Raw genomic sequence first — 135,908 nt, forward strand, 5'->3', positions numbered from 1 at the left:
CTTTGCACATATGAATCTAACGGCAGCCTTTGGCAGTTAATACAAAACCCGATCAAACTACGATATTTATTTCTGAAGATAAAATCGGCAATATGACTGAAAAGCTACGGCACTATTTCATACAGAAGCAGTTCAAAGTAGTTTATAGGACAGATGCCACGTGCCATATTTACATTTATATCTAGAACAACAATGCTTAAGGTTCAAGTAATTCAAGCTGAACTGAAGAGAGGTCTTTAGGACTCTTACATTAACTATTTCCCGTGCTTTAGGAGCACAAATGCTGCATGTGAACAGTATGGAGATTGGTGTGTTGTGACCTGAGAGATCTGCTGGGTTTATAAACCGGGAGGGAGCGTGTCTGTTATGGCCTGTGGAGCCAGACCAAGAAGAGCTTTGGATGCCAAGAGGAGGATCTCAAATTATGTTGTGAAAGTAATTGGTTTCTAAGGACCAGGGAGATGTGCTCCGATTGTTTTTGTTCTGGTTAAAACTAAATGAGCTGCAGTCTGTACAGTGAGTGGTTTTAGCTGGAAGATCCGGGGAGTCAGACTGGGACAGAGAACCTGTGAGAGGTTTCTAAGAGGATAAAGATAACAGTAAAACCATCTTACAATTAAACAGGAAATATGATTCACATTCAGCGTATTCATTATTACAGAAAAAAGCAGCGCATGTCACACACACGACCATTTTCTTATGTGTTGAAACATATCTAAACATCCTTTCAAAATACAGTCAGTTGACTACACAGGGATCCATGTGCTCTGATTGTCACAGTATGCAAACTATAAACCTTCTCAGACAGATTAAAGAGTTAAAAAGCAGAATAAACAGGAATAAAATGTGTAGAAATCCACAGATTACTGCCACTCACCCTACTGCTGCTGGTGTGATGAAGACATATTCAAAGAGATCCTGCCTCTCTCTCTGGCTGTGATGAAGAAATAGTGATTTGCAAACCTGAGCAGTCAACACAGACAGGGATTCATTATCAGAGTCACCGAAAGGGACAAGTGGAATGAATGTAGATAAATGACAAGTTAGAGTAGCACAATGAATACACCAGGAGCCCACAGAGTGCATCAAGACATCTGACATCAGAAACCTCTCATCCTGGAGAAAGTGGGTAAATGAGAGAGACAGTAGACCGCACATACAGCAAAGTATTTAGTTGTGTGCGGCTCTGAGCGGTGTTGTTGCAGCTGGAGAGGGAAGATGAGTCAGTTCACGCTCTTTGAGAAGAAATTTGCTCTGAATGAATTAGATGCAGGAATTTATTAGTTTTAGAGAAGCTCTTGACAGGATGGAAATTGCGTCCAATGTGTGTTTTTGAAGGCAGAGACTGATACATCAATATTTTTAGTCTGAGAGCCAGTATTCTGTGCCAGTATTTAGAAGTCTTTTGGCTTGGACCTCATTTATTTTATCTCCCAAAGGACACATAACTGTCATCTGCTCTCATTAGAACTGATTCTTTATTACGCTAAGAAAAGTACATTTTGAGTCCAAATTGTTTCTCCACCAGCTACAGAGGGAGCAAATGGACTTGGGTGTGTGTCATTAGACAATTTGTCTTAGTACCACCCACAGATGTGGTTACAGTCAACTTCATATGTGCACACCTTCAAGCATAACTGAAGATAGAACAGCAATAGTACTTCACAAACCGGCATTGTATTTATAGGGAATCATCAGAAGCAAAAACACGTCCTGGACGTCTCTGTGTTGGACGCACAGAGATGAAACTCAAGCAAGTAACCCTCCCAAAAGTTTGGAAGGCTCCTTTATAATGTAAAGAAATGTTCTGCCATGAAAGTACAAAACACACTCAGCTCGCCTGTCGCTGACCAGAGTCGCTGATAAGAGATTTGGGGCAGCGGGAGGAAGAAGAGGGTTCAGTGGGTCTACAGTATATGACTGTTGCACAAACAGAGCCACCGTACAGCCAGTCACAGATAGTAAGATCATGTTTATTTTGCAGGGGTCGAGGAGGCGTGTCATTTGTGACCACAACATGTCCTGCAGTATATATTTGAGGAAAAAAGTGGAGTATCGACAAATACACACGAAATAATCCAAAACAATGTAACATGGACTGCTGAACTGCCTGGAAAAACACAGAGGGGTAGAAGGTGGGTTCATTCAAATCCCAGTGTACACCTGTCGCAGTCAATTATATCTTAAAGTGTCAGACAGTGATTCTGTCGCTGCAATGGAGAACTACACCGCAGACGACTTGTTTCGATTTAACAGGAAGAGCGCAATGTCCAAACCTTCCTGTGCTCCGTCCAACACACCCGGACATCACCGGTAAGAACACTTTTTGTTACAATAGTAATCTGCAGTGTCCTTGTCCCTAACTCTCAAAAACTGAAAGTCTCCAACGTTGATGTGCAGTGTTCTGTACACTTTCCAGAAATCTCCTCTCAAGTAAGAGTTTCTGTAGGTGGAGCTGTTTTCTTTGGTTGTCTCTGTCCGTGCTAAATACCCGCTTCTTCTTCTTCTGTTTCCTTCAAGCAAGTGTTTTTTTCCTGGAAATTATATTCGAAAAAGTGAGATCGGTCTCACAATTGAGGACTTGACATCTGTGCATTTCCAACAGCAGATGTTCTCTTTGAATAGAGTTACACAGCGAGCCTGTTACTGGAAGAGAGCTTTGCATTATGGGTTATTTCGGAAACCAGTACTCCACAGATTTAGCGTCGCACTCCTATAACATTTTCAGACTCGTGGACAACAAAAAGTATAAAACTCACTGCAGCAGAAAATCGTCTTTTTCATTCAATACATTCTTCCTGTCAAAACCTGGCGCCTACATTACCCACAGTGCAACGGTTCAGTCTAGTGTTGACGATAAATCGTATTTTCATCGCGATATGAACATGCGTGATAAACACATCGCAAAAGACTGCCTGAACTGCGATGAATAAGTAAAATCATTTAGTTTGGGAATGAGAACTGAAACCCGGTATTAAACGGGCCGCAGGGCTAAAAGCCAAAACACCTGTTCAACAAGCATAAACATGAAGAAAGCGATATTTTAATCTGCTCTGTCTGCAGTCTCTCATGTTTTACTCAACCACAGCGTGCAGGCGCAGTCTGTCAGAGATTCAGGTGTGCTATGCTAGCAGCGGCTAACGGAGCCTGCAGCGGAGATGAGCAGCGGGATACAGACGTCTGCTGAGCTCGCTGCCTTCTAACTCCACACCAACAGATTTGTTTCATTTTTAAACCTGTAGTCTTCAGCTCCAACCGACGCTGACTCACGTGACATCACTTGAGGACGTTTATCAGACTTCACACAGCTCCCTCTGGAGACACTGAAGGCTTTATACGACTTTTTTAACATATGCAGTTTTGCTCCCCAACACCTGGAAACTGACTGGGATGTGTTCAATCCGTGGAGTTCCCCTTTAATATTGCAAATCTGTCCGTCTTCTGCGCTGGAGCTTCTGGAGTTGGTCAGCCTCAGAAGTGTCCAGTAAACCCAGTTTAACCTGCAGGAGTTTTCTGTTTGCTCGTGCTGCCACAGAAGAAATTAATTCACAACGAGTAGAAAGTGGAGCAGATGTTTGTGGTTCCCAAACTTTTTCTCTCAAGCTCCCCTTTTGCAGTTAAAAATATTTTTTAATCTCCCCACCTCCCAGCGTACACCCACATAAACACACATTCTTTGTTGTAACCTGGAAGTACTTCATTTGCAATATTGTCTGAAACTAAAGGGGTACTCCAGGGATTTAATATTGCATTTCCAACTTGGGGGGACAGATTTAAAAAAAAAAAAAAAAAAAAAATAACGGTTAAAATTGATACAGCAGAGTCAGAGACGTCCTGTGGGACAAATGTGTTGACGCTTCATGTTTTTAGCAGCAAATCCTGCAGCTGCAGTTCATACAGTTTGTGTTTGTGTTTCAAAAGGGCGTCTGGCCTCTGTTTACACACCACAACATGCAGGAGACTCATTCTGCAACGGATATTGTCTCACTGCGTGTCACTACATCTTAATACGAATCATTCCAAGCAACAACAACTTTATTTCCGGAGCAGTTGGCATAAAAATTGTCCAGCACTGGCATTCAATAGTATTAACTGTATTTCAAAGAAACATATAATTTAAACACTAACAGAGCAATGAGGGATATTAAAGTACAACAACAAGAGATTCATTAGTATTTTATTCGTATTGGCAACAACACAGAGACAAATAAAAATACAATATATGCAGAACGACAGTATATGATTGTGTAGAAATATAATACTCATCTAATCATTATAAGTTAGTTATTTTAAAATGATGGAAATGAGAAAACTGTAAACACATCAACAGGATATACAGCACACAATTAACGCCAACAGCATAGTAACTAAGACCATCATACTACATCCACCTGCATCTCACCAGGATGTACAGTGCAGGAGCACTCAAAGCCAACAGCACAGGAACTAGAAAGGAATTCACCGGTCTCTCAACAACAGGATGTGCAGCGCAGGTAACGTTACACTCAACTAAAGAGAGCACATTAACAAACTACACCGCTCTCAGCCACAAATAAGAGATAAACTTAATATTTACAAACCCAAAGCCTAAAAAACAACGGGCAGCAAGCTGGTGTCACATATGGCAAACACAGGAAGACTTTATACGCCGACATTAATCATAAGCGTGTTACTTTATGCAGTGCATTCTTCCTGGCTCTGCTTCGTGCGAAATCATCCCCGACATCGTCAAAGTCGCAAAGTTCGCTCTTAATTAGCACAAGAGAAAGTTCATTTTCCATCGTGGACAGGAGACAGGGGACAGGCAACAGGAGACAGGGGACAGGAGACAGGAGACAGGAGACAGGGGACAGGGGACGGGGACAGGAGACAGGAGACAGGCGACGGGGACAGGAAACAGGGGACAGGAGACAGGAGACAGGCGACAGGGGACAGGGGACAGGCGACAGGGGACAGGAAACAGGGGACAGGGGACAGGGGACAGCATGACCGCCGCTCCGCCTCACCCACCGACAGCTGGACAGGTGTGAACGTCATCGGTAACGTTATTTTTGTGCTTGACCTCTGACATTTCATGGCTGGACGGATCCACTTGAAGGGCTGGGGGGAGGTGACGACGGTCAGTGCCACTTCCTGCACCTGCCTTACAGTACAGGTAGCCTATTAGGGACCGTGTAACCCCCAATCAGATGGACTGTTCCAACATTAAAGGTCCAGTGTGCAGGATTTAGTGGCATCTAGCAGTGAAATTGTAGTTTACAACCATTTGAGTACTGCTCGCCTCACCCTCCCCTTCCAAGCGTGTAGGAGAAACTACGGTAGCTGCGAAACTCGTGAAAAACGCGAAAGGCCCTCTCTAGAGCCAGTGATTGGTTTGTCCATTTAACATGGCGGCCTCCGAGGAAGGGGACCCGCTCCCTCTGTAGATATAAACCGCTTATTCTCAGGTAACGAAAACACAACGATTGTTATTTCCAGGTGATTATACACAAATGAAAACATGAATATTCTATTCCATTTCTGCCAATACCTCCTCCTAAATGTCACACACTGGACCTCAGTAAAGAAATTGACACCCAACAGATATTAAACATCTGGCAGTTGATGACTGACACAGTTTTGTCTGTTCCTCTTCTTCAAAGGACCGTCTGAGGGTTCAGACTTGGTCTGAAGGTTAGACGAATAGTTTAACAACCTTTTTGAAAACTGCCGGGTTGCCAGAAACAGTTGGTGAGCACAAGTTTAGGTTTTTTGTCTCTGTACAGAAGTCTTGTCTAGACTTTAGGACGCTGCAGACAGTCACTGTTCATGGTTATTCAACAAGAAATAGTTCCAGCACAGAAATCCCCCTTTTCACACATCTGTCAAAGATACAGTGCGTTAATGAGTGAGCTTTGAAAGTGTTTGTATCTTTTCACTTTGGACAGATCCAGGCTAACTCTCCAAAGTGCCTCCACTTTCTGACTCCAGCTCCGTGCTTAAAGCACATACACGAGATTCTCATTTCCCAAAATGTTGAACTGTTCCTTTAAGGTTAGACTTACAGGCCAGGAAATGTAATATGTCAGTGAGGGTCCTCACAAGTATAGAAATGTGATTGTGTATGTGTGTTTATGCATAGGCAGATGCTGGGCCGTTTTACGCTTGTGTGTACATTAGTGTCATTTATTTCTGTAAGTGTATTTGTGTATTTGTGTTCATGTGTCAGTGAGTGTAACTGTGCCTATTGCATGTGAGCATGTACTGTACATAAGAGTGTGTGTGTGTGTGTGTGTGTGTGTGTGTGTGTGTGTGTGTGTGTGTGTGTGTGTGTGTGTGAAACCTGTGCTGAGTCAGAGAATGAAAGCTGAAATAGACAGAGAGAGAACAAGAGATTGACACTGAGAAACTTTATAACATGTTTGTTGACATTGTGGCCCAGTGACCCACAGCTGATATCAGTCAGCTCAGATCTCTCTCTCTCTCACACACACACACACACACACACACACACACACACACGATAATAGCTAGATCATATATCCTCATTTGGGCTGAACTAAACGTCTGCAGGGAAAAATCTATTTTTTCACACAGTTAAAAACAGTTATTCTAATTCTTTGCAGTATTTTTTTTTACCAGAATAAATAAAATCTGCTGTTAGCAAGGTCAAATTAAATTTCCAGATTTTTGAAGGGAGTCTGGTGACTTTCTCCCTGTAACACAAACTTCAGGCACATCATATTCTCTGCTTACCTGCTGAAAACACAAAGAAAGCGTTCGTTCACTGGACTGTTGTTATTGTAGAGGACTGCAGTCAGTGTAAAGCGATACAGCAGATGTTTTCTCTACCTGACCCTCCTGTCCTGCGTTCATCTATATAGTAAAAAATAAATAAATGATAACAGTTTATATCAACACAGGGAAACGGATCAGATTTCATCCTGTTTGGGAAACAATTACAGGTAAAAAAGCGAAATAAAAAAGGAGAAGAAAGTTGCCATGTATACTGAGAGCTGCATGGGAAACCACCATGTTCACTGACACCAAATATCTCAACTTGTTCTGCCTGCCAGGAGTTTATGTGAACAGAAAAAGAAAAGATTTTAAAGTGTACAGCAACATCTGAGAGAGAAAATGAAACTTTACTCTCCATGCAAAGCTGGGTAAAATGTCACTGATCAAAGGTTTAAATGCTCACACACACACACACACACACACACACACACACACACACACACACACAACCCCATCCTGCCATCTGATTGGCTGTGACATGTGAGACCAGGAGGCCCAGCAGACACTCCCAAGGGCAGGTGAGGGAGCAGAGGATCAGGCTGCAGGGTCAGTTCACCTCTCGGTTCTCACAGCAGCAGGCAGGCAGACAGAAAGACAGGACAGCGGGACAGACGGTCGGTTAAAAACCGTAGAGCGTGATGACAGAACAGTGTGTGAGCAGGCAGACATCGCAGGAAGATTCCAGGAAGTGTAACAGAGGAACTGCAAAGCACGAGGAAAGGGATTATCAGTGAGTTTGTGACTGCAAACGGGATCAGAGAGAAGATGTCTACATTATTAAACAATATACTGTGGATACTGGTATTAGCTGTTGTAGTGGTAGTGTAATAGTGTTTTTATTAGTAGTAGTATTGGCATGCTGGCATCAGTTGTGAAATTAGTTCAAGTAGTAGCAGTACTAGTACCTCTATGAGAGCTGTAACAACTAGTCGATTAATCGATTGGTCGATTGACAGATAAGTATTTCCTGGCTACAGCTTCTCAAATGTGAGGATTTGCTACTTTTCTTTGTCACGTATCGTTGTAAAATCTGATATGTTTGAATTTTGGACTGTTGGTCGGACAAAACAAGAAAACTGAAGATGTTACCTCTCGTTTTTCTATCAATAGTGAAACAAACTGTTCGTTGCAACTACACCCCGACTGATAAATCAGCTGACAGGCTTCTAGCTTATCAAGATAAGCTAATATCTAGATCCTTATCTGTGTATACAGACTGTTGACCGATATGTCAAAGATATGCTTAAGGTCCTTTAGAAATGGAGTCTCCATTACATGGTTTACTCGGAGAGCACTGACAAGTTTGTTTTGTGTAACATAGGCTACATATCTTGGTCACAATAAGAATCAAATTTAAAGAAATCTTATCAGAAATGTTTTAAGTTATACGTTTCTGTTAAAAAAAAGGAATATCATCTGATTTTATCATAATTGGATTTTTTAAGTCTCAAATATCTACATTAGTGTCAGCCTCAAAAATCCTGTCAGACTCTAATAAGGACCCTAATAACTATATTCAGTTTTACCGTAAAATACCATGCTGTTGAGCAAGCTTAACAAGATTCACTTGAGTTCTTAGGACTTGAATTTGTCTGATATGTTATTAAGTGGAGGATGGATTTAAACCCAGTATAAACCTCAGTTACATACCATTCTTGCTGTATGTACAGTATACATTTATTCCACCAATCATTTAGAGTACTTTGTACTGATCCCTATGTTTCCTTCCATGTACCGTTGGTTCTTAATCTACTCTACGTAGCTGCTCCTGCTTGCTGGCTGTTGCTGCTAAATGAAGTATTTTGGATAATTTTGGTGTGTCTGAATGTTGTTTTCTTGCTGTCTGTAGTTCAGATGTCTGTAGTTCAGAAAACATGGAGGAGCGGCAGAAATATGAGAGGGCGGTCAGCGAGTCTCTGCAGGCCGTCGATCCGAATCAACAGGAGCTCTCAGGCAGGAGGAAACCAGCATTAGTCAGGTTACTTGCTTTTCTTAACCAACCAAGACAGTTCCTAACTAAATGCAAAAAAGCCACTACTGTTGCTTTAAAATCCTTTAAGGCTGGTGTTACTGTACTAACTGAATGCTAATATATTAGACTATAAGAGACTCTTGGCAAGTCTCTTATAGTCTTAAGTGGCCACTGATTATTTTCACGACCTAATTATCTTGTTATGTCAAGATTTAATATGGACCATTATCATGAAATAATGATTCAGACATGATTGTGATTTAATTAAGATTTGACACTTTTTAATTTGTCATTATGAGAAAACAATATTTGATATCTCAAGATGACATTACACTTAGGACAATAAGTTTAAAAGTGTACATTTGAGAAAAAAGATTGTTATATCAAGATAATAAAATAATTACATAGTACTATTTAGATAATGGTTTGTTTGTTTTAAAGCAACCACAGCCAAGAAGCTAAGCTTCCGCAAGTTAACATCTTGGTCCAAATATGAAAAAAAAGTACCTTCAGGACATTAAGACAGTCATTCAGTCCTAAAAAGGATTTAAGGTTAAATTGTATTTATGTAATCCATGTTTTCATTTCATTCTGTAATACAGCTTTTCCAAAAAACACCTACACATTGTTTTTGAGGGCCAACAAAAATGTAAAGCTTGTTCTGAGGGTGGCGCCACAAGAAAGGTCATGGGGTCACTAAAACCATTATGATTCAACATGTGGTGAGAAGGAATATCTACAGTGAACTGACAACAAATTCTTAACTTAAAAAGGTCCACTCTGAAGCTTTCAACCACATGTCACGGTCTTCGTCGGCTCACTTTTCATCAAACTGAGCAAACTTCATCTGCTGATGAAGACCGTGAGATGTGGCTAAAAACTACAGGGGAAAAAAAAGAAGCTAGTAAGTGGAGATTTTTGTCAAACAACTGTTAACAAGATCAACAATAACTTTCACACTCATCCACAGTAAATTCTACTCTTGTTGTTGAATCTGGTTCTGGACCACCGCGTTGGACAAACAAACCAACTCACCCCTCTCCATCTTCCTCTGAATCTGTGTTTACTGATATTTATAAAAATAAAACTCGACCAAATGTCTGCGTGTAACGTGAAATGGGGTCACTCGCAGTGACAAACCCACAAAGAATTCTCACTAAGTGTGCAGCTTTATGGAGCTTTTTAGCCTTTTAGCTCATTGTTTTGGTTTGACGGTACATATACGGTATGATTCAGTCTCAGGGCTCTCATCAACCCCAAGTCAAGAAGCTCCGATAAACCCACTGTACACAAAACTGCCCCTTTCAGACATGCACCCCTTTACGTTAATCTGCAATTTAACACTTCGGCCTCAGCAATCTGTTACGATGTTGGCAAACAGGAAACAGGAAAGGACCCAAAGGCAGACAGAGGTAGCAGCATGATGATTAACTGATTTAGTAGAGCTTACTGGCAAGTACAGGTAGGCAGACCGGCAGACAGGTACCAGGCAGCTATAAGGCCACCATCAGAGAAGCCAAAACCAACATGGCAACCAAGACTAACCGACAAAAGAAGGATACAGACTTAAATACACTTAGGTGAGGGGGACAACGAGACACAAGTGAAACCACTCGAAGCAATCAGCGAACAGGAAGCAAAACTGAGTTAATACTGAGTATTAAGCAAGAGGGAGGGAGAGTATTACAAAATAAAACAGGAAATAACAGGACAAAACCTCGAAACCATGGTACAATCCTACTGTGTCACATCTAGTAACATTTCCATAACACTTTCACTTTCAACATGACACAAGTCTGAATCATATGCTGTCAGATTAATGGAAAGATTGCATGGACGCATCAATAGATATCCAGCAAAACACTTTACATACAGCATGTGAGAAAATAAGAATTAAAAATAAGAATTAAAGAGAGTCCTTACATTCATCAGGTGGACAGAAACCCCACTCCAGTGGGATGATCATGTTGCTCTGTGTCTGCTGGATGTGTAAAAAGTATCTGTCAGCTTGTTTTGATGTTTTCCTGCCTCCTAGTGGCCACAAATTGATTAATGCAGCTTTAAAAATCTCTTAATCTCATTTTTTGACAGAAACATCTTTCTGGACTTGCTTATACTGGCGTTAAGGGATACATATCTTTTATGTGTTTTTATCTAATTTTAGATCTTTTATATGCTTCTTTGTTTTTCATTGTTTCATTGTAGTATGATTGTTACATTTCATGTATGTAACTTCACATGATGACCGATAATAAATAGTGTTATATAAATATATATATAAGTGTCGAATTAGAGTACAAAGGATCACAGACAAGCAGACTGTCATGTAAGGTGTAATAATATATATTATACTTCCTGTCATTGATTTTTATTTTTTGTCTGCAGGTCAAAGACCTTCGACCACTCCCTGCTGACTCAGGTTCAGACAGAGTCAGACTCCAAGGTAGAGAGGAAGAAGTCTCACTACAGCCAGGTGAGCATTCACTAAGTAAACTCTGATACATATTTATTACATCTATAAACATTACAGCGTGGGAACTGTTTTTCCTGCTGAGGGATATCAAATATAATTTCTGCTGACTGGCTTATTTATTTTTCATTCATATTTCAATTTATTTAAAAAAAACACAGTTGTCTATCAACACTTTGCTTTAATTGATATTGATGTGACTTGTGATAAAATCTGATATTAATGATGTTTATGCTAAAACCTTTTAAAAAAATCTGGTTGTTTCATAATGCCACAAAATATCAGCCTAAATCGACAGCTTCAGTTCAAAAACATTTTTTTGGCATTCAAAAGCTCACATGTGCCAAGTCTCTTGAAATATAATTAATATTCACACTGCATTATGTGTGAGCATGTTACTGCAGTCTGTGTGTGTGTGTGTGTGTGTGTGTGTGTGTGTGTGTTGTGTTTCAGCTTTCGAAGAGCAACTGCCAGTACCATAAAATATTTAAGGAGATCAGCAAAGAGGAACAGCTCAGACAGAGTAAGTCTTTCATGATCACAACTGTCCGCTCCACCTTAAATACTGAATGAGGGATCAGATAATACTTGAACATTTGATACCTGCCAGGTTTTTGTTAAACACTTGATGATGATTTGAAGGATAGGTTCCCATCAAGTCTGTCGTAAAACAATACTCACATGGCACACTGAAATAGTTTTTTTTCGTTGTAACTGTTCCTCGTCGCCTATAAATAGCTTCAGCTTAACTTTATTATGTATTTTTGCACAGAACTGTTACTTATCACTTACACTGAGATCGCTTTAGAAAAGTATCTCTTGAGTGTTTTCCCCTCAGTAACCTGATGCTGTTTACCTGTTTGTCAGGTTACACCTGTGCCCTGCAGAAAGACATCCTCTACCAGGGACGAATGTTTGTCTCTGACCACTGGATCTGCTTCCACTCCAAGGTGTTTGGCAAAGACACAAAGGTACCGCGAACACGAGTTTACTCTTATTATTTGAAAGTAAAAAACGCTTCTGTGTGTGTCATGACCATCAAGCTGCAACATCGCTGTGGAAAGGTACTCTAAAGGTCTTTGGCGCAGAGACTTTCTCACCTCTCACTTGCGTCTCTTATTTCCACTTCAGAGTCTCAAACAGAGACTTCACAGTGTTACAACTTTCTGTTTTATCAAAACACACTTTGTAGATCGTCAATCTGACACTTAGAACAAGTAAACATAAAGAAGAAGTTAGTGAGGTGCAACAAGGACGTATTTATTTCAAATCATTTTATTTTACTTTTATTTCAAAAGGACAGTCTTTTGAGTTCCAGAATGGCAGCAGTGAAACAGGCCTTTGCCCGAATCATCTGATATGTTTCTATTTGTTTGACTGATGAGGTTTCAAAGCTTATGTGACAGTGTGACCACTACTTCCCACAGGATGAGTGATACTGTACCAACAGAGAGTAAAGTAGTCCCTGCAGGGTTGAACTGTTCATCCTGCTGTTTGTCCGTCCCAGATCGCCATCCCAGTGATGTCCGTCAGTCACATCAAGAAGACCAAAACTGCCATCCTGGTGCCAAACGCTCTGGTGATCGCCACTGCAAACGACAGGGTGAGAAGGACGGCTCTCGGTTTCATCTCCCCATGATTTTACTGCTCACGCATGGACTCTGTTCCACTGTGTTCACTGAAATGTTGTCAGGAATTCTTCCTTTAAAATCTAAAGTGTTACCTTTATTAAGTCTTCAGAGCTGTCCAACATAACAACACAGCAAACCTGCCAGGGCCGATCGAATTTTCTGTTTGTAAAAATGTGTGCTAGTGTTTCTGTCTGCTTTAAACAAGTTCAGTAGTTTTGGTCAGTTCCTGAGCCGCATCAGAGGACCGACACTCAACACTGTCAGCTTCCAATATCTGTCACAATAAACAAACCAAAACAACCCTGGAAACTTAACGGCTCAATGGAGCTCAATAATCTTCTGAACTGGATTACTCTTGGCCAGGGCCTGCAGTGTCTCCCTCAGCGGGCAGAGTGAGTGCGAGCACGTTAGCAGAGCCATTGAACGTTGTGTTATTTGTTGCAGTACGTGTTCGTGTCCCTCCTGTCCAGAGACAACACCTACAAGTTACTGATGTCCGTCTGTCTTCATCTGGAGGTAGGACAGAATTCCCACATGCAGCTGTATCCTTTTTGTTAGTCACTTTTACCAGGCAGAAAACCTTAAAATGTTTTATTTTTGACGATTTTAGTGGTTTCATTGATGTTAAAATGAAATGACCTTTTTGTCTTATCAACCACAAGCAAATGAACTCAGAGATGATGAAGTGAAAATCAAGGCTTCTTTTCTTAGTTCCTTAAAAGTTGATGTTTGTGTCTTTTTTTAGGGGTTCGTACGGGTCAGGAACCAGAGACAATGCCCTTTAAAGCCCATTTAGACATTTTATGTGATGTTGGGCTATACAGATAAACTTGACTTGAATTGACTAAGAGATTCTAACCCCCAAAAATCGAGAAATTGAATTAACCCTGATAGCTTTTATTGTTAAAACTATCTTTAAAAAGCTACATTGCATTGCACTACACTGTCACGCCAATGTATTATTTTCTTAAGGATGACATTCACTGTTTATGGTTCTACTAAATGTTGTGTTCTTCTTAGAAACATACTATATCTGATTATTTATTATATGTATATGTACAGGAGAAGAGTCCATGTAGCAGCCCCATCCCCTCCTCAGCTGAGAACAGCTTCAGAGGTCAGAGGTCACCTCTATCACCCCGCTTTCCTCTGGTAGGTCAGACACATGCTTTTCCACTCCATCCCATTCAGCTTACATGAGGCCTGAGGCGTATCAGTGGCGTTCATTACGTTTATTGTTTCAGGTGATGTTGTATAAAGAGTTAGTCAGAGACTTTTAGTATCACATGTGTCCTGTGTGAAACTGAAAGTCAACGTTGACTTAGTTTTAAGTTACATAACGTTACATACGTGACATGTAAGGCCTGTTACCTGGCCTTTAAGATCGTCTCATTGGAGCAGAGACTGACGAAGCTCGGCTCCGTCACCGAGTTCAACCAGGAGTGAGTTCACAGAGAGAGTCAGAGACACTACGCCTGGAAAACACGGAAAGACAAGCCTGAAAAAAGAAACTTAATCAAACTGATTTGGAAGATGTTTTCCTAATTGTTGAAACACCTTAACTGCCAGACTTTCAGATTGTCACAACTTTAAAAGTAGCTGTAAATTCCCTAAATCTAGGTCTTACCCTCGTATCAGAGGGTAAGAACAAACGACCTATGTGGTTGTACGGTTTGGAGGACTTTGATTGTCTTGTCAGTCTCTTCCTCTCTAACCTTCAGCATCGGCACACACTTCATTCACATGTCCACATCATTCATCTGTTGCCCAGACAACCTTGTGGCTTGTGTTGTTTTTTTTTGAGACAATTCCTTCTGCTGACAAACATGTAAGAGGACTGAAAATTGGTTTTATGGTCCTCAATAAGTGACTCACCAACTACCGTTAGCGAACATGTTGTCTGTGTGTCTGTGAAGAGTTTTCCAGGTGAATTCAGTGATCTGGACGGAGCAGTGATACAGCGGAGGCAGGAGATGGAGGAGAGCAGCAGCTCCGACTCCCAGACCCCCGACTACGAGAAGATAGCAGGTATCAGCAACCAACCAGTTAGCAGCAGCGTAGCAGTCACAGACTACAAATGATTAGCTCCTATTTTTTGATTATGCACAAGTATGACTCATGAAACGCATCTCTAGCTGTTCACAAACAGCTTTTACTAACTTAGCAAAATCGTGAACCCGTTTGAATTTCAGGAGCAGAAGAGGTTTTCTTCCAACTTGTCCAGTATTTCCCTCCCATCTCCCTCGACCCTCCCTCCTCTCACTGTGTTTACATGACAGCTGTCCAGTGGTGATGTCCCAGTTCAAAGCTTCACTCTGTGAAGTGACTGTTTACTTCCTCCCCCTCTTTTATTTTATCATATTCATCACTGCACTGGGCATTGAGGGCTATTTATTACACCTGAGAAGAGAGGGATGAGAGAGAGGGATGTAATGTAACACCTGGACACAATCCACTGTTAAATAATGAGGGAAAAAAGGAAAAGATGGCCATCTGTCTTATTATGTGGTGGAGTTTATTTACCAGCTGCCCCTTGTAGCTCCTTGTAGGTGTTCCAGGGATTTCCAAACTGAGGATAACGATTAGATGACAATACCAAAACAAAGCCAGCCACTTCAGCAGGCTGAAACACCTGCTCAAAGTCAGGTTGAGCCCTGGTTTTCCAGGTGTATGTCTTCCTATTCACGTTGCTTCCCCTGCTTCCTGTCTCTTCAACGCTGCAGAGTTCCCCGTTCCTCAGTTTCTGGATGTGGTGAAGCGCACAGACAGTGCAGCTCCTCCTGAACGTCCAGACCAGCAGCACAAAGTGAGCATCCAGCATCAGAACCAGCAGAGCTCAGACAACAAGCAGCACGACGCACATCACGCTGGTACGAATGTTCGGCACAAGACAGTGTGAAGAAAAAGAATCAAAACTGGACTTACAAAGTTTTTATCCAACATCACTCCAAACTGTCTCATATTTCCTGATCTTACAGTCCACATAACACGCAGCATTTGCTGGCTGCAGATGTTTTATTATTTTGAGATGATAAAGTAAATTTTCCTCCCTGATGAGACTGTTGATGTTATAACAACCCAGATTCTTTTTAACTTATCAGTAAAAGACACATTTATTTTAATCTTAGATCAATAAAAAATGTATGTCAGTTTAACTAATTGAGTATTTTTTTCTGTTTTCAGTGTCGGAGCTGGTGATTGACAGCAGAACTCTGAAAGCAGTTTCTCTCAACACTCTGCTGTTCGTCTACCTGTTTCTGTGAGTTTACTGCCATTCATTCATTCATTTCTTCCAAAATTAATTCATTTATTCGATTCTCCCATTCATTTTAGTTCAGTTATTCAGTCTCTTAGTTCATCTGTCCATTTGATCAGTGAATTCATCATTTAATACACATTCATACATTCATTTGTATATTAATACATTTATTCATTTCACCTATATATCAATTTTCATCACTCACTTATTCACTCTTTCATTTATGCACACCATAAATTCAGTGATTCATCATGCATTCATCTGTTCACTCGTTCATCTGTCACCTGTGTATTCATTCATTCATTTATTCATGAAATCATTCATTAAAAATTTTGCAAAACCAGTCCACAATGATCCACTAATTCACTAATTAACACACTCTTTTTGTCTTCTGAACTATTTTCACTCACACGTTCACTCTCTTCTCTCACATATCTATACTTTCTGCATCTTTTCATCCGTCAACTGATTGTGTGTGTGTGTGTGTGTGTTTTCTCAGCGTGTGTGTCCTGGTCTTGTCTTCCTGTTACCTGGCCTTTAAGATCGTCTCATTGGAGCAGAGACTGACGAAGCTCGGCTCCGTCACCGAGTTCAACCAGGAGTGAGTTCACAGAGAGAGTCAGAGACACTACGCCTGGAAAACACGGAAAGACAAGCCTGAAAAAAGAAACTTAATCAAACTGATTTGGAAGATGTTTTCCTAATTGTTGAAACACCTTAACTGCCAGACTTTCAGATTGTCACAACTTTAAAAGTAGCTGCAAATTCCCTAAATCTAGGTCTCCCAAGGTTGGCGAGTATGAAACCAATTTGTCACTAAGACAAGATAAACTATTGAAACTATTGATCCTACACAGGGAAACTGAAGTGTCACAGCAACAAAAGGAAGAACATATGCGTAGTATAGATAAGATAGTTTATTATAGTATAGATAAGTAACGAGCCTCTGTAACTCAGTGCAATCGCTCACTCAGCATTTCTTTCAGTGCTCTTACTGAAAAGATGAAGGGCGTTCGTGGGGTTTACTTTCCATAAGACAAACCAGCTCCACTACAGCAGCTGCTATCAGAAATTTAAACCTTCGTGATTTTGACAAAGTTAAACAACTACTTTGTGAGCATACAAAAAACTACAGCTCCCATGAAAACGCAGCAGCACGGGTACTTCCGCTCTCTTTTAAAGCTATTTTTTCAACTTTCTAGCTGTAAACTCTGCTGTCTAAAGACTTCTACAGTGTTCAGTCCTCTCTGCCCTGCTGTCATTACAGACATGTCTGAGCTAAATGAAACATTGAATTAACAACGATATTAGTTTGTAGAAAATGACCGCCCTTATCTAAACATATGAAGTGAGCCCCAGTACATACTGTTGAGAAAGACTCGGTTTCAGGGCTGGATTTTTAGTTATTTGTGAGATTACAAATGTGAATGGGATTTTGAATGGTTTTCACACAGTGACACATTCAGTACAGTATTATAAATCAGATCCTGGTGACTGCAAAATACAGGATTACAGTTTTGCTCTTTTTTTGATTCATTCTGGATGTTTACAGATATGTCTAAATCTTTTATTTAATGATATTTAATGTTATTTGAGGTTATTTATGTCCACCATTGTGTGGTTTTCCCAGAAATGACTTCCTGCGGGGGAGCGACGTGAACACAGAGCTTTTCTCTGAACTACTGACCATCAACCTGATGAAGCTGGAGAAGGTCGGTCAGTCTGTCTGTCTGTGTCTTACAGGTTGAATTTAAGATGGAGGAAAATCCTGTGAATTTGTTCCCATTAACATCACCAACTTCTAGCAATTCTTGTTAGTTTGTGAGTGATGTTTCGAAACATCAGCAGCTGCTTGGGAGGAGATTTGTGGATTTGTGGGAGGATGTCTTGAACAAAAAGACTTTTCAACCAGTTTACAAAAAACTATCACAGTGATTTAAGTTAACAACAGATCCATTTCTCCTCCAGTGTTCAGCTGCCCAAATCCATTCATTGTCCATAACCAAAGAACTGTTGGTTGGTGTTGACCATAGTCCTATTGTTTTTTCATTTGTCTATGTAAAAGTATTTATTGATTATCCAATTCTTGCATGGAGTTTGGAGCCGATGCAGCCAAAGTAACCTTCAGTTAACTCTGCCGCATAATGACTTTTTTATTTTCAATTTCAGAAACGCAATTACTGCAAGTTAGACAGTGGGTAAACTTGTGTTAAGGATGTTTTCCCTTCCGCAGCATTCCTTCATCAGCATGTGAAACCACACATCGTGTCAGAAACAGAACTAGCTTCAGAACAAGTTTCCAGAGAGCAAAATGTAACCAGACCCTTGTTGCCGTTAATCAAACATTTATAGTCAGTGATCTTTTCATAAAGAAGCGTGGACGTCATCTGTAAGAAGAGCTCGTTTCTCATCCATCAGTCTGGACTTGGTGTGTCTGAGCAACATTAACATTTCAGGCTGACACTCGTCTCCGTACAAACAAACAGCAGCAGCTGACATCCATGTTCATGATGAAAAATGTGAAAATAAAGTGCAGTTTCATCAGCAAAAATTAAAGGGTAAACGTAAGACAGTTGGGCAGTTGGGTAAAAATAAACCTCAGTGGGCAGAGACAAATAATAACAAGGAAGCTGGAGCACAAGTTAGCTAAAGGGAAAAGAAGAAGCAGACAATGGATTAATAAATAAATAATAAAGCTAAAGAAAAGATTTTTATGTCATCATGGACATGGCATTAAAGGAATAGTTCAACATTTAGAGAAATATGCTAATTAGCTTTCTTGTGAGTGAGAAGGGAAGATTGATATCAATCTCATGTCTGTGTGTTAAGTACATGGTTAACTTAAAGTTCAAAAACACACCTACCAACACCACTAAAGCTCACTAATTAACACTTGTATCTTCTTTGTTTAATATGTACATAAACAGAAATAATGATTTTAGCTCCATGCTGGAACTACTTCTTGACAAACAACAGCCAGGCGCAGTGACTGTGCAGCTTCCTGAAGTCTGGACATCACAGTGAGGTTGCCGCGTTTGGACCAAAACAAAAACCTGTACTGAACCACTGTACCTGGCAACCCACGATATAGCCGGACATACAGCACAGAAGCGCTGGGCGGATGGATACACTGTTGTTTGTCAAGAAATAGTTCCAGCACCTAACTCCTCCTAAAACCACAAGCTGTCATTTTTTAAATTTCTGTTTGTGTACAGATTCAACAGCAAGATACAACAAGTTAATTAGTAAAGTTTAGAGGTGCTGGCAGGAGTATTTTGAACATTGGACAGAGCCAGGCTAGCTGTTTCCCCCTGTTTCCAGTCTTTACGCTAAGCTAGGCTATGTGCCTCCCAGCTCCAGTGGTATGAGATTGTGTTGATCTCTTCATCTCAATTGCAGAAAGGAAGTAAATAAGTGTATTTACCAAAACGTTGAATTCATTCTTTAGAATGGTGGAAGGTCAGCAGGTGAGCTAACTAGCTTACTTACAGAGCTATAGGCTACTAGGGCCAATTTGAACTTGGCAGGTTGCTAACCTAAATAACTTGCGATAGATTTACTGTCATTTTTTTTTCAGTAAATAACATTATCTCATTCCCTTTGAGTTTATTCTAGAAAGCTCTGCAGACAGCGAAACGTGATTCAAAATTACAGGAGTAATACTAGTGGCTATGAACTATACATATTGACCGATAAAAACACTTCCTTTATTATCAGATATTATATTAATGTGGATTTGTGCATCATGTCATACTGCATAGTTACAATACCACACAATGTCTGTTCTTCCAGGTGCAGAAGAACCTGCAGAGACTGCTGGACGAAGCTGCCTGAATGTACTGGAAAGATGAAAGCGCTGTATACAGTTCTGTAAATGTACTGTAAATATATAGTTTATTATAGTACAACCTGACAATACTGTGATGTATTGGAATAACATAAACAAACACTGTTAACACTGTTAATGAGTAACTTAACACCAGGCTAACACTTCCCTCTCTGGTGGAAAGTCTGTTTCACCTGTAACCACACCCAAAGGCGATGTCATTGTATACTGACACACTTCTACGTCACTGCAGCAAGGTGAGACGTTAAACCACTGCAGGTCAGCAGGAACAAGATTATCTTAAAACTCAACCTGTGATTAACATTTCATCGGCTGATTAGAAATCAAACCTTCTGGTAGAATTTTGCCTGCAATAGTATTGCATCTGCTGGATGAAAATGTGGTAGAAACAGTAGCATTTTAAAGGCTCTGACATTTCAAGTGATCAGTTTTGGTAGGCACTAACAGTACTTCATATTTTTCTCTCTGTGGAACAAAATCTATTTCCTCAGCGGCCGTTATTTTGTCACACTGAATTCATTCAGGCCGTCTGTTTACAGTAGCGTACATCTGAAGAGGTCAAGGCTGAGGTCCCAGTGCTGGATTTATCTTTTGACTTTTGCCCAGTTTGGCTGATCACATTAATGCTATCGGTCAACTGAGATAGCAAACACAGAAATGTGTTTACATGATGACATTTTGGACTGAAAACCAGCTCTGGACTTCAACCCACACAGAGTCAGCTGGAACTGCTTTTGTCGATACTTCAAAACTGTTTTCCTCATGTTTAAGTCACGCTGCCTTAGAGCTGTACTTACTGTTTCTGATAGAACTGAAGACAGCATAAAACATACAGTGAAAGGTAGGGACACTATAGCCCTTTTCCACTTCTCGGATGTAACAACCTATAAGCTGTATTTCATGAATTTGTGTCAGGTAAAAAGTTCTTACCAGCATTTTAACTAACATTTCAGATGTCGGCCATTAAAAAGGCATCGTGGGACTGTGGAGTTGTAGTTGGTGCTGATACTGACTTTCTTTCACATTTACGTGAACATCAGATACAAGTTTATACATTGACAGAGAGTCCAGGTCCCGGCACACTGGTCGGTGGTCCAAATGCTGTCCAGCTGTTGTACCACTTTGTAGTTTTTCGTATTGCTCCACTGAGAGCATCGTGATCCTTTAGTTTTCTTTTTATATTTTCGCCTGGTTGTGTGTTGTATCTCCATTTCTGCAGTATGTCGCATTGTGATGTGACCTCACATCCCCTTGACCAATCACAATCAACAACACTTCTGAAACTACCTGGAACTTGCATTTAGTCACCTATCACCTCCTGAGCAGAGTCCAAATGTAGCTCCGGGAACTCGTCCACAGAGCGAGCAGAGAACAGTGAAAAATATGAAAAACTACAGCAAACTTGGAAAAGAACAATGTAAAATTTGGCTGTTTTTTACATTTAAAAAGTTGTTCAGCAGCCAACTCTTCTTTGTTGTTCTTGAACACACTGTTAGTACATTCAATAAATTTGCTCTGCTTCCACCATATTGTTACTGTTCACCGCTATATAAGAGCGACCTTCATTTAAGTTAGTAAGTGTATTGTTTTTACGTGTTTATAGCATATTTCAAGTTATTCTGATGGCAGATGTTTTCATTTGTAGAAAAATGAGACAATCCTAGCAGCATGTACTGCCACAGTGTCATTCTTGGTACGATCACCGGATGGCGCTGTAAAGAATTTTCCAATCTTCCACAGTTGTTGTTCAGAACTTGTCCACTGGTTAAATGAATTGTATCAGTTGATGGACCAGCTGAACACTTCACATGCAGCTGTAACCATGTGTGTAAACATCATGAAGCTAATTCTGATTCATTTACTTCTTGCCTCATACAGCAGACTGTTACAGAGATACGAATTAATGTGATTCTGTAAATATAAAAATTCTACTCTAAACACAGATTTAATGATGTGATTATATTTTCCTCTGTTGGGGAATAAAGTTTTATTTTGAAATAAAGTTTTATTTTTGCTGTTATGTTTCTGCATGTTTTTCTTTTCTTTTAGTTGTATTGTATTTGCCACATGTGCATGCACAAGTTGAAGTTGATCAGCCTCAGTTTGTGCTTATTGTATTAGCAGACATTTGGGTCACAGAGGTAACCATCAGTTTCTCTAAAAGATAATTAACCGGCAATGTTTGAAAAATCCAGAAAGTCGTTTAAAAACACTTACTGTTGTTCTGACTTTTCTAACCATCTGGATGAAAAAATATTCCGTCCACTGCCCAGTAAAAAACATTTTTAACCTGTTTGCCGAGTTGCGACTGTTTTTCCTATCCAGCTAGCCAGCGAGTCAACTTTGGAAACAACCTGGGCCTAAGGAGCTACCGTACTTACCAGTTTCAGACATGCAAATACAGTTCATGTCAACATCTGTCGGGATTGGAAACTGGGAAACCTCGAGTGGGAATAATTTTCTGAAATCTCCAATATATCTGACTTGGTGGTTAATAATATGAACATGCCTTAAAATGCAAACAAACATGGACGCCTCACTTCAGCCAAGTTCATGAGTTGTCCAATGACACGAATCTTTCCCATCCCAACTGGGATGGGACCCAAATGCAGACAATGCAGGCCGACAGCAACAGTGCAGGGGTTTACTGCAGAGGTGAACGTTGAAAAGCTTACAGGGAGGTAGGCAGACGGGTACAGGTTCCAGGGTAAGGGGTTCAGGTTGGAGGGTTCATAGGAGACAAGCAGACAAGCAGGCAGGAAGGCATTAGTTCAAAGTACAGGTAAGCAAGGACCAGGTACAGATGGCTGGCTCCAAAGGCCATGAGTAACATACAACAATACAACTTAAGACGATCTGACAGTGACCGCCACGACCGAGATTACTGACTTGCTCATCTGATCACTGTCATTGCTTATGTTCAAAGTTCAGCATGCATGTGTGTGGGGGAGGGGGGAGGGGGAGACGTGGATGATTTTGTCTTTACTGCAAAAGCTTTACTCACCATGGCGGTTCTTTGATTATGTCACCAACCTGAGGAAACCGGCAGGCAGATGAATCCATAAGAAGCGTGGTACAGGTAACTAGAGAATTTCACTAGTGGACTGCTTGTAGTTCAACCAGCCGTCATGACGAATAGCTCCGGTGCGGTCGTGCTGCGTTAAAGAGCGGCCATCCATCATGATGCCAGCTGGTTCGTTTCACTTGAGTGAATTAACTTGCCAGCTAACGTCAATTCCATCAATCCAAAGGTAGACTGATAAACTCTCAATGAAAATTGAAATGCTTTTCTCTCAATTTACTTTGTGTAAAGGGTTGAACTTCATGTTAAAATGAGGCATCCTACCCATAGCCTATATATTTTTATTTTCATTGCAAGATTATCCTAGCAGAGGCTGGGAACAGGGCTGGAGAGCACTGGGGATGTGAGGGTGTGGCTGAAGGACTGAGGCAGACTCTGTGACAGTGAATACAGCAGCAATTTTAGTTCACTTTTTATTTTCTCAAAGCTGCTAAATTGAGATAACAAAGGGTTTAAGCTGGTGTGAAATTGGGGCAAAAAATTAACCCTAATGTCAACACGACCCTGACACAAAAGCTCCAGTAGAATCTAAATTAAACCTCAGTCAGTCAGTTTTAAACAATAGTTCACTGATTCATTCCCAATGTCTCTTCTTGTAATTCTACCCACTACCCAACATGCACTGGGAGGTTTCTAAGGTGACCCTGACAGTCAACAAACATGGCTGCAGGGAGCTCTCACCAACACGAGTGAGTAATGTTTCTGATTTTTATACTGCAGACTGTTAAAGTCTAAACCACATTAAAATGTATTCAGATGCGATTTACCTTTTACTAAATATGAACGTTTGATTACTATAACACAGCGGGGAAATCTTTTCCGTTGGTTGTTCAGAACACTCTTTGTCTGCTCTCTCTGTCCTGCCACGCAGAAAGTGATGCATTTCATATTGTCGGGCTTGTTTTGATTAAAGTGCAGCTTGAAACAGGTTTCAGTATTTGAACTCAACCAAACTAAAATGAACTAAAACGACCACCAGCAGCTGAGGGATTCTTCATAATGATGAAGCTTGTATAAACTGAATGTGTACTTTCTAAGTCCATTAAAATATGAAAGCCACACGACTCTTCTCCAGTTCGCTTTATTTTTGTCTATCTTGCCTTCATCGGGTATTAGTCATGTGACCTAACAAGATAAACATAAATCACCATAAACACAAGGTCAACTTCCCAATATTAGAATCATTTTTTTCAAACTTAGTTTTTACTTAATAGAATATTTATGGTTTGATGATAAAGGTTTACAAGAAAAATAGAAATGGCCATAAATACAACATTAGAAAACATGTTTTACAAAATATAATCTTCGTCTTAACCCATGAATTGGTAAAAACAGTATATTCATATCTCCTCCATCTGATAGATAGGATCAATTACCTATTATTCTTCTCAAATTATTTGTTTTTTCAATTTTAAAACAGATGCCTGCAAATACAGTTCCTCATTGAACCCTCTTTGAGTGTCCAATTTAGAAATCCCAAATGCCTTCCTTTGAGCAAACCTGTTGTTTAGGGAATAAAGCATAATATGTTGGACAAGAGTTTAGCTACTTGTTTGATTTTGATGGACAGATAATAATTTCTTTCATACAATAGTTTTAAGTCTAAATCACTTTTATATTAATTCTTTGTCCTCATTTCATTTTCTCAGTGCTGACGAACAGCAACCTTGAAGTGCTGCACAGAAATAAAATTTGCAACTAAAGTTGAACAAAATTAAACTCCGAAACCAAAGCCCGAAGAGATAAAAGACGTGATAAGAGATTCGTTGGACTCAGCTTCTGGGTATTTTACAAATTTGGAACCAGACCTCGGTCCACAGTGTCTGAAAACGAAGCTAACTATCTTCTTATATTCGCTCCTAGGCGATGCTGCTCCCACATCCCAACGTTCTCAGCCCGACATCCCATGATCCCCAGACTGTATGTGATGCCATGGAAACAGGACATGAAGAACCAGAGGCTCCTGGTGAAGGTAGGTCCCAGGGAAGGAAACAAACGCACCTCACTGCAAACTGTTCAGATTCATTGTGTGGAGGGGAATTAAGGCAGTAAGTTAACGTAATGTCCTCTGAAGTGATGGAAACACGACTGTTTGTGTGTGTGTGTGTGTGTGTGTGTGTGTGTGTGTGTGTGTGTGTGTGTGTGTGTGTGTGTGTGTCAGAACGCAGCTCTGGCTGGGATCCCTGTGGTTCCTCTTGAGGAGTCTTTGTGTTTTTGTGGTCGGGAGCGTCTCTGCCACGGTCAGGACTCCACCTCTTCATCCTCCTCCTCCTCCTCCTCCTCCCCTGCTCCTCTCAGTCAGACGGGACTGACAGCTCATCACTCCTCCCACTTCTCCAGGTAAAACACCTCAGAGACCGATGCTGCATTCAGGTCGCGTCAGGAAAAAAGACAAGTCGGGAATCAAGAAAAGTCAAGTTTGTGCGCTTGACAGTTGTGATGATTTGCTGAGACATAACGAATCAGACGTGAATTAAATGAAATATTCGTCACTTCTCACTTGTGGAAGTGATTACATCAGATCTTTTCACTCTCTGTTCGTGCAGGTACAACAGCTCTGTGGTGACGACCAGGCGGCTCTACCAAACCTGAAGACGGATCACACAAATACTAATAAACCTTCTTTACACTCTGAAAAATAGACTGTTTTTCATCACAACAGTTTGCAAAAGATAAGTTGGTCTCTTTTCAAATGAAAAGAAGAACCAGGAAGCTACACACAATAAGAAAATGGCAAAACCCACCACCTTCACATTACATTTTCCTTCTCGCCACACACTTTACTTTACTTTTTTTATTATAGCAGGCAGAGGCTGGTAACAGACTGAAGACATGCAATGACCCTGAAATCTACAAAAGATGAAGAAGTAAGAATGAGGCAGAAAAACTACAGAGACGATTTGTCAAATACCACGGCCAGACAGTACACTGTATACTTTCTATATACTACATACATTTAGTATAAAAAGTATTGGAGATGTATTTGAAAATAAAAAACAGATGACACATAAAACTCATATATGAGGATATACTACGTGTGTACGTGTATATGCAGATACAAAAGTGATATGCAATGACCCTAAAATGTGCACGAAATGTACAGAGACACTTGAATAAGAAATTTGAGACAGAAAAACAAATACAGGAAAGATGTATAAAAGCTTTAATACCATTGCTGCAAAAAAATACTGGTTTCTGATTGGTTGGCAGGTGTCTTTTCAAATAATTTGTGCAGGTTTCAGGCATGTCCCTTTTCTACCTGCATATCTGTATTCATCTAATGCCTATATATCTGTCACCTTCATGTATCCTATAACATTATGTATGTGATGGGACATAACATATCAGAATCAGAAATACTTTATTGATCCCCGAATGGGAAACTCTTTTGCTACAGCAGCTCACTGTCACGTCAGTGCACACAGGAAGAGAAGCACTAAGCAAAAAATATAATACACTATAATACAGGTCAGATAAATTAAGTACCAGGTGGGTATAAGTATAAAATTAAAATAAGTGTAAAGTACAAAGTGGATTTACCGGTTGATGATAATAATACGGTTTAAAGTAATAGTGCATGAACTGCCAAGTTAAGTGTAGCTTATTTATAATGAGACGGAGGATATTGCACAGCAGTAACAGACGTATGAATAAATATCAATATCAATAAATAGGGAATTTAAAACTGAAAAGAGTATATTGCACAGGAGTATTAAACAGAGAATATTGCACAATTATCTCAAGTATTGCAGAGATGTAATGATCAATGTCCAGTTTAGTGACTTCGGGTCATACAGACTGACACTTAGAGGGAGGAGTTAAAGAGTCTGATGGCCACAGGCAGGAATGACTTCCTGTGGCGCTCTGTGGTGCATTGTGGGGGGATGAGTCTTCCGCTGAAGGTACTCCTCTGTTTGACCAGCACGTCATGGAGCGGGTGGGAGACACTGTCCAAGATGGCGTGTAGTTTGGCCAGCATCCTCCTCTCTGACACCACCGCCAGAGAGTCCAGCTCCACCCCCACAATGCCACCGGCCTCACGGATCAGTCCGCTACCCTCAGCCTGCTGCCCCAGCATGCAGCAGCATACAGCAGCAGCAACAGCCGAGGAAATATGACAAGCCGAGTGACGTGCCCATGTTCCTACTTTAGTTCATGATTATTTTTATTAATTAATTTATTTATTTTTGCTTACAGTACCTCTTTAAAATCAACAAAGCCTATTGTCCATTTGGTTAGCAGAACACTCACAGGCTGGTCCTGCAGTTCTCGTGTTCACCACAGGGTGTCAGTGTTTCTGGTGTGACCCATGGCAGGAGCTTCAGCACCACAGACAGGGCTTCTCATGTGACAGGCACCAGGTCTGAAATATGTCACTGCACGTTCACTTTGATTAATCTAAAGTCAGGGTTACTTTGACAGTTTGATAGCCAACATGGCCTCAAAGTTTATAATTTCCATCAAGTGTTTATACAAATGTTTTCTATATTAATGAGACTGCGCTGTGTCGTGTTGCAAACAATAAACTAAAGATTCTGGAGTGTGCCATCTGCATAATTATGATTATTTTTTGTTATAATAAATTAATGTTTTTTTTCAAACTATTATAAAGTGATAAATTAAATGTTGATTAATTCAAATTGTGTTTAATATGCATTGTAGGCCTATGTCATTTAATTAAATGTCCCATAAGTAAATAATAAGTAAGAATAAGTAGCCTACAATTAAAAACATTTTAACATTTTATTCTGTTTTAAAATTCAGTTATTGAATTGCATTTTAAATTAAATTAATTGAATTGAATTAATTAACGTTAAAGTATGCATTTAAATGCATATTTAATTAATCAATTCACAATTGCATTTAAAAAATAATAGATTAGTTGCTCCATATAAAACTTCATTATTAGGCTACACCGTCAAATTAATAGAAGTATCGCGGTAAAATCACTGGAAACCGGTGACATCATGATGATGTCATGTTGCCTCTAACTCACAGAGTGTGATCTTAACTTTCAAGTTGAATAAACTGGTTGAATTAGTAAAAATGTCTCCTGTCATTCTGTCCTTGTATTTATTGTCCAGTGTTTGGCTTCAGCATCAAGCGCTTTGACAGAAAAAGCAACTGTTGTTCCCTATGCTAATGCTGCTGCTGCTGCTCGCGCGCACACACACACGTACGCACGCACACACACGCGCACCCTTCGCCTCCCCGCGTGCGTATCTAGGCCTCTGTGTGAATGTCTCAGTGTGTCACCATAATGACAAATCTCTTTGTTTTATGCTACCACACACACACACACACACACACACACACACACACACACACACACACTTTAAAGTTCTGCGTTACATTTGTGATGGTTTTATGTAAAGTTGTACTGTTTTATGACATTTCTACAGCTTTTGAAAAAAAGATTTTTGGTGTGGAAGGCAGTTCTGCTGGCAGTATGAGCCGGGTTTGGTTCACTGTGCTCCAAACACTAAGGAAAAGTAAATAGCTTCATGCTCCAGACGCGTGCCAAAGTTTGATGCGTAATGGACACCGACCCATCATTTCTTCTCCTTCCTCCTCCTCTCCGCCGTGTTACCGACGTGCTGGGATGTCTCGAGAGTCAAGCGAGAGGAGGAGGAGAGAGAGAGAGAAAGAGGGAGATGACAATAAACCGTTTGAGTCACCATCTGAGGGGACGATACGCTCGCCAATTCGTGGACAGATGGACAGATAGAGCGGGAGAAAGAGACACAGAGAGACAGACGGAGAGAGATACAGAGTGAAGGAGAGAGAGAGAGAGTTGGTGTCCTTTACGCACATTACGCACAGATCTTTGCCGTGCGTCCTGGCGAATCCAATACCAGAGTTTGCAAGAGGACAGCAGCGGAGTCAATGACTAACTGACTGCTGTATGTAGGCTAAATGTTTAGTTTGGACTCCAGATTTATGACTTCTCTCTGAGTGTCTGCGGTTGTGTGTGTCCGCTCTGGCTGCTTCGTACTAAATGCTCGCCCCCCCTCCCCGTGGTTTTGGAGCAGGTGTTTATTTCACTGTAACAGTTTGTCTCTCGGTGCATTCGTGACTCTTTGAACGGGTTTTTATCGTCTATCCGGGCGGACATGTCGGGACAGAAAGCGTCGTTGAGGAGCAGCGGCTCCGCTCAGAGCCGCTTCCAGGTGGATGTGGTGACAGAAGCATCATCCGCAGCGCCCGCACCGGCACCGGCACCGGCCCCGACTCCTGCTCCTGCCCCGGCCTTCGCCGATGGATCCAAGCCGCCTGACGAGTCCAAAAGCCGGTTAAGGGTGGTGGGGTTCATGGATTCGGGCGCGCTGGGCAGCGCGATGGACATCGGGCTCCCGCCTGATGTCTCCCACGAGCCGGACACAGCGAGGAGCGACTCCGTCAGCCTCCATTCAACTGGCACGGGACATACGCACATCTCCGACTCCCACTCCAACACCTACTACATGAGGACCTTCGGGCACAACACCATAGACGCTGTGCCCAACATCGACTTCTACCGGCAGACTGCTGCGCCTTTCGGGGAGAAGCTGACGAGACCGTCGCTGTCGGAGCTGCACGATGAACTCGATAAAGTAACAAGAAACCCTGTTTTCATGACCCGCATCACATAAAATAACGTCATCTTTCACAGCAAAAGCAACATGTTCCAGTGGGATTATTAGTAATATGGATATTAGGATCGCACAAGTAAGCAGAGGTGGAAGAAGCATTAAGACGTTTTACTTAGATGTAAAGTAGCAACACCACAATTTTAAAACACAAAGTCCTGCATTCACAATGCAGTAGGATAAGGTAACGCTTCAGATCACAGCCCGCTACGCACAGAGTACTGCAGTAAGGTGTTCCAGTACTGTGCGTACCAGTAACACACATGTAGGTACTGGGGAACAAGATGGGACGTTATGGAATAAGGGGGTAGAACATATTCTGTAGGTCTTTTGAACTACTTGGGTACCTGTTCTATCATTACAGGGTCTGTATGACCCACTGAGCAATAATCTGGACGTTTGGAAGAAGCCTTGGACAGTGTATTGTAGCCCACTGTCGACCTCGGAAGACGGTCTCTCAGCTGCTGCTCACCTCACCAGCAGACGCTCGTTCCTGGCCTCGCGGCTCCCCCTGCCACCGGCGGCCAGAACTCACGCACCGTCACGCACCGGGGCTTTGGTCAAAGCACGCTGACAGTCTTAAAGGCGTTAAAAGTTTTCAGCCAGCATTACAGCTCCTCAAGGCGTGCACGGGCTCCTTTCATCCCAGGAAACAAATACAAATAGGTAGAGCAAGATAAAACACAAGATCTGACAGCAAACTGGGCACTTTCTTTGTTCTTCCATGTTTTGAGGCAGGTAAAAACTGTTCTCATACTGTTCTCTGTATAGTTACAGAGTAAATTAAATATATATGCGGTTATAGATCTCCCCTTGTCACAGTTAGTTACAGGGTAACTAAAGGGTAATGAAGCAGGTAATAAAGCAGTGTTAGTGCTGACCCACTCACAAGTTTGATGATTGGCAGGGCTGGGACTTGAACCCTGCTCTCCGCATGAGCTGAGCTCTATCCTGAGCCTTCACATAGAGATCTTGAATGTGTACCTAACCCAGACCATCTGGCCACAATTTAACTAAATGATAATTAGTGTTTTTTCAGTGCTTGTTAATGAATTCAAACAGGGGGCAGATTTGACCTGCGAACACCGAGGGTGTAAAACCTTTCTGAACACAATGGGAGGATTAAGTACCCCAAAATGATCTAAGAACAATGTAGTTTGTTGGTAAAGAACATTTTGATCAGATCTATTAAGTGATGCAGAAGTGATCACTCCATCTTCCCTGAAATGTTTTATGGTCACATTGTACCCTGTAATAGTAATAGAATAGATACCCAGTAGTTAAATAATAACTACAGTATAAATTCTCTCTAAGTTTCTTCCAAACGTCCAGATTATTGCTCAGTGGGTCATACAGACCCTGTAATGATAGAACAGGTACCCAGTAGTTCAAAAGACCTACAGTATAAGTTCTACCCCCTTATTCCATATCGTCCCATCTTGTTCCCCAGTACCTACATAAATGTATTGGTACGTACAGTACTGGTACACCGTACTACAGATTACATCCTAACTCTGGTGTAATTATGCTGTATGTTACCAAAATGTCACTTAATAGCACAAACACACTTGCAGGAATATTATAGGGATATGGATGTAGTATTTACACACTGTAAGTCCTTTTAAATCCTGCTGATTTTCTCATTTTTCATTTGAGCTGTATTGTACCTTAATTTAAAGACTGAACCAACTGTTCAGTGTTTAGTTTTCCACACGAGAGCTCAATGAGAGAGTCAATGTGCAGTCTTCGGTTCCACCTGAGAGAAGTCAGGTTATCTCAGTAAACAGACGTCTTAAACAGAAAACATTCCCATCACTCCCATCTGAGAGACTCTGAGTGGGCTCAGTGACATCACTGGAGGCATGACCCCAACACACACACACACACACACACACACACACAATGCTGCCTCTCATGACCCTGCAGGCATCCCCTGCCACGCTCCCACTCGATACCACTAGGTAGCTGTAACATAGACGAACATTGTACACTGAGAGTGAGCAGTTAAAGTATTCTGACAGCAGGATGTTGGATGACTCCAAGGGTGAAATAACAAAAGTGCAAACTGATATTTTCAGCATATCGCACTACATTTCCTTCATTTCATGGTGCCAAAATCAACACTCAAATATCACCAGATACTTTATATGATTGTTAGATCAGTTAATGTCACATAACTCAATGAGGCCTCAACCTCGACTCCACTACAGTATAAATTAAACATGACTGCGCTGTTGGCATTATGAGCAGTAATGTCCTATACAGTTCTTATCCTTATGATATCTATATCGTACTATATGTACACATTTCAGACATGCCACAGTATTTCTATGCATAGAGAGACAATTTAAGCAGTTCTGAGAAAGTTAAGTTAAGGTTTTAGTTTTTGTTAAACCAATTAATAACCAAGTTTGTTGTTAGAAGTTCAGGTTCACATTAACCAGGGTTGTCTGAGATGAAGGGAAATGTCTCCTTCATCTCTTTTTGTCCATCTCACTATTTCAAAATACTTTCTGTCTTTCAGTCGTGTGAATTATATTTAACTGGAGGAGATGCAGCATGTTGTAAGACGAGCAGCGAGTCTACGGGATGTGAACAGCCTCAAACGCCGTTAAAGCTGAGAGTCGGCACTTTTCTAAATGTCAGATTAATGTAAAGTGTCCAAAAAAAGGCAAATGCTCATCACAAGTTACCAGAACCAACATTTCAAAAAATTATTTAAAAAAATTATTAAAAATTCATAAATTGTATTTATAATTCAACAGCCAAAAATCCACCCTATTTTATAGTGAACTCATCATGAAATATGTAACTCTAACCAACAAATGTTTGTGACTTTCATTTGATTAATCAAAGAAAATCAAACAAAAGCGATGTTCAAACCTGTGACACAGTATATTCATTTTCTCTGTTACTCACCTGTCTGTCTCTTTTGTCTTTCACTGTTTTCCATCGTGGCTGTGATTGGTCATCAGGAGCCCTTTGAGGACGGTCTGGCCAATGGAGAAGAGCCATCAGCAGCTGAGGAGGCGGCGGCGGCCTTGGCAGCTAAGGAGGCAAAAGGAGGAACTGTCAAGTTTGGTTGGATCAAAGGAGTCTTGGTCAGTGTCGTGTACATGGAGGAATATTAACAGAGCATTCCTCTGATTCTCCCTGTGATGTTTGATGTGATCTGATCAAATACAGTAAAAGTTATTAATCAGGGAGAGGACCACACCCTGTCTTTCCACTGTAGTTTTATTAATCACACTGTGGGACTCACCTCCCATCTGGGAATACAAGTTTTATTGTGTGTGTGTGTGTGTGTGTGTGTGTGTGTGTTTCAGATCCGCTGCATGCTGAATATCTGGGGTGTGATGCTCTTCATCCGAATGTCTTGGATTGTCGGACAGGCTGGAATCGGTTGGTAAAAATAACTTATAACAGAGTTTAACTTTGACTTTAGGATAAGGATCCAAGTGTGAGCTCAATCGCCTTCAGGGGGCTCCCTGCTTCTTCTTTGGCAGCTATAGTACTTAAAGGAAAAGGCTATACATTTTTTTATTCATCAACAAATCTAATGAACAGACCCAAACCAACAATTAATGTATCTACTAGCACGTATTGTGTGTGTATCTCATATATTATCTTCTTCTGTGCCATAGAGCGCCATTGTTGTCCAAAAACTGTTAAAAACACATCAGTGAGCTGCACTGTTGAACTGGGTGACATGTTGCTTCATCACCATGAACACACACACTGTAGTTTATTCTGATTCAGTCCCACACACACCGTCCTGCTGCCCCAAACACTCACTACAGCACCAAAGGTGGATTAATCCGCCGCTGAAAATAGTCCCCAACAAATGCACTATTTCCTCAACTTTGTTTGATAAAAACTACAGTGACCAGCTGTTTTACGTAACCTTTTTTTTTTTAGAAATGAAACAATATATTTGTGATCCATTTTTAAAGGTTTGCATCGTCAGTGGGAACCAGTGGGCTTGGAGCTAAGAGCCGCAGACAGGAAGTCAGAAAGTATTGAGAGACGGATTAACTTGGTTTTTGTCTTTTCATGGAACATGTTCACATTAAGAAAAAATATTGAATCTTGGCAGCTTAATCCCTTAAAGTAAAATGAGAGCCATACAATTACATAAATAAAAGTTTTGTGATAGTTATTTTGACTTAGCCAGAAGGCTAGCTTGAAACAAGGTGATTAATGTATTTTACACAAGATAATGTGTGTAGTACTGTAGTTGTGCCATGTTCAACAATGGAGAAGCGAACACAAAATTATTATCATTGTATAAGCATCATAACAGGGTGGGCCTACACTTATTGCTATAAATCTATTGGTTAGCTAGTGTGATCGTTCTGGAGTTGATGTGATTAATCACAGTTGTCTCATTAAAATCTTCTGATTTGTTTATGTGTAATAGGACTGACCATTGCGATCATTCTGATGGCCACTCTGGTCACCACCATCACTGGTCTGTCTACCTCTGCTATAGCAACCAACGGCTTCGTACGAGGAGGTGAGACTGCAACTGTAGACAAGCTTTTATTTTGAAAAATGTCATCTGATTAGTGAGGAGATTTTGCTGAGTTTTCCTGAAATTCACAACAACAAAACCGAAGTTTAAAAAAACCTTACCAGCTGTGAAAATACTCGCAATTAACAACCAACATTCAGTGTTAAACATGTTCAGATTTTCAGCCCAAACTACAGGATCACTCACATTTGTCTAGTTGTGAAAATCCAACATATTTGGTGTAATAAGGATAGCTCCAGCTGCACCAAGGCCGAGGTTTTAAGAAGATTTACCAGTACCATACCTATGTTTCCAGTGAGTCAACAGCCTTTGAAAGCGATTACTTTACCAGATTTACTTTTACCATACCTCAAATGAAAGCCTCCTGTATTCATGATGAAACAATGATTAATACCGTGTCTCACCGCTGTGAAGGAGGAGCGTACTACCTGATCTCCAGGAGCCTGGGGCCAGAGTTCGGAGGCTCCATCGGTCTCATCTTTGCCTTCGCCAACGCCGTGGCTGTGGCCATGTACGTCGTAGGCTTCGCAGAGACAGTCGTTGAGATGCTTAATGTGAGAAAGACTTGGCATAACCATTCAAACATCTGTCTGTCTGTCTGTCTGTCTGTCTATGGAGCACTGATTCTGATGTTGCTCTTGTTCCTGCTTTGATTGTTGGTTGCAGGATGTTGATGCTCTGATGACTGATGAGCTAAACGACATTCGTATCGTCGGGACTCTGACCGTCATCCTGCTGCTGGGAATCTCTGTAGCTGGGATGGAGTGGGAAGCCAAGGTAGGACTTGGAATCCACAATATCACAGAAAACAGTGGACACCCATAATCCTCTGCTGACATCTCAAAGACTGACACATGAAGCTCATAGTAAACTGTTGAGGTCCTGCAGGCGACGTTATAGCATCTAACAGCTGGTGGGCAGAAAACATGCTACTCTCTTTCCTGCTAGCAAGTATGTAGATGCATCAAAGTCATACTGAAATTTAATTTCTCTTCACTTTTTGTGTAAAGAAATATAAACTGTAATGATACTGCAGCTATTGTGCATATTTGTATGCACATTAAAAGGTGGACATATTTGTGGAAATAAGCTTCAAGCTTCTGGATGGGTGTTTCCCATGGCAGCTGCTGACTGACATTTGACATTTGCTAGGACATGAGCTGTCTACTTCTGTGGTGTGCTACTAACGGGGGAAACATCATGACTGTATATCCACAATGCAAGTGAAGAGTAAAGTTATAGAGAGAGAAAAGTACAATTTCTTTAGCCATGCTAGCGGCATGACTGTAGGGATGGCAATGTCAGTCTCAGCTGTCTTTCGGTCCACCACTTTGGTCTAGACTGAAATATCTCTATCTATGTACAGACATTCGTGGTCCCCAGAGGATGAATCCTTCTGACTTTGTTGATTCCCTGACTTATTAAATCTGAGGAAATCTTATAAAATTCACTGATACACCCATCTGAGCCAGGGCTATTTTTTTTTTTTTTTTTTTATTAAAATTGTTAAAAGTCAAAATATCACAGTGTCCCTTACTTATACCCCTCTCCCCATCTCTTTCTTTCTCTCTGTCTCTCTGTCCATCAGGCTCAGATTGTCCTCCTGGTGATCCTACTGGGAGCCATCGTTAACTTCTTCATAGGAAGCTTCATGTCAGTAGAAAGCAAAGAGCCCAAAGGATTCTTCGGCTACCACAGTCAGTCTGCCCTCTCTTGGTTTTATCCAAATATTTTGATCTATTCTATGATGTAACATTTGCAGTGTTGGAATTGAAATTAAAAGCCTATGTATTTCTCTGTTTTGGTTCTCTCCTCCTACAGCTGCCATCTTCTTAGAGAACCTGGGCCCAGACTTCAGAGACGAGGAGACATTCTTCTCTGTGTTCGCCATTTTCTTCCCTGCGGCCACCGGGATCCTGGCTGGAGCCAACATCTCTGGAGACCTCACTGTAAGTTTTATATTTTGCATCTTACATTAAGTGCATTTTATCTTTATCTTATAATATGTGATTGATGGTTGACGGAGAAAATGTTTTAGAGTAGCACTTAAAAGAGATCTTAAAAATGAAAATCCTGCTGAAAATCTTGTTTTTGCTAACATCAAGTGGTTGTAGCTCTCATCTTGCTGCAGTGATGTAGTCAGTGGTTAGTTCACTTATTCAGATTTCACTGTTGGGTGATCTCAGAGTTGTAGCAGATTTAAAACATTGAGCAAACTTTGGATGTGGCTGTCTGCCACAGTTCTAGACTTGTTTTGGTCTTACCTAAGAGGTCGAGACTACTTTGTTTCCCTTGGGAAGTTCTGTTCAGAATGAGTAAATATTTCTTGTGGCGTGTCCCAGGGTTCAGTCCTAAGCCCTACTCTTTTCTTTCTTTACATGCTGCCAGTATAATGGCCTTACCTGCAAACATGGCATCTGATTACATTGATACGTAGATGACACACAACTCTATATCTCTGCTTCATCTGATGATCTGAGTCCCCAACACTGTAAATTTCAGAAATCAATGATTGGATGGCTTAAAGGTGGGGTATGCGATTCTAGGGAATTCCAATACCATGATATAGAGTGAACAACGACACAGCAAGTAATGTAACTAACATTAACTAGGCTGTGGGTTAGCTTAGCTAGGTTGTGGGTTAGCAAACTGTCCCTACAGTTGCTGCTGCAAAGCTAACAGCCAGAGAGGACGAGACGTTTCCCAGAGCCAGCACAGTAGCTCCAGACAGCGATACTCATAACCCTACCCACTATAGCAAACATCACAACAACAGCATATCTTGGCAAACATGAAAGTAAGCTGAATGTCCCATGGGCAAGTCATTTAACGTCACCTGACACAAATCATGGCTGGAATGGAGTTGTGTGGCTCAGTCCAAGCCACTTTGTTCGTTTCCCATTTACAGAGCCAGGGCTGTGTACAAACACTGGAGTTTTTTTCAGCTTACACATAGAACGGACAGCTAGCGGACCGTGAGAAGACATTTGCTGAATTTGACAAAAAGACGTGTATTGGATTAGAATCACATACCCCATCTTTAAAAATGTCTCTTTTGATTGCCTTTTACCACTTAAAGAACATTGCCAAGGTCACACCATTTCTCGCTCTACACTTTTGTTTACAGGCAAAATACAGGATCCCCACCGAAACTAAACTGAGTGCACATATCACCCCCTTACTAAAATCTCTCCACTAGCTTAACTCTAGCTAGTGGAGAGATTTTAGTAAGCTATAGCAACACTAGCTATAGAATTGATTTTAAGAGGATTTTCATCGTTTTCAAATCACTTCATGGCCTCACTCCAGACTACATAGGGCCCAGGACTAAAGTCTACAGTGATGCTGCATTTGGTACAGCCCAAGACTCTGGAGCAGTCCTTTAGAGTTGAGAATGTGCACCTCACTTACAACTTTGAAAAGAAAACTCACCTTTTCCAACACACCTTTACCTAGAAACTTTTACTACACTTTAACCTCACATAGAGTATTTATTGTCATTTATTTATATTTAATTGTATTCATTTTTTAATAGCTCTTTGATTTGGCTCTGAATCCTTTCTGCTTTTTTTATGCTTCTATTTCTTGTATGAAATGTGCTATTCGAATAAAGTTTTGTTTTACTAGAACCAGAAGAAGTCAGGGAAACAATGCGTTCAGCTTGGTATTAAGGCTTAAGCTGCCTGAGGCTCGAGGTAAGTTTCCACTCTGAGCCGAGAAGACAATAAACTTGGATCTCATCATGTCTCCATCTTTAGGACCCTCAGTCAGCGATCCCTAAAGGTACTCTGCTGGCTATCCTCATCACGGGAATCACCTACGTGGCTGTCGCCATCTCTGCAGGTAATATTATACACTTGAGTTTAACACTTGATTTGTAGGTATTTGTAGCTCATCTTCTAAAACTCAGAGTCATTCAATTTTTTTTCTCTCTTTCTAAATCTGAATTCTCTAATGGTCAGATTTTTTAATTGTGGATTGTTATATTTTGTTCCACACCTATAATACATTACATGAATGCTGTTTAAGTCAAATATCTGCCAAACATTAAGAGATGTATCGTGTTTTATCTTTGCAGCTTCTTGGTCCTCCTAAAAGAAAAAGATTGATTGATTGATTTTTCTGACTGAAAATGGATAAAGGATAGTTTTGTATGCATCTCACTATGAAAGTGGCCTAGTAGGCTCAACTGGCTTCAGGACAGAGACCACATGTGCTGTAACTTTAAAGTTAATTTTTTATCAAATTAAAAAGAGCAAATAAACTAGAAACTATAGTGAAAAAATAAGTGCAAAGATGGCTATGTGCAAAATCAGTGGTGTGTGTGATACATCAATTAGTGGTAAATGTTCTGTGGGGATGATAAACGGTGCAGGGACCAAACCAAATGTAACTTAACAAACCAAAAGAGAGGGCAAAGAGAGAGAGTGGTTGACTGCAACAAGCAGTGGCTCTGCCCCCCAGGCTCTGCTGTTGTTACAATATGTCAGTGTGCGAGCTGGTTTTCTCCTCCTGCAGGCTCCTGCATCGTCAGGGATGCCACCGGTGACCACAACGACACGGTGAGCGACATGGTGAACTGTACCGACGCCGCCTGCACGCTGGGCTACGACTTCTCCATCTGCAAGGAGGGAGGCTGTCAGTACGGCCTGATGAACGACTTCCAGGTAGCTGACACACACTCAGCTCAGGGGTAGATATTATTGGAAAGATGTTGATCGTACACCAAATCAAGCAGGGTGGGTCCATCATGCACAGCGTGGACTGTACAGGTTGATGGTTTAGGGGTTATACAGATAAGATACACTGGATCCATTTAGATCTGAAACAATTAGTCTATTTAGTCGACTGACAGAAAACTTAACAAATGTCAAACATTCTCTAGTTTCAGCTTCTCCAATGAAAGAATTTTCACCTTTTATATCATTGTAAACTTTATACCTTTGGGTTTTGAACTGTTGGTCGGACAAAACAAGACATTCGAAGATGTCACCTTGGACTTTGGGAAATTGTGATGGACATTTGTCACAATTCTTGACATTTTATAGGCTAAACTAATTGATTAGTGGAAAAACTACGATTAAGATTAGTTAAGATGAATCAGTATTGAAAATGATCATTAGTTGCAGCCCGAGACCCATTTGTATGTTTAGATTGACGCTTTGATGCCAGAGCAAACCTCAACATCATAACCAACTAGGTTCACGGCCTATACTTTATGCAGGGCATGATGGGTAATTTAACCGAGTAAGTTATTTCTCCGTGTTTGAGTGTGAGAATTAAATTTAACTGAAATGATGTCAATGACAGCTGTCATTATTGACAGCTTTAAAGGAAAATTTAGGGAATTTAAATTCTTACTTTTGTAATTTTGTACATAAATGTTTTCGTGCATGGTGAGTTTGGGTACGGGTGTGAACTCTTGAGCGTATCAGGAGTTGATAGTACTATCCCTTTGAATAATCGCACTTTCTTGACATCTTGAGTTGGGGGTAGGGGTAATCACTTCATTGGGGTCATCAGGTGGGCACACTCCTTCCTTGGTGTTTCATTGATAGGCCCACAACACCTCCAAAGGGCTCAACAGTGACACCTGGCGTCCCAGGTGCGTCCCCCTCCGCTTTTACCCCTCTTGGTCATTTTGCAGCCCATTTGGGTTCCTTCCGTTTTAGCCACAGCCAGTTGCTGCTTCGCTCAGCAGCCTCTGACGGATTGTCAGAAGGCCTGTCCTCTGACTCCCAACCCCTTCAGAAGCCTGGTTGTTGCTGTGGCTACAAAACCTCTGCAACCAACCTCTACGGGGAGCAACTGGGTTCACCAGCCCCGTTGTGCTGCCTCGGCTGCTAGGTCTGAGTACTTCAGCCCTTTACGTTCATTCGCTTCACCAATTGTAGCCTTCCATGGAACAGTAAGTTCCACGATGAACAGGGACTTTTGAGAGGTTGACCACAAGATCAGGTCCGGCCTGAGGTTAGTTGTAATTATCTCAGGCGGAGAGTTGAGCTTCTGGTCTAGATCAACCTGCATTTTCCAGTCCCAGGCAGCGTCCAGCAGGGTCGATTCCATTTTTGTAGTTGGCTTCACTGGAAGTTGTCTTGCTCTTATGAAGGCGGTGGTTTTTGAGAATCCAGGCTTTGGGGGAGAGCGGGCTGATATTGCTGAGGCAACGCGGGAGTCCAAGCCACTTCTTGATATAAGAACTGACGGTTCTCTCTAATACGGATATTAATGCTTCAGTAGATATTACGACAAAAGAACATTTTGAGAAATTATAATTTGTAATGTGGATATGGCGACCAACCAGGTAGAGGCATTTATTGTTTACTTCACTCAGACAAGCTCAGGAATGTGTGTTACATAAAGGCCAACACACACTGGCAGAGTGTGACGTGCATCAAAACACCCACAGCTATTGTTTTCTACGGAAGCCCACACATTGGCGGTGATGCCGTGTCAGGATACAACACTGTCCTATTTGCCATTGTCGCCACAAATCAACACTCCTCAAAAGCAGCAGTTTGATCACATTTGCTCCCTGGATTAACAAATTCGGTCAGTTTACCTTGACAACATCTTCTGTCTTTATAGCATGCGTTGCTATGGGCGTCACTTGATGCTAAGTTACATCGACAGTGTGTGTTTCCCTTAATGCAGCCTACAAGACCAGGGCAAGACTCATTTACCTTAATCATGATATTACTTTAACTATTTTTGCATTATAAAGACCCACACTTAATACACTTTTGATACAAGTGCAAAAACTGCATTTTAAGCTGCTAACACTGCTACCTGCAGACACAAGACACTTTACACACCTTCAACTGCATTCCCTCAAGTGCAATTTTTGTGTGTGATTTCTTTAGTGCAATTTCCATGTCTCCTCTTTATATGTGATTATTTTGTCTCAGTACTCTTTATAATTACTATTTATGTTGTTTATATATTATCAAGAACCTTTTGTTTTAGTTTTTCCATGCTTCATTTCTACGTAGTAGTATTCTAGTTTTTAAAAGTTAGTTGCAAGTGGGATCAAATGTTTTTCTTAATCTAAAGTCTCAAAGGATATTTGGTTTTGCCAAAATATTAATTTCATATTGATGGAACACTGAGCACTTCCCTTTAATGACAACATTGGAAATCAGGTGAATAAGTTATGCCCGTTAACTGAAATGAACAGACTCTTTGTCAAATTAAAAAACACCTGTAGATTCTGTTGTGGTTGTTTAACACAAGTGTGAATCGTGTCAGACTGCTGTACTGATCCTGTTTCTTTGCATGTGGTTGTAGATGCCTGCACTGTGTGTGTGTGTGTGTGTGTGTGTGTGTGTGTGTGTGTGTGTGTGTGTGTGAGAGAGAGAGAGAGATGGAGCTGTTCCCAAACAAAGTGCAGCAGTGATAATAGTGACTGTTGTTTTGAGTCACAAGGTTCTCGCTGGTTGGAGCCAGAGCTGAATGAGAGCATTGACAACATCCACCTACACACACACACACACAACACACACACACACACACACACAGCTCACTGACACTGATACTGCTGACATAGTGCACAATCTCGTCCATTGCCACTGACAGAAACACTTGCTCTTGTTTTATTATTATCTCTGTCAAATGCGCATCTCTAAAATATGTCTAACAGAAAAGCAGATGCAAATGAATCTAACATCTGTGTGTGTTTCGCGTCCTCTTACATGCTAACAGACGTCACGTAGTGTTGGTAGGTATTGATGCTTGAGAACAGAGCTGTCTTCCTACCTTCAATTCGGTCAGTAATAAAAATATTTTGTTATGAGGTGATTTTCATATTCAGCTTGTTTAGGAACAAACAAGAATGAATGATAAAAATAATTACAGTGTCTTAGCTTTTTTACTGTTGCAGCTTTGGGTTAGCTGTTCACTCCAAAGATCGTCTCAGCACAGTGCTGCTTATACTACTGCTAAATGTGTTTCAGTGGGTTGAGTCAAGCCTTCAGACCACACAACTTTCAAAATCTCGAAGTTGCTGTCCCATTCTGAGAAAACTGCGACGATTGTCAACAAAAACACACAAGTCCTTGTGGGGCAGATTGTGACACATTCTGTCCCAGACACAAAACTCAATACAAATTCTAAGAAATTATTAAAAAACATTTTATGGCTGCATACTGTATATCTGAGCTGCTGGACCTGCTGCTCTGCTTTAGCAAAGGATTGGGGGTAGAATACACCCAAACAAGATCCCATAACCACCTCCTTGGCAAGATGACTACACAATTCTACCCAATAAACAAGCTACTTGAGTCATGTGACTTATTTAAAAACATTGTAATTGCTCAGTGTGAACCTAAAGGTGTGTGTGTGTTGTCCAGGTGATGAGTCTGGTGTCCGGCTTCGGGCCTCTGATCTCTGCAGGGATTTTTTCAGCCACTCTGTCCTCTGCTCTGGCCTCGCTGGTCAGCGCACCCAAAGTCTTCCAGGTCAGAAATCAACTAATTTATTGCATTTTCTTATTGATTACTATATAACCAACAACAGCATCACTTTACACAGACACAAGCAGAGCCTTTGACAATAACTAAATCAGTCATATAATCAGCAACAAAAACACTGACTGAATGAGTAACAAATGGGTATTTGTGTGCCAATGATTAAAAAGAAAATGGATTAATTTGAAATACATTATGGTTTGAGAAAAGACCCTGAACTCAAGGTCCACTTACTAGCTTTTTTCATAGCATTTCACGATCCTCATCAGTGGATGAAGTTTGCTCAGTTGTCATGGAGATGGCTCAATTGCCATCACAGATGAAGACTGTGACATCGTTGAAAGCACTGGAAGAAGATAGTAAGTGGACCTCAAGTTGAATTTTTTTTTTTGTCAAATGTAAATTTCCAAGCTCTAGAATAAAATTTTACACTCTACATTATGGTAGATCAAAATTTGGATCATGCAGAATCAATCAGTATATTCATCCTGAGCCCGATCCAACAGTTAGCAAAGGTTTTCATCCCAAAGTCAATGTTTTAACGTCAAATCTTTCTCTCTGAACAACAAATGATCAACTTCACAAATGAAATGAATGAATGAATAAAAGCTGTTGTGATTCTAGGCTCTATGTAAGGACAACATCTATCCGGGGCTGGGTGTGTTTGCAAAGGGTTATGGGAAGAACAACGAGCCTCTCCGTGGTTACGTCCTGACCTTCTGCATCGGCCTCGCCTTCATCCTCATTGGTAAGCTGCTGTGTGTTGCTGCTCCAGCCAAACACAAACTTTACTGTTTACTCTTTGAATGATACAACTGTAGCTAAAGCTTCGACTCCTGAATAAAAAAACAGAATGAACAGCTGGTCTTGAATATTGAACCTGTCTGTTGTTGTCTGTTAGGGGAGTTGAACATCATTGCTCCCATCATCTCCAACTTCTTCCTGGCCTCATACGCTCTCATTAACTTCTCCGTCTTCCACGCCTCCCTGGCCAACTCTCCAGGTAAACTCTATAAACTTGATATATGATATTTACTTGAGACTTGAATTGGGTTCTAGTGATGTTAGAGTTGACTTCGCCTTTAAAAAAATTTAAAAAAAAGGTCTCAAACTTTTTGAAAGGTGAAAATGACAAATTGAACCATATTAGAAGTGTCTTTCCTTTGTGGTACTGGACCTCTCTTTTTAAATTCCGACTTGACTTGGTGTTACATTAGGTTCAGACTTGGATGACAGGATGTCAGACTTTTGTCTCAGCTCAGTTTGCCTATACTCTCATACATGTACCTAGTAATAAATATAATAGTAGGGTAAACTTCCTGCTTAGTAAGATATTTCTTATCTTCTGTTGTTCCTAAAGGTGACACAAGTATACATCGGTCATTGTTGTTGATTACTGAAAGATAACCTGATGCTTGTTGCCTTCAGAGTGTGACAACGCTTGCACGAGTCTTGAATTTTTGGAGTGAATTGGCCAAGTTTGCCAACAATGTTTAAAGTCTGGACTGTATAATAAAACCTTATTGGTAACAAGTATATGTTCAAAGCTAGAGCTACACGTGAAGCAGTCTTTACAGCTTAAAGTTAGCTTAATGGGTATTTTTATTTATTCTTTTTAGGATAAGGCCAGAGGGTGCCTTGTGGATTGTTAAGCTCTGTGAAAAATTTGTGATTTTAAGCTATAAATAAAATTTACTTAACTTAGAATTATATACAGAAGGTGTAAAAAACATATAAATAAAAAAGTATTGACTTCTTACTTGCGAGCTTACTTGTACGACTAGTTTGAACAGGCCTGCAAGGCTAACTAGCAATTGTGTTTAATCCAAACCAATGAGATCACTTCTGCGTCCATCAAGGCTTTGGGAAACATTTGCATTCATTAAAACTCAGCAATTGCAATCAGTTTGCAAAACAATTGTTCTTATATCGTGGTCGGTTTAATATTTCGCTGTGATGTGTCCTGCTAGCATGGCTCTTTTTGTTTCATTTTCATCTCTCACCACAGGGTGGCGTCCCAGCTTCAAGTACTACAACAAGTGGGTGTCTCTTGCTGGGGCAATCCTGTGTTGTGTGGTGATGTTTGTCATCAACTGGTGGGCAGCTCTGGTCACTCTGCTCATCATCCTCGCTCTCTACATCTATGTAAGCTACAAGAAACCTGGTAAGGACATAATGATCTCACATCTTTTCTCACTGCAAACAATAAAACTGATCCAATCACTTATTTCTGCTTGGGTTCAGGCAGTTGTCCATCAAGTGCCTTTAATGTTGAAGCCAAAAACAAAGTGCCCTAAATTTTCTCTCTCTCCCACCGTCACCCACCCCTTTCCCAAAACCTCTCTCTCAAAACCTAACATGGCAGCGGCGGATGGCCGCCCACCATTGAATCTGGTTCTGCTCGAGGTTTCTGCCTCTTAAAGGAAGTTTTTTTCTTGCCACTGTCACCAAATGCTTGCTCATGGTGGGATTTGTTGGGTCTCTGTAATTAATATTATAAAGAGTACTGTCTAGACCTGCTCTATAGGAAAAGTGCAATGAGATAACTTCTGTTATGAATTGGTGCTATATAAATAAAATTGAATTGAATTAAAATGCAGCTCCTCTAATGGCCACTAGATGCTGGCTGCCAAGAAAAGTCACACTGTATTTAAGTCAATTGGAAAATCTCCTTACTTCTTAGGGAATTAATAGCTCTATCTGAGTGGTTCCCAACCTTTTTGGCTTGTGACTGTCACAGTTTCAAGCAGGGTACACAGGGAGCACAAGGGATTGGACCCAAACACAGACACTGGGGCAGAACAGGCGAAGTTCAATGGTATTATTTAATATTAATGACCAAAAGGCTTACAGAGTGGTGATGAGGCAGGCAGAGGTCTAAACCAGTGAAGGCAGTCCAAATATGGCAAACAAATCCTATAGGGAGCAGGCAAAATCCAAAAGTCCATCAAACAAGCACAGTGAAAGTCCAAAACACTGGAAAAGGGCTGGACCGCTTGACACAGACTGACAAAGGAAGACAGACTGGACAGACTATATACACTCAGGTGAGGGGAGATAACAAGACACAGGTGCAACTAATCAGAGCAGGGCAGATAATCAAAAGTGGAGGGAAAACCCACACAAACACAGGAAGTAAAACTACAAGACACAAGAGGATTGGTGAGTATTACAAAATAAAACAGGAAATGACTAAAACAGTGACCTTTTTAATAGGGATGTACCAATCCAACTGTTTCTCTCCTGAGACTGATTCCAATACCTCAACTCAGGGAATCTGCTGATACAGATTACCAATACCAGTGCTTTCTTTTTTCCCAAATTTAAAATCTGTATAACATATACTGCATTTACGTTAGGAACCACTGCTCAAACCTAGTCTTCTCTGTCATTTTTATTTTCCTGTAGATGTGAACTGGGGTTCGTCCACTCAGGCTCTGATCTACAACCAGGCTCTGACTCACTGTCTGAACCTCACTGGAGTCGAGGATCACGTTAAAAACTTCAGGTCAGCTCGTGGGTTAAATTTGGGCTTCGATTCTCCGTTCAGACGTGACACTGATAAGGGTTTTATACCAACTTAGACCCTTGATGCTAAAATCTGTATCCATTGATGTCGTTTTATGATGCTTTAGATAAAAGCATCCAGCAGAAAACTTGTAGTAACTAACAGTGGAACAAAAATTCAAGCTTTGGAAGGTTTTCAGAAGAAAATGGACAACCTTGAAAATATCAGATTTTATATTAAAATACATTTTTTTTCAGGTTTTGGATCAAAATGATAAAATCCAGTGGAAAAACAGTGATTTTACCAAAAAATACTGTGATTTCCATCAAACACAAAATTGTCTAAGTGATAATTTCATGTTTACAGGCCGCAGTGTTTGGTGCTGGCTGGATATCCAAACGCTCGTCCTGCTCTGCTTCAACTGGTCAATTCTTTCACCAAGAACATCAGCCTCATGGTCTGCGGTCACATCAGGACTGTACGTACAGATGAACTGCTGTCGTAGATCATCAGTCTGTGACGTTCAGTGTCAAAAAATCCACTGGAGCTTGATAGCAATCTTCTCTTTTGTCTTTTCCTATCATTGCTTGCGTCTCTCTTCTGGTCCAGGTGTCCCGTCGGCCAAACGTTAAGGAGTTGTCCCAGGATCACGCCCGCTGCCAGCGCTGGCTCAATAAAAAACGTATCAAGGCCTTTTACATTCCTGTTTTCTCTGACAACCTGCGGCACGGGGCGCAGTTCCTCCTGCAGGTATGAACACCTGGCTGAAAATTAAACTACAAACCTCTTAAGAAAAAACATCTTTTCCTCTGGAATTTATGTTTTTTACAGCTTCAAACCAGAGACATTAATGATCCAAGAAACCCAATTACTCGTTTCCTGTTTCTGAATATTAACATTTTCTCATACACACACCTACTTTCTATCACACACTGAATTTTTTTTCCTGTGTCAGGATTATTAAATTTTCTGTGCATCTCGTTGTTTAATTATTTTATATCATGTTCTGTATTATCATTTTGATGTTTGATTATTGTAGGGTAATATAAACCCAATCTGGCTTTATTTTATACCAAACCTCCCTCATTAAAGTAAATAAATAAATAAGTGTTTCTCTGATTAAAAAAAAAAAATCATTCCAGCACAGTTAATATGCCACAGATGCATTGTCAGAAGTTCGTCACGCTCTGCTCTCTGACCTTCAGGCTGTCGGTTTGGGTCGTCTGAAGCCCAACACTTTGGTCATGGGTTTCAAAAACAACTGGAGTGATGGAGACATGAGAGATGTGGAGATTTACATCAACACTATACAGTAAGGACTGATGTATCTTTAATAAGAGCTACTAACATTTTAAAATTGCACTTTTTTTGGTTGAAGTTTGGGATTCGTGCCATGTTTGGGGTTAGCGTCTACAGAAGTCTGAATACAGACAGACAGGATGTTCAGCCTGACAAGCACAACTCTGGGCAAGAGAACCCCAAGTGTAATTATACAGGGAAGCAGCAGTGGAAACACCTGCCTAACACCTGTTTTTCCAGCACTTTGTAGTACATAATGTAATATGTTTTTGTTTGGGAAACACAATTTACCTACATTTGTAATTTGGAAGTATTATTTTCAGTACTTTTTTAAATTGGAAGACAAATCACCAAAAATGTATTATCAAGATAACAAAAACTTTAATAATCTTATAAAAATAAATCTTTGCAAACTTTTCTGAGAGCTTGTTTTGTAATAATTTGAAAACATGAGTTACATATACATGTACATAAAATATTGTTATATATCCTCCTGTGATCACACCTGTCCTTTGTGTCCTACGCAGTGGATGTTTTGTTTTTGTTTTTACTGAAAATCTCGACAGATTGAAAGATGAAGACAGATGAAGTTTAGACTTTCAGTTCACCTGAAATAAAGAACAAAAAAACCTTGAAGTAATAGAAAAGTGACTGTATCATCTATAAAATCAATGTAAAACTAATTCAGAATTTAAATTCTTGCATTTTGCATTCCAGTTTGAGTCAAGTTAAAACATTTTATTGTACATTAAAATCCTTCTGTTTAAATAAAATAAAATGTGAATTATTTAGAATTAGAAAATCACAAACAAAAGTTTTTTTAAAGGATAAATTCTATCCATTAAGCAGATTTCTTGTGCAGGACAGTGAAGTTTTGAGTTTAATTATCTGTTCTATGTTACAGCGACGCCTTTGACCTGCAGTTTGGAGTGGTGATCCTTCGGCTGCAGGGTGGACTGGATATCTCTCACATCCAGGGACAAGGTACATCTGTCTCTTCCTGTATATCTGTCTTTCCACCTACCGCATGCACTGTATCTACAGCTTCTCCCTCTTTGTCCCTGTAGATGAGCTGCTGTCGTCCCAAGAGAAGCCACCAGTTGGCAGTAAGGACGTGGTGGTTTCTGTCAGTCTTGCTAAAGACTCAGACTCTGACTCCTGTCCTTCAAAAACCACCAGCAGCCAGAGCAGCCCGCTCATCATGAGAGGTAAAGGAGGAAGAGAGGAAGAAGGAGGTTAAGTCATCATGGCACAGGCCAACATGAACACTTCTTAGTCTTCAATAATGGCACAGTTTTTCTTGGTCTATCCTCGTCTTTATCTCTGCCAGAGAGACGGCCAACACGTCTTTAACCTAGCTTAGCACAAAGACTGGAAGCGGGACACACATCCACCTTCTCATCTGACACTTGGGAAGACAGAGAACCGGACGATCTCTGGATGTCAAAATGTTTCTTTGACCTCACCTTGTGTCATTTCATGTCATGTGATGTCATCTGCTACAGAGACCAAGTGTCCTCTGAGTCTGACGGACCAGCGTCTGCTGGAGAGCAGCCAGCAGTTTAAGAAGAAACAGGGCAAAGGAACCATAGATGTCTGGTGGCTGTTCGATGATGGAGGTCAGTTTTTATGTCTAATGCAATCAAGAAGGCTGAAGAAGGCACCAAAGCTTGGCTCTAGACTAAAAACCTAAACTGTTACTGAACCTTTACTACTGACTAATGACTTTTTTATGTTTTGATATTCTTGGATATGGATATTAAATATTAAAATACAAGAAAGTACATCATCATATATTTACATATACACCTGTTTTTCACCTACTTGTCTGTAGATAATAGTTCTATGTTTGTTTTCACCTATTTTCACATCTTTGTTCAGCTTTGTTGTCCTTGTTTTTAGCTGTTTGTCAGTTTCTATCTTCCTGTAAATTGTTCTCTGTGTAACATTTGAGAGCAACTTAAAGCCGGAGTCAGATTCCTTGTATGTGTTCACATACTTGGCCACTAAAGCTGATTCTGATTCTTAGAGGAGACGGATTCAAACTAACCGTTAACTTTGATCAGTGAAGTGTGTATGTGTTTGTGTTCGCAGGGCTGACTCTGCTGATTCCCTTCCTGCTGACCAACAGGAGCAAGTGGGGCGACTGCAGGATCCGCGTCTTCATCGGCGGGAAGATCAATCGCATCGACCACGACCGCCGAGTGTGAGTTCTATGAGCTATGATGTTATTTACTCTACAAACAGCGTAGGTGAAAAACAATCTTCACAACTGTTTCTGCTATACTGTTTTTCATCCAAACAAACCGACATACTGTATGTTCATTATTGTGTGTGTGTGTGTGTGTGTGTGTGTTAGGATGGCCACGCTGCTCAGCAGGTTCAGGATCGACTTCTCTGACATCCACGTCCTCGGAGACATCAACACCAAACCCAAGAAACACAAGTACGACCTCAGCTCAGTGCCTCAGCTCCCTTAGTTCACTTGAATTTATCATGACTGATTTTCATCCAGTGATGATGTAAAGGTGTCAAAATAAGATTTTCAGCACAAAGTTACGAGAATATTTAAAGGACCGCAGGTAACTAGACAAAACACCTCACCAGACTGGATCCTTAAAGTTGTAGAGCTTCATTGGTGAATGTTGGGCAATCATGTATTTAAACTCCTATTCCAACGTTCAGTTTATTGCCCCTAAGGGGAAATATGCCTCTCAGCCACGTAAAACACAGAACACAAACTTGAACTTAAAACAGCAAATTTGGAGGTTCAGACTCACCGAACAGCAGCCGGGCAAACATAGTTGTGTAAAAAACAATTTATTCAAAAAAACATAAAACCTTACAAAATATATATAATAGGAAAGAAACTGAAAAAAGTAAAACAAAATAAAGTAAAATTATTATATTTTAAAGGTTTAAAGCTGCCATGCGTATATTTTTTAATAGGATTAAAATCTTTCAAATTATTCTGAGGGCAGAAGTTAGAAGAAGATGGAAGTTTTTGTTTTGAAAACATTTTTCAGTCCATTCTTGGTAAAAATGTGTTTTTGTCCACGTTTTGGATCCATTGAACCTACCACAAGGTGTTAAACATCATCAAATCCTACACATAGCGGCTTTGAAATGAAAAGGAAAAGATGGTTTAAATGGCTTTAAAATGGTTTGAAAATGTTTACAATGCAACAAAAAGCTTGAAATGATTGCTGATTACTGTGCGGTTTTGCAGTAAGCTGAGCTTTAAGGAGCTGATCGAGCCGTACAGGCTCAAGGAAGACGACATGGAGCAGGAAGCTGCAGAGAGGCTGAAGGCCCAGGAACCCTGGAGGATCACTGACAACGAACTGGAGCTCTACAGGGCCAAGGTGCACCCACATACTGCAAACACATCAACTCTGTCCAATCTCACTGCTCAGCTGAGGCCATGTTCGAGCTGTGAAACAATGCTGTGTGTGTCTTTCAGACCAACCGTCAGATCAGACTGAACGAGCTTCTGAAGGAGCACTCCAGCGCAGCAAAACTCATCGTCATGTAAGAACTTCAGAGCTTTGTTCCCCGATGAAACCCACAATAGTTTGTCCTCTTTATTATTAATGTCAGACTTCACTTTCATGCCATTATGGAGGCCATTCTTAACTAGTTTATCATCAAATGTTTTGTTTTACTCACTAATTACTAACTAACTCGAGCTGAGGACGAACCCGGTCATCCAGAAACCTGTTCACGTGACACCAGCGGTGGAGGAAGTATTCAGATCCTTTACTTAAGTAACACGCTGTAACAATACTAATGTTACATTGAAAATGTTACTTCAGTGAAAGTGTGAGAGTGTAATCAGGACAAAGTCCTTAAAGTATTAAAGCAGTGCAGCGTCCCTGTGGCTGCTGTGCTGTTATATATTCTGTCATCAGGTTATTATTCCTCGTGCATTAATGTAAAGCAGGATGTTGCTGCTGCAGCTGGTGGAGCTGGAGCTCATGTTGAACCGGTTTGTATCGGACTGCAGCTGATGATGCTTTTCAATCTGGATCCATCTGCTGATTCTTTTCTACATCGATCCATCGGTTTGGAAAACTTGTTATTACAGTCGTTCAGAGGAAAATGAGGAGCTGAGCCAACGATTTACAGGACTGACTTCAAACATCAAAATAGTTGCCGATTAATTTCCTGTCAATTCTTTCAGCTGTGCTTGTATAAACTGGTAATTTAATTGATAACAAAACATATTTTATAAACTCTGGATAAGTTTTGTTTGCAAAAATCTTAATTTGTAAAGCAACTAGTAACTAAAGCTGCCAGATAAATGTGGTGACGTAGAAGTAGTACAGTACTGGAGTAAATGTAGTTACATTCCACCACTGCGTGACACAGTAAACTGCTTTGAATCAGTACTCCTGGCAGCATATCCAGGTTTCTAAAAACCAGGATAAATAATAATAAATGAAATGTTTGTAAATTGTAAATTGTCTGTCTGCAGGAGCATGCCTTTGGCCAGGAAGGGCACGGTGTCGAGTGCCCTCTACATGTGCTGGCTGGAAACTCTGTCCAAAGACCTCCCACCTCTGCTGCTGGTCCGAGGAAACCACCAGAGTGTCCTCACCTTCTACTCCTAACACACACACACACACACACACACACACACACACAGATGTGTCACAGATCTGAAACTCTCCTGCTGTGAAAAAGTGTTTAAGTCTAATTTTGTGTTTCCATTTGGCTTAATTTTAGTCAATTTCTGTCAATTCTATTTAACAAATTAATCAACCCAATCAACATTATGATGCCGGTTTCTTTTATCTCCAACAATAACAGGCTGTATATTCTGTGGCTTCTGTGTGTTTTACATGAATGAGAGTAACTAAATATTAATCTTTTAAAATGATAAAATCACGAGTTCAGAATGTTTGTTGGTCTTCGGGTGACCTGTGATTATGAAGTTTTTCATTGGGTTTCAGTTAGAAAGACACTGTATCTTTGTACGCTATTTTATTAAAGTATTAACCAAACCACAAGTTTCTGTCGAGTTTGTTTCTAGTCAGATTTTTGGAATGATCAGTTTTGCTTCTCGGGACTTTTTCTAAAGAAACGGGTATCAAAGTAGAGAGGAGTGGCAGAGGTTCACACCCAGGTAATGAAGTGTTACCTGAGCAACAAAACATGAAACAAGCTCACTGCAGTGATGTAACAAGTACATTTATCCAGATAAGTACAATCTGAGGTACTTGTACTTGACTATTTTAAGCAACTTTCTAATTCTACTCCACTACAATTCAGAGGGAAGTGGTACTTTTACTTTTTTACTTTGCTTTTTAGTCACTAGCTACTTTGCAGATTTACATTATTTGTACAAAATATAAATCAACTAATAAATGCTGGTGTTGTATTATAGATAAAGCTACCCAGCAGTATATAAAGTAATTAACCAGCTGCAACATTCAAGCGAAGAACACATGAATGTATCACTAATTATGATCAGATTATATGCAATATATCATTCTGAAATGGGTGATTCTGCATAATGAGTACATTATGCTGCTAATACTTCTGTACTTTTACTAAACTAAAACTTTGAATGCAGGACTTCTACTTGTAACAGAGCATTTCTTCTCTGCTGTGTTGGTACTTTTACTTAAATAAAAGGTCTGAGTACTTCTTCCACTGGCTTAATGCGATCACAAATTGAAGTTTTTGTTGTTTTTTTTTGCTTCAAAATAGCCTACCTTTTTTAGAATATTGTTAATCTGAGTTCTCTAAAATATAAACACAAAATCCTCCAAAAAAAAAACACATTTTATATGTAATTCAGTGGTTTAATGACTGTAATGACTCCCTGATGTGATGTTTCCAGATCAATGTGCTCTCTGTGGGAACACAGAATGAAGAGCAGAAACCTGCAAGCTGCGTTCAACAACAGCCATGACAGGAGGAAAAGTGCTGCAAAGCCTGCGTAAACTGCAACGTGTGCTGCATTCAGAGGCTCCTTGGAAAATCCAACTTCCAAGGGTTTTGACATTTTATTAACAAAATCGACGTGTGACAGACATCACGGCTTGAGCAAAACACATTCAAATAACCCTCAGGATAGATACAACAAACACACCCAAAATCATGACAACGATTGTAATAATACAACAAACATAAAAAAAGAATAAGAAAGTAAAACAGAATAACACATATAAAGTTAATGAATATGTGATGAATCTGTGAGATAATTCAAACAAAAAATCTGGGTTTTGACTTTTTTGACGTATGGAATTTGACTAACACTATAATTATATTAATCATGTCATTTGGAGTGGGGGTATTACAATCAAAGTTAGCAACAATTTCTTAGCTGTAGACTGTAGTCCCCTAAATGTTCCTCTAAATCATTTCAAAACTTTAATTCACAGTTACAGTGAGTCAATCAGTGTATTATTGACTCTTCTTCTTTCGCTTTGAATCGGATTTTTACACTTTAAGCTGTTGTGGGAAATATACTGGGTCAATGTTCTTTGTTGGTGTTTGTTTCTTTCTTTTAAATGTAAAATCTTCAGGCGTGGAGCTACGGTACGAGTGTGCCAGCAGTCCAGTGAAAGGGGGGTTCTCAAATAAAACATGCACGACTAAAAGTAAAGAAACAAACAGTAAATCTAAAAAACATTTCATTTATTGTGTCAAAAAGAACAAAAAAAAAGTTGCTTGTTGTGGTTGTAACGCTCGGAAATACGGTAGTTTAAGGAGCACCTGAAGGCAGCACGGCCGTTGTTGTTCTTGAACGCAGCTCGTCACCTTTTATGCAACACAGCAGACAAACGGGAAACAGCTCGGAGCTGAAGGTAAGGTGGGAGTTTTGTAATATTTCACCTGAAACTGTGAAACGGCAGAAGAAACGGCGACGTGACCAGAGGGCTGGCAGACCACATAAGACTTTAAAACCTCCTTAACTAGTCAGTCCTCTTCACTTCACTGTTAGCAGGTAGGCTACACACTGATGTCAGTATAATGTCCAGGTGTGACAGGTGGATACATAATATCATAACAGTCCTCACAGGAGGAACAGCCGACCTGCTCTATCTGCTGTGTGCAGCCTACAGTCCAGGCTAATCACATGATGACAGAAAAACATCACAATGGATACAATCACTATAACTCTGTACTGAAATCTGTAGGACTTAAATAACTCCATCATTATGGGAATGTGAGAACCGGCACACAGGTGTTCTTCAAGGTGAGCTGCGTTTTGTAACAGCGTGTGATCTGACAGACGTAACCCGCGACTGATTGACAGCTGTTTGCACCAATAAGAGGGAGGGACCCTTACCCTGGGAGACACAGAGTCCACTTAATGAAGCTGTTAATTTTTGAGTGTTAAATTAGAACACAGTAATGAGTGAGTTGGACATGTGTGGATCATGTTTGATTTGATGTCCAAATGTCTCCATCGAGAAATAAATGGCAGCACGGTGATTAGATTTCATCCTGATGACACAATGGGAATTATTGCTCTAGTAATGTTTTCAGTCATAAACAAAACAAGATTTTCTAATCCGGGAAAGTCAAGCACACACTTTTGACTTTTTAAATAAAAAATCTCTACATTCATGGCTGTAACCAGGAATTTAGAAATACTCAGTGGTGGAGGAGTATTCAGATCCTTTACTTAAGTAAAAGTACTAATACAAACACTGTGAAAATACTCCACTGCAAGTAAAAGTCCTGCATTTAAAACCTTACTTAAAGGTCCAGTATGTAACATTTAGGAGGATCTATTGGCAGAAATGGAATATAATATTCACACACTTCATCCTTCAGTTCATCACAAACATTTGGAGATACATAGTTTTCACTGGAAGGGTATGAAAAACTGTAATCTGGAAAGTAAAGCTGTCAGACGTAGTGGACTAAAAAGTACAATATTTGGTTCTGAGATGTAGTGGAATACTTTAGAATGACTGAATATAATACCCACAAACTTTTTGTATTTTACTTATTATTGAACTATTATAAAATGCTTCTTCCCAATCATACCCCCTCCCAAATCTGTTTTTGTTTGTGACGCCTGCTCACATGTTAATGTGAGGTATATTTTTGTTATCCCGGCAGCCAGAATGACGAGCCTCCAGCTGAGTGCGAAAGAGGAGATGGTGGAGAAGTTTCTGGATGCCGCAGCCAGAGGAGACCTGACCCAGGTGTCCACGCTGCTGTCCCACGTCCCCTCGCTCATCAACCAGACGGGATACAGCGGCTGGACGGCGCTGATGCTGGCCGCTCGCAACGGACACTACCATGTGGTGGAGGCGCTGCTGTCACATGGGTACAGAGAGCTGAGATGAAGACAGTACAAAAGAGAAAAAATGAAAGCAATACTACAGTCAAACTGTTATGAGTATAACGCTTGTAGGTGTGAAAGGTGACCGTAAAAAGCTTTTAAATCCACCTTTGAAGTGTTTGATACTCCAAAAAGAGACAATTTGGGTGTAAGATCATTTTAAAGCTGCATTAATAGATTTTTGGCCACTAGCGGGCAGAATAACTCTAAAACAAGCTGACAGACAGACAGCCCGGACATATTAACTCACCGCATCATAAAGTAGTTCTGGCTAACGTGTCTTATTTTATTATAGTTTAAAAACAGAATTTCAGGCCACATTTCTAAATCTTTTGTTTGACTTATTTAATTATGTTTTATTTGCTAGATTAATATAAATGTATGTAAATAAATAGCAGTCAATAGCACTGTGTTCCCCCCACTACCTACCCTTGGATAGATGGACTCATTGCTTCTCCTTAAATCTCTAATCTCTTCTCTGTTTTCGATCTTCAAGCTGCGACAAGTTCTCAGTGAACAGTTCGTCGCAGACCGCCTACGATATCGCCAAGTTCTGGGGCCACAGACACATCTCCAACCTGCTGGGCCAGACAGACGACGTCCTGCCGGGCTCTAACCTCAACCAGCAGGAGAACTACTTCAGCAGAGAGATGCTGGACCGGCTGAGTGGGAAGAGGACAGACAAGGTTTGGTTGGAGGATAAACAGAGCGACCCAGATACAGTCTACCTCCTGTTCTCCAACCTCAGCCCCATGGTCAGCAGCTCCCAGGAGGACGACAACGCAGGTGTACGTGGCTGAAGGCAAATGTTACCGATAGTTTTCATTTGAAGCTGCTGAACCATCATCAACATGTTTGGAACTGAGTTCTGATGTTCTGCCCAGATTTCAGAGCATTCTGCTGTACTGTATTAAAGTTGAATCTCAGTACCTGAAACACCAGCCGGTCCTGAGATTGAGTCTGGTGGGAAATACAGTGTGCAAAAGTGTTTGCCCTCTTCCTGATTCCTTATGCTTTTGCATTGCATCATCAAACAAATTAAAATATTAGTCAGAGATAACCCTTAATAATAACAACCTTCATTTAAAAACTGTATTTTGTGATTACTTGTGTTATCTTTGACTAATATTTAAATTTGTTTGATGATCTGAAACATTTAAGTGTGACAAACATGCAAAAAAAAAAAAAGAAATCAGGAAGGGGGCAAACACTTTTGCACACCACTGTAAATTTCCATGGTAATTTGTGTAAATGTAAACGAACAGGTACCAAAGGAAATTCTCCCAACAATTCTTAGTTTTTTAGTCAGCAAGTTAATTTGAGCCCTAAAGGTAAATCTACCATAAAATCAAACACCTAAATACTTGTTTAAAAAAGCATTCTTATCACACACTTACTTGGCTTTTTAGAAGCTCTCAGCCATATTTTGCAGCCTTCATCAGTGGATGGAGATTGCTCAGTTGGCTTGTAGATGTTGTATGTGTTATCACATAAAATATGTTTTTGTTTTTTGTTTTTTTATTTCAAAGCTCAAAGCTTTTTATTTCAAGCTCAAACCAAATACTTGGAGACACACTTTTTCAAGGGCAACACCTTGTAGAGTAGTTACTGTCCAGTCAGGATGGTTGGATTTTATGCAAAGCAAATGTGCAGTTTTCCAAAATGGTATATATGCAGGTTCACATGGATTTAATATGAGCTTAAAAAGTGGCCAGAACAGTAAAGTATCATATCATCTGCGTAAAGGAGTAGGCTTGTATTCGTGATTGATGAGGAAATGTAATTTATAAACAATAGAGTCAAATCCAATTGGGAAGAGTCTATGTAAGATAATGATAGGATCAATTGTATCAAATGCCTTGGAGAGGTCTGGACTAGTCCATATTTAAACCTTTGTTCTAAATCAATGCACGTTTGGACAAATGAACGTTCCTGTGGTTACAGTAGCGTGATGCTCTAAATTCCCTAATAGCATTAAAACTGCTGAGTTTTCAGTCAGAAACCAGACAGCTGTGACGCTCAGAGAGCTCATTTCTGACACGCAAAGAAAAAGACATTAATCTAATTGTTGTCAACTACAGGATTCCTGGAAAATTGAAAGTCATCTAATTGAAAAGGAAACTAAATACACAAATACGCAGAGATGTTTTTAGCCTGCAGCCAACAGCACATCAAAGATTCAAGATGTTATCTAATGATTGTGATTCCAACTCTTACAGGGTGAGACCAAGCTGTGTCGGTTCAGATATGAGGCAGTTAAAGACCTTCTCCCGAAACCTGCGACTGTGCTCATCTTCCTTGGAGTGGAGAAGAGGAAAAAACCCTCCTCCTCCTCCTCCTCCTCCTCTCAGACAGAGGAGGGTGTCCGGGAGCCTCCTGCTTGGTTTGCCATCAGCACAGATGAAGACGCTGCTGAACTTCTTAAACGCTGCAGAGAAAAGAACTGCTCCTTCCCAAAGACGCCCAACAGAGACCTGCTGAAATTCAACAAGGAAGAGGCCGGTGAGGAAGATACACAGTAGGCGATTTGAGGGGGGTGCCATCCCCCTTGTTAGCAAGATGACCTAAATGAATCCCCCTTGTTAACCTGCCATCCCCCCTCTCCATCCCCTAGTAGCAGAGAGAGTGCAGGGGCACAGGGGTTGTTTAGTTGAATATGTTAGTCTAGTCTGCCTCACTCATTGATCCTTTATCTGCCTGAGTTTTCTGCAAGTTAGACTCTATGGCCCCGACCATGGCTCTGAGATATCAGTCGCCTAACAGTGCTGTGTATTGATTAATCCACGGCGCTGTGCGTGGTGCTGAAGTAGCAGACGGATTTGTAATTGCGCCTTTTTCTCTGAGTCCTGCCAGTCATTCAGTTTCGTCTTGGATCTATAATATTCTCTAAACTATATACTATAAATACTCAATTCTATACTATATTGTAGCCTATATACTCTATAAAGTAGTGTCACCTTCATGATAAAAGTGACAAGTAGCAACGTGTAGTTGTGGGGTGTTTCCATTGAGCCACCCCCCCTGTTAAAAATTAACAAATCACCACCAAAAGATACAGATATCTTTTTCTTTTCCAGAGGCATCTTTCTCTCATTTTTATGACTCCCACATTTGATTAAATAATCGAAAATAAAGTAACTGCATAATCTTTGTTGCCTCTCTTCGTCCTCCAGGAGTTGTGGCTCAGGCTCGATCGGTGTTGGCCTGGCACAGCCGCTACAGCTTCTGTCCGACGTGTGGCAGCAGCACCGAGCTGGAGGAGGGAGGATACAAGAGGAGCTGCCTGAACTCCGACTGCAGGAGCCTGAAGGGGGTTCACAACACCTGTTATCCACGAGTTGGTACGAAGCTCCACCCCCACCTCACCTATCTGCTCCTGATAAATGCTAATAATACATTGTCTAGAAGCCTGCAGAATATCAGCGTTCAAAAAACAACATCCCTTGTGAATGTACATATTTAACTTCAATGGACATGTGTATTTATGACGATGTGCATAAGTGAGCATGTGAAATTTGCAGCAGGAAAAATGGTCACATGTGGTCTAAAACACTTTTCACAATGAAGCTTTTCTGCTTGGGTTGTGATGTTGTGATGATTGTAGTCAGGGAGCTGATATCATGGGTTTGAGTCCAGTTTATTCCGAAATAGAGCTGAAACGATTAGTCAATTAATCGATTAGTCATCAGTCACAATTTTGGTAATCAGATTATAAATTTTTATAAGGATAAATTACAAAAAAAAAAATCACTGGTTCCAGCTTCTCAAATAATATTTGCTGGTTTTCTAATACTTCTATGATAGTAAAGTGAATACCTTTGGACTGCTAGTCAGTCAAGTATGTAAATTCTCTGAAACTTGTAACTTGTTTCCGACATTTCACAGTCCAGTCCATTAATTGATTAACTGACAAAATATTTTAAATATTTTAAGTTGCAGCCCTTAAAAGAAAAATCTTCAAAGGAAAACTTTCCATAAGCACGTGATAGTATAGATATACTGTGTGTGTGTGTGTGTGTGTGTTTTCAGACCCAGTGGTCATCATGCTGGTGATCCACCCTGATGGAAACCAGTGTTTACTGGGAAGGAAGAAGATCTTTTCAGTCGGCATGTTCTCCTGTCTGGCTGGATTCATAGAGCCTGGTAACTAACACACACACATAAACACACACATTGCATTGACTCACGTGAATTCCCTGAAGCTTACCCAAACCTTAATAACCATAACGTCTACATGCCTGACCCCAACCTTAACCAGAAACAAAAGTGTTAACCCTAAAATGTATTAGTTTATCAGCATGTTGCCCCTAAATGGGAGGTGAGTCCTCATAATGTGACCGAGTGCACAGGTTTATCTCCCTGCAATGTGATGAACATATAGAAAGCTACACACAGTGACCTCCTCCCCCCTCGTGTCCCCGCAGGGGAGACGATCGAGGAGGCGGTGAGGAGGGAGGTGGAGGAGGAGAGCGGTGTGAAGGTTGGACCGGTCCAGTACGTCTCCTGCCAGCCCTGGCCGATGCCCTCCAACCTCATGATTGGCTGCCTCGCTGTCGCCATATCGACCGACATCAAAGTGGATGAGAACGAGATCGAGGAAGCCCGGTGGTTCCCACGGCAACAGGTACAAACATATTCATATTCTACTACTTCCACTATTAGCGCAACTATCACTAATACCGGTAAGACAGCCATTAGAAGAATAATTTAATCTAATAAGCTTGAAGGTTCATAATTGACTGGAAATTCTTAGCACAAGCTCCACTTACTGGACGTTTTCCAGAGCTTTAGCCACATCTCAGGGCCATCAGTGGATGGTGTTGGCTCAGGCTGGAGATGGTTCAGTTGTAATCAATGGTAATAATTCTGTTTTTATTATAATACATTTAGGTAAATTAATATGATTACATTTACAGGATATATAACACTATATAACCAGTAATAATAATTAATGTTGTAAATATACTACAATAATATTAGCATAAGTAAAACATATTGGTGTAATACATAATACATATTGTATTATTTTAAATGCAAAATTATAATTGTATTAATCACATTAAATGAAAAAAAATAATGCATTTCCTGGCAAAATGAAAGATAAAATTATGATAAGCAAGAAAAGTAATAATTATAATAAATCAGAATTATAGAGAATACAAACTGAGCTTTTGTCATCTCTAATTTTATCTGTGGTCACTCATTTTAAATGTCAAGATAGCTGAATACACAGCACAGCTGTTATTAACCTGGATTTACGTTTATTTTGTCAGACAACTTTGTGAGCATGAAATAGTGATTTGATCAACAGCAGGAGTTACTGATCACCTGGTTAACAGGTAAGGTTTATGACTCGCAATCAAATCACTATTTTTTTGCTCGATCAGTTGTCTGACCACAGAAAATGATGTTCATGAGAGCAGACCACAGAAAAATGATTCACTGTTTTTGTTTAGGTGATTGACTCCTTATTCAGAGGAGCCCGTCCGGCCTTCACCGTCCCTCCCAGCCAGACCATCGCCCACCAGCTGATCAGACACTGGATCGGAATGACCTCTAACCTCTAGCCCTTGACCTCCCAGCCAGCTTAGGCAGACCTCCATACGGTCTGATGGGTCTAAAATAAACCAGCAGCTGTCTGAACTGTTGCTGTTTTATTACGACAAACCAGCTGCCAGTCAGGGGGATCACCAGATTCTTCAGGTTGTACAAGACACAGTGCTTTAATATGGTTTGTATTTACCGTTCGACATTGAACAGTAAATACAAACCATATTAAAGCACATTATTTCAATGCACTGCTTGTCTGTGGAGTGATACAGCCTTTACAACACCTACAGGTAAAGGTAAAGAAAGAACTGTACAAGATGGGAGAGATGACAAACAATACACTACTTGAAAGCAACAGTCACTTCAGATCACGTTTGAACTCACACTTGGGAACTTGCAGCGTGCCAATGGATCAAATAAAAAGGCAACAGTGCAGATTATTATACCAGACAAATGCAGAAAGCGTCACACAGCTGTAACAGAAGCAGCTTATTTGTTCCAGAAACAGTTCTGTGAGCCAAGTGGACCAACCACAGCTACATTTTCAGAGTTCAGATAAGTTATATCAGCACCACAGACACTTAAGAAGTTCCAGTGTGGAGGATTTAGTGGCATCTAGCGGTGAAATTGCAGTTTGCAACCTTTTGAATACCGCTTTTCTCACCCCTTCGAAGCGTGTAGGAGAAACTACGGTGGCTGCGAAACTTGCGAACGGCCCTCTCTGGAGCCAGTGTTTGGTTTGTCCGTTCTGAGCTACTGTAGAAACATGGCGGTGCATGTGGAAGGGGACCCGCTCCCTCTGTAGATATAAACGGCTTATTGTAAGGTAACGAAAACACAAGGATTCTTATTTTCAGGTGATTACACACTAATGAAAACATACTTATGAATATTATATTCCATTTCTGCCAACAGCTCCTCCTAAATGTCACACACTGGACCTTTAAAGCATGAACCAACATTTTAATGTTGAAGCATCATGAAGTTTTTACAGTTAGGCATAAACAATCTCAAACTCCTCTGAAGTTTCAGGCATCCGCTTTGTCAAATCAAATGTCAGCCATCTTTATACATTTCTTAAATGTAATCTAATACAGTATTCACAAGCTAAGATGATTGATTGATAAGATCAAAACTAGTTTGATTTTCCCAAGAAAAATCAATCCAGTAATGGATGATGCCATGTACAATTTTACTACAGCAAAGGTCAAACAGCAAAATGGCTGATTGACAACTTTCGATAAACTGAAATGAACTGGAAACATTAAATTGCTTAATAAAACTAATTCTCATTGTCTGTGGCAACATTTTATCTAACGTGTCACTGTTGTAAATGTATGCATGGTAACGCGCTAACTGTGTGCATGTTTTTAAAAATATTTTCTTTGCATTTTGTGATACAACAGTTGAAATACTGTATAGAAGAAATGTTGAGAGAGAGGAAGAAGGCATGTAACAAAGCCCCGTCAGAATCAGTCCAGGGATGCTGTGGTCACATAGACTACTAGGCTATGCTAACATTATAATAGTAACCATGCTATCAAGCTAGCATTCCAATTATAGGTTATTATGCTAACATTTGTGTGATAAAGTGCTAAATCTTACATGGAAAACATCACCAATGTTAACACTGGCAATAGATGTTAACTGTAGGCTTGTTAGTATCCTTTATTGTTAGCATTCAGCTGGAAGCAAAGCTGAGCCTAAGTTCAGCTGAGGCTTACAAAAGTCTATATTAGACTGACAGCGTGTCCAGATTAACAAAAGATAATTTCGGCATGATTGCATATCAAGGTCAACGCAAAAAGATGTGTGTGGATGAGAACAGACTTGAGTTCACAGCCAAGATTTGTCCGCACAGGTTGAAAATATTGCAAATGTATGACAATTCTTTAACATACGGAGACAAAAAAGACGAAAGTGGTCTGGAGGACAGTAACAGTGGGAACTCATACAGGGTTTTTTTTGAGAGCTTTCACACCAAAAGCAGAAGTTAGCAAGGCCATTATTTCAATTGAGCGAGCGGCTGCGCAAGCCACAGCCCACACGGTCTTGATTTTAGGTTAACTAAATTCAACTTTGCTGCCAAATACACTGACGTCCGCAACACGTGTTCAATCCAATTCTGGCATTGACGTGAGAAGTTATTGCAGCAACAATTTTTACTGTAGAGAAAAATGGTGGAAAAGTTTATTTTGTGCATTTTCCTGAAGATGAATATGCAGAGTCATGCAAGTCTACTCTTTGATCCTACTTGAGTGAAAAATCACAAGCATGGCAGAAAATACCAGAAGGATACCAGGTAAGAGACTTAATGTGATTATTCACATTCTGATGTAGTCTAACATCCTAGTTAGCTACTTTGTAGGATTATGTGCTACTCTTCGTTCTGCGCACTACCTCGCACAATTATTTGCTTTTCCCCGTCTGGTCTGAAACAGGCGCCACAGGTTGGGCTGTAGCCCTTTACTTTATTATTTTTCCATCTGTTCCATTGACCTAGCATGCAGTACTGAAGTTGTTGATTCAGTCTCCATCTGCAGGTTTTGCAGTAAAGCAACTGTTTGCTATATAATCAGTCTCACAGATCAGATAACAGTCACGCTGCTCACTCACTGTTTCAACATCGGTTTTCCCCAGAAAGGAAGAGTTGACCACATACTCTGCCTCACAGATAATCTGACTGTCGGTGTTAGCCATGAATTCACGAACACAGCATTTTACAGCAGTTTCTTCCTGACGTGACGTCTTTGAAAAGTCGACCTGTCTACTGTCTTCCTCTTTCTGGGGAAACCAGCTGTTAGCGTCACGTGTCTGATGCAGCAGAGCAGCGTCGGCCTCTCGGCCAACTCTGTCAGGATGACGGCAGTTCACTGTGTAGTCAGGATGAAAGGAGGACTGGAGAGAAACCAGTTGGTGCTCTGTGGTTAATGGAGCATCAGAGACATACTCCGTGTCCAGATCGGCTGACAGTTTGATAATGAGGTGACTGATAGACAGCAGAGAGGTGTCTTCATGTCGGTCCTCTTCTGAGGAGAGCTGGGAGTTCGGACTGACCGTGATGATACTTTTCTCTCCAAGTACATCTGTCACCTGGAAGTCCTCTATGTCCAGGATGTTTCTCTCTGCAGTTTTCTGTCGAAGGGAATAATGAAACTTAATGGACTGAAGATCCCAAAGTTTGCAAAGACACCAGATCTGTCTGGCACTTGGTTCCCCCCCATCTGATTGATTGGGTGATGCAGCCATTTTGGGGGGTTTCAATGGAATATCATAAAGCTTTAGTGAAGAGTTGGAACATATGCATAATTTCCCCCCTGAAGTGAATGAAAATTAAGAGTTAAATAAAGTCTGATTACAGGGATGGATCCCAAAATCTGTCACCAACATGAATGCTTAAAATAAGCAGATAATACTAAAGCAGTAACTGGCTTAAAAATCACATCAAGGGAAATTCTTATTGACCGGATACATTTCATGATGACTCAAAGTTTCTTGCTGCAAAAACTACCCATCTAATAATCCATTTCATCTATCTGCCGATCAGAGATTTAAAGTTTTCAAATATAAAATCAACTTGAGAAATTTCTACAATCACACTTTGTAAATTTTGTACTTTTTACAAAGAAGTTAATCTGCTTTATTCTGTCTTGTTTCAAGATACTGAGACTGATTTCCACAAAATTCCTTAAAAAAAAAAAAGGAGTGAAACTGCACAGGGGAAAGATGTTTTTGACAGACCAAACTGTTTCTGTGACCTAGTTGGATTCGGCTGTAAAGCCGAGTCTAGCAAAGCACTTTATGACCTGTGAAAATACAGGAGCAAAATGACAACCCTGTTTTAAGAAAACCAAACTGCTGTAAAAAGCAGATCACCTGGTGGTTTGGGTCCATCAGCCACCGGCCTGTTGTACTGCCCTGCGGGCTGGAGATGGGCGGGAAGAAGTACGACTTGTACCTGCACAGTAATGGTATTCAAGATGAATTTTAATTTAAACAGCTGGAGTAAGAAAGTCAAGTTTTTTTCTAAGGACATTTTTGGCCCGTTGATGAGATTTTTGGGGTTTTCCAGAACAAAACATGATGTATGTCTTGATTCTTTTCAACGTACAGTAGTCGTCAAAGACCACAAGTTATTTAGTCAACAGCCACAATAAAAATGACAGTAGGTGCATTCCTGTATTACTTATCGGAGCCCTCAGATGTGATCGTGTGTGTGTGTGTGTGTGCTGACTCACACAGTCCTGGACAGGATGGAGATGATGAACACAGTAACAGCCAGCAGCAGCAGCGGAGTCGCTGTAGCCACCGCTGGTACCTCGTCTGAAATGGAAAAACATTCAACATTCATGGTTAGTACCCTTCTTTTTTTTGTAATATAAAAAAATAAATAAATCACACTGTAGAGAACACTGTAAACCAGTGATGGGAAACACGGAGCCCTTGTAGCCCTCATTTATTTATTTATATACTTTATTCAGGTTGTCTTGCCTGATTATACAAGATACAAAACATGTCTGTTACTACTTGAACGGACCGGTGACCACTGAATCATCATTTCGTCAAAGATTTCCATATATTTCCTGGGCAACATATCCCGGCCGGCCAACATGATCACAGATTTCAGTTATTAAGACTCTCACACCAACAAGGAAATGACAAAATACTTGTTTTTTTATTAATTATTATTATTATTATTATTATTATCAGAATACCAGATAATATTTTACAAGGTGATATTCCATCTCCTCACTATGTATTTGCCTCTCTAATTATTCTATTTTAATTAATGATACAAGATGTAAAATATTCCAGTTGTAGATGTCAAGATTGTTGTTTGTTTTTGGGTTTTTTTACAAGCAATGATTAAATTAATCACAAAGCAAGAAAACCTAAACCCAAGAGCCCCCCCAAAAAACAAACTTCTTTAATATCCAGTAGTTCAAATGTTTTCCACACTGGGATTATTAAACGTTCTGCTTTTAGATTAGAACAAAAATAAATAAATAAAACTCCTCCAGAGCAACCAGTTAAACTCACCAAAATATGTTCTAACGGTGATGATGTTTATGGAAACATTATCAGCCAATAGGAGAAGAGAATACTCAGTGTCGGGTTTCAGATTGAGGAATTTGTGCTGCAATTGGTCCGGCCACAAAGACAGAGCTGGAGAGGAGAGAACTCGGAAACGTCACTTAATCCTTTACTTAAATACATTCACAGTCTGATGCTGAAGGCAGACGTTTTGCTGCACAAGTTTCAAAATAATGAACCAACAGGTTAACGTTAAGCTTCCTAATAGCAGAGAGTAATGCTTATACATATGTCTTTATTACTCTTAACCAGCCTAACCATCATTACTTTTTATGACAAAAATACATGTTTTTTTATTTTTTTGGAAAGCAAGAAACTGAAGTGGGATTTCATACTATAAATTATACAATATATATTTTTAAAAACTACAAATGTTGGCAATAGAAATCAGCTATGAGGGAAACTGTGTCATTATACTGGAGAATTAACCCAGAGACTGGTGCTGCGACACATTTCAGAAGGAAACTGTTAACCTACTTTGTCTCTCCGAGTCTTTCCTCAGCATCACTCTGTATCTGTTCACTCTGATTGGCCCAGACTTGTTTTGCCACGCCCACACAACTGTCACTGTCGTTTTGGTCACGCCCACCACCTTCAGCTTGACCGCCTCCATCAGAGCTGAGAAAAAAAAGAAAAACCAAGTGCTGTCAGACGTCTCTGGAGGTTTTCTGTCCTGGAGGGGAAACTGCATGATGTTCATGTTAATATCAACCGATTGTGAATAAAGTTCTGTGGAATTCTACAGCATGTACAATATTCCAGTTTAAAAACACAATGGATTCATTTTACCCAATTCCTAATAAATATAATCTAAGATCTCAGAAAGTCCCACAATAATACAGTCTGCAGACTGGTCACCACTAGTTCAAATCCATTTTCAGTCTCCCTCTGGGCTCAAGTCACTAAACTCTCATCTCCAGACGTGCAGTATTTTCTCTTCAAAAAAAGATATTCTATTAATGCTTCCTTCCCCAGAATTGTTCTCATGCGTTAGCCATCTTGCTTTGATTCCATATTTATTAAAATGTTTTTTCTCTTTTGTTTGTTTCTGGTATTTACTTATTCTTTCTATGTATATTCTCTCCTTCTTTTGTAACCCTGGTTTTTTAAAGTGCTGAATAAATTAAGTTTTATTCACTTACTTTTTACTGCCAAAGAGAAATAAATCATGTGATTAGCTCAATCAAACTAATACCCACATTAAAACAAAATTCTCTGTACATTCACAACTCCAAAGCAAAGGAAACTGCTGATTTTGCTTACACCATGACCATTTTGCTAGGAACCACCTTCAGTTTAATCTTCGGCAAGCCTTATTCTATTATCCATCCAGTACAGTGTTGATTGTGAAAGTAATAATGCTAACATTAGCATGCTAACTGGGAAGCAAAAGTCTTAGCGGAGTTGAAATTGCAGGTCTAGCTGGATTCATTTATTGTTTAGTTTGGGGGGGGGTTGCACTCATTCTGTCCAGATGCAATCATCTTCATCACAAGCTTTCATCTCTTCTGACGGTGACCATGTTTACCTCCCTGCTGCAGACTGGCAGGCAGGGACTGAGGAGATCCACACTGCTGGTTGTAGACGGGAAACACACTGATCAGGTAGGACTCATCAGGGTCAACATCTGTAAACACACCACACACACACAGGGTCTTAATATTTATTCAGCTCAACTAAAAAGAGTGAATCAGGCCTTCATTTGAAGCAGCTGCTTCTTATAGCAACTTAAAAATCTGATACGCAGCAGCTGATCATAACAAAATAAGCACATTACTTTTGCAGATGATGGTGTTAGATTACAGAGGAAATCAGAGGTGTTAAAAAACAAAACAAAAAAACAGTCAGATGATTCTTTCTTGATGTGAACGATCCAGCTTTCATTTGTAAGGTGTATATAAAGATTTCCCCCGTTTAAAAAGGATAAGTCTGCCGATAGTTTATATTTTTACTGTCAATAAATCCCATGTGTTGACAATAAGGACAATATTGAATGACACCAGATTTACCCTTAACCACAAGGATACTTTGGTTAGCCATTGGGCCTGTTTTGAACAGTCTCTGACCAAAAATGAGTGTTTTACCCCCTTTAAAAATAAAAAAATAAGTTGAATATTCCAACAGTTGCACCTTGTATGACAGTGGAGGTGTTGAAGCAGTCCACTGAGGTCCAGCAGCTGGTGGACGGACAAGTCTCAGAGCGCCACTGGACAGCAAAATGACTGACAGGCAGGACAGAGGACGGGGTCTCCCACTGGACCAGAAGGCCTTTCTTAGCAGGGAAAGAACTTGACACCCACAAGTTTCTGACTGAGGGGAGAGCTGCAGAGGACAACTACAGGATTATTAGGGATTAAAAAGAACAAGATGACCTGCATCTTCAGCACCATAATCAGCATGAACACCAACATAATGAAATTAGTTGGCCATTTTCAAATCTCTTTATTTTGGAGAAGCCAACAAGCACATTAACACCACACAGGAGCATTTTTTCTATCCATACACCCCTTACGTGTCAAATGTTCAACTATGCTTATGATGGGTAAGAAGTGGTTTAATGATCATAAAATATCCATATCAGTTGTTCTGGGCGAGTTTGCATGCATCAGGTTTCCGCGTTTTGTCACGTGCATTCAAACAGTTTTGTTCACAGAGCTCGATAAATCATGATCTCAACATTGAGCAAAATAATTATTCAGATTTAAGCCGTAAAACATGCAGCCTGGAGTTATCCGCCATCCAACACTGTCCCACGCCCGGCACAGGTTAAATAGCTACAAGTCAAAACACATGAAACAAGCATCATTCAGCTAGCAGAACATTTGCTGCGTTGCAATAAGTTTTATCTGAACATCATAGCACTGCTCTGTTGCTTCCTTCTCTGATAGAAAAGGAAGACACACACACTTGTTTCACTATCCCCATGGGGGACAGTCACTGACATAATGCTTTCCCTAGCCCCTTACCCATCACAACTAAGAGCCTAACCTTAACCCTTATCCTAACCTAATTGTAACCTGTACCTTAAAAAACAAGTCTTAACCCTCAAAAAGCAGTCTCTACCCGTGGGGAACTCAGTCTATGTCCCCACGGGTTAGTGTGCATTCAGGTTAAAGTCCCCACTGGGATATAAGAACATGACTCACTCACACACCATATGACTATATGACTGACAAAACAGACAGTGAGTGTTAATATTGGTGTTTATTGTTCACTAGTATTGTGGACCATTAAATTACCGTTGTAACGGCTCAGAGAAGCAGCGGGGTTGGACCCAAATCCACAACACAAAGATAGTCAGAGTAAGAAAAAAGTTCAAGTTTACAAAAGCAGGCAAGGATCAACACCAGGAAGACCGTCAAAAACAGGCAAACTCATCCAGATGGTGGTCAGGCAATGGGGCCGCAGGCAGACAAATACGAAAGCTAGACAACCTGGCAAAGAGAGAGTGGAAGCGGACCGGTATATATGCTGCTAGGCTGATTAGGGAAATGGGAAGCAGGTGAGTAAGTGGGCAGGGAAGGTCAGGTGACGTGAAAGGGATTTCTGCAGGGCAGGAGGGAGTAGCTGGATCTGGAATGACATGAGCTATTAGATGGCAGAGAAAAACAGAGCAGACTACTAACTGAATACAAAGATGAAGTTGTGACAGCTGTGTTGTTTGGTTTAATTTGGTTTAGTCATCCAGCAGATGATTTAGAGTGAAATCCAGTAGCAGGTAAAGCTTTCAGCGTCTTGCCAGAAGACATTTTGCAGGACTTGCTACTGCTCGGAAATCCTTGGTACACCTCGACACATCACCAGGACATTACCATGAAAATAATGAACTATTTACATGCTATAAGCAGTGTGCCACTCACTGTTCTGTCGTAGTGTGTCAATGCTGAGACGTGCAGCAGGTCCGTTGCCGGCCTTGTTGAAGGCTGTGACTGTGACACTGCAGTTCCCCTCCTCCACCACCAGGAGCGCCATCACCTCTGTGACATTCCTAATTAATCTGTCCTGCAGCTGCTGCTTCTTCACTGGCGTGTAACTCACCTGGTATCCAAGGATACGACCTCCAGCATCACAGAGGTCAAGATCCTGCAGAGAGATGTTTGCAAAATACATTTTATATCACATTTGTTTGGAGAATGTTTTAGACTGACACCTGATTTTGATTTAGTTTCAGTCTTAAATGTGTTGCTTTTTTCCTTCCAAGAGCCGGTAACGTTAGCTAACATTACTGACAGAACATTTCTGAAATGGCCTGAAAAACAGATGCACGCAGGTCATTCAGTAAGACTTTGCATTAAAACAGTAATTAGTTCAATTGTCTGTCTTTCATCATTTAGTTTTTATTCGTTTGTTGTAGTTTTTGTTTTCAAAGGTTACTTTTTATTTAGTTTAATTCTCGTTTTTGTTGTAAAAAAAGAAGTTTAGCCACTGGGCCAGATTCGTAGGGTCATTTCCTGGACTGCTTTACGGCACAAAACAGAAAGAGGGCACTGTTCTCTCAGAGCAAACACAGCTAACGTTTTAAGAGATGAATGTCTGTTTCTTGGGGCAATATTATGACATATTTCAACCAAAGGACTATTTAAACGTTTTATTTTCTTGGACACTTTGGCTGTTGCAAAGATCACGTCTGTTTTTTAGTGATGTTGCTTGTTTAAGATTTCCTGAAGACAACGGACTGTCAAAGATCAAAGTCAAGAGAGGACATGATACAGAAGATAACTTATCTTTGTATGCTAAACAGGGAGACACTTGACATATTGACTAGTCCAAGTATTTCCAATGTACCTTCCACATGAGATGAAGGAGAAAAGATCCACCAGAGTCGTTTTTCTCCACTCTGTAACACACCTCTGGAGGCCTGGAGGGCACTGGCAAAGAAAAAGCACAAAATTAAAAACAGACCAACTGACACTTCTCTTTTTTCGGGCTACATCTCTTTAAAAAAACTGATTCAATGTCATTGGTTTATTCGATTGTAGTGCCAGGTATGGCAGGAAATTAATAATTATTATATAAATAATTTCAGGAAGTCTTCTTCTCAGTTTTCCCCATGACTTTTCATGTGAATTAAGTCCCCAGCCTATAATTTTATCCCTGTTTGAATGCGAATTGTTACCTCTGTCCAGCGTCCTCGTGCTGACGTCAGAGCTCCAGTCGCTCCAGATCCTGGACTCCTCTCTGCAGGCCACAGCAGCTCTGTAGACGGTAAAGGGCAAGAGGTCTTTGATCGTGTAGGTCAGTGTCTGATGTCGATGTGCAGGGACAGAATCTGGAGCCTGGAAACAAAAAACAGACAGCAAAGAGTACGAGAGAAAAAACGACTTTAAGTTGTATTTGGTGTGTAATTCGATCAAGAGCATTTTGAGCACATATTCCAAATGTCACCTTCAAATCTGTTTCCATCTCCCATATTGAAGAAAAAGATTTGAGTTATCAGCTGTGACCTATTTTTTTCCTTCACCGTTTTCTCACTTTCTTTCTGATTGTATGTTGTTTACATGAAATTTAGCCCAAATTGCTTTGTGAAGTGACTGTTAGGCTCTCTGCTCTCCCTCCAAACAGAGATTTCTCATCACTGCATTCAGTTTCGAGGGCTCCCAATAACACCGTAGCTCTAGAAAAAGGTGGCTCCAAATCCAAACCAAGGGCAACACTGAAACAAAGAAAGGGTTCGGAGAAGTACTGGGACAAAACCTGTGAACAGACACTTCCAGGTTTCTAAAAAAAGCTCAGCTAAGACATGCATTTTTCAATATGTATATGAGTGTGTTATTGTAATCGCGTTGTGGGGACTCGAACTCGTTCACATATTGCAGGGACTCATTGCATCTGGGGACAACCCATATGTTTAACTTTATTTTAAGGTTAAAGGCCTTATACATAGAGCGTGTCACAAATAAACTGCTGCCGAAATTGTAGCATCATATGTAACCACTGTAGAGTACTTAAGGATATCCTGTAGGTAATTAATGTAAGTCAGTACAACGTTCTCATAAGTTACAAGAGTGTTTGTATGATGCTAACCTGGGTCCATATGTGAGTGTTGTTGACTCTGTAGCGAAGCCGACAGCTGCCGTTACTGCTGCTTCTCCAAGACACAACAACAGAGTCCTCAGTGGAGCCAAGTACAGTTAATACAGGCTGAGAGGGTTTGACTGAGGAGACAAGGAGACAAGGAGAGGGGATGAGGAGAGGAGAATATAACTACTTTATCATAATTGCACTTTTGTCTAGCAGTCAGTCGGTGGATCAGTCTGTCACTTATCTCATATATTCTGGAAAATTCACATGAATGAACAGCAGAGGAAGACAACACTTAGCTGGCAATTCAGTCATTACTCGGTAGTGGAGTGATCAAATGTGGGGGTCACAGACCTGCACCATTAAGAGACACAGTATGAGGTTGGGACCAGATCTCCCTCCCCAACATGTAGTTTTTTATCTTGGCTGTTACGTTGAAGATGGCTGCCGGGTTGAAGATTCCCTGACAGGAATAGACTTTAACCCTGCTGAAGAAGAAAAAGAAAGAGAAGGAGAGAAATCAAAAAAAAGAGATAAGGACCTGAGGGATTTGTTTTCAGTATTACATATCTGATCTAAAGAATCTTTACACTTAATTCAAACACTTCTAAATGAAGAATTCGGGGGGGGGGGGGCACTTTAACAGGCTGGCTCCTCTACATTTCAGAAATATGAAACGATTAGCTGTTAAAGCTGGAGTACAGTATATGTTGCTCCATATGCAGAGCCTATAGCTGGAGAATAACTTCAGAAATGAACTTCAGTCGTAAGCCGTCTCCCTTTGCTGAGTGTTTACCTGCTGAAGATGAGAGAGACATCAGACTCAGTGTGGCTGTTTGACTCCTGACTCCACTCACATGTCATGGATTTGTATGATATCTGGTAGTAACAGGACATGTTCAGGGTCTCTGCAGGAAAACAACAGAGGGATCCAGTTTGTTGGACTGAGAAATTGCACTTTTAAGATTTACGATTGTTATTGTGACGGGATACGTGAATGAATAAAATACTAGTGAGCTCGGTAATGCTGCTAACGTGATAGCCAGCTTCTGGATTTGTAGTCCTATAATCACATCGACTCGTGACGAGCAAAGAAATTTCGCTCTGCCATTCTCTTCTGTGAAGAAAGAGGCCCAGAGGTGTTAGAACCATTCAGAGTTAATATTGCGCTCGAAGAATGCAAATCAAAAGTGACTCATTTTGTCAAATTAGTCAGAAAGTGACAGAAATATGGCCTAATTTCACTTCATATTATCCTTATGCAAACTCACCCAGAATGGTATTTCAGAATTATTAAACCAAAGCAGTTCCTACGCAGCATAAGCATGTTTGAACATTTTACACGTATAAATGCATCCACAAACCTGATTTTGACTTTTTAAGGTGAATTAGCCAGTATATGGACAGAAGTAGAAGCAAAAGCTCTCAGCTGTGAAATATGTTGAATTTCAAAACATCAACAACGAGGTGGGAGTTAGTCAATACTTATATTGAAGACTAAGTGTGAACTCAGGTCAAACCAAGATATCTGACTGCTGTGTGTGTGTGTGTGTGTGTGTGTGTGTGTGTACACTTACTCTGTATAGATGAAAGTGGCCGAGAGCCACAGTCTCTAAGGTCAGTGACACACACTCGCTCGTCCTCTTCACACAGCTTCAGCTCAGAGTCCCTCACTGTCACTTCTGACATACAAACACACAGAAAACAAGACTGACGGTCAGCTCATTCATTTTATATATATATATATATATATATATATATACACATATGTTTTTATTTAATCAGGCAGTCTCACTGAGATTAAGATCTCTTTTCCAAGAGGGACCTGAAAACAAGAACATCATCAAACAGAAGCAACACGACTACACAATAAACAACAAATTAGTAAAAAAAAAGTTACAAGAATCATAGAAAACATCAGATAATAAAGCTTTAAAATCTCCAAGACAGTTCATTCCATTTAAAAGGTGCATAGCACCTGAACCCAGTTCTGCCAGCATTAGTGCGTACATGAGGGATATCTAAGGTTTGGTAGTTACTGGATCGTTTTAATGTATTTTTCATATATTATTTCTATTTTGGATACTGGATAGTTTTAAGCCTTTAATATTTAATTCAAATTTAACAATATTAGAAGGGAAATCCCTTGGTTGACAGGTGGACAGTGTTTTGTTTTTAGGGGACGCCAGCCATAAAGGTTGGGAACCAACAGATTAGGTAATTGGAGTCCTGGACTTCAGTCATTCCATGAGAGTTTAGTATTTGTACAACGCACAGAGACCTGGGAGTGCACATAAAGGTTTGAACTGATCAGTAAAAGCCCATAAATTGGTGGAATCGGAGGAGTAAAAACATCAAACCTCTGCTGCTGAATTCAAGAACAATTTGCAAAGAATTAAACTACAGGTAAGACCTGTAGATAACAATGACTTACAACAAACCATCTGAAGTTAAACTTGCTTACTAAAAGTAACTCTAATCTTCCAGGAAAGCAGTTCAGTTAATACAAGACTAATCTAGATCCCAATCCATATCTGAGGAAGGTAAGTCTAGACCTAAGTGTAATCCCTGTCTGTAAAACTACCCGTAAGGTTTAACATTTAAACAGCAAAGTGCAATATTTGGCTTTTATGAAGAAAGGTTTGTGGGCAACTCACCATGAGAAAATACACAGAGGAGGCTCAGCACTGCCCAGGTAGCATGGTGCAATTTAGGAGACCAAATGTCCATCTTAACTGGTAAAAATGACAATATATTCATAAGATCAGCTCATTCTAAACCTCCATCCATTTTCTACACCCTCTACCTTCCATCTAAATTAACTAAAGAGAGTTCAAAAACCCTACAGAGAACGTGGTGTTTTTATCTCTGATGTGTTAATGAGGAAGCCAGCAGATGAACAGACTGAGCTGATCTGTGATCTCTGTGGACAGGAAATTGCTCCATGCCTGTGAGTGACACACATCAACACATCAGATGTTTGTTAAAATGACATTTTTCCATAGCCTTCCATGAATATGAACCTGCATGGCACTGGAATAATTAAAACAAATAGTAAGTCAACACATTACTGTGAAAAGAGTTCGACACATTCTGATTACGATATCTCGACTGATTTTCCTTCCTTTTACATAAACATGTAAGCAGACATGTTGAATAAGGATGCCCTAAAGTGTGTTATTAAAGAACTATTACCAGGATATTTAGTGAGTGGGACATTTTGTAAAACACTCTGAGCTGCATTTGTGCATGAAAGGTGCTATATAAATAAAGGTTATTTTTATTATTATTATTATTTGGTTTATTGTTGTCAGCGCTCTCTGGTGGAAACTATGTAATGGAGAAACTGCTTCTGAATGACACACATCCTGTATCTTTGCCGTCTCTGTACTGCAATAAGGTAACATCTGCTGATATATCGGCTCAGCTGTTAGTTAATAGGTTCTTAATATGCTCTTTCATAAACAATATTCTCTTGAACAAGGCATTCAACCAGCATTTGCACACATACATCTACACCGAGTGAAGAAACACCAGACAGGAAATTTAAAAACCCCCCAACTGTTCCTCATTTGTTTATTGTTCACTTTCTTTCTTCATAAGGAAAATTTCAGCTTGTCACTGCTCCTTTTTTCTTTTTCTTATAGAAAATGGAAACAAAAAAATTGCCTTGTACAAACATTTAAAAATGACTAACAGCAAAAAAAAAAAAAAAGAAGAAAGAAATGTAACAAAGAAATGCTGTACAGATTAGTAAAGAAAGAGGATTAGTTCTTCCTCTGGACTCGTCTGTCTGCCTCAGTGCTGCTCTCCACACCGTGCAGTGAAATACAGCAGTAAACAAGCTACCTAAGCTCACACTCTCCATTTATATACACACACTGAATTGGCAGAGGAGTGCATCGCTGCTGCTGTAGACAAAAAGGCAAAACAGAAGTACTTTTTCTTGAAGTGAAGTTCATTGAGGTGTTGTTGGGTTTCATGACCTTTGGGCCCTTGAAACCTGTTAAAATGTCAAGTTAATGGATGTCAGACAAAAACCTTTTGCCCCCTCAGTCCTGAAAAACGGATGTCTTTGCAGTGGTTTTTGCCCGGCAACAGAGATAAACAGACAGGGGTGCAGCGAGGAGAATCTGGTTATTTACAAGAAGTGAAACAGACCAAATAATATATATAACATTTCCTCCACTGGCCCTCTCTGATCACATTTTCAAGAATAAGACGATCCTACAATCACACGTTTAACTGACAAATCCAAAACCATTTCTGTCGGATTTCAAAAAAGAGAAAATTTTGTTTGTGATTACCTCAGAGGCCTGTTTGATACATAATATAGCTTGAAGATTTGCAAAGACAAGTATGAGAGAGTGGAGCCAAGGAAGGCTGCTACTGATATTTACAATAAATGTGTTTGGATGCGACTGTGGCACAAGTTTACAGTAAAAGAGGTTGAAAATGTCTCAGAAAAACCTGCAGATCAGAGGATTCATTGTGCAGGTTTTGTTGAACCTCTGCGTACTGAGAAGAAAATTATTCTGTTTTCCTGCCTTTCTGAGTGTTTTCTGGCTGAACACCTTCAGACAGGCCGGAGACGACAACAGGATGTACAGTAAATATGATATAATCTGACATGTCATGATAAAGGTTAAGACCTGCCTGAAAACTGAGTTTGGTTCTAAATTCATTCATCCAACACAATATAAATGTGACTTTGTAAGCACACTCATTGTGCTAAATCCTTGGTTGAAAAAACGGCTTCAAAATATGTGATCATCTTGATATTAGAGGTGCTGATGAAGCTCAGGTAAAAAATTGATTCATTGTGTATATTAACATGAGTTGTTTAAAATGGCGTCTGGTATCGACAGCTTGTACTGATGCAGATCAAGATGTGACTAATCCACGATACTGCACATCTACAAGGGATTCCTGCGTCACCATAACCTGATGTTCATGTCAGCTGATTTGTTTTTTTTTTTGTTTGAATTCAGTCACAACATAAATTAGGTTGCTGTGCTTCCTGTTACGTTTTCTGATATCTGAACTGCTTTAAACGTTTTTTTGCCTTACGTGTGAATGCTTTGTCAGGTTAGAATCAGCTGCAAGGTGACAAAAAGGAAAACCTTTCCCCCCAAATATCTGAGATCCCTTCTGACTCCATTTCCCAGAGGTCCATACCATATTTCAGCATATAAATTTAATTGCCAGCAGTGGTCTACGTTTAATAATCTTTTTCACTGTGACCTCACATTTGGGTATTAGCACTGCCACTTTTAAAGACAATATACTCAGAAAACTTCACCCATTGGCAGATTCAGCCTTTAAAAACCCGGTCGAACCTGTCTGGATGCCCTTCATTTCTCTCACCTTGCAGGTACAGGTATGTGGTTATTTCTACACTTAAAGGCATCACTTTGGTACAAGCATATTGCTCCTTTACGTCCATTCTGATTTAGATTTGTCTTTAATGAGCGTCTCACCTCTGCTGTTTCTCTGAGGAGGGAAACAGACTTGAGACGATTCAACAGGACACACAGCTGCTGATGCTGCACGTGGCAGGAATCAAACCTGCGACCTTTCTATCACCGTCTCTCTTAAGTTAATCTTGATTAGGAGTGCAGGAGAGAGGTGCATAGGTCCGAAAAAGACATTTAGCATGAAAAAAGACAAAAGACGACAGTTCAAACTGAGATCATGATTAGAAAAAAAAAATATCGAGCACCCACTTCTCCCCAGTGAGCGACAGCACTGAAAAGTCCCAGCGCTTGAAAAGCTGTGGACTGGCTGTTGTTAAAGTTATTAAAGGCTGTTATGACAAAACACCAGGACGTGTTTTTCAGCCAGAGCAACATTTCAAGCTTCCCAAGTCCCAAGGAAAACAGTCAGAGTTTACCCGAACCAAGCTGAGCCGGGACTGGTTTCATGATGAGTCAAAGTGTGTGTTTGTGTCAGTCTGTGTGTGTGTGTGTATAGCAGTGTGCGCTATTTGTTGCGCAGCAGCTCCAGCTGGTCCTGGTATTCGGTGAACAGTCTCTGGAATCGCAGGTTTTCACCGATGACGGGTAAAACCTCCCGCAGCAACTCTCGCTTACGTAGACCCTGAACACACAGAAAACAATAAAGACAAATAGTTAGCAACAAATACGCACCAGTTAAGTGCTAGCTAAGGCTAACTCATTAGCTATTAGCCTTGTTGGCACAGGTCAAAACAGTGAAATGTAAACACAGTTGGAAAATAATTAGATGCAGGGAGGAAGACGGCCTAATATGAGTCAGCATTTCTTGCAGCAGGTGTAAGAATGAAACAATTATTTGATTAATTGATCAACAGCAAATTAACAACAATTTTGATAATCAATTAATTGCTTAATAAGCAAAAATAACAAATAATTGCTGCTTTCAGGCTCAATTCAGGCACAAGGTGAGGATTTTCTGCTTTTCTCTGACTTATAAAATAAAAATAAAATTGAATATCTTTCGGTTTTGGACTGTCGGACAAAACAAGACAAAGAAGATGTCATCTTGGGATTTGGGAATCGTGGGAGTCTTTTTCACTATTTTCTGCCGTTTTATAGACAAATAGATGAATTCAATAATTGTCAGTTGCAGGCCTATTTTAAAGTATCGGTATCTGAGTTACAAGCTTTATTTTAGCAGAGTGATACCTCTTCTCGCGAGCTGACTGCATTCATGTCATATCAATAATTTAAGATTATAAACTTTTGAATCAGGACCTCAAGTCACTTGTGAAAATTAAAGGTATGTCAGATTTAGTAGCTATAGGTGTTATTTCAATGTGTCCGATACACAAATAGTCAACATTAAGGCAAATGTAAGTTTCAGATCAGACTGTATCAGCAGATATTTATGGACTCGGCTCAGGACCAAACAAATTGATCGGGACATCCCTATACGTATGTCAGTAAATCAGAATAGAGAGTACATGTGCTAATGACTGTCATTCAATTTAAAAATAAGAGATCAGAGACAGAGCCATGCGAGACAAATTTTGACAGGAGGAAGAAGAAGACATTGATTTTTATGAATGTGTGGAAGGCAAACTTTCTGAAAATAATCAGAACATTGTAAGTGTAGACGAAACAAATCCAACCAGCAGACAGTAGAGTGTTGTTGTCGTACCAGAGTGGTGGGCTCCCAGGCTGTAGCCGCTGATTTGTGGACAGGACCCAGCAGCTCCTTACAGAGTTCTCTGAGACGGTACTCTGAGCCTGGAGGGAACGAACACACACACACACACACACACACACACACACACACACACACACACACACACACACACACACACACAGTCTTAGCATCAAACTGTTGGCGCTGTTTTCTCATGGCAGTCTGTAGAAAGTGTGAAATCAATAGACGGTGATAGTTTAGCACCTTCGTTGACGAGGAAACGGGCATAGATGAGCAGCCAGTAGCGATACTCCTGCGCTGACTGCAGAGTCAGAGCAGAAGCCAGCTGATTCTCCAGGAAGGCCAACGTCATGCTCTGTTGCAGGTGGTGAGGGGTGGAGGAGAGGCGGGACGCCAGCCGACCAGCACTGCAGGGACCAGAGAGACTTTTTATTTACTTTTTTTATTACATTTTATCTGGAGGAAGAGACGCTGGTGCTAAGAAGGGGAGATTAAATATTACTGTCGTACTTGAGATTGCGTCCCTGCATGACAGCCAGCGGCCCTGAGGACACAGGTGCATCTTGGGCAGGTAGGCAGCTCCTGAAGTCAGCACACTGGACCAGAGAGTCTCCTTTATCTGCTATCAGAGTCCTGAGAGAGACGGAGTATAATTCTTGAAGTTTATATTGGAAATCGTTCAGTGTCCTTACTCTATAAGAATCCCTTAACCAAACTCATCATCAGTATTATTAGTAGCAGCTGTTTTAGCGATGTGTTTCTTGGTCGGACTGTGTCTCTACTCTTTAGTTTCTCACCATGTCTCCAGTGAGGAGCTGAAGCAGTAGGACTTCCCGTTGGACAGTCCAATGACTGGAACTCCCTGCTGAGTCAGCAGAGACTGAGACACTGTGGTGTCGCCACCTACAAACACAAAAATGTTTGACTGGATTCTCCAGACTCACTGATATAAATGGTCAATATAAATGTGGTTTGAAACCATCTTCATGTGAGGATAAAATAAAAACTCCTTTATGGATTATCTTCATATAGCAAACAAAGCCTGAGAAGAACATTCCAATAAAACATCTGTTAAATGTACTTTTAAGGGAATAGTTCAACATTTTAGGAAATACATATAAATCTGAAAATATTTGCTTTCTTTCCACGAGTTAGATGGATATCAATCTCATGCCTGTGTGTTTAGTACTTGAGTCAGGATGTGGTTAGCCTAGCTTAGCATATAGAGAGGAATCAGGGGAAAACAGCTATCCTTGTTCTGTCCAAATATACTCACAGCTCTAATCAACATAGTGAATATCATTTATTCAACTCACACGTAACAGAAATGAAAAGCAAGCCAATTCATAATTTTAGGGAGAGTTGTCTGCTGGAACGTTTGATATTTTTAATTGACTGACTCCAGCTCCACACAGAAATGAGACTGATATTAACTTCTCATCTTCCTCTGGAGAAGAAAGCAGATAAGTGTATTTCCCAAAATGTCATTACATGCTGCAGTGTTCTCACCAGATAAAATGGTCAGCAGAGACTCGTTCTTCACCAGAGCCTTCTGTTTCTGAACATCCCTGCACATAGACAGACAACAAATTAACAAACTGTTTTTATTAAAGACAATATCAGCATATGTATTACTGCTCTTGTACAGTTCGACATGAAAACCCCTGACTGAAGCTGCCTTTGAAAAGCCTAAACTCTACATCAACATAAATCAGTTCATCTCCCAATATATAAATATCCCTGTAATTGAAGTAATTCACCCGCATTCGTACCACAATTTCTTTAATATGTATATGAAAATAAATATATGAATTAGTCTACCTTTGTGGGATATTAACAAACAAGCTCAAAAACAACAGTGGAAACATTCCTAATAACTCAAGTCTAGAAAAATCAACCACATGACATTTTTAACAAACTATATGAGCACTGACCAGACGGACAGCGTTGCTCCAGCAGTCAGAACCATGACGAAGTGGGCGGAGCAGTGCAGAGCCGACACAGGTGTGGCCAGCTGAATGGCTGGAAGAAGCCGCCGCCCACAGGAAGAAAACACTGACAACATCCTGTCCTGACAGGCGACGGCAAGGACGTCACTGAGAGGGAGGGAGAGCAGGGAAAACCCATTTACTGTTGATTCATTTATTTATACTTTTATTTAATTGTTTTGACTATTTAAATTATGGATTTATGATATGAAATGTGAATCAATTCAAGCATAAAGACAAGCTACATGTGTGTATGAAAACACAAGACATCTCAGCGGAGCGTCCTACCTGCTCCCTGCAGCAGTGACCACTGAGCTGGGCAGCAGCGTGTTCCAGTCTCGTCCGTCTCTGGAGCATCGCAGCTGGCTGAGCTTTGAACCGGCAACCACCGACACCTCGTTCTCCACCTCCAGGAACATTGATGGCTCCATGCTCACCTACACACACACACACACACACACACACTTTCCATTTATATATGTAAGAAACAGTCTTATCCTAACTGACTGATAATGAGGTCAATAATAAAATATCACTGAGATGAAAATGTTTCTGCGTGAATTTGTTCAGTGCTATCTAAACAGAATTTAGATCAGAACATTGGGAATTATGCGTAGAAAGAGATGGATGCTTATTTGTGTGTTTAAAAAAAGACTTTCGTTAACAGATTGGTTCTATTCATATTGTTGCAGTTCCTGCTGGTCACCAATAGAGGGCGATACAGAGCAGAATAGTAAACTAAAACATGTCAAACTACTGTCAAACGCATTACTGTGAGTGAAGGCCAGTACAATCACTGCAACTCAAGCTCTGTTGATTTCATCCATCCACGACAGATGCAGGTGCAGAAAACAAACACCACCACAGTTTAAAGCAGGTTTTTAGGTTGCTTAAGTCAGAGTTTAACTCTATGCAGAAGTGGAAGAAGTTTGAAAATTGAAATTGTTCAAGTAGAAATATAAAATGGCTAAATATCACTTCACTCTGGTTGCAAATGCACCATTCTGCCAGTTTAAAAAAAACAAACAAAACAAACAAAAACAAGCAAATCAAGCATTTAAAAGAATTTTCATTTGTTACGGTCAACCTTCGATGATATAGGTGAGTAACGCTCACTAACAGCTCATCTTCCAGCAGCAAACTGGACAAAAAGGTGATTCTGTTCTAAAAATAAAATAAATTCTTCCTGGCTGATAAAACATGTTTAATCCACCACAAAGGATTCAGAGTACACACACACACACGGAGTCACAGTGTGTTTACCTGCAGATTGAAGGCCTTCTTTATACTTGGCGTTGGTAGTTTAAGAGCAGCTGCAGGAGCTGGAGGAGCTGCCACCCTGCTGGGCTCCCGCTCTGCTGGAGGAGTTATCTGACAGGAAGAGGAAGGACAAAACACTCATTTATCTCTCTCTGGTGCTCCATGCATCTATTCCAAGGACATCTGCACAAAAGGAGCTTTTACTAGACCTTTTTAATACTACTTGCTATTTAAAGCATTTTTTTTTTGAAAATGCTGCATGAAATGAAATGAAAAGAGGCTTTGGCTGACTATCTGTAAAAACAGAGTTAATGAATGTCTCCACGATCTAAATATGTTCTTCCTTTTCGGTATGTTAATTATTTTATAAAGAAATGATTGGCCACTGAGACCTCCATCTCACTACCTGAGTGAATGGTTGGGTGATGGGAGCGGCCATCTTGTCTTTCCTGGGCCGTCCCTTCTTCCTCTTCTCCACCACCTCTCCTCCGTCCATCAGCAGCTCGGGTTTCCTCTTGCTGAACGACAGGTTTTTGTTGATGGTGGCCATCTTGTCCTCGCTGTCGCTGCTGGTATCTTCTTTGGTTTTTACATCTTTCAGGGCAGAGATGCCGTCTTTGGGCCTGCTGGACGAACAGAAATGTCAAAATTTGTTTTAGGGACAGTTTGTTCTCTTTTTGAGCTTTGGTCCGCTTCACACTTGTACCATTTTTTCTTAGCTACTTCACTTATACTGAGTCAATAACCTGTCTAGAGGCGTGATTCCAGCGGTGGAGGAGAGGACGACTGTGACCCCCGGTGTGGCCTTTGACCTCTCTGTGAACCTGGAGTCCAAAGCTTTCATTGGCTCAATCTTGGAGGCAGAGGTGAGCAGCAGACATGGCTTCACACTGGAACATAAGGACACCAGACAATAAGAGAAGAGAAGGAGCGAATGAGAAGATCAAGGGCGATAAATGAATTGGGGTCGGGTTAGGAAGAGCTCGTACCCATCCTTGTTGTCTTCCAGGCCCTTGCCGGCGCTGCTGGGTGGAGGCGAGGTGAGCATGGGGTCATGGCTGGGCCTAAGCCCCAGAGAAGAGACTTGTCCTGGGCTGGAGTCGGAGCTGAGCTGGGAGGTGAGCTGGTTGGACGTGGAGGTGCCCGAGGGCAGGATGGGAGCGCTGTTGAACAGAGCCGGCGAGAAATCCCTGCAGAGAAAGAGAGACAGTGATCTACTACTGTTTATATGACTATCACTACCAGTGCTACTATTAATACTACTTCTACTACTAGAAGAACTGCTAGGAACATGAGTTGGGGGTCACTTTTGACTCAAGTAGAGGTCTTCATGAATCCTCTCAATTGGTGCTTCACCATCATCATCATCATCATCATCATCAGGAGAAACTTGTGTTTTTTAGACAGAGCTTATCCTGTGAAGCCTCCATCTCCCTCTGATCACAAGTGTAACCTCAGATCTACAGTTGAAACTCTAAACTAACAATTTACATTTTTAAAATCTAATATATGTTGATAATTTATAGATTCAGCTTTTATTGTCTTGTTTTAATACTATCAAATGCACTTTGTTTTAGAAGAAAAACAATATTCCAGCCACTATCTTTGAAATCTTAAAATACTCTGTTTTTTTGTGCTATCAGTCATCTTTTAAATGAAGATATCAGTTCTGTCCACCAATGAAAATCAGACTGTGTGTTTCATGTTTTCCTACCCTGTGTCCAGCTGAGCGATACAGAGCGGTGTGATTCGTCTTCTACCGTCTGCGGTTCTTGTCTCCACCTGCTTCTTTAGAAGGTTCTGCAAGACGACAAAAATCATACATTCAAGAAATTGAAGCATCAAAAATATAAAAAGTATTTGTTTTGACAGCTTTGAAAATGGAGCCCAGAAAGTATAAAACATCATAAATATGTATCTAACCACTGATATATGAATATTTGCTGCTTCCAAGTTAGTCTACATCATTTGCTCTCCTATGTTTGACTTGTATGTCTAAAACTGTTTTATCTACTGTATCCATTCTCTGTAGCTATTATCTAAATATATCAGTTATTAACAGTAGTTTTATGTCTTGCAACCTGAATCGTAAAGTACAGAACATTTCTACATTAATCAGTTAATACTTTGTGCTGCTTGTTGGATGTTACATTACAGTTTCCCACCTTCCTGATGTCCTCCAGAGACTCTCCGTTCATCATATTGTTGAGTTTGGGGGCTGAGGATTCGGGCCCGGTGCTGCCCGGCCCTGAGTTGGCCTGGGCCGAGTTCTGTCGCTCCTGCTGGTATTTGAGCATCTCAGGGTTCTCAATGATGGTGGTGGAAAGCTGAGCCTCAGTGCTGGTTATAGCCAAACTCTTACCGTAGATGTTCTGGTGGATGCTGTTCTGTACGTCAGAGGAAGAGAGAGAAGAAGTTTGATTTGGGTTCTTAATGTTCTTGATCGAATGATGGAAGGACGGACAGCATCCAAACAAGAACAAAATAAAAGAAGAAAGAAATCCCAGGAAAATAAGGTATAAAGAAAAAGCTGGAGAAACATGGTGATGATTGTAAACGGTTTCTTTTTAGTTTCTTCTTCTTTGGTTTGGAGCAGAACAAAAAAAAAACAACAACCCCAAAACGGTTGTGTTGGGGTTTTTTTTTTTTGGATGACATTGACCAATTACAAGCCAACCAGGGCCTGTAAACATAAATCACATGACTCAGGTGACAAGGGTATTGAATTCAGCTGCTGCAGCTGTTAAAACAAGTTTCACTCCAGACTTCATCTGGTTTTTCTCTACAGAGAAACTACTGGATAACAGAGGTTAATATTTGTTGTCTCATATAGTTAAGTCAAGTCAGTTTATTTATACAGCACAGTTTAAAAACAACCTGCGGTTGACCAAAGTGCTTCACACAGTAAAAAGGAAAAAAGTACAGAAATTGACAAAATGACACAATGACAAAGACACTTATTGACATACTTAAAACACATTAGAAAGCCAGAGAAAACAAGTGGGTTTTTAGCCTGGATTTAAAACATTCGATGGTGGGGGCTGATCGAACATGTAGAGGGAGGCAGTTCCACAATTTGGGCCCGGCTACAGAAAAGCACAGTCACCTTTACGCCTCGAATGACTATCTGGGATGGAAAGCAACAGCTTATCAGATGACCTCAGTGTTCTAGGACAACAGTGGGGATATAAAAGGTCGCTGAGATATGCTGGAGCTAGCCCGTTCAAAGCTTTAAAAACGAAAAGTTAAATCTTGTACTCTGTAACTCTAAATTTCACTGGTAACCACTGCAATGACGTTAAAATCAGGAGTAATATGGCACAATTTTTTCGATTTTGTTAGCAGACATGAAGGCGTGACAGAGTAGTCTGACTGACTCCGAGATATAGTGCGTTGCAATAATCCAGGTGAGAAGAAATAAAAGCATGGATTATTGTCTTGAAATCTCTAAAAGAAAACATATGCTTGACCTTGCTTAAAACTCTAAGATGGTAAAAAGACAATTTAACAACAGCATTTATTTGTTTATCAAATTTAAGATCGGGGTCAAATAAAATGCCAAGATTCTTGCAAACAGCCGTTTCAGCATATCAGGGCCGCCAGGTCTCAAAGGGAAGTACGACACTCTGTGCTTTTCCATAATGTGGCTTAGGGGGTAACATGTACAAAGAAAATACAATACAGCCGAGCACAGATCCTAGTGGAACACCATAAAAGAGGCAAACCATTAAGTGCGGTGCCTGAAATGCCCACCCAGTGCTCAATTGAGTTCAATAACTAATTTTCTGTTCAGAATTTTATTGTGCTGCAAACATACAGTCAGAGGATCAGAACGTGTTTGTGTTTGCAGCCAGATGTGATTCCACGATGTGTGTCTAACCTTCTCCTCCTCGTTCAGCGGGTCTCCCAGTTCATCCAGTGAGAAGTCCAGGTAGGCCACAGTGCCATCCATCGAACACACCAACATCCCCAGACCTGTCAGAGTCCTGACACACACACACACACACCTAACTCAGAGATGCAGAGGGTGCACCAGTGATGTCTTTTAATCCTCTTCGTTAGTGTCAAACCATGGATAACAGAGAACTAGAGTGGCACAGTCAGCCTCCTCCCAGTGGCAAACTATGGCACTGCAACAAAAAAATCCCCTGAAGCCAAAATCTATAGATCCTGATTATAGAAATAGACATTTGTAAGATCTGCTGACAGGATCCCTGGAACTGCAAACAAGGTCAGGTATCACTCTTTCTATTAAGAATTTTTAAACCATAAAAAATCTATATTTGTAAAACTTTCTCAGAACCTGAAGGAGCAATTTTGTGAGTCATTTGAATATTATGTCATTGCGACAGGCCAGCAAGCTCAGGGAGGCAGACACTAATGCACGTGAGTGGTAGGCCACACAACGCCTGTCTAAAACTCACCAGGAAATGTCCATAATCGATTTATCGAACAGATCATGGATGACCACCAGGGGGCGCTTCAGAGAGGTCAGCTGAAGAGGAGAAACAGACAAACAACATTAGCAAGAGTAAATAAAATGGGGTTAGGAACTTTCTAGTAGTCATTTAAAAACAAAAGTTGATGGGTAGGCTTTATTGAAAGCACCAACACCAAAAACTATGGCAGCTTGCCAGGTGTTTGTTCCTGCTACCTTGTTGCATATTAAGTAATCACAATGACATAGGCACCTGCATCGGTTTGGGGTTTAAATTTTTTTTTGTCTTGTCAAATATTAAACCAATCACTCAACTCAGCTCAGCTCAGCTCAATGAGGTAAAGACAAGTGAGAAGGTTTTTATATTTACTGAGATGGATTATCCATGTGGAAGCTGTTCATACTCAGAACAAACAGATAAACCATGAACAACAAAAGTGAGCCGCGAAATCTGCAACTTGACTGAGGAACCTGCATCACTGGTACTGACTTATATGTATTACCATTCTCTATACACTTTAAAACAAAGTGAAGCGTGAACCGACCCAGACGGAGAGCGATCGGTCTTTGCTGCCGACAGCACAGCAGCAGTACGGACAGCCGGGTTTAGGAGAGCTGCCGTTCTTCTGCTTCTTCTTAAAGATCTTTGGGTTGAATTTCTACAGATAAAGAAACCAGATCCATCAGTATGCAGATAGATTTAGGGTGAAGTATACGTTTAAAGGCTGAACATGTGGATAAAAAACTTCCTTACCACCACAGTGACAGCTTTACGGTGGCCCACAAAGTCCATATTAGTCTTCCAGCCGTCCCTCTCCACGATCTGAGCGGTGGGACCAGAGTTGTTCATGGCGTGAGCCGACACCAGGTACTGACCGTCTGGAGACCAAGACAGACGCAGGACGTGGGTGGTCCCGCCGCACTGAGACAGAGAATATACATATATATGTGCCAAATCAAAAGAAAAACCTGAATAAATTAGTGAAAACACATAACGAATGCAGATGTTTCCATGTAACATGTAGATGTTTCCAACTACCGACTCCCACAGCATCATCAAACACAGCTGACAGTGACAGTGTACCTCGCTGAAGGGTTTGGTGATGTTGGCGTCCATCTGCCAGTCCACCGTCCTCCACACTTTGAGGCTGTGGTCGTCGGCCTGGGAGGCGATGTACTTCCCCACTGGATCCCACGTCAGACCTTTAACCAACCCGGTGTGTCCTCGCAGACATGTCACCATCTCTGGAGAGACACAAAGAAGACAGAGACATGACGACGAGCTGACAGGAGAGAAGTATCTTCCTGCTCTATCAACAGGTTATACTGGATAGTTTTTAAAGCTAGGGTAGGTAATGTTGGAGAAACTAGCAAGAGACAGCTAGATTTTGAAAGTATCCAACTGAAAAAAAATCGCACCCCCTCCCTCCAAAGCCACTCCCCCAAAACACACTTTCATGCACAATGAGTGCACGGGCAGAGTGCGTGCATAGGTAGGCCAGCCAATCATTTCTTTCGATACCAGATTTGTTTCCCCCCAGAGCATTTGATTTATTGATTGCTGTCAGGATGTAAAGAGAATTTTGAAAATTTAACAAAAAATGCTTCTGAAATACACTACCTACCCTAGCTTTAATGAGAAAAAAGGACAGTTATGGGCTAACTTTTAAGAAAGAAAAAGAAAAGGGTTAGTCAGGTATTGTAGAAAAGGTTTCAGTCGTAGTCATCTGGACACTGTTTTCAGAATCAAGACGTTTCAAGCCGGCGTCTTGATTCTGAAAAAGTCAGATCACACGACTGAGAATGACTTCCGGATGACTTCCACTCCTGGACGAATGAGGGACTACACCGTCTGTTAGTCAGGTATCAAATAATATTAGAGCTGAAATGTTTAATCAGTGAATCAATCGATTAATCGTTTAAGCATTTTTTCAGGCAAAACTACCAAACATTCCCAAGCTCCAGCTTCTCAAATATGAGGATTTGCTGTTTGCTGTTTTTCTTTGTCTTGATGTGAAAGTAGCCTAAACATTTAGAATGAGCACCTTGGGGTTTAGGACATTTTAATGGTTTATTTTTATTTAATCAATTAAATTAATTACTTTTTTTAAATAAATACAAATTTCTGACATTTTATAGATCAAATGAATAATTATTAGGAAGATAATTACCAGATTATTAGATAATGAAAATAATTAGTTGCAGCCCTGTTATATAAATTGCAATACAGTGTGCAGAAAGGATTCAGTATTTTTTTATTTTTCAGTTAAAAGGATTTTTAGAAATACTTAACATCATTATATGTAGGATTTGAAAATGTCACCATTCTGTGGGAGACAGTCTTTATGCTAAGCTAAGCTAACCGGTTTCTGGCTGTAGCCATACAAACACAAGTGAGAGAGTGGTATCGATCTCATCCAACTCTCAGCAAGATTAAAAAAAGTGTATTTCCAAAAATGATGAACAATTCCTTTGACAATGTAGCCCTAGAGTAACGTTTCCTTTAAATTCTGATTAATGAAATGACACATGGGCAAGTGGAAGTGTAGCTACTTCTAATTCTGGACAAGCATGTTTGGACTGATTCACATTTCCATTTACTGAGTAATCCATTTTAGTTTCAGCTTTGATGCTGCAGACAGGGTGAGCTCTCCTACCTGGAAATTTGCGAGCGTTCCAGATGACGATGGTGTTGTCCACGCTGCAGGAGGCTAGCCACACGTCATGAGGAGACCACGCCACGTCCATCACATCTACAAACAAAACACACACACACACACACACTGAACTCACTGCCTGAGTCTAAAGACATGTTACTAGTTAAAAGGTTCCCTCTGTAGTTTTAAATGTCAAGTAGTGCTATGGAGCTGTTTTTCTCTCCCAGTACACATTGAGGATGCACAAGCACGCGGGTGACATGATACACATTCCTGCCAATGGTTTCACACTGTTCTAAACGTGGTAACACGCCAAAACATGCTGCAATGCAAAATAAGGGCAGGGAAGAAGAAAACGGTTAGCTAGTAAACATGAAAGTAAACAATGCTGGATTTAAAAAAATTGGCTTTGCAAATGTTAATGAGGAAGGAAATTTAGAGCTCAAGGATACACACAATGCATTTTGTTAGTTAAGATACTAGTATATATGCAGAAGGTCTGTGATGTGTATAAATGTGTTTGTGTTACTGTGTACATCTGCATGTTTGTGTGTTTTCATTGTGCATTTTGTGGATATGATGTGTGTGTTGTGTGTGTCTCTTACCTCCAGTGTGGTTCCTCAAGATGGTGACACACCTCCACTGCTCCACGTTGGCCAGCTTACTGCTCGACCCGAACACTGTGCTTGGACCGATGAATCTACCGAGAAAACACACACATCGTCAAAATCAAACAGCACCAACCTTAAACATTTCTTTTCAATTTAAAACACTTTCTATTGTTGACAATATTACTTCCTAAATCATTAAGACTGCACTGTAACAGCAAATACATCGTTTGTATTTGCACATTTTGTGTTTGCGTGTGTGTACATACGCAGCTCTCTTCCACACCATGACCAGCTTGTCGTCTCCTCCTGATGCCAGGTACAGCCCGTTGTTGGACCAGCGCACACAGTTCACACATGCTGCAGAGACAAACAAACACTTCTGCTGACTCAGGTTATAAATATAACTTGTATGGATTTGTGCTGAGGAGGCTGTCTGTTATGGTGGGCATTAATAGTACCTGCAGTGCAAGACGTTCCTATTATTAAATCTGGCTGCTTGTACATTTATTTGGTCCTTTCACTCTGCTTTTGTCAGTAGTAGTGCAGGACAGATGAAGTTATTTTAATCTGTTTGTCTAGGGAACACTATCACACGAGTACAAACACACTCGTTGTTGTCCGTGGAGAATAAAAATGTTGAAAAAGATTTAAACCAGCGACTATCTCATCAGAATAGAACTTCTCTAACATTTCGGCTGCTGGCACGCAACTACTGTTACTATTCATAATAGAAGTACAAACAGTAGATAGATAGTTTAATAAAAATGACGAATGAGAAAATGAGAATAGCAGCGGTCTGTAAAATCAAGGACATTTGGTGCCTGATTGTGGGAAAATAGAGGAGCAGTATTTGCCTCTTTGTTGTTGAAAAGGAGGAGTGCAGCAGGATTTAAACAGGAGATTGAAACTAGTGGAAAGATAATGAGTTGGCTATCATATTTGGCAGGTCAGAATCAGTCAGTACGACAAAGTTACAAGGTCAATACTAAGGTGGGAAAAAAGAAAATGTAATCCATGTGTGTCAGTTTTTATAGATGTTGTCTCAATCCAAAAGGCAGCATTCCTGTAAGTGTTTCTTAGGTCTGTCACTCATTTAACAGAACAGGTAAGTTCTCATTTTAACAAATATAACGCCCCAGATTTTAGTGGTGGGTAGCACTATGTGTAAATAGTTTTTCTCTGGCACTCTTAGTGAAATGTAATCTCCACAGGAAGAAAATCCCACAAATCTTTCACTGTCCGGGTCTCTTTACGAGCGTATAGAGCTACTGTGGCCGGCGGAAATAAAATAATGCATCAATAAAACATCTGTCTTGTACGCGTCCCATGGGTGTGCCATTGATTTTCTGATATCAATTAGCCTGTAGGCAGCTTCAGTCTGTGCTGTCGACGGACGGCTGGTTATAAAGACAGTAACGCCATAACAGATGTCGGAGTTAGGGGTGTGCCATATCACATCGGCTTTTTGACTTAATGGCTGAAAGCGAAAGTAACATTGCTGCCGGCTCCACGGTGGAGGAGTTGGTTCCAAAAAGGGGAGCTACTTCAGTAGTGGAAGTGCTTTGGTTACAAAAGATCAAGCAGTGTTTCCCACACACGGACTTTACTTGGCCGGGCCGCCCAGGTGTATTAACGGCGCCTTGAACTAGAACGGGCAGTGGTATCAGTGGAATAAATTATGCTACAAGTAACACTTTCAGTGATAGCGGCTACAAAGAATGTATATTTATTTATTTTTCATAAGTCACAGGCAACTGGCTTGCTCAGTTTTTAAAGACTCAATTTTAATCTTTTTTTTAAGGGTGCGTCTCTTAAATTTTGTGTATTGTATTTTATTTACTTGGGAGTACTCATACTGTCAGTGCTGCTGTTACATGGTTTGAATGTATATTTTAATGTTTTAATGAACTGCCAGATGGGCCAAACACAGTTTTTCCTCTTTTGTGGAGAATGAAGTTCTAGTCTAGTCTAGTGAAGGGCCTTGCACCCCGTTATACATGTGCTGTGCTGACAGTGTGGAAGCGGTGAAAAGCTTCCTTCAGGTCAAACAACGGGGTTTACATCACCCGATTTTTCTAAATTTCTGAAGTCAACAATGGAACTGAAATAAACTCTCACAGTTGGTTTTACACACAGCAGTGTGCAGCTACCTGTATGTCACCTGTAAGAACTGTATTTTCTGTAGCATGGTTATTTCTCTCTTGTACTTTGGCTGGACCAGCTTCCCGCCCCACCTGATGATGGTCCTTTAGTTAAAGTAGTTTTAAAAAAAATATATGTACAGTGTTGCTTTTTTGATTTGGTGTGTGACGCATAATCCAACCTTGTTCTGAAAGAACATACATCCTTGGCTGTTTTTTCTCTGTAGAAGTGGTAGCAGCAGTGTTTGTTGCATTTGTGATACTACAAGTATTGTTCACAGTCTTATAAGTTTTAGAAGAAACAGTATCCTAAAAGCAGAAGTACCTGGAGGACTGTTCACATGGGTGTATTAATCAACAAATATCAATTAACCAAACATTTCTACATTCTAAAGGCGTATTTGAATCAAACTAAGAGAGATAAGGCTGCTTACCTAGGTGATTGTCCATCTGGCAAAGCATTTTGGGAATATTTTCGTTCTTCTCGTCCTCCTCTCTGAGGACTGGCGCCATGTTCCAGATCATCACCTTGCCAGAATCCTCTCCTGAAAACAAATCCAAAATAAAAAAAAAAAATTAAAAAAGCACAACTTGCACACTGCTGAATTTTTTATTTCTTGATGGAATGATAAGGACATCTTTGTTTTTTAGTTTGAGAGAAAACATTTTTTGGCAGCAAAATAAATCTGTAGTCTGAGGCTGAAGGAGAACATTTAGGAGGTTTGATACAGATTCAGAGCTAGGTGTTTTAAAATTGACACCAACACTGTAAATTGTCAGTACTGCATCAAGCACTGGACAGCGGATCCTAAATGACAAATGTCCATTTCAGCATAACATCCCAAAACAGTTGGGTTCAGTGCCAGAGGATGTAAACAGTGGTATTGATCTTACCTTGCCCACCGGTTGCAAATTTTGTCCCATCAGGGTGGATGTCAACTGAAAATATGGGTTTGCCTGTAAAACAACACATAAGCAAACATTTGATGATATTTAATAGATTCTTAGACACAGACTAACAGATACTGTAGACTGATATTGTAGATAAATAACCAATAATAACTGAAATCAGAAGGGAAAAAAGTAGTAAAGGGAGAAACATTATATGGGACACATTTCAACACAACACAGGAATATCACAGTGACCTCAGTGTTTTTTTAGTGTGATTTTAGCAGCGAAGTCAGAGCATGTCCATGATCTGAAACTGTTCTTTCTTTTCCTGGTGTTTGTGACTGTGGATTAGCTCAACATGCATTTTAGGGTTTGTCTGTAAAGGGGCTGATTGGTGAAATCCTCTAAAATTATTCAGATATACAGCTAAATTCCACAATATCAAAAAAAAAAACAAACAACCCCCACCCCCCCAAACCAGTCGTTATATAACTTATATTTACCTAAGGTATATTAAGTAGGTCTAATACACAGTGGCAACATTATTGTTCCTGCAGTTAAAGATAATGTGGGTTGCAGTGTTGCCGCATTAGAGGTGTCACAGTAAAAAAAAAAAACCTATGAGAAGAATTTCCAAGAGAAGACAAAGAGTAAAAATACACAGATAAAAACAGCTAACCGTTAAACTGTAAACAAACACACACACACTAGAGAACATGTTCAACAGTAAAATGCAGAGACGACAAGCAGCATACATTGCAGATTAAGGCATTAGAAACTAATTCCCTCAATTCACTAACAAGTTATCAAGTTAATATGCTGCTGGAGTTGTGGGATAAGTGGTTTCAGAAAGTGTGAGAGCCCTTGATGTGTGCTTATGTGTGTGTCTCGCTGTTATTTCATTTTGACTGTTGTGAGTACTGTCTTAGTGCTGAAATGATCAGTCGTCTACGAAGCAAAAACATGAAGAAACTGGTTCCAACTTCACAAATACGACGATTTGCTGCTTTTCTCTGTTTTACATCTTTATGAACTGAGTGTCTTTGAGTTTTGGACTGCTGGTCAGACGAAACAACACATCTGAAGATTTCACCTTGGGTTTGGAGAAACTGGGAAGGGCATGTCTCACTAGTAGTTAACAGACTAAATGAGTAATTGCTAAGGACCCCCTCAAGGGGTTTGTCCCTAAATGTTGGAATAAAACATTTTACTTGTGCACACTGGAAGAAGAAGGAAACTCTTGTTAGTGAGTGTCAAAGAGTATTAGTACTGAAAGCTATTTATCTACAAAAACCACCAAACATCTGCTGGTTGCAGCTTTTAAACTGTAAGGATTTGCTCGCTGTCTCCGTTTCATATCACTGTAAATCAGTCAGTTATGAGCCGTTGGTTAAGATAAAAATGCATTTGAACATATCACTTGCCCATTTGGTTTTGTGGCATGTTGAGATAGATATTTGCAAATGTGTAGGGAGCTTCACAGACTAAATTACTAATCTTAAAAACAAATTACTTAACTCTGATGACACTAATCGTCAGCTGCACCCTAAATTGAGGCCATTTCCCCAACGGTTAACTTTCCAAACTGACAGTTTGGAGATTTCACCAACAGACACTTTTTTTTTTAGCTCCACGTCGAGGTTGTTTACTGTCACTAAAATAAGATGTGTTTGCTAAAATGTCGTACGGGACGTCAAAAACATTAAACAACAAGTCACTAGAGACAGCAACTTCGACATGGGTCATCTGGCAGGTAAGTTAGCTAGCGTCAGGGCATCTGAGCTAGCCGGGGGGGCTAACTAGCTAGCTAGCTAAGGTTAGCAAACATTAATAACGTTACATTTGGAACAGCGAGGAGTGATACTGATAATGACAAAAACACAAGGTGTGTGTGTTCAGTTGTTGAATTAAGTTTGGTATGTGAGTGACTATTAAGTGACAAACAAGTCAAACAAGTGTGGACCACCACCATCATGCCTCCTTATCAATTCACCCCCCTCCGACAACAAAAGCCCAACTTGGTCCAACAGATTCCTGCACAAGCTTACCGTTGTGGCTCACCCAGCTCGGCTTCAGCAGCTTCATTTTCAAACCAAATTTGTATTTCCTCCTAGCTTTCTCTTCAACAAAAATCCATCCAGCGACCAGTTCAGTTGAAGAACTAACGCTAACCCCCCTGCCTTTGTCTCAAACTCTGTCCGACACTTTGTTGTTTTCGCGATTCAACTCCATCTCTGCAGCAGCATCCCCGAGTCTCCGAGCCGAGCGGCGGCAGACAGGCGGCCCCGGACGACAGGCGGGGTGACACCAGGCAGGCCAGGAAGTGTTTCCGTTATTTTTGACCGTGGACAGGAACAGCGTGCGGGGCAGCTGTCACAATAATACCGCAGGGTAGCAACTTTGCAGACGTATTAAAGATATAATAAAAATAAGTAGTCGGTAGCATGTTTTCGTGAATTTTATGTTCTCGTTTAGTGTAATTAATCAAACTTGAGAGCAAAAAAAAAATCATCAAATATGTAAAAGTTGCTTGATACGGCTTTTATTTTGAAAAATTAAATATGTTGTAGTGCGCAAACTCAGAATTTAAACATTCAAGAAAAGTATTAAGAGGCAGTGTTTTTTTTTTGTTTTTTTAAAATGTGTTTTAGATGATCTTGAATAATAATAATTTACCCATCCAGTAGATTCTTACAGAAAATATTTACTTTGGATAAAAAACATGTGAGTTCTGTGAGATACTGAGACTGTAGAAGATGTCCCCCCCTCCCCCTCATTGTTAATTAATGCAGAAGTTATCTTCTTTCTGGAGAGACATTTATTCATAAGTCAAGAACAATTAGATCCAAGCCAAATTGCAGACTGTTTTTGTTTTATAGAAAGGTAGAAAAGAATACAAAACCCAGCCTACCTAATTTTGAATACAAGGAAATGCAGGGCCCTACTACAAAGTGATTTACATTTTCCTCATTCTTTGTGTTTTCTTTTTGTAAGTGAATTAAATAAATTATTATTTATTGCTTATTTCTATTTCTATGTAATTTCCTATTTTTCCATTTATTTATTTTTTGGAGTATACATGAGGGAGAAAACGATGTAATGTAAGTAAGCAAGAATGAAGTGAATCTGTTTACAAAATCTGTTCAAAAATGGCTGAAACTTCTTTCTTTATTTGACCCATTTATGTTGATTGATTAGGACTCTTACCCTTAGTTCATTTATGTTGATTTCACTGATAAGTATTTTATGACTTTGTGTTTTTCTTTTTTGTTTTATCTTGTTCTGTTCCATATTAATGCATTATGACAATTTGTTACTAACTAATGCCCTTAACGTTTTTACCTGGCTTTTGCACAATAAAGGAAGAAAATGTGTTTAATAATAGTGTTAATAACTTTGTAGGCTATTCTGTAATTTGGTGGTTTATGTTGTCCAAAGTTTTAAACTAAGTACACAACATTTAGAGCAGGATGCCTCTGAAGGCAGTTTGGCTCTGAAACATAACAATATTTCAAATGTGATTATATTTAGATTGTTTTTTGGAGACAGAAATAAAATACAAGTATTTTGAAAACATATCTTTTATTGTTCAGATGCAGAAACAAGTAATTGTTATAAATGACAAATTAAACTGGGATTTATAAGAGGTTGAATTCATAGAAACATACATAAACTAAAATAAGAAATAAATAAAAATACAGCCTTTTTTAAAAACTAATTTTACTGTAATTAAAATAATGTTTAAAAAAGTTGTCTGCTATGAGCCTGTCTCATATTACCAAAAGAACATCTTGCATCTGTTATTTTTATGTTTTATGTTTTTTAGGTTTCAAATGTGATACATTTGCTCAACTTTTGACCTTTTTCTATTTCAGCCTTTAAGAGATAGTAATTTAGTTAGTAATGAATAAAATCAAATGTTTCCTTTCACATACAAACACTTTTTATTCTCAGCTAAAACTGAAGTAATTTGTAATGTACATTTGTCATTTCAACATATTCTTAATCAATGGGTTTTATGGCCCCATGCAACCATTCAACTCCTGATTTAAAGTTAAATATTCCGTTTAAAATGATTTACTTTTGTAAATCCATGTATTTTAGATAAATACAATATCCCGCCAGAGTTTTGTATTTGCTTTAATATGTTTACTTTGATGAAAGGCTTGTCGTTTGTCGGATGTCGTTCTGCCCTTTGCATCACATGTCGACTTTTGACAAGTGGAGGCTGTAATTTATAATAATAATAAATCTGAAGATCCTTGAATCATTACTGCATAACACAAGATGTTCAAAACAACACAGTGATTTTATTCACAGACAGTTTATGGTACGATTCAGTTTCACACCGGGATAACGAACACAAACCAGGAAATTCATAATGGAGAAACTGAGTCAAAGAGCTTCATTTGATCCTGTTCGGACTGAATTCAGAGTGAATTTGTAAATTATATATATTACAAACACCAGAAAAAGGGTCTGAAGAGTGGAATGGTTTATCTAGTTCATAGCTTCACTGAACTCATAGCAAACAAACACCAAAAACAGACACAGAGAGACAAACAAGAGACAAAAGGACATAAAAATCATATAAACTGTAAACTGAGTTGGATGATCTGTTTTCTTCAGAGAAGTCACTTCTTCTTGAGTATGAAATTGAATATCATCATCATCTCAAGTGTGTAGAAGTCCGATAATGCTTAAAACATTTCCTTTCCACTCTTAAGAATATCCCAAGAGAAAATTATTACAAAAAAATTTACAAAATCAAACCCATACTGTTTCTTATAAAATAGTTTAGAGTTGGCTGTATTTCATTATATTGATGATATGATAGATGTTAGAAAAACGTTTTGCATCACAGAATCTGTTTAGTTTCACTTCATTTCTCTGATGATGTAAACTACACAGTTAAATTAACAGTCAGCACAGTCAGTGTAAACAGCAGACTCGCTTCCCAAAACATCAGTACCATAAAGCTTCTGCAAAATTCTTTCTCGATGCACTTTGTTTTGCGTTTAAGAAGCAACGATTCTGACCTAGAGAAGGAAGAAAACAATCCTGATGCTTTTGGCACTGAATCAAACTAAGTGAACGCCTATACTGTTTCAAAAAGTCTCTGTATTCCCTACAATAATGAAAATAATGTGAACATTTCGACCAAACGTGTTCTCGGTGTAGGAAACTAACATCTGTTTAAGGACAGATTTCAACCTGCCGAAATAATAAACTCAAACGGGTGATACACGAGCATTAAGACAGATGCTGCGTTTTAACCATAGCTGGTGAAAACTGGAACAGTGGAAAAGTTCATCATGCTGCAGCAGCAGTTTGAGAAACATCTATGGACATTTTGTTTTGTTTTTTCCACAGTAAAAGCTCGACACCTTTGGAATCTATTGTACCTGACATTATTTCAAGCTTACCACTGCTTCTTTTCTCTTTACAAAAAGTCTTTGATAGGCTGCTCAAAAGTAAGATTTGGGGTTGGAGTATACCTTTAACACCAATTTCACTCTGATACTTGCTGCTAACCTGTGTAAAAACCCCAGTGTTATAACTTTTACTATGCACATTATTTTCAGTTTTATAGTTTTCTGTTAAGCTGGTTAAATGTCAAACTGTCCAAAGAAAGGATATTTTAAACCTGCACAGAAGAATTTAAATGTGTAGACTTTGAGGTGAATTACAGCAGTGAGACCTGCAGGGGGCAGTGTAGAGGGTTACTGGAGGTAGCAGCACTCTGAGGATGCAGGTTCATCTCCACCACAGCCACAGTGTCCCATCCAATCCAAGTGTTTTTGAACAAGACACTAAACCTGTGCTGAATCTTCTCACTGGGAGTCACTCTGCAATTGAGTGCTTTAGTCCAGTTTTTAGTCCAGTAACATTTTCTGATTATTTTGTTGCTGTTAGATATGTTGTTACTCTGCATAAAACGTAACATTTAAAGGATTTGACCTGAAAACTGTATTGAATGGCGTGATTATCAAGGTCAGACTTCCTACGGAAACAGATGATTTACACCCAATTGCCAGTTTAGTCTAACCCAGGGATGGGCAAACTTTTTGACTCACGGGCCACAGTGGGTTCTAAAATTCGACAGAGGGGCCGGGCCGTCCGTTCCTGCGTTGACTGCTTGCTAGCGTAGTTGGCATGCTTCGTAGCAAAGTGACGACTGATACTGTACTCTTTGAAAACCGCGACAGTTTCTTGGCATATTAGGCAGACAGCCTTTGATCGGACTTCAGTGAAAAAAGATTTTGTTGTCCGCTCCGTATTAAACACTCGGCGCTCACTATCCACGTTTCTTTTCTTTGATAAGCTCATTTTTGCAGAAGGGCTCATAAGAGAAGAAGAGAGTAATACATGCGAACAAGGTCAATGTAGCTGAAGTGCGCCATCTTTTGGGGAAACGTGGGCATTATTCTGACCTGTTTTTATAGTGTATTGTATTATATTTTTTGCTTTCTCTTGTGTGCACTGACGTAAAGGCGAGCTGCTGTAACAAAGAGTTTCCCTTCGGGGATCAATAAAGTATTTCTGATTCTGATTCTGATTCCAGCGGAAAGGTAAATTGAACAAGGTTTACCCGTACCTATTTTAATATAATTTGGTCACGTTTGGGCGGGCCGGATTAATAAGCCCAAAGGGCCGTGTGTGGCCCGCGGGCCGTAGTTTGCCCATGTCTGGTCTAACCTCACTGATATACTTGGGATGGAGAAAATATTAGAAACACCTCTCAGCCATACAGTTCAACAGCACCATAAGCTACAAAATGATCATACAATTTGAATCAACACCTCTCTAAAACACTTACAACCACCGTGAAGGCAGGATTCATTACAGTGCTTGTATCAGTCTGCATTAGGTTGAGTTGTTTCTGTGATAAAAACAAATAAAATTTAAAATATTTAAAATAAAAAAAGATTTTTGAAATGCCCTCACAGTGTCCCAAGGACCAGTCAGATTTTTCACGTGGGATGTTTTTTGGCAGGTGGGAGGCTTCATGGACCTGATGTCCCTCTGAAAGTGGCTTCGATCTGCTCCAGTGTTTTGCCCTTTGTTTCTGGGATGAAGGCCATGGTGAAGATGACGTTGATGATGCACATGGAGGCGAACAGCCAGAAGGTTCCCGCGCTGGTTAGAAGACTCTGGAAGAGGTCGCAGATACAGACATGGATGTCTCAGTGATGTTGAAGAGGCCATAGTGGAAGGTTTCATACCAAAACACCAAAGATACCAAAACACATACAAAGCCAGCAGGACTGTATACACAGCCAGAACTAAGGATTATTTATTAATTATCAAATCATTTGTTGATTTTTTTTTTCATTTACTCGATTCATTATTTAGTCTTTAAAATGTCAGAAAATAGTAAAAAAAAAATATAAATAAATATATATAATGTAAAAAAATTTAATAATAGTTTTTCCTTATCCAAATCCTTATGTAATGTTTCTCATGTTCTGCTTTCTCATAATCATAGTCAAGATTTAATAAATTAAGTAGCTGTGTTTTCCTGTGAACACAAAATAATCGCCTCATGATTGCGAGAAAAAGTTTTGACGTTGCTGAAACTATTAACGTATTCTGTGATCATAAGGTAACAGTTTTAACAGGATGTTATGCCTCATTCATTCAATACCTATCTGTATCTAAACTGTATGTTGAAATTGTGAGAAACGTGATCATGAGAAAACCATAGCTTTACTCATGTCCTATCTGGCCTCCCATAAAAAAAAATCAAATGTCCCAAAATGTATTTTACATAACCAAAGCTCTTGAAATAGTGTCCTGTTGAGCACTCACCATCATGTCTTGGAAGGTTTTGGTGACGATGAACGCCATGCTCCAGTTGGCGAGGACGCAGACAGCGCTGGCAACCCCCCTCGCTTTGACGGGGAAAATCTCCGACATAACCAGCCACGGGATTGGACCCCACCCAAGAGCAAAACCTGAACACAGCAACAATTATTAATATTGTATGATCTGTGGGGAACACACAGACCAATCCATATGTTCTTGAAAATCCCCATCACCACTGTAGTTACCCTAAATGTTGTCTAAGTTGATTTGCTTTGCAGATGACTCCCAGATTTATCTCCGTGAATTTGTGCTATCTAACATTATCAGGGGCGAAATGATCTGCTTATCAGCTGACAACTGAAGCAAACTCTCCAGGTACCCTTTTTAAAAATGGGAACCACTGCCCCCACCTACTAGTTCATTGTCCCCAACTGCCACACAACATCAGCTTTTTATCCTCTTTACTTAGAGATGAAACATGTCATATATAACACAAAACATTTCACAAAAAGGATGCTACAAAGAACAAGAAATAGACAAAAACATAGGAGAAAAGGGGAAATGTAACAGCTGGAGAGTTATAGTGGAAAGTTGATGGGATATGTAAAATGTGTAGGGAAGGAAAGAGGGAGAGGAGAGGGATGAAAAGTGCTAAGTATCTTTAGCATTGTATTGTTGTTGAGTTAATTTGGGAAACACAATTATTTCACTGAACCTTTTGGAATCTTGATTCATCATTTTGACCTCAGCATTTAAATATAACATCTTTCATGCTGCTGATGAGGTAGCATTAATAACTTTGAATGGATTAGAGGATCTCACCTGTGATGAAGACGGCCATGCTGGCCAGGGCCAGCCAGGCCAGGTCAGCGTGGGGTTCTTCGCCAGCCTTGCTCTGGTTGTCCAGCATCAAGAGGCTCACCGAGGCGGTGCTGTGAAGTTTGGACATCAGGTAGAAGTAAACCCCGAACGCTGTGGTGCTGATCGCCATGGCAACACCTTGATTATCAATGGGAAAACAAACCGAATCTGTCATGACCTCGCAGTCTTGCCTGGTGCTAAAGAGCTGAACTGATGAGATGATTTAATTCTAAAACCCAATACCACTATCCAATAAAAAAAAAAGAGTACTTAAAATACATTGTTTTGTATTTTACTGGGCATTTTATATCTTTATTAGAGTCGATAGTAGAGAGATGGCAGTAAATGAGAGGAGAGAGAAACGGGGAATGACATGCGACAAACAGGACTTTGTGGTTCATTGTCCCCCCAAAGGAAGTTTTTGATATTAAAAAAAGTAAATCAAATTTGTTTAAATGATTCAATTTGATTGAAAATACCTGAGATGATGAGAAGGACTTTCCTTCCAGCTTTGTCCATGATCAGCGCTGCCACTCCTGTAAAGACGACCTGAATCAGACCCACGATCACTGAAGCCAGGTCACTCTCCTGAAAAACAACAACAAAACATTCACACCTATCTGACACAATTATGTTTTCACTGAAAATGTACAAAATGTGCTATAGCTTTCTGATGTGTTCGTACATGAAATTATAATTGTGTGTGGGATTTCTGGTTGAAATTTAGTTTTTGTTTACATTTAGATTCAGTTGTAGTACATTCTTAAAAGTTATGATTATATGATTGATCAGAACAGGTAGTTGTGTAATACAAACTTCATTGTTTTGATTGATTATATTTTATTGTTCTTTTTTATAATCAAAAACGTGTCATATTTTTTCAGTATATCCTAAAAAATTTCATCAGGTTCCACTTTAGACCACTGTGAAGCTATTTTTGGTAAGAAGAGGCCAATTCTGATAGATACCACATACTCTTTGCTTAGCACCTGGTAATAAATCCATATTTTCACCTAAACAAGAACACAATTACTGATAAAAATGAGAGGACAAAGACAAAATTGACACTGATGGACAGTAGTTGTAGTGCACATGTGCCAAATTGAACACATTTGTAATTGAATGGAAAGCTGAGAGCTTGTGTTAATTTCCCCTGAATAAATATTTAAAGCCCCCTCACCTGAAAATGTGCCTGTTCAAATATGTTCTCAGCGTAGAACATGATAGCATTGATACCCGTCATCTGCTGAAATAACATCAGCATGACGCCGATCACCAGAGGCTTGTAGACACCAGGGTCTTTCAGGTCGGACATCTGGAAACTTGAGCCCTGAGAGACGAGAGAAAGACCACAGTCATCAGGCCACACAGCAGTTCTCACTGGCAAAACTCCAGATCCAATCAGTGAGACATTTCATTGTCTGGGACTGCAGACTAGACTGTTGGACCCTTTAACCTAAACAGTCTGGGTATTTACTTCAACAGTGGTGGCATTAGCATCGAGGAGGAAGGTGCTGTTGTGGTCAGAAAATCTTCAGTCTTAGGTTTTCTGGTGGTTTGTTGATTTGAGCCCTTGGTGTCTGCAGCGTCTACTGTGGTTCAATCACAAACCACATTCTTACTGGCTGAAACTGCCCACCACATAACAGCTAAGCCAGCCAACCACAGACCCACCTGCTCATCACAGGCGTCCTCGATGCGGGCGCACTCCCATTCGACGGGGGCGTCCGGTCCTCGCAGGAAGCGTAGCGCCTCCTCGGCCTCCCGCCTCTTGCCCTGTGACAGCAGGAACCGGGGCGTCTCTGGCATGAAGCACATACAGACCATCAGCAGCGTAGGCGGGATGGAGCTGCAGATCGCCAGCCAGCGCCAGTCCAGGAAGAGACCTGCAGGATGAGTCCACACAGCTCAGAATGAGAAACTGGAACCAGAGAGTATGACCTTTTGTAATATAACTTCTTTTCCCTGTAATATAATTTGTCTCCACAATAAAAAGAAAAAGATCTCAGATTTGAATGTCTTTTCTTGCTGCTGTGCAGAGCGTAATCTTGTGGATTTATGACAAACATTTTAATTATTTTGGTTTATGAATCAGGTATCCGACTGAGAGGATGCTGAGGGGTCCTGAATCCCCTTGGGAATTAAGGGACCAGCCAATAGAAAGATGAATTTTCTATCAAAATTCACACCATGACATCAGATGCCTTTGCCGTCTTGTCCCTATTTTTAATTGGCTGATCAAGAAGATTTGAGTTTTTCCCCAGTTGTGTTATAAACGTGCGGTACTGAACTGTACATGACAGACTGAAGGCTGCAGGACACAGCGGAGCCTTGTCAAGTCTACGTTTCCTCACGAATGTCTTCATTTGCTGCGTCCAAAAATATATTTCTCTGCTGATCTGATTGTTCCACTGAATTTTCTACAATGATCACATTGTTCACGTTTGTGCTGAACAGCAGCTGATTTGTGACAAAGTTGAATTTTTCTTTTTTCAGCTTGCAAGCTGTCAAACAATTATTCCTCATTCTACGTTAAGTTATTCCATCTGATGATTCATTTCTCTTCATTGTGACACTAAACAGATCTTTAGTTCATGGAATCAGCTTTGTTTTTACTTGTCACATTAAAAGGGTCATTTAACCCAAATGACATAACAAACGGTCCCCTAACACGAAACAACCCACCTCATGTGACACATCAGCTTTTATTGGGTAAACGAGAATGGCATGCAGCTAACAAGATTAGCGAGCAGCAGCTGTTTTCACACAGGTCAACCAGTGAGGCTGCAGCACAGGACTCTTATCATATCTGAGGATGATCACATGACATGAAGGCCAGGCTTTGGTAATCTCTTCTTCACAGTCTTTGATCCAGAGGTTTAAAACAGTATAGCAACCTCAGAAAAAGCACTTCAAACAAAACCAATGTTGTCACAGGGTGTCTGACAGAGCGACAAAGAGAATACCAGCAAAGATATTATGCAGATTTGTAGCTCTGCATAATGTAGCTACTGTTATTATGGTGGATGTTGTTAAGCTGTAAGTTACATCATGGAAAACTCTCAATGATTTACAGCGTGTAAACTGCTGTGTTAGAGTAACCTTGTGGGACTTTGGATGTTTTTTCTTCCTTATGTTCATTTAAACATTCAGCGAGAGTCAATAACCTGAGTCAGACTTTACAAAATGAGATTAAAGGACGCCGTAAACACTTACAGCTGAGCTTACATACCTGCGAGATACGCTCCCATGATGCCGAGCACCACCATGAGTTGCACACAGGAGCCTAACGTCCCGCGTACCCGCTCGTGTGCCATCTCAGAGATATACAGCTGTATGAAGAGAGAAAAAGAGAAAATTACACAGGAGGACATACCAGAACATCAGAGTTACTGACAGCAGTCGACCAACTCTCAATGATATTTGAGGCACTTTAGCGGAGGCTTTTATCCATCGAAACGTGATAATGAAGCTTGGAAACCTGGGTCTTTCCAAGCAGTGCCAAAACGATTCATCTAATACTATTACTGCTTAGACGTTTAATTCTGCAACTAATGATTATTTTATTATTGATTAAAATTACATTTATTTTCCTGATTAACTGATTAATAGTTTGGTGTAGAAAAACGCACATTGCAAGTTACCAGCGCCCAAAATTATGTCCTCAAATTGCGTGTGTTGTTCTCCCAAATGTCTAAAACCCAAACATCACAACTTAAAATGATGTAAAATACAGAAACACAGCAAATGCTCACATTTGAGAAGCTAAAACCAGAGAACGTTTGGCATTTTTGATTGATTAAAATAGTTAATTTTCTGTCAACTGATCAATCGCTTCTCAATGAGTTGTTTCAGCTCAGAGAGACATTCATCTAGCAAAATATATTCTAGAGATTAACGATTAATTGAAAAGATGATTGAGAGATTTTTTATGTTTTTTTAAACATGTAATCTTAAAAACACAAATATACCAGTGAAGGAATGTGATTACAGACCAGACTGCCTGTAAACTGGGGTTTCAGAGGAATCCCACCAAGGAAGCAAATGGCTGATTTAAACCGACTGTACGAAGTAATCTGATTTTTAACGTGCGTGTATTTATAGTGAGGCTGGTGGCCACAGGGCAGAAAATCACAGTATGAACATCAACAAAGGAGAGCAGGCAGAAGAGAAAGAAAAGCCATCCCATGTCAGTGTTAGGACAGATGACAACATGGTGATAAACAGGTGTTTACATGAGCAACAGAGCAGAAAGAGACGGTCAGGTGCTCCTCACCGGGACGACCAGTGATGTGACCCCGCTGGCGAGGCCGGTGAGCACTCTGCCGAAGTAAAGCATCCACACGTTCTGTGCTGCGATGATGATGGTGAAACCAAAGACGAATGGCACCGAGCAGAACATCAGACTGAGCTTCCTGCCGACCTTCCCCACCATCCAACCGCCCAGCAGGCCGCCCGCCGCCGCGCCCACCGTCACTATGGACTGAAAGGCAAACAACACAGAGCTTCAGGAAATAACTTCTAGAATTTGATTTGCATTTGACCAATTCTAATACTCCAAGTAAAAACTACAATGGTAAGTTATTGCCATTTTGTTCAAATCTGCACTTTTTCGCCGACTAGCCTTTCTACCTAAACCGTTGAGTCATGTTTATTTGTGATGCTAATTTCAGTTTATAACACCAAACGACACGTTCACACAAAAATACCCATTTAACAAGAACAATTATACACATTCAATGACCAAAAAGAAGCAGCAATTGTTAGCAGTGAATGGATGTTTCTTACTGAAATGCACCTTGGGAGTTGTAGTTTTTATGTCCACAGTACCAAATACCAGAGATTTTCTAACACAGTCGTTCATCTTTTGTACTGATGATTCAACTGGGAAAAATTCTACTGCCAGTCACCTAACATTGGCTGTGTCTGAAATGATGCCTTATTTACTATATAGTGCACTATATTTACTGTCTGTCATTTTATTTGGGTGTCTGAATTGTGAAATTAAACGCACTTTATAGTGTCCTTCAAAATTCCCACAATGGAAGTACATTTGCATTTAAAAACAAATCCCTCAATGACTTCCGTTGTTTCTCCTCACAATCTGAGATGTAAACACACGTTGGTGTAGTACATGTATATTGGCTTTTAAAATCATGCTCATAAAACTCTCGGTTTAATAACTTCTGTAAATTTTCAGGAAGTAATACATATTTAGCTTCACACCAGACATGTTTAGCTTCATACGTAAGTAACTAAAGACAACCAAATCTTTCATTGTAATTACATTTGACTTGTGTTACTATGAGAGCTCTGTTCTGTGTTTCTTTATACTGTAACTAGGTTTGAACTCAAGTGACTCCACCGAGGTGTGTTTGGATACCATGTGATGACATTAAACTGCTGATAAGTTAAAAACACACTGTCTAAAAGCTCTATTGCTTCGAGGCATGTGATATTAAATCATCATGGCGGCCATCATACCCCAAACCAGGAGGCCTGGACATCGTCCAGCCGCAGCCGAGGGTCCGCGATCCTGGTAAGTTCGGGGATGGCAGGAGAGCTGTATCCCAACACGAACCCGAAGCTCATGGGACCCAGAACAGAGACAAACGTCGCCAGGTACAAGTTCTTGTTTTTCACTTTACTGTGGAAAGAGGAACAGAGCGGGTCAAGGAGGTAAAGGTCAAAGGTCAGTGTCTCAAACGTTTGCACGTTAAAATGCCTCAGTAAAAGAGTTGAATTCTGTGGGCGCTCTATAAACTGACATTCAGAGGAGTAATCTGCAAACAGTTTATTTTGTGTTATATTAAAATAATGTAATTTATATTCTGTCTATGCTCTTTTTGCATTGCATGGGTACGATCAACAGGAGCCGCATGTTTTTTAATGTTTGTTAATGACATACAGTGAAGTTTGGTTTCAGCAGAGTAACATGACTTTTAATAAACAGTTTAAACACTAAAAAAAAAAAAAAAGTTAAATCCATGTTCTACAGTGGTGTCTGAGGTTAACAGATGGAACAGTGAAGAAGTACATCAACACGCTGATAATGTGGTAGAAAAGTATTTGGAGCGTGACTAAACAGCATTTAAAGGACCGTACCAGTGCAAGTTTTAGCTCAGTAACTACAAATTATGCAGACTTTCCATTTTTGCTGACCATTTACGAAAGCAGATTGTACACTTATAGATTTTGCATACATATATCCTACTGTTCCAGGCAGCCATTGGTTTGCATTCTTTTCTGTAGTACATGGAAAACAACAACAACAACAACAAAAGTTTTGCTAAAACAGTTAATTATTTAAAAACCTTGTTAAGTGAATCTCTGAAGACGTCACCTTGGGCTTTGGGAACTTGTGATGGACATTTTTCACTATTACCTGGCACTTCATTGGCTAAACAATTACGTTATTGATGCGTGGTAAAGCTAAATGTCCTTAAAGTAAATGGGCTAAGACATGCAAAACCTCTGGAATGACCCTTTAACAATCCATCTTTGTTTGTTTGCTTATTTAGGCCCCATTCGCTACTGCAGCAACACTACTCTTCCAGCTGATCATGCAGTTTACTGACTGCAGCTACACTGAGCTCGTACCGGTGTGTCTGCGTGTTAACTGACCTCAGATAAGCATCCTGCTCAGATATGAGTCCTGTAGGATCCTCATCTCCACCCTCCGCATCCAGCAGCCTTCTCCTCTCGTTCTGGATGTCCATGCCGACCGCAGGGAGGTTTCCTGGCGTTTACTCTCTCTTCTTGCTCACCTATACATGGATCACAGGCCAGGCAAGACTAAAACTCCGCCGAAATTGTCAGCGAGGGGGTTTTGCTTCCACCACCGGCAGCCGACTTGCTTTGTCAACATCTCAGTCAGCTGATCATCGTGTGTGTGGCTGTTATTTCCGGTCTTTTTCAAAATAAAAGTCTTCGTGTAGCTGTTGGGGCAGATCTAAACCTCACCTCTGTAGCTCCTACTGTCAGCTGAAACACCGGGTTGTCGAGGGCAGTTTCATTCACCTGTTTCACAGAGAATTAGCGAAAGCTATTACTATAACTATTTAACTATAAATGGCTTTAGTTTAGCCCTGTTCGGGACTGGGTATGAGACAGACCCGAACAGGGCTAAACTAAAGCCATTTATAGTAGCAACGCAGTTAACTAGCTAGCACTTGGTTAACTGACTTCATCAGCGATCAAGAACACGCGATTTCTTCAGCCATAATTATCCGAACATGGTTAGCAAACTACAGGCAGCCTTCAGATGGATGTAACAGGATGGAAACATTTCGGTGACTTCCTGTATGTTTTCCGGGCGCAGTTTATCTCAAACGAGTTTGTCTGGAAAATAAAAGCCTCTGGCTCCTCGCGCGCGGACTCGGAGTGTTGAAGCTGGTTTCCATGGTGACAACCAGATTTTTAACGTTACGTAACGACTCTAAAATGTCAGCAAAGTACAAATAAACCGAGCAAAAGTTACTAAGCTAATGTAAAAGAGCTTATATCAGCTTTTTGAACGACACAATGGGCACTTCTGAGGAGAGAAATGACCAGATGGTAACGTTAAACAAATGTTTTAGCAGTAGTAGTTAGCTAGAAGTTACAATTAACATATAAACCCCGGATGTATTAAGAGAGTTCTTATAGTACATCCACGAGATAACGTTAAACTCATTGGATATTTACATTTAAATTGAGTTTACTGTAAGGCTTAGTCAGAAGCTAACTAGACAGTTGAATAGTTTTTATTTTCAGTAAAACTAAAATTAAAGCAGTAACGTTATAAGATAACGTTGTTGTCTAGGTTGACAGCAGCGTTTCATTCTCACCCATTTAACGTTAGCTAGCTAACAGCTAGCTGTGTTTGATAAATGAAATAAAAGTCAATCATTTAGTGTTAACTAATATAACACAAGCACCAAAAGGTACAAAAGTACGGAGAATATTTTAACAACGAGTTGAACATTTTTAATTTATTTATTTTTGGTTTCGTTCTTTATGTAAAGTTGAAGTTAAAGTTACATTTGAAATTGAATTTTACTATTATTATTATTGTTATTATTATTATTACTATTATATTATAAAATAAGCACAATACTGGAACTGCTGCTGAAAGCTGTACATGAACAAAACTGGATACCCAAATCCACAATGTTTTTAAATAAGTAGACATACATTACTAACTTAATGACAAGCTAACAAACAAACTCAGTAGTGTTTGATAGTCTACTTAAAAATAGTTTGTTGTTTTCCTAGGAAATTAACATGCTTTGATTGTCAGTCAGGAAAACTGAAATGTGTTGGTATTTAATATTAAATCTTTGTCAATTGATTGTCCACCAGCAGGCAGAAGACCAGAGTTTATTTCTCAGTGATGTGTCAGAAGAGGAGCTGGATGAGGCCAGGAGAAAAAGCACCTTCCAGCAGCTTTTTGGCTCCAGTAAAATCTTTTTGGCACCAGGAGAGAAGCGCCCTCAAAAACCAGAGCTACAGGGGAGCCTCATCATTCAGAGCAAGGCTGCAGAGCAGTGAGAATCATGAATGAAATGAAAGAAAAACACATTTTCAGGAGTGAATGAAAGGGCTCTACTTTAGCCTAACTTACATCTATGTGTTGTAAATTTATACTGTGGTATTTTCCTTTAGGATTTACTGAAATGGCAATGAGGTATGCTTTCTACAAGAGAAGCAAAGGTCATATCTGTGTTACAAATATATTGGAAAACCAAATGTGAGGGATCTTTGCTGAAAATATGTTCAAAGTTGGAACATGAAATCCAGTATAAATGAATAAATTATGTTTTTCTTTGCAGTTACACAAATGGAAACGAGGCAATGGCAAAGTCCCAGTATGAGAAGGCTGTGATCTGCTTCTCCAAAGCCATCACTTTGCAGCCAGAACAGGTGCTGGACTAACTAGGACACAACGTTACCCATGTTAAAACTTAGTGTATGTTATAATTTATGCTTCCACAGTTAATGATGGGCAGTACTGACACATTACATTTTTGATAGATTAGATAGATCAGGTGTTTATGAGAGAGTAATGCAATAAATAAGCTTTGTTTCTAAATTACCTGTAGTAGTAACCCTGATTATAATGATAATGATCAAAGTACCCTAATAATGTATTTAAGCACAAATCTAAAATCTAATTACCTGTGAGACATACGAACTACTCAGCTGGTGGTTTCAGTTCACCTGTTTGTTTATTATCTTGGTATTTTGCAATTGTTTGCTGGTATTGTTTGTTTTAGACTCAGCTGTATGTGAGCCAGGCGGAGGCCTACCTGCAGCTGTGTGACTTCCAGTCAGCAGCAGCCTGTTATAAACGGGCTTGGCTCCTGGAGCCCGGAGTCTACAGCGCCCGCTTGGCCTTCATCTACTATCTCCAGGTAAGAGTCTCCACTCCTCTGTTCTCTCTGGGGTTTATTGTTACTGTTACATGTACACTTTTTAGTGTGTGTCTATCCAGAGCAGCTTAAGAGTAAAAACAGCAGAAGAGGAAAATCTGATGTGGCTAAACTTGCAAGGCCTAAAACAAAAGACATGATATGAAATTGTTACATGTTTTTATAAATAATCTATCACTTATATCACATAAAAGCAGGCAGACGTAATGTTGATATGATTTGAACCTTTCAGTTGATACATTACATTCTTTAGTTCAAGTAAAATAGATTATATCTGTATTTATGGACAAAAAAGACTTGTGCAAAGAAAAAAGGCTTAAAATTTTACCTCTAAATGTATCATTCCAACAGTCCAATAGATTCAATATATACACCAGTCCCACAGATAAGTTTGTGCTGAAAAAATGAAACCATGCATTAAGGAGAATTAAGAGCAGTTTTTGGGTTAACACACCGGTGAAACACAGGTGAGTTTGGACTCATTACTGATCATTTGTGTGTTAATTTAAGTAAATTAAGTAAAGTAAAAGAATAAGAAAAAGAAATTAAATTTGTTATCTTGGCTGTTTTGTTTCTAGATATTGACTGAAGAAAATAACATTTCTGTTCTCTCTTCCTGGACTTTAATTTGTTATCTAGTGTTTCTCTGTCATGCAAGTTCATAATATCATTCACCTTGGAATCCAGGTTTATAATGCTGTTGCACTGATTATAAGGCACCCTTCATGAAAATGTCAGATAAATGCCCAAACATAAAATTATTTAATAGCAATCATTCTGTTCCCTGTTGTTCTCAGGGCCAGTGTTTGTTAGACCGAGGCCTTTTCCTAGAGGCTCTGGAGGCCTTCAGCAAAGCTGCTGAGGTGAAGCCCGGCTGCAGGGCCTACAAGGTCAGAAGGTCAGGAACCTGCGTACTATGATCTAGATTAAAGTTGTGCGTTTGTGCTTAGGTTTACTAACAATTATCTTGCAAAAATATGCTGAACAATCCCTACAGAGATATATCTGTAGAGATATGACATCAGATATATGCTGATATACAGTAATATGTCATTAATCAAAAGTACTCAAGACTTAATATGTGATTTACAATCCACCTTTTTGTTTTTTATGGTTCTCATTCTAGTTTTCTTTCTAGTTCACGCACATTGTTCATTAATGTATTTTGTACCTCGTATTTCAGCTTGGCCTGTCTGACAGCTGCAGGTCATCACGCTGAGTGTCTGAAGCTGGTGAACGACTGGATGGTGTCAGATGGTCCCACCTCTGACCTTTACATCCTCAGAGCCAGACTGCACAAACTGCTCAACCAGGTTACAACTGCAGGGACCTCTTACTAATACCAAAAGCCAGCAGCATATACGCTTTACATCTTAGGAAGTTAGCTGATGCTGTAAAGAATCAAGCAGTTAAATAGGACAGTAGCATGATCTTAAACCTGTAGGTCCACAGCCCTGCAAGCAGCCAATAACAAGGCCACAGACAACAGAAGAAACAAACTGTTTTGTATCAGGATCTTCACTTTAAAATCAGTTATTTTCACAGTTGAAGCAAAAACAAAGGTCTTATAAAGCATTTCTAAGTTAAATTAACAGAAGGAAGTTAGTGTAGGTAATGTAAATATCTTGCAGTATAATCTTGCTGGCATAATAATAATTAATTAGTGTATCTAAATAATTAGACATAGAAGGGTTTAAGAACACTCATACTGTATAAAGCCTTAAAATACTGCACCTACTGTAAACACACTATCAAATGTGTGTGATTAAACTACCAGTGATTTTCTCGCCTATCCAGACATCACGATGTTATCAAGACGTGAAGTCGGCGTTGGTGTTGAACCCAACGTGTCCGGAGGCCAGAGGCCTGCTGCTGCAGCTGCAGGAAGCCGGTGAACAGGCCAGACAAAAGGCCGTGGACAGCGCTTTGATTGGCCAGCTGCCGGAAGCCCTCTGCATGATAAATGTTGCTCTGCAGAACTGCCCGCAGGACGGACGCCTCTACCTGTTCAGGTAAATCCGACCAATATGACACATTCAGACAAGCTTCAAGTAAGAAATAGAGTGGTAAAATCTGTAGAACACATCTCTCAGTTACAACGGTGCCATAATGTAAAGTCAACAAAATGTACAAGTTGACATAACAAAGTTTGACATATTAGTGATAACTGGCATGTTTTTAGACTGTGGGAGGAAACCGGGGCGCCTGAATGAAAAGCATGATGCAAGATGTGAAGAGAACATGCAAATGTATAGTTATATGTGACTGCAAAGAGCTGCAACTAACAAACATTTTTCATCGATAATTAATCTATTGACGGTGTAGTCCCTCATTCGTCCAGGAGTGTTCCATCGTAGCAAAGGTTTCAGTCGTCGTCATCTGGACACTGTTTTCAGAATCAAGACGTTTCGGCTCCCATCGGCTCCCATTAATCTATTGATTACTTTTCTAGATAATCAGCTCATTATCTAGTATATAAAATGTAAAAAAAAAAAGTCACACACACATTACAAGTTTCCAGAGCTCAATTATTGGAGCTGCCAAAAAACCCCAAAATATTGATTTTGTAACAATATGAAACAGAGAAAGGCTTCAAATGTTACCATTTCATTTCAGTTCAAATCAAATCTATTTCATTCACCCTAATTCTCTGTCCTTCAGAGGGATTCTGTACCGACGTATGAAAGACTTCACAGCAGCCATCGAGGATCTGGTCCAGGCTGTGGAGCTGAGCGAGGAGGGGGAGAATGATTTCAGAGGTCAGGCGGAGGCCAGAGACGAGAAGGACGAGCGTGACTCTGTGCAAGAGGAGGTGCAGTTTCAGCTGGTTCTCACCTACAATGATTTTGCTGTTCAGTGCTTCAGCAGAGGCCTCTACAGTGAGGCGACTCTGCTTCTCAACAAGGCCATCGAGGAGGAGAAGGGCCAGGCAGGCCTGTACCTGAACCGAGGAGGTGAGGTTTTGGACACTTGGTCTGTGCGGGTGTGTGTGTGTGAATGTATATGTGCGTCTCTTTCTCTACTGTGCACACAAACACAATCATTTTGTGTAAATTGAAACTTCAGTCAGAATGTGAGGTTTAAAAGCCATAAATAAGCCAAATCATCGTTCCCGTCATCGGTTTGGATCAACAACTCTGAATCTGATTGTCGTCTGCTGCTGTGGGGCAGAAAATACTTACTAACTGTCCCTTTCAAGCTGAAATCTGTAACTTTCTGCATGTATAAAAGACAAGTTTTTCCTTGTTGTTGTTTATACGTAGTGAAAATTATGTTGACCAACCAGGTGAGGTGTACATATTTAGGTATGTGGCACTGAAACTGTCAGCCAGACAAGTGCAACCTGACAAACCTGATCAACAGCAGTGGCGTATGAAGAGCTTCTCCAACCACAATAAATGCACAGTTAAACTGTTTCACCTCTCTCCACCGTACACCTGAATATAATAACCATGTACTGACTACATTTATTTTGGATTTAGATTTTAAGTTGCTTGCTGAATGAACCATCGGCAGTTTTGATTTTGGTATTTCTAAGCACACTAGCGTAGAAATGATTGATTAGTCGATTAATCAATGAGTTGATTGACAGATTATCAACAACAATTTTAATAAATTATTAATCATTAATTGGTTCTATCTTCCCATATGTGATGATTTGCTGGGTTTCACTGTTCGATATAATTGTAAATTGAATATGTTTGGGTTTTTGGTTGGACAAAACAAGACATTTGAAGACGTCACATTTGTGATGGTCATTGTTCATTGTTTTGTAAAGTTTTACAGGCCAAATAATTAATCAAAAAAACTGTTGATGATCATCAGAAGCAGCTGTTCTGGAAATTAAAATAGGAGTTAATCGATTCAAATCAAACCTATTTGCACACCTGACCTATTGTGTGAAATAAATGCTGAATTACGTTGGTTTAAAGGATCCATTTATTTGTTTATGTGTATGTATGCGGTTGTGTGTGTGTGTGTGTGTGTGTGTGTGTCAGACTGTTTCTATAAGCAGGGTGAGTGGTGTTATGCTCTGGCCGACTACCAGCAGGCTGAGGAGATGATGCGACCTGATGACCCTGCTGTCCGGCTTCGCCTCGCTGTCCTCCACAGCACGCTGGGCTCTTTCTGTTTCCAGGATGGGTCAGAACCACACAAGCACACACACATAAACACACAAATTAACACATTCACACAGAGAAACCAAGAGAGAAAGGTCATCAAATCTAGTTTAGATGCTATATTTGTGAGCGTGTATGTGTGTCTCCATCTGCAGGCTTTTCCCGGAGGCAGCTGAGATGTTTTCTCTGGCCATCCAGTACAACCCCAAAGCTAGTCAGTACTATGAGAACAGATCGAAGGCCTTCAGAAAGCTTCTAAACTTGGAGGGAGCCAGAAAGGACTTCATCTGCATGATGATCCTGGATCCCACCAGCGAGGAGGTCGAGCTACGTCTCACCCTCCAGATCCACTGATATAAAACATTTTTTTGAAAGGATAACCCTTTCATTCAATGAGATTAACACAATTTTAACTTTTCCATGTCATTTTGAGTCTGTCAGTAAATAAAACAAACCAATATTGAGATACTGTTGTGACAGTTATCACAGTATTACTGTATATATAGTGTCTGTGTATAACCCAGATTTTGTGGTTTATTTAAGATAATCTTTTCTTTACATTAATGCAATTAATTCTGCATATTGATCAGTCTGGTCCAGACATTTTTCACTAATGATCCTCTTAGAAAACAATGAATTTGTTGTTAATATTCCCAAAGCTTGCAGGAGTAAAAAGTAGTTAATGTGTGTGTCTGTGTGTTTGTTTGTGTAGCTGCCTCCTATGCTCATGAATCTGTTCCCTGGCTGCAGCGTGTCTGATGTTTTGTCCAGTCCAGCAGGGAAAGCAGTCAGAGTTCAGCTGATGGACACCATCCAGGCCTGCTGCTCCTCCTCTGATCAACAAAGGTCAGCAACACAAAAATTCACTAGAAGGCTAAGACACAAGGTTAGGACAGATGCACTGCAGCATAACCAATAACCGCTCAATCCAGTCGAGCAGTGGTACACCAACTGAGTGGAAACTCTGATTTCTCTTAAACAACCCCCCGGCACTGAATCAGCAGCAAAAAACAGACAATAAAAAATGTAGAACCACATAAGTGATACTGATACCGTGTAAATTAGACATGAATAAATTTAATGTTTTTATTCACTTCCAAATTACATGTAACTAGCAGGGCACTTAGACAAGTCTGTTTTGTGTTTTAATGTGTTTTTAGACTGAGTGAGAAGCTGCAAAAGATGACTCTGACCAATGAGAACACGGCGAGCCAATCAGAAGACCCATCTGAAGCAGGAAAGGCAGCTGGCAGGCAGCTGAAGTTGTGTGTAAACGAACAGGAGATGCAGATAATTGTGAAAAGCCTTCTGCAGGTACTGATGGGAAAAAGATCACAGTAGTACGGTTACAATTGTTCATATCCATGTCCTATCCTTTTTTGGATAGAATTAACAGTGGAATTCAGTTCTTTAAAAAGTCTACTCATTTCTGAAAGTGTATTTAAACAAAACTAATATCCTTTGGAACAACTGATGAAGAGACTTGGATAACTAGAAAGAAAATATTCATAAACAGAGGTCATTGACTTTTAAAATCCATGTGAAACCATACAAAGCAATTAGCCATCCATGATAAAAGTGCCCCAAACACAAACTACAGATGTTTCAAAACCACCTTTCATGCCTTTTGAGTATTTGATACTCAAACTTTGTGTGTAACCTTTTAAAAAGCAGTTACATGGTTTCATACAACACGGGCCCATTTCACCAAGTTTGCAACATGCGAGCTGCGATTTGCAACATGAGATAATTTCCTCTCCTGTTAATTTTGAAACATTTCACTAAATGTCATCCTTGCAACCCATACACAATCATGTTAGAGCCTTGTAAGACTCACAAAGTCATCTGCAGTTTGCGAGCGACAATGTATGAACAAAATGTGACGCTGACACCATTTGCAATCTGTGTGTAAACACTGCTCGCAAATCGCTTTTGTTAAACGAGCCCCTGGTCATCAGCTTTCCATCGTCTGTTAATCCAAGTAGCTAGAACATATGCTAAAAGCAAACAGAAACACACAGGGAAAGCTGAGTTCATGTCATTTTCTATGGCAACGGGTACAAAGCGGATATTGAGGAGGTTCGAAATGTATGGCAGTGTTGTTGTTGTTGTTATGCTGAACTACAGCTGTTCTTCTGTGTTGACTGCGGCAGGTTAAGGAAGCGGTTTCGAACGTTTCTCCATGACTGTCCAACTGTGCACCACACTGGGCCACACAGTGGCACAGGACCAGTCTGCCTTTAGACATGAGAGGAGGCCATACTACAACAAGAGATTTGGGTGTTCTGAGGTGTGAGTCCACGTCTCAGAAATGATAGCAGAATTACGCTTTTATGTGAACAAACTATTCAAATAAACTATAAAGACAAACAGTTCATGTTACACCTGCAATTCCTTCATACAGAAAAAGAACAGTAAGGCAGACTGTAGAGTCTAAATCGACAGTGGCAACACTTTTCTAAAACGCTGTGGTATTATCCTTTAATTAGGATGTTATTACGTTCTGTAGTCCAATAGGTGGCAGCAGAGGCACAATTTTAGCATGATTGCATTTCTCTGAATGCTCCACTGCTATGTTTGACTGGTAATATCATGTTTGTAATTTGACATGAGATCAATGTCAAGTTTGGTAACTGGCTCTGTAACTTTAACTTCATATCTTCATCTAAACTGTGCAAGTGATCTGATTTGTCTAATGCTGAATTCTCAGTTCAATATAATTCTTTGGACACCTAAACTGAGGAGTAATCTGTCAAGACTATACCAAATGAATGATTATGCTTTGGTGAAACTGTGTGTTGACAAACCTTAAACTCTTTTCACACTGGAGTCTGAGACAAGCCTATGGGAACTTTAGTGAACACAAGCTGAACCCTGTTCATATCAGACAGCTGTAATAGATTAATCTCTGCTCGTCACTGTTCACTACTACTCCAGTCTGCAGTGTAGTTTCACACATGTCACTGACAGAATCACACAGAATTACATTACATAAGATAAATACGAAATTAGTTTCAGTTTCACCCTCTCACAGTGTCACTCATGCTCTCGCTTGCATTCCTACTGTTTTGTGCTCGTTCTCTCTCTCTCTCTTTGCCTTTATGATGGCTTAATGTTTTTCTCTTTGTCTTTATGTCACTTTTTTCTTGAGTAGCAAGATAGTACATACATGTTTATAAATATTAATAACATTCAATTAAATTCCCATCCATAATAATATTACCTGTTCTCTGAAGCCAAGCAGTGTCTGACCTGAAGGTTGTAAAGCCCCTTTCAGATCCACCGCAGACCAAATCTGTGTCGCTGTGTCAGTCTAAAAGTGCATTACTTTCTCAGACAATTCCTCATAATACACAAGATGGTATTTTTATTGATTGACGAGGTGCAGCAGATAGTCTTAATCAAAGTAAATTATGTAGTAAAGAGAGAGCTGCCTTATTCAGCTCAAAAACACACACCGTCTGAGGACTGGAACCAGCTCGAACCAGCTTGTATGGTGCGTTGTCTGACCACGTCTGAAGTCAAAAGTGTTCCAAAAGGCTACGCTAAAAGTCAGGGCAAAAAGTCGTCTGTCATAGAGATGGGCGAGAGACACTGTAAATCGTACAAATGGGGATAACAGCCCTCACTTTTTTTGCACTGTCTCTTCTCAAAGGCCGTCATGATGTTGCACTCAGTTGTGAACATGAAAAGTGACGTAGTAGAGCTTTGCGAGAGAGGTTCTAACCTGGCCTACTTCCGCACACCTGGGCAATCCTTGTGTTAATTTGGCATGGGTGTTGGAGTGTGTGTTTTGGAAAGTTACAAAAATGATTGCACGCCCCCCGGTGGGGTTCAGATGTAGTTATATCACAAGCACTTCGTTTAAAGCATTATGAGGCCCTTAAGATAAGTTGTTGATGTAGTGTGCATACATATACTTATATCGATCAGATATTATGATAAATCTCAACAGAAAGTAAGACAGACCTCTCGCTAGCTACGTTTTACCACTGTGTCCTGCCTAGCAATAAATGAGCTATGAGTAAGCTGTGCATTAGGGGAAAGTGAGCCGTGTGTTATCTACTTACATGTCTGCTTAGATGGTTTTCTTGGTTTAAACTGTCTAAAAAGCATTGCATAGTGTATCCGTGTGTGGTTTGACAAAATAATCTTAAGTCAAAGTCCAATTACTAGCATTTTCTGGAGCTTTTAAACACAGAGGTGTGGTTGAAAGTTCAGAAAAAAGCCAGTAAGTGGACCTTGAGTTAAGATAACTTTGTGAAACTACTGTTCCCCAGGCCAAGAATGAACTTCCACGCTCAAACAACAGTGTGTAGAAGACAGAGATAGACTGGTTGTTGGATGTGCTGATGCTGACCCTGATGAAGGATGCCACCCTAATAATTTCAGCTTAAAAATCACCAGATGCAAAATCTACATGTCAGACAAGACAGATTTGTCTTCCTTATTTATCCACAATAATTTCTTTCCAGTGACCCTAACTAATGCTCTGCTGTTGTTCAGCAGAAGTAGTGCCTCTGATTGGCTGTTGAAGTGTATCACTGGTAATCAGTATCAGCAGTGAAGATGTTTTGTGGCTGCAGCTCTGTGGTGTTCTCTGAGAGGCAGCTGACCTCACAGCATTAACAACAGCTGTGGCAACAGCTGACGCACAGAGAAAGGACCTGTGGCACACTGGCTGCTGTCTCACCATAGAAAGTACCCACACCACATAGCTAAAAGCACAAACATACCAAACATACCAGAGTCTGTCGCAGTCACTTCACTCCGTGCACTTTGGTGCTTAATTAACTCTAATGTAAATTGATACACCATATTTTCTCTTTGCCTTCTATGAATAGGCCGCCACATGTGGAATATTGGAGAAAGTGCTCTTTTCTGGTGTAGAAGTCCTATTTTTTTATTTGTTCAGATGTATTTCTTTATTATATTTCGATACCCACTGAAATTCCACGCCGCCGTGGAATGTGGGTACAGACGACCACGGAGGAGACGACCACGCTCACACTCGTGTCAGTCAACGCTTATTGTGTTGACACTGTCGATGTCTGCTGAGCAGTGCGGCCGCCCAATACGACCTGTGGCGGACAGGCCCGGGTTCAGACCCTCAGACGGTGTGTGTGTGTGTGATTCTGTGTTTCTGTTCTTGTGAGGACCACATGTCGTCCTAAGGGTCAGTTGATCCTGAAAATTGTCCTCACAACAACTCTTCTAAGGTTAGGGCTTGAATTTAGGGTCAAGATTAGAATTCGACTGGTATTAGATTTCAGTAAATGTACTGATTACAGACAGTAGAAAGTCTTCACAAGTACAGTAATACAGTCCTAAATGTGTGTGGGCTTCAGCCCCTCAGCAGAGTGGTGCGGGATAGACAGTGGTCGTAAAGGAGCTGAAAAGTGTTTCACACTTGTGCAATAAAAGGCTCGAGTTACCGTCCTGTCAGGGCCGGGAGGCGCAGCCAGCTGGGTGGTGCCGGTGGCCCAGCCAGCCAGGTTTCTGAGGCCAGACAAAAACACCTTTCTCTGGGCACAGGAGCTGGCGGCTTGGCCCCAGCTCAAAACATTTCCTGGTGGAGGGGAGGTTCATTCACATTTTGACCGGAGACTGTTTTGTCTAAGATACGCAGAACACGTTTGTAGTCTTTGGGTAGTGTTCGGGGCAGGTGACGTGCACAGACGCACAACTCCATGTCCTCCTGAAGTGAAAGTGGAAGGGGCTATGTGGGTTTGGAATTGGATTAGTGTTTGTAGACTGGAGTGGGCCTTGAAGTATGTGCCAGTCAGGGTTTTTGTCAATGGCCTGCTTCTGCAAAGTACATATCACTGCATTATGATAATGTCTCGGATGGTTGAGGCTGTTAAAATTCCATCCTGTCCATGAAGACTAGTTAAACAGGGTCACAACATTTCATTTTATTTTCAAAACATTACAAAATTATCAAAAACAAACACACACTATACTGAATATACAATCTTCCGTACTGCAATAAATAACAATATATTAATAAAAGTCTTGACCAGAAACATTACACAGTCTGAAGAGTGCACATTAGAGACAGAAGCCATAGCCAAAGCTGCTCGGTCAGTGAACCAGAGGTAACAGACAGAGGAGTCCACCTGCTGATCCAGAAACACATCAAGATGCTTCCGTCGGGTTACAGACTGACATCTGGGCCACCGCTTCCCCTCGCTCCAATGTCTGATGCTCCACACGACACATTTGGCACCTCGAGGACGTATAAAAACGGTTAAATGTGCTTTACAGTCTTGTAATTCTCATAAACGAATTCAGCTGCATGGTTCTTTTCCCTGAGAGAGATGGGAAAGAGAAAGAGGAGGGGGGACGGACAGACAGAGGCGAGCAGACGTAGGGTCTCCCCTGAGGAACATTTCTAAAGACAATTTATATATTTTGGAGAGATAAACCATCTGCCTGTTAGTTCTTCTCATAAATTTTCCAGTCAGTTTTACTGGCTTGTCTCAGCCACCGTCTCCCTGTTCGTGCTGTGTGTGTTCTTTCGTAGCGTGCTGCCTGTCCTCAGTGCTTCAGACAGCTGTGTTCCTATTAGGTTTTTGAGGGCAACAGAGGCCTGATTCGCCTTTTGTTCTTGCCCTTAGATTTTATAACCACATCAGGGTACTTTTGTTTCTTTACCTGCTGGCTACAGAGGCTGGTGGATTCCTAAATTCGCTGCTGACCTTAAATATTCTACCAGCCAAAACTGATTTTTTTGGAGTAGAAACGAACGTCCACATGATGGTTGGTTTCCTGCTGAAGAAGATTAACTTACCAGCCACAAACAAGTTTATCAACATTTGGCTGACAGTTATTTGGTGATTTTCCCGTTTCCCGCTAGTAGCCGACCACTATCTATTCCTGTTGCCTGTCAGGATGAAGTCCTCCTGCGTTAGACCGACTGACAGTTTTGTTTTTGGGTTCACTTCCAGCCGTTCATCTCTTTTAGCTTGCTGATGCTGGTCCCTTTGACAGGTGTGGAGGGGGGTGGGTTGAAAAGAGGCAGGGTGGGGGTGCTACAGCCTCGTGTCCACAGCTTCTCGGTGGGGACTGACCAGACAGTCCGAGACGACTTCTTCTTCGGCTTGTCTGTCTTCTCTTTAGAAGTACCAGGGGACATGGACTGGAGAAGGGACAATTAGGAAGCAGGATTAGGGTGACATAAAGGACATTTGAGTTTGACTGACAGTGAATCCATGCAACCTACCACTCTAAGTCTATCCTGCCCTCATATATGACCTGTCCATCTGCCTTCAGCTCTCCTTTCTTATTTAGATTTAAGAAATGTAACATACACAGCAGCAGAGAGTAAAGCAGCTGAGCTTAGCAGCGTTTCGTCCCGTCCCTGCGTAACGGTTCTTCTTTGGCAGCAGCAGGATGAAGGACACAGCCAGAGACAGATGGTAGAAGCTGTGGACATAGGCGTAGTCCCACTCCTGCAGTGAAGAGAATACAGCACATCCTATTTAGGGTGATTTCATTTATTAATGTTAATTTATTTCAACATATGAAGATATGTAATTAGACATTCGGCTGCCTTTTTAATAGTTAATAGATAAAGCTGCACATGAGCAAATTCAGACTCTTTAAGTAGAAATTACAACATTATGTGATTGGTTAATGGATTACTAATTATTCGTATAAACAATATAGAAATTGATGATCTAGTTAAACAATGTGTGTTAAACAAAGTGAGAATGTAGCCTTATGGCAAGAAACAATCTCACTGCTTAGTCATGGTCTTGGCATTTTATAATATTTATATGTTAGGATTAGTTTTATTTTGACGATAGTCACCTCAAAGTAGAAACGCAGCATCAGAGCGAGAGCACCGAAGCAGCAGCCTGGACCGACCTGCTGCGTGTACACTGTCTTCTCTGGATACACTGCTCTCAGCTGCTTCATCTTCTGCAGCTGAAACACCAGGAGTTCATTACAATGATATCCACAGATTAGACACGAGTGATTGATTGATTTGATGGCAAGAGAAAAGAGAAAAGAAAGAAAGGAGACAAAAAGTGGAGAGTAGAGATAAAGAATAGTACAAGGAAAGGATAGAAGAGGAGGAGAAGAAAGACGAGTTGAAAAGAGAAGAAGAAAAAATTTGAAAAATTTGAAATAACTAGAAGAAAGTGCAGGAGAGAATAAGAGAAAGGGAGAAGGAGAAAAGGAAGCAAAAACATGTCGAAAAAGGAGAGGACAAGAGTATAAATTGTTGCAGGTGGAGATCATGAAGAAGAAGATGGAAAAGGTGATATGAAGGACATGGAAGAGAATAAGGAGGAGATGGAGTAGATGAAAGACTGAAAAACAGTGGACAGAGAACAATTTGAATCAGATGACATAGAAATGTCCATATACTCTGTTTACCACATGACCATACACTATGCTGTCATCTGCAGAAATGAACACCAACTCAAACCTGACAGTAACCTGCCATTCTAAGGCCACTCACCCATTTGACAGTGATGATGAAGACAGCTGATCCGATCGGTCCAGAGTAGATCCCATAACCCCAACGATCCTGATAGACCCTCACAGCCGTGGTCAACACTCCAAACATGGTAATACTGGAGCGCTGGGGCTCATCAAAGTCGCCCAGAGCTGGTAGAGGGAGAGATCAGGGGTTTTCAAACTTAAATAAATGTAACTGCAGTGTTACATTTATTTTTCAATATCCACGTTTCTCATTCAAGAGTTGTTGGCCTGCTCTCTGCCTAAAGAGATGATGAGAACAGATGAGCCACTCATATCAGAATCCTGTCTTTTGCATTCCTTTTGTCAGGCTCATTTTTGTTCAATTAAGACCAAAATTACACTTGTCCTTACTTATCTAGAGACACCGAAGCCCTTAGAAACCCCGTAAATCCAGCGTGAGCAGCACTGATGAGATATGTAAGTACTAATGGCAGTAAAAATGCCACAGAAATCTTGCGTATTAAAATGTGTAATGAAAAGTGATTTAAAAAATGAAGGTAGCCTAAGCATCAGGCACAAGAAGTAGACTTATCTGAAGGTTTTCACTTCGGCCAAAAATGACACCAGGGCCTTTTCACAGTTTGCATTCTGGTGTCCTCCATGAGGACTTTTACACACATATATATTTTGTATGTTACATAATATTTAACAGTTGAAGCATGACTGAAAAAATAAAGGACTAGCCAAATATCCTGGCGGCTTACCTGCCAGGCAATGATGGACTTGCTAATCAATCCAAATAAATACACCACATCAGAACAGCTCTGGAATATGTAGGCCCGGGCACATCAGATGGTTTGCATCGTGCCCATTTTAATGAAAATCTTCTCTGTTCTTGTTTGGTGACATTTTTAGCTTGGATTTGATATTTAGCCAGCCATTTCGCAATTAATATACTGACAAAGAGGGAGGACCAATCAGTGAAGTCAGCTGTCGAAGCATTTGGCACTTAACGGCACGTGATTTAAAGCCCATGTTGCAAAACCTCAGGGGCTTATAGGGTAGATGGGAGAAGAGCAAATGTATTAATGGGTGTGTGTGTGATCATATGAGACAGCAAGCATGTCTGAGCACATGTGAGCTGAACTCAAAGACACAACATATGTTATCAACAACTGTTGCAGGCAGAGCCGGTTGTTGTTAACCTTGTGCTTGGGAAGTCTCGTTGTTGAATACTAACCAACAATAGTTATTTTCTTTGATGAAATAATGAAGTGCTTGCTAGCTTGAATTTACACAAAAGACCCCAGCAACAAGTTCGAGTTTTTCCCGTGAGCTTGGTGAGCTTGGCCATGTCATGAGTATGGACATTGATTATGGAAGATATGGAAGATGTGCAGACAATAAATGTGCTGGAACCTGCTGCAACCACTAACTATTCAAACCACAGCACATCCTGTTGCTGTATGTAGAATGTGGCAGACTGTATACTAGGACTTACCTATAAGTGTGACCCACATGGAGAGAGCCGTGCCGTAAACACTGAAGTACTCCAGAATGTCGTATCTCATGAAACACAGGATGGAGAGGCCTGGTCCATCACATGCATGGTAGATCTACAGAAAGACATGCAAGGTCAAGTCAGACAGTCACAGTATGTAGGAGGCAAATGGTTTGTTAAAGAAGTTACCAATCAATTAACAACCTTAACATACAGTCCCAATTTCAACGGCACAGTAAGTTGCACCTATAGAAAATCAAGTGATCATTAATAGGTGACTTTATCCATTAAAATAAATATGTACTGAATACAACTTGTGAATTGAGTTGGGCCTCAATAGCCGTTTCAATGGTGGATCCAGTTCCAAGTTGGTAAAATACCAGAATTTGTTAAGCTTTGAGTCTAGCAAATCTTTTGGCTCCTCTCTCTTTTATCAGCAGAGTGACGTAAAAAAACATATATATATATATATATATATATATATATATATATATATATATATATATATATATATATATATATATATATATATACATATATATATATAGTCATTAGAGATAGCGAACAAGTCATCTATCCAGCAAAACTTGAGTTTTTGTCCTCGTGTGTCAATATTTGAGTTTAAGTAGCTTAGATATGAGGTTATTTATACTTTTATTACTTAAAATTGCTAAAAGCTAAGTCTAAATAGATCCATTAAGGGATTAGGTAGGATTTAGATTTGAGTCTAAGTTCTAGTATGACTCTTTACAACTTTGATGATACATATATTGATGAGATACCATGCTGGTGAGTTGAACAACAAATAGAAAACATAAAAATGAAGACCTTCATGTGAGCAATTTTGAAAAGTATGAAATCTCCGATCAGAACCTGAATCATCAGTGCTGTCAGCTAACTGCACGTTCGGTCACCAAGATTTCACTCAAACACCACAATCAATTAACTGCAAGCAACTCAGTTTTGTCTATCACATCAGAACAGAACCAAGAAGCGCATTCTCACCGAAGTGAAGAACATGGTGAAGAAGTAGACCATGGCCTCCATGTGGAAGCCCCTCTTGGCGGCCACGCTGGCTGTAGGCAGGAAGACCAGGCTGCTGACTGTAGGAAGCAGCATCTTGGCAATAAATGCACCCATGATGGAGGGACAGCAAACACAACTCAGACAGAAACTGTGAGGGCTTGTAGATGAGAAAATGTCCTTTGGCCGTCAGAAGTTCCTCAGTCTTTAAAATGATCTTATGAACGAGTGAAGAAGATGAAGTATAAGCTGTGTACACTCGTTGGTGTGTTGAAACTATCAACTAGGAAGGTAGATGTCCTCAGGTCCCTTACTCCTTATTGTGTGTGACTAGTGAGTCTAGTAGTGAGTGGATGAGCTGGAGAATGCTTATACAGCACACATACACTCCCACGCAGGATGAACACACCCAGCTGTCCAGTTTGGCCCTTTAAAGTTTAAATGTCCCCCAGGCTGGTGGGTCCACAGAGGCCTGCATGTGCAGTGTCATGGCTGGGCAGCTGTTTGAATACCAGTGCGACATGGGAGGGGCTGTGGGCAGGGCGAGGGCTAGCATGCCATATTGTAGCATATTTATGGACTATTTTAAGCCAGGGTTGAACACTATCTGCTAAATAATTTGCAGTCATTGTTTTACCTGTTTGTGACAGTAGACAGAGCAGTTTTCCACTGTCTTTATGGGTCAACACGAAGTTTCAGCTGGAATGAGCAGAGTATGAGACGTGTTATGGCAAGCATCCAGCCTTGCGCAAGACACTGAATACCAGCCCAGTCTCCATATTATTACTATGCTTATAATCTTTATACTGAATGATTCTGCAGTATATACAATGCCAATGTTCAGTGTTAGTACAGGAAGTAGGCTAGTATGTCCTTTTATGTATCTCATGGATGCATTATGAAAATTGGATACCATGTTCCAAGATGGTGCCCATTCAATCCAGTGAATGATGCTCACCCAGCGCGTGCACCAAAGACGCTTTCTCACTTCCTGGCTGTCTTCCTCGTTGTGTGGCCCACTGCACATGTGCATTAATGTCTCTTCACCGAATGCACATTCTCATCTCATAGACTTTACATTAAGCTGTCAGGCACATAAAAAAGGCTTTGCTAGGGCCTTGGAAAAAAGTGTAAAATATTTCTGATTTAAAAACGTGTAACACAAAGACTTATATATATATAAGAGGTAAAGTTTCAATTACATTCTTCAGAAATGCTATGAGGCCAGTCTCTGATGCTTTATATGCAACTGGATACACAAATATACAGTTGGTGAGTCCGGCTTTCCACGGACGGCTTGTTTGCTCCCTGCTGTTTGGAGACAGTTTGTAGTTGTTATTTGTCACTTCCTGTTTGGAGTAGATTTTAAGCCAGGCTGCTCCTTTTGTGAATTAAACGTATAACAAATAAAACCATATGGTGCTCAGTTAGGTTAAAAGAAGCACTGAGAATTTTTTGCAAATTAGATTTTAACAAAGTCTAGAGTCCAACTCCAAGTCAGCAGATGGAATCTTGTAGAGGACATTAAAACAGCTGTTGTGGGTTTCTGTTTGTTGCGGCCATGTGATGTGGCATTGAGCCCACCCTGCTGAGTTACTACCATTACAGTAAAGACATTCACCCACCACTGGGTAGGGTGGTAAATACTTTTGGTGTGGAAAATGCCCCAATCTGCTGCTCTGGCTGTGAGAGTGCAGTAAAAAATATATGAGATTCCACTGCCATTATCTCATCATAATTCACATACCAAAAAAAAATAAAAAATTTATATTTACTCACAGCTGACTCTGCTGCTGTTCTCTTGGCGTTTAGAAAACAGACCCTTGATCGTATTGGGTACTGACCTAATGAAGACCATTTCCGTCCTGTCAAAATATCATAAATGCAGTTCTGGCCCCAAATGCTGCCTTATTCAAGTGTCTTGGTACTCACATTAGCAATACGCTCAAAAGCGATATCAACATAGTCCACATCGTCAAAAAAAGCCCAGTAAAGCTCCATTTCTACACTGCAATAATTGAAAGTATTCTCACATCATCCGTACAGTCTGGTACAACAGCTGAGATAGTAAAAAAAATAAAATCAATCTACCAAAAACAAACTGTGAAAAGGGCAAGGAAAGTTCTCTCAGATTCCACTCACCCAGCACATCACGTGTCCCGGAGAAACTCGGACTTTGTTTCTGCACATTATTGATGCATTATTGTTTCATTTTTAATGTCATTTTCCAATGCTGTGTACAGCACAAACAAGATTTAACTCACCTCCACTGTATTGGGGTGGAGGCAGAAATATCAGAGACAGAAATCTCAAAACATGGACAAATAAAATCAAAACGATCTTCGTGGCTACATATACAAGAAGACTTGCAGACCCAAAGTGGACCAGTGGAAAACCTCCTCGAACCTCATGTACGTGAATTAATAATTCATTCCCCCAAACCTGATTCTAAAGGGACCCGAGGACAATCTGAAAAGACCTGAGAACAATTGACATAATTGACCTGAGAGCAAAAATGATTGACAAACATTGATGATCCACCAATTAGTGAGCATCTGTGGTTGAAAACAGTAGTACATGTCATTTTCCCAGTTCACACTGTGCTTCAAAGAAACAAATATTTCTCCTGTGATGAAGATGACACCACGTGATCGGATACAGATTGCTTGCTCGGGTATCAAACATGTTGACGTACTAACCTGAGACCCAAGGTAATACAACAGGACCCTACCCGACCCCATTAGACAGACTATAATCTGGATCCAGCCTGACTCGAGTGGACCCATGAAGACCTCTTATATACCACTAGAACTAATGTGTTTTTGTGTAGTTTGAGAGAACTGACGCTTTAAATCTTAGCTGAGTCAGAGCAGGATGTGAGCTGAATGTGTAAAAACAGCAAAAAAATCACAGGTTTGATATAAACAGTCGTCATGTGCCATATAAGGCTAATTTCTGTTTGCCGTCTCTCAGTGAAGCCATATTTGACTCTGTACTGCACTGTTGTTCCCAGAAAGGATTTCTGTATGTCTTAAATGATCCCATGATGGTGGTGAGGCAGCAGTTGCCCTGCTCTGCTCTCCTCTCAGCTGTTACACCTGCTCAAGGGCTCGAGGCAGCGACACAAAGGGTGCAGTATTGCTGAGGGGTTTCACTCCACGCCTCAGATTCTCGGAGTGTTTCAGTAACCCGAGATACCGGGGCCGAGGCTGGAAACAAAGTCTCAGGCCTGATGGTTTTGGAAACGCTGCCATGGCCTAACCACGCCCTCTGCCGGGAACTTGTCTGCAAATTTAACCCTCCTGTTGTGTTCGTAACGTGTCTGCAGCCTTTGTGTTCCCATCTAAAACGGACCAGTCTGACATATGTTTATACAGCATAAGAAGACGTTGTTTATAAAGTTATTAAGTAGTTTGTTTTTTGTAATGTGCACATATTAAAACACTTAGCTCAGCATAATGAAATAAATGCCATTCTTGTAGCTGGCTCTACTGTGGTTCCAGGTCACTCTCTGTCATGGTTTTGGATTTGTGTTCTGTTATTTCCTGTTTTATTTTGGTAATTGTTCTACCTCATGTGTTTTGTGTAGTTTTGCTTCCTGCCTTTTATTTGCTTTCCCGCCAGTTTTGATTGTTTGCCCTACCCTAGTTCACCTGTGTCTAGTTGTCTCCCTTGTCTATTTGTCAGATTGTTACTGTATCTATGTCAAGCGCCCTGGCATTTAGTACCTGTGTGTTTCTGTGTACTTTGTTTCCCTTGGACCTTGCCTGTTTTGGATTTTGCCTGTTGGACTTGTTTGCCTGTTCTGGACTGCTGACCTGTTGTGAGTGACTTTAACCTGTTAGTATCAGTGTGAGCATTTTTCCTTCCATTAAAATTTTCAAACAGCACCTGCTCTGCTTCTGTGACTGCATTTTGGGTCCAAAACCTTGTGTTCCTGCTTGACACACAAGACTCTCGGTGACCTTCGGTTTCCCACTGCAGCACCCAGCTTGTGACCTTGTGCATGTGTCCTACCCACCTGTGGGTGAAAAGCAATTTGCTACAGTGAGGTAAACTGATGCAGTAGTGCGAGTATCTTCATTAGTACCACTGTCATTGGCATCATGAGTCAGATGACCTCGGATGACCCCAACCCAAGCCCCTACTAACCCTCCAAGACCCGGTCAAAGAGGTCAAGTCCTGGGTGTACTTTGGAATGCACCATGTGAAAGTGGGAGAAGGGTAAAGGCCCTGACATACTCCACAACAGACACGTGGACAGCAGGGTGGACAGCGGCTGCACATGGTTCTGTTCATACTATGTTGGGTGTCTGTGTTTATGGACATGTCCACCTGTATAGGCTGCTTGTACAGTCCATGCTGTCTTGAATTTTGGACTGCTGACCCTTGCGGGCATGGGCAGGTGATGAAATTTACATCATGCAGACCCTCGTGGCTACACTGACGTGGAAGGTACAAACTGATAATGGATTCTTGATACTGATATAGCTATTTAGGAGTTCTGGTAATGATATCAGCTGATCTGATTTACATAAACAATCTTTGTGAATCCCATAGATCTGTTTTTACAGAAATACATACTAAGCGGGATGTTTTATAGTGTAAAAAACTCGTCAGTGCTCTCTGGTGGACAAACTATGTCATGGTGACATTGTTTCTGAATTACCTCAAACATAGTTTGGCATTTTTGTACTGCAATTTCTTGTTACTTAACTGACCGACATGCTGATTGTCAGTCTAGCTTAATACAGAGGAACACAGAAGAAAAATCTCGTGTGAATACGTTTTTTTTGGTTTTTGTTTGCCCCTTTATAATATTTATCTTGAATTTTTTTTTTAAACCCAGTGACAATTTCTTGATACTAATGAAATAATTTTGAAAAAAATATGAATGCCTGTTTTAAATAAAAAAAATCTTCAGTTCACTGGAAGAAAAGCAAAATTGTCTGATCAAACATTTTTCCATACTAAATTATAACGATCCAACGGGACAAAAGATTTCCCACCAGTGACCATCCCGACATCAATATTAATTTGGGTAAAAAGTAAATGTGCAGTATCTTAGTCGGTAAGGACCACTGAGAACTTGGATATTTTTATAGAAAAGTTTGTCTAGTGCAGCTTTTACACTGATCAAATGTCTTGTTAAAATGAATTTTTGTGGCAGTGAAATGTGCCGACCCTCACTTCTTCTTGTCCAGGAGAGTTTGTGGCCTGTGGTGACTTTCACCTCAGGACCCCTCAGTCTAAACACGGCGGGTTAGTGTGGGAACGTACAACAGACTTCCTGGACGCATCTGAAAAAACACCGGGCTTCCTTTTGATTCAGTAATAAATAGCCGTGACCTCTGACCCCTGGGCCTTCTTTCACAAATAATTGGAGGGCAGTGCTTATGTTTCAGCCAGCCAGTCACTCAGGACAAATGAGAACCTGTGTGAGCGGCGCGCTTCACCTCAGTTCTGGTGTTATTTTACCTTGTCATATTTTTGTTGCTGCTTTTAGTTCATCAGATATTTTATTTTCATTCTTTGTTTTGATTTAAATTTCAATAAAAAACCCTATTTGCCTCTTTTAATTATATAAAACAACTTAATGAGCCGGAAATTATATTTTCCCTGCAGTTTCCCTTTCATCAAACTTTAATTAAAAGCTAAGCCTTTTTTTTTTTTGTTTTTTTCTGGATGCCGTCATTTGAAAGATAGTTTCAAGAACTCTCAGACCAAAAACAGCTGTCCACAACAGCTTATTGCATATGAGTCAGAAAATGTTTAAGATATAGTTTCATTTAACAATTGCATCTACAAAACTATTCATAGCACAAAATTAAGCCTCATCGTGGGTCATTAAGGTGTCGTATAACAGAGTAACAGTACTTTCAACTGGAACAATATTTTTAGGTGTTCTTTAAAGGGATACTTACGGTAGTGTGGAGGAAAACTTAATATATTACATTTGGGCTTAGTTAAATATCATTTGAGTTAAACATGCAACTCCAGAGTAAAGTCAGGCAGAACAAAGTAAAACTAACAAGGTTTTGCAGTCAATAAAACTTCTTAAATTTGTTACAGTGTTCTAAATTGTGTCTGATCATGTTTGACAGTGGTGATGATTTCAACATTTTCATGAAAAAGTCTGCATTAAGTGGATCACATTCTGTAGTGATTCAACCTGGCTCCAGTTCATGACGTCTTCCACTTTGGAGAAGCTGTTTCCCAGGAACATTTCTGAGCTGTACAGGAAATGATGCGTTTCATCTTTCCAACAGACAAAAAAACAGCTGGTTGGTTAGATGAAATTTAAGAAAGTAAAAAAAAAAAGTCTAACAAGCCAGCCAGAGTGTACAGTGAGTGGGTTTTTAGTATAAAATGTCAATTCAGTGCTGATATCAAGAGCAAAACACTAAAGCAGTGATAAGTTATTACCAGATGTGTCGCCAAAATGAAGAACTTTCTTCTTTATACAAAAGCCAAATAAAGACAGTAGTTCCAGCAGTTAAATGGCTGTTTTAAATCCATACTCAGCCAATATTAGGCTGGACTTAACCATAGCAGAAATACTGATGTGGTTTTACTGACTGATGCTTAAAACCAAAGATTTTCACCATGTAAGTCTGCCAAAGTTTAAAATATAGATGACAATTTTCTCTTTTTATAATAAGAAATAATGCACTCCACTGTAGATATGTTCAGATATAGAATGAATGCTCTTAAATGCAACACACACATCGCAGAGCGTTGTGTCATTTCATGCGTGTCAACTGCACCAAACACGTCATACAGACAGACTGTGGCCGGGATGTGTCGATCCTGACCAGCTGATGTGTGGCGACGTGTGTCAGGACACAAGTCGAGTCAATTTTATTTATGTAGCCCAATATCACAAATCACAAATTTGCCTCAAGGGGCTTTACAATCTGTGCAGCATACGGCTTCGTCTAGCCTTAGACCCTGGATTTGGATAAGGAAAAACTCCCCCAAGAAATGCAAGAAACCAGGGTGTGGGCTTACATAGAAAACAATGAGTGCTGGTGTTTATATTCACATAATTTGTTGCTGGTGTTTGTTGCCCATTAGAGAGAGAGAGAAGAAAACTAATGGCACTGCATCTACTGCCCAAACTCAGCTCTACTTCCAGGTTTTCTTCTTTTTTTAAGTAGTTTTTTAATGTGTTTTCCATCCAAGTGTTTTCAGGAAGAAGTGTGTTTTGTTTCACACATTTTAGAGTGAAGCTAAAACGGGCAATTTTTTAAAAATGTCATTTGTTTCTTCTTTCTGCGGTTGTGTTTATAACGCCTTTAATTGCTCTTTTGTCTGCATGCTCTAAACCTAATGACTCCAGACTTTGTTTGGCATGCTGCAAATGGGCACACACAAAAACACATCCATTGGAGTGTTGTAAGCCCTCGTGCAACACTTTCGCTATAGCTTTTATTTTTTTGTCATGTGGAGGGTGGTGGGCTTTAATTGGTGGTGGGCGGGGCTTATTCCTCTGGTCTGGCAGCCTCCCTGAACTTTGCCTATCAGCTTATAAATCTGGCGATGGAGCAGAGCGGCGACTAATGTAGCCAACAGACACACCGGCAGCAGACTTAGAAGAAGGAGAGAAATGGATGGAGTTGGATAACAGGGCCATGAAGGGATGGAGAATCAGAGAAAGTCGATACATGTGTCAACTCGTGGTTACTGGTGCATTTTAATGATCCAGGTCTCAAAGTGTTGTCAAATCAACAAGGACTGAAATCTTAAGGATTATAAGTTTAACATGATACTTTTTAAAAGCAGTAGTAGACATGACCAGAATTAAATGAGAGATCAAGAAAGAGAAGAGAAAAGAGAGTAATCAAGAGAACAAGTGCAATGCTGCAAAACTGCAAAGAGACAGCTGTAGAAACAGAGAAGTGAAGAAAGGAGTGTGACCGAAAGAGGAGAGAAAGAAACATACAGAGAGGAAGAGAGGGAGGGGTGAGAAATAACAGCCGAAAAAGATAGAGAAAAACATGAGAGAGAGGAGGATAAATCGTAATAAAGCCGGAGGGAGGGACATAGACAGAAGAGGAAAAAGAGGGGAAGACGACATGGTGGGCAGACATGGTGGTCCTCAGACGTCTGCTCGTCCTCCTCATCATTCACTCTTCTCCCCTTGCCTCTCATTCCTCCGTCTGAATCGCTGTCCTCCCATCTGTTTTTGGCTTCCTCTGTGTTTCGGAGAAGAAGGAATCCCGGTTCACCATCACTTAAAGGAGTATTTCACCTGAAAAGGAAAAGCAGACCATGATGCAAAACTTTATCTGCGTATCATATTATTATTCAACACACTGGTGAAGTGTGTATTTACACAAAACGCAAAGTAGTTGTGCGTCCACTTATTTCAAAACAACTGAAGACAACAGGAATTTGTTCTTTTTGACACATTTTGACCAGTTCCAGCTAAATTACCAAACTACTCATGAACTTGAAAACAACTGGGGTTTCATCAAGAAACAAGCTTTTACATTTCTCTTCACAAATCCTCAAAGTGAACTCAGTGCGTCAGTTATTTATATACGATTGACAACATGGTGGACTGGAATGAGCGCTCCAAAGACTTAAGCATCATATAATGAGAGTGAAATGTAACCACTGAAACAAAATAAGTAGATGACTCAGCATTCCCTGCAGCTGGTTTACTAATAAAGCATTTTGACGTCCCCGATTGTAGTCATAACTAAAGCTTGACCGGTTAATCAGTGGACAGATATTATCGTCTCATATTAGCTGTATCGTAGATAAATCGCTTTCTGTGTATATGCAGACTGATAAGTAACAAGAAATAGCAGTACAGAAATGTCAAACATTTTTAGGAACAGTGTCACCATTACATAGTTTGTCCACCAGAGAGAACTGACAAGTTTATTTTTCAACTGTAAAATGTCCTACTCAGTACATATACAATTTATTTTTGTTTTGTGTTTTATGTTAAAAAAAAAGAGTAGTGGACAATATATCTTCATCAGATTTTTTAAACTCTCAAATATCGATATCAGTATGGCCCTGAAAAGTCGTGCTCCGTGCAACAACTGCAATCAAGCGTTTGCGATAACAAAATGAAGACTTGGAGGAGTGGCCTAGTCAAAGTCCTGACCTGAATCCTATTGAGATGCTGTGGCATGACCTTAA

At 40.3% G+C, this 135,908-nt stretch overlaps 9 protein-coding genes across 18 annotated transcripts; 5 read left to right on the forward strand and 4 right to left on the reverse strand.

Moving 5' to 3' along the window:
* Positions 1–2,038: 2,038 nt before the first annotated feature.
* On the forward strand, positions 2,039–21,976 carry LOC122876572 (GRAM domain-containing protein 2B). Of its 3 annotated transcripts, none has more exons than XM_044197077.1 (14): positions 2,039–2,313; positions 8,627–8,755; positions 11,135–11,222; positions 11,673–11,742; positions 12,087–12,190; positions 12,727–12,822; positions 13,295–13,366; positions 13,913–14,002; positions 14,767–14,878; positions 15,574–15,720; positions 16,034–16,109; positions 16,609–16,710; positions 17,740–17,821; positions 19,902–21,976. In XM_044197077.1, exons 1-14 carry the CDS (start codon positions 2,216–2,218, stop codon positions 19,941–19,943), a joined length of 1,308 nt encoding a protein of 435 aa, XP_044053012.1. In that variant the 5' UTR covers positions 2,039–2,215; the 3' UTR covers positions 19,944–21,976. The 3 variants fall into 3 exon arrangements, with proteins under 3 accessions (XP_044053012.1, XP_044053014.1, XP_044053013.1); XM_044197078.1 differs by lacking the exon at positions 2,039–2,313 and adding an exon at positions 7,293–7,507; XM_044197079.1 differs by lacking the exon at positions 8,627–8,755 and having other exon boundaries at positions 2,040–2,313.
* Positions 21,977–23,661: 1,685 nt separating this feature from the next.
* LOC122876230 (testis-expressed protein 43-like) lies at positions 23,662–25,677 on the forward strand. Its single transcript, XM_044196283.1, has 4 exons — positions 23,662–23,727; positions 24,902–25,010; positions 25,200–25,378; positions 25,585–25,677. The coding sequence occupies exons 1-4, from the start codon at positions 23,699–23,701 to the stop codon at positions 25,628–25,630; spliced, it is 363 nt and encodes a 120-aa protein (XP_044052218.1). The 5' UTR covers positions 23,662–23,698; the 3' UTR covers positions 25,631–25,677.
* A 3,000-nt stretch (positions 25,678–28,677) lies between these two features.
* LOC122876597 (solute carrier family 12 member 2-like) lies at positions 28,678–52,479 on the forward strand. Its single transcript, XM_044197142.1, has 26 exons — positions 28,678–29,631; positions 32,643–32,768; positions 32,994–33,069; positions 34,088–34,183; positions 34,616–34,755; positions 34,868–34,978; positions 35,790–35,898; positions 36,023–36,150; positions 37,960–38,044; positions 38,720–38,868; positions 42,550–42,657; positions 43,291–43,414; positions 43,568–43,669; positions 44,675–44,830; positions 46,075–46,174; positions 46,541–46,652; positions 46,784–46,924; positions 47,380–47,486; positions 48,378–48,457; positions 48,541–48,681; positions 48,979–49,092; positions 49,568–49,679; positions 49,833–49,919; positions 50,703–50,838; positions 50,937–51,004; positions 51,951–52,479. The coding sequence occupies exons 1-26, from the start codon at positions 29,152–29,154 to the stop codon at positions 52,084–52,086; spliced, it is 3,324 nt and encodes a 1,107-aa protein (XP_044053077.1). The 5' UTR covers positions 28,678–29,151; the 3' UTR covers positions 52,087–52,479.
* Positions 52,480–54,025: 1,546 nt separating this feature from the next.
* On the forward strand, positions 54,026–62,131 carry nudt12 (nudix (nucleoside diphosphate linked moiety X)-type motif 12). 2 transcript variants are annotated; one of them, XM_044195900.1, is made up of 8 exons: positions 54,026–54,291; positions 55,559–55,769; positions 56,281–56,572; positions 58,004–58,286; positions 58,958–59,125; positions 59,814–59,927; positions 60,209–60,408; positions 61,241–62,131. In XM_044195900.1, the coding sequence occupies exons 2-8, from the start codon at positions 55,564–55,566 to the stop codon at positions 61,349–61,351; spliced, it is 1,374 nt and encodes a 457-aa protein (XP_044051835.1). In that variant the 5' UTR covers positions 54,026–54,291; positions 55,559–55,563; the 3' UTR covers positions 61,352–62,131. The 2 variants fall into 2 exon arrangements, with proteins under 2 accessions (XP_044051835.1, XP_044051836.1); XM_044195901.1 differs by lacking the exon at positions 54,026–54,291 and adding an exon at positions 54,298–54,431.
* A 224-nt stretch (positions 62,132–62,355) lies between these two features.
* LOC122876052 (interleukin-6 receptor subunit beta) lies at positions 62,356–75,854 on the reverse strand. 2 transcript variants are annotated; one of them, XM_044195906.1, is made up of 15 exons: positions 75,107–75,854; positions 74,027–74,131; positions 73,246–73,357; positions 72,804–72,934; positions 72,453–72,583; positions 71,545–71,704; positions 71,214–71,296; positions 70,289–70,511; positions 68,559–68,750; positions 67,957–68,055; positions 66,906–67,046; positions 66,375–66,500; positions 65,573–65,657; positions 65,211–65,292; positions 62,356–64,469 (listed from the first exon to the last, which is right to left on the reverse strand). In XM_044195906.1, the coding sequence occupies exons 1-15, from the start codon at positions 75,207–75,209 to the stop codon at positions 63,861–63,863; spliced, it is 2,382 nt and encodes a 793-aa protein (XP_044051841.1). In that variant the 5' UTR covers positions 75,210–75,854; the 3' UTR covers positions 62,356–63,860. The 2 variants fall into 2 exon arrangements, with proteins under 2 accessions (XP_044051841.1, XP_044051840.1); XM_044195905.1 differs by having other exon boundaries at positions 72,804–72,937.
* Positions 75,855–75,994: 140 nt separating this feature from the next.
* LOC122876051 (protein HIRA) lies at positions 75,995–95,912 on the reverse strand. Of its 3 annotated transcripts, none has more exons than XM_044195902.1 (25): positions 95,634–95,912; positions 93,588–93,650; positions 93,128–93,238; positions 90,819–90,909; positions 90,547–90,641; positions 89,942–90,037; positions 88,369–88,529; positions 88,039–88,206; positions 87,830–87,943; positions 87,271–87,341; positions 86,727–86,832; positions 85,012–85,233; positions 84,561–84,646; positions 83,836–84,036; positions 83,593–83,736; positions 83,253–83,472; positions 82,850–82,957; positions 81,875–82,023; positions 81,533–81,694; positions 81,108–81,166; positions 80,396–80,501; positions 80,109–80,231; positions 79,842–80,023; positions 79,590–79,678; positions 75,995–78,548 (listed from the first exon to the last, which is right to left on the reverse strand). In XM_044195902.1, the coding sequence occupies exons 1-25, from the start codon at positions 95,668–95,670 to the stop codon at positions 78,432–78,434; spliced, it is 3,081 nt and encodes a 1,026-aa protein (XP_044051837.1). In that variant the 5' UTR covers positions 95,671–95,912; the 3' UTR covers positions 75,995–78,431. The 3 variants fall into 3 exon arrangements, with proteins under 3 accessions (XP_044051837.1, XP_044051839.1, XP_044051838.1); XM_044195904.1 differs by having other exon boundaries at positions 79,842–80,005; positions 83,253–83,469; positions 95,634–95,911; XM_044195903.1 differs by having other exon boundaries at positions 79,842–80,005; positions 95,634–95,910.
* Positions 95,913–97,875: 1,963 nt separating this feature from the next.
* slc2a8 (solute carrier family 2 member 8) lies at positions 97,876–109,310 on the reverse strand. 2 transcript variants are annotated; one of them, XM_044196140.1, is made up of 10 exons: positions 108,880–109,310; positions 107,740–107,902; positions 106,532–106,738; positions 105,488–105,587; positions 103,930–104,141; positions 103,436–103,585; positions 102,735–102,843; positions 102,217–102,393; positions 101,398–101,543; positions 97,876–100,739 (listed from the first exon to the last, which is right to left on the reverse strand). In XM_044196140.1, exons 1-10 carry the CDS (start codon positions 108,972–108,974, stop codon positions 100,593–100,595), a joined length of 1,506 nt encoding a protein of 501 aa, XP_044052075.1. In that variant the 5' UTR covers positions 108,975–109,310; the 3' UTR covers positions 97,876–100,592. The 2 variants fall into 2 exon arrangements, with proteins under 2 accessions (XP_044052075.1, XP_044052076.1); XM_044196141.1 differs by lacking the exon at positions 108,880–109,310 and adding an exon at positions 108,570–108,789.
* Positions 109,311–109,673: 363 nt separating this feature from the next.
* LOC122876158 (tetratricopeptide repeat protein 16-like) lies at positions 109,674–118,161 on the forward strand. Of its 3 annotated transcripts, none has more exons than XM_044196136.1 (13): positions 109,674–109,812; positions 110,599–110,783; positions 111,069–111,159; positions 111,513–111,650; positions 112,466–112,566; positions 112,852–112,981; positions 113,466–113,680; positions 114,330–114,622; positions 115,667–115,811; positions 115,945–116,110; positions 116,502–116,635; positions 116,950–117,103; positions 117,943–118,161. In XM_044196136.1, the coding sequence occupies exons 1-13, from the start codon at positions 109,780–109,782 to the stop codon at positions 117,973–117,975; spliced, it is 1,818 nt and encodes a 605-aa protein (XP_044052071.1). In that variant the 5' UTR covers positions 109,674–109,779; the 3' UTR covers positions 117,976–118,161. The 3 variants fall into 3 exon arrangements, with proteins under 3 accessions (XP_044052071.1, XP_044052073.1, XP_044052074.1); XM_044196138.1 differs by having other exon boundaries at positions 109,680–109,812; positions 110,602–110,783; XM_044196139.1 differs by lacking the exons at positions 109,674–109,812; positions 110,599–110,783 and adding an exon at positions 110,812–110,923.
* Positions 118,162–121,684: 3,523 nt separating this feature from the next.
* mymk (myomaker, myoblast fusion factor) lies at positions 121,685–132,439 on the reverse strand. The gene is made up of 6 exons (XM_044196143.1): positions 126,732–132,439; positions 125,727–125,841; positions 124,263–124,411; positions 123,605–123,721; positions 123,103–123,243; positions 121,685–122,930 (listed from the first exon to the last, which is right to left on the reverse strand). Exons 1-6 carry the CDS (start codon positions 126,864–126,866, stop codon positions 122,730–122,732), a joined length of 858 nt encoding a protein of 285 aa, XP_044052078.1. The 5' UTR covers positions 126,867–132,439; the 3' UTR covers positions 121,685–122,729.
* Between the last annotated feature and the right edge of the window lie 3,469 nt (positions 132,440–135,908).

The sequence above is a fragment of the Siniperca chuatsi genome, linkage group LG5 (genome assembly GCF_020085105.1).
Source record: "Siniperca chuatsi isolate FFG_IHB_CAS linkage group LG5, ASM2008510v1, whole genome shotgun sequence".
Classification (NCBI taxonomy): domain Eukaryota; kingdom Metazoa; phylum Chordata; class Actinopteri; order Centrarchiformes; family Sinipercidae; genus Siniperca; species Siniperca chuatsi.

Bases quoted from the DNA above. Each gene is read 5' to 3' on its own strand.
- LOC122876572 (XM_044197077.1), top strand. From the start codon at position 2,216: ATGGAGAACTACACCGCAGACGACTTGTTTCGATTTAACAGGAAGAGC. The intron at 2,314-8,626 runs GTAAGAACACTT...TGCTGTCTGTAG, and splicing joins AACACACCCGGACATCACCG to TTCAGATGTCTGTAGTTCAG. The intron at 11,223-11,672 runs GTGAGCATTCAC...GTTGTGTTTCAG, and splicing joins AGAAGTCTCACTACAGCCAG to CTTTCGAAGAGCAACTGCCA.
- LOC122876230 (XM_044196283.1), top strand. From the start codon at position 23,699: ATGGCTGCAGGGAGCTCTCACCAACACGA. The intron at 25,011-25,199 runs GTAGGTCCCAGG...TGTGTGTGTCAG, and splicing joins ACCAGAGGCTCCTGGTGAAG to AACGCAGCTCTGGCTGGGAT. The intron at 25,379-25,584 runs GTAAAACACCTC...CTGTTCGTGCAG, and splicing joins CACTCCTCCCACTTCTCCAG to GTACAACAGCTCTGTGGTGA.
- LOC122876597 (XM_044197142.1), top strand. From the start codon at position 29,152: ATGTCGGGACAGAAAGCGTCGTTGAGGAGCAGCGGCTCCGCTCAGAGC. The intron at 32,769-32,993 runs GTCAGTGTCGTG...TGTGTGTTTCAG, and splicing joins GTTGGATCAAAGGAGTCTTG to ATCCGCTGCATGCTGAATAT. The intron at 48,682-48,978 runs GTAAAGGAGGAA...CATCTGCTACAG, and splicing joins CAGCCCGCTCATCATGAGAG to AGACCAAGTGTCCTCTGAGT.
- nudt12 (XM_044195900.1), top strand. From the start codon at position 55,564: ATGACGAGCCTCCAGCTGAGTGCGAAAGAGGAGATGGTGGAGAAGTTT. The intron at 56,573-58,003 runs GTACGTGGCTGA...CAACTCTTACAG, and splicing joins AGGAGGACGACAACGCAGGT to GGTGAGACCAAGCTGTGTCG. The intron at 59,928-60,208 runs GTAACTAACACA...GTGTCCCCGCAG, and splicing joins GGCTGGATTCATAGAGCCTG to GGGAGACGATCGAGGAGGCG.
- LOC122876052 (XM_044195905.1), bottom strand. From the start codon at position 75,209: ATGAATATATTGTCATTTTTACCAGTTAAGATGGACATTTGGTCTCCT. The intron at 71,297-71,544 runs GTAACAATTCGC...TTTCTTTGCCAG, and splicing joins CACGAGGACGCTGGACAGAG to TGCCCTCCAGGCCTCCAGAG. The intron at 64,470-65,210 runs GTGATCTGCTTT...TCCCTTCGACAG, and splicing joins TGATGGACCCAAACCACCAG to AAAACTGCAGAGAGAAACAT.
- LOC122876051 (XM_044195902.1), bottom strand. From the start codon at position 95,670: ATGAAGCTGCTGAAGCCGAGCTGGGTGAGCCACAACG. The intron at 90,642-90,818 runs GTATGTACACAC...TTTTCTCGGTAG, and splicing joins ATGGTGTGGAAGAGAGCTGC to ATTCATCGGTCCAAGCACAG. The intron at 82,958-83,252 runs GTAGTGAGATGG...TCTTCCTGTCAG, and splicing joins TCACCCAACCATTCACTCAG to ATAACTCCTCCAGCAGAGCG.
- slc2a8 (XM_044196140.1), bottom strand. From the start codon at position 108,974: ATGGACATCCAGAACGAGAGGAGAAGGCTGCTGGATGCGGAGGGTGGA. The intron at 105,588-106,531 runs GTGAGGAGCACC...CTCTTCATACAG, and splicing joins TCACATCACTGGTCGTCCCG to CTGTATATCTCTGAGATGGC. The intron at 103,586-103,929 runs GTGGGTCTGTGG...CTCGTCTCTCAG, and splicing joins AGGACGCCTGTGATGAGCAG to GGCTCAAGTTTCCAGATGTC.
- LOC122876158 (XM_044196136.1), top strand. From the start codon at position 109,780: ATGGGCACTTCTGAGGAGAGAAATGACCAGATG. The intron at 111,160-111,512 runs GTGCTGGACTAA...TGTTTGTTTTAG, and splicing joins TCACTTTGCAGCCAGAACAG to ACTCAGCTGTATGTGAGCCA. The intron at 112,982-113,465 runs GTTACAACTGCA...TCGCCTATCCAG, and splicing joins TGCACAAACTGCTCAACCAG to ACATCACGATGTTATCAAGA.
- mymk (XM_044196143.1), bottom strand. From the start codon at position 126,866: ATGGGTGCATTTATTGCCAAGATGCTGCTTCCTACAGTCAGCAGCCTG. The intron at 124,412-125,726 runs GTAAGTCCTAGT...TCCCTCTACCAG, and splicing joins CATGTGGGTCACACTTATAG to CTCTGGGCGACTTTGATGAG. The intron at 122,931-123,102 runs GTATGTTACATT...TCCCTTCTCCAG, and splicing joins GCTTTACTCTCTGCTGCTGT to TCCATGTCCCCTGGTACTTC.